The sequence below is a fragment of the Solanum stenotomum genome, chromosome 12 (genome assembly GCF_019186545.1).
Source record: "Solanum stenotomum isolate F172 chromosome 12, ASM1918654v1, whole genome shotgun sequence".
Classification (NCBI taxonomy): domain Eukaryota; kingdom Viridiplantae; phylum Streptophyta; class Magnoliopsida; order Solanales; family Solanaceae; genus Solanum; species Solanum stenotomum.
The window spans coordinates 49,957,297-50,097,096 of NC_064293.1; the positions used below are offsets into that span (position 1 = coordinate 49,957,297).

At 32.8% G+C, this 139,800-nt stretch overlaps 22 protein-coding genes and 1 non-coding gene across 32 annotated transcripts in view; 12 read left to right on the plus strand and 11 right to left on the minus strand.

Annotated features, from left to right (window-relative positions):
* LOC125849019 (triacylglycerol lipase 2-like) overlaps positions 1–3,142 on the plus strand; it is a 4,670-nt gene extending 1,528 nt beyond the window's left edge. Inside the window, exons 3-9 of the mRNA XM_049528995.1 lie at positions 1,113–1,253; positions 1,358–1,468; positions 1,665–1,808; positions 1,894–1,934; positions 2,017–2,096; positions 2,207–2,302; positions 2,750–3,142. Of these exons, the coding sequence (XP_049384952.1) occupies positions 1,113–1,253; positions 1,358–1,468; positions 1,665–1,808; positions 1,894–1,934; positions 2,017–2,096; positions 2,207–2,302; positions 2,750–3,072 (936 nt within the window). The 3' untranslated portion in view covers positions 3,073–3,142. The remainder of the gene's footprint in view (positions 1–1,112; positions 1,254–1,357; positions 1,469–1,664; positions 1,809–1,893; positions 1,935–2,016; positions 2,097–2,206; positions 2,303–2,749) is intronic.
* Positions 3,143–3,561: 419 nt separating this feature from the next.
* On the plus strand, positions 3,562–4,564 carry LOC125849022 (mavicyanin). Its single transcript, XM_049528999.1, has 2 exons — positions 3,562–3,814; positions 4,046–4,564. Exons 1-2 carry the CDS (start codon positions 3,646–3,648, stop codon positions 4,387–4,389), a joined length of 513 nt encoding a protein of 170 aa, XP_049384956.1. The 5' UTR covers positions 3,562–3,645; the 3' UTR covers positions 4,390–4,564.
* Positions 4,565–4,749: 185 nt separating this feature from the next.
* LOC125849015 (chloride channel protein CLC-a-like) lies at positions 4,750–7,930 on the minus strand. The gene is made up of 6 exons (XM_049528988.1): positions 7,642–7,930; positions 7,342–7,542; positions 7,036–7,213; positions 6,299–6,831; positions 5,035–6,154; positions 4,750–4,914 (listed from the first exon to the last, which is right to left on the minus strand). The coding sequence occupies exons 1-6, from the start codon at positions 7,824–7,826 to the stop codon at positions 4,807–4,809; spliced, it is 2,325 nt and encodes a 774-aa protein (XP_049384945.1). The 5' UTR covers positions 7,827–7,930; the 3' UTR covers positions 4,750–4,806.
* Positions 7,931–12,321: 4,391 nt separating this feature from the next.
* LOC125847515 (F-box protein CPR1-like) lies at positions 12,322–13,550 on the minus strand. Its single transcript, XM_049527117.1, has 2 exons — positions 12,614–13,550; positions 12,322–12,437 (listed from the first exon to the last, which is right to left on the minus strand). The coding sequence occupies exons 1-2, from the start codon at positions 13,548–13,550 to the stop codon at positions 12,322–12,324; spliced, it is 1,053 nt and encodes a 350-aa protein (XP_049383074.1).
* A 14,724-nt stretch (positions 13,551–28,274) lies between these two features.
* Positions 28,275–45,095, minus strand: LOC125849016 (vacuolar protein sorting-associated protein 52 A-like). The gene is made up of 21 exons (XM_049528989.1): positions 44,958–45,095; positions 41,828–42,092; positions 41,652–41,713; positions 41,481–41,538; positions 41,219–41,314; positions 40,190–40,291; positions 39,781–39,864; positions 38,519–38,599; positions 37,627–37,770; positions 36,148–36,239; positions 34,780–34,861; positions 33,855–34,037; positions 32,579–32,694; positions 32,381–32,439; positions 31,869–31,969; positions 30,838–30,888; positions 30,053–30,232; positions 29,835–29,969; positions 29,326–29,400; positions 28,869–28,926; positions 28,275–28,796 (listed from the first exon to the last, which is right to left on the minus strand). The coding sequence occupies exons 2-21, from the start codon at positions 41,852–41,854 to the stop codon at positions 28,492–28,494; spliced, it is 2,091 nt and encodes a 696-aa protein (XP_049384946.1). The 5' UTR covers positions 41,855–42,092; positions 44,958–45,095; the 3' UTR covers positions 28,275–28,491.
* On the minus strand, positions 37,452–37,558 carry LOC125849600 (U6 spliceosomal RNA). Its single transcript, XR_007444677.1, has one exon. It is a non-coding gene; the product is annotated as a U6 spliceosomal RNA (small nuclear RNA).
* Positions 45,096–46,468: 1,373 nt separating the features above from the next.
* Positions 46,469–53,310, plus strand: LOC125849017 (ATPase family AAA domain-containing protein FIGL1). Of its 5 annotated transcripts, XR_007444575.1 has the most exons (14): positions 46,469–46,794; positions 47,933–48,071; positions 48,288–48,617; positions 49,563–49,804; positions 49,981–50,227; positions 50,308–50,400; positions 50,918–51,019; positions 51,629–51,731; positions 52,005–52,088; positions 52,170–52,265; positions 52,406–52,533; positions 52,663–52,798; positions 52,872–52,955; positions 53,214–53,284. XR_007444575.1 is itself a non-coding variant. In XM_049528993.1 (13 exons), the coding sequence occupies exons 1-12, from the start codon at positions 46,475–46,477 to the stop codon at positions 52,762–52,764; spliced, it is 1,986 nt and encodes a 661-aa protein (XP_049384950.1). In that variant the 5' UTR covers positions 46,469–46,474; the 3' UTR covers positions 52,765–52,798; positions 53,214–53,310. The 5 variants fall into 5 exon arrangements, 3 of the variants coding, with proteins under 3 accessions (XP_049384950.1, XP_049384948.1, XP_049384947.1); XR_007444574.1 differs by having other exon boundaries at positions 52,663–52,955; positions 53,214–53,278; XM_049528993.1 differs by lacking the exon at positions 52,872–52,955 and having other exon boundaries at positions 53,214–53,310.
* Positions 53,311–55,515: 2,205 nt separating this feature from the next.
* LOC125849018 (cytochrome P450 94B3) lies at positions 55,516–57,377 on the minus strand. Its single transcript, XM_049528994.1, has one exon. It carries the CDS (start codon positions 57,375–57,377, stop codon positions 55,812–55,814), a length of 1,566 nt encoding a protein of 521 aa, XP_049384951.1. The 3' UTR covers positions 55,516–55,811.
* A 4,772-nt stretch (positions 57,378–62,149) lies between these two features.
* On the minus strand, positions 62,150–69,376 carry LOC125849020 (sulfite oxidase). 2 transcript variants are annotated; one of them, XR_007444576.1, is made up of 13 exons: positions 69,049–69,296; positions 68,686–68,801; positions 68,541–68,603; positions 68,408–68,444; positions 68,142–68,223; positions 65,886–66,004; positions 65,654–65,749; positions 64,332–64,442; positions 64,151–64,252; positions 63,273–63,320; positions 62,855–63,070; positions 62,354–62,533; positions 62,150–62,277 (listed from the first exon to the last, which is right to left on the minus strand). XR_007444576.1 is itself a non-coding variant. In XM_049528996.1 (12 exons), exons 1-12 carry the CDS (start codon positions 69,121–69,123, stop codon positions 62,417–62,419), a joined length of 1,182 nt encoding a protein of 393 aa, XP_049384953.1. In that variant the 5' UTR covers positions 69,124–69,376; the 3' UTR covers positions 62,150–62,416. The 2 variants fall into 2 exon arrangements, 1 of the variants encoding a protein (XP_049384953.1); XM_049528996.1 differs by having other exon boundaries at positions 62,150–62,533; positions 69,049–69,376.
* Positions 69,377–73,245: 3,869 nt separating this feature from the next.
* On the plus strand, positions 73,246–75,142 carry LOC125846313 (pentatricopeptide repeat-containing protein At5g56310-like). Its single transcript, XM_049525697.1, has one exon. The coding sequence runs from the start codon at positions 73,246–73,248 to the stop codon at positions 74,683–74,685; it is 1,440 nt and encodes a 479-aa protein (XP_049381654.1). The 3' UTR covers positions 74,686–75,142.
* Positions 75,143–75,190: 48 nt separating this feature from the next.
* LOC125846314 (B2 protein) lies at positions 75,191–79,122 on the minus strand. Of its 5 annotated transcripts, XR_007444352.1 has the most exons (7): positions 78,977–79,122; positions 77,584–78,152; positions 77,100–77,200; positions 76,472–76,555; positions 76,274–76,384; positions 76,027–76,185; positions 75,191–75,432 (listed from the first exon to the last, which is right to left on the minus strand). XR_007444352.1 is itself a non-coding variant. In XM_049525700.1 (6 exons), exons 2-6 carry the CDS (start codon positions 78,140–78,142, stop codon positions 75,549–75,551), a joined length of 897 nt encoding a protein of 298 aa, XP_049381657.1. In that variant the 5' UTR covers positions 78,143–78,152; positions 78,977–79,122; the 3' UTR covers positions 75,191–75,548. The 5 variants fall into 5 exon arrangements, 4 of the variants coding, with proteins under 4 accessions (XP_049381657.1, XP_049381655.1, XP_049381656.1 ...); XM_049525700.1 differs by lacking the exon at positions 76,027–76,185 and having other exon boundaries at positions 75,191–75,590; XM_049525698.1 differs by lacking the exon at positions 75,191–75,432 and having other exon boundaries at positions 75,786–76,185.
* Positions 79,123–82,494: 3,372 nt separating this feature from the next.
* Positions 82,495–86,350, plus strand: LOC125849195 (mitochondrial import receptor subunit TOM20-like). The gene is made up of 6 exons (XM_049529227.1): positions 82,495–82,723; positions 82,863–82,941; positions 83,873–84,042; positions 84,127–84,174; positions 85,343–85,432; positions 86,034–86,350. Exons 1-6 carry the CDS (start codon positions 82,628–82,630, stop codon positions 86,166–86,168), a joined length of 618 nt encoding a protein of 205 aa, XP_049385184.1. The 5' UTR covers positions 82,495–82,627; the 3' UTR covers positions 86,169–86,350.
* A 1,245-nt stretch (positions 86,351–87,595) lies between these two features.
* Positions 87,596–91,842, plus strand: LOC125849053 (uncharacterized). The gene is made up of 9 exons (XM_049529048.1): positions 87,596–87,890; positions 88,010–88,125; positions 88,891–88,944; positions 89,052–89,076; positions 89,250–89,372; positions 89,773–89,939; positions 90,047–90,116; positions 90,480–90,578; positions 91,564–91,842. Exons 1-9 carry the CDS (start codon positions 87,669–87,671, stop codon positions 91,618–91,620), a joined length of 933 nt encoding a protein of 310 aa, XP_049385005.1. The 5' UTR covers positions 87,596–87,668; the 3' UTR covers positions 91,621–91,842.
* A 950-nt stretch (positions 91,843–92,792) lies between these two features.
* Positions 92,793–93,932, plus strand: LOC125848587 (ribonucleoside-diphosphate reductase small chain). Its single transcript, XM_049528469.1, has one exon. The coding sequence runs from the start codon at positions 92,864–92,866 to the stop codon at positions 93,851–93,853; it is 990 nt and encodes a 329-aa protein (XP_049384426.1). The 5' UTR covers positions 92,793–92,863; the 3' UTR covers positions 93,854–93,932.
* A 535-nt stretch (positions 93,933–94,467) lies between these two features.
* Positions 94,468–98,227, minus strand: LOC125848470 (uncharacterized). Its single transcript, XM_049528332.1, has 4 exons — positions 97,947–98,227; positions 97,795–97,862; positions 96,328–96,526; positions 94,468–95,177 (listed from the first exon to the last, which is right to left on the minus strand). The coding sequence occupies exons 1-4, from the start codon at positions 98,073–98,075 to the stop codon at positions 94,809–94,811; spliced, it is 765 nt and encodes a 254-aa protein (XP_049384289.1). The 5' UTR covers positions 98,076–98,227; the 3' UTR covers positions 94,468–94,808.
* Positions 98,228–99,868: 1,641 nt separating this feature from the next.
* On the plus strand, positions 99,869–101,664 carry LOC125848469 (peroxidase 51-like). The gene is made up of 3 exons (XM_049528331.1): positions 99,869–100,294; positions 100,571–100,762; positions 100,865–101,664. The coding sequence occupies exons 1-3, from the start codon at positions 100,094–100,096 to the stop codon at positions 101,438–101,440; spliced, it is 969 nt and encodes a 322-aa protein (XP_049384288.1). The 5' UTR covers positions 99,869–100,093; the 3' UTR covers positions 101,441–101,664.
* A 264-nt stretch (positions 101,665–101,928) lies between these two features.
* Positions 101,929–105,075, minus strand: LOC125848173 (protein NUCLEAR FUSION DEFECTIVE 4-like). The gene is made up of 3 exons (XM_049527994.1): positions 104,576–105,075; positions 102,839–103,767; positions 101,929–102,729 (listed from the first exon to the last, which is right to left on the minus strand). The coding sequence occupies exons 1-3, from the start codon at positions 104,909–104,911 to the stop codon at positions 102,222–102,224; spliced, it is 1,773 nt and encodes a 590-aa protein (XP_049383951.1). The 5' UTR covers positions 104,912–105,075; the 3' UTR covers positions 101,929–102,221.
* Positions 105,076–117,169: 12,094 nt separating this feature from the next.
* LOC125846690 (nuclear transport factor 2B) lies at positions 117,170–121,621 on the plus strand. The gene is made up of 2 exons (XM_049526252.1): positions 117,170–117,601; positions 121,387–121,621. Exons 1-2 carry the CDS (start codon positions 117,305–117,307, stop codon positions 121,459–121,461), a joined length of 372 nt encoding a protein of 123 aa, XP_049382209.1. The 5' UTR covers positions 117,170–117,304; the 3' UTR covers positions 121,462–121,621.
* Positions 121,622–121,830: 209 nt separating this feature from the next.
* On the plus strand, positions 121,831–122,817 carry LOC125846693 (uncharacterized). The gene has a single exon (XM_049526256.1). The coding sequence runs from the start codon at positions 122,417–122,419 to the stop codon at positions 122,624–122,626; it is 210 nt and encodes a 69-aa protein (XP_049382213.1). The 5' UTR covers positions 121,831–122,416; the 3' UTR covers positions 122,627–122,817.
* Positions 122,818–123,256: 439 nt separating this feature from the next.
* On the minus strand, positions 123,257–123,514 carry LOC125846694 (uncharacterized). Its single transcript, XM_049526257.1, has one exon. The coding sequence runs from the start codon at positions 123,474–123,476 to the stop codon at positions 123,270–123,272; it is 207 nt and encodes a 68-aa protein (XP_049382214.1). The 5' UTR covers positions 123,477–123,514; the 3' UTR covers positions 123,257–123,269.
* Positions 123,515–127,052: 3,538 nt separating this feature from the next.
* LOC125846692 (uncharacterized) lies at positions 127,053–129,305 on the plus strand. The gene is made up of 2 exons (XM_049526255.1): positions 127,053–127,413; positions 128,951–129,305. Exon 1 carries the CDS (start codon positions 127,136–127,138, stop codon positions 127,343–127,345), a length of 210 nt encoding a protein of 69 aa, XP_049382212.1. The 5' UTR covers positions 127,053–127,135; the 3' UTR covers positions 127,346–127,413; positions 128,951–129,305.
* On the minus strand, positions 128,364–128,916 carry LOC125846691 (uncharacterized). Its single transcript, XM_049526254.1, has one exon. The coding sequence runs from the start codon at positions 128,844–128,846 to the stop codon at positions 128,634–128,636; it is 213 nt and encodes a 70-aa protein (XP_049382211.1). The 5' UTR covers positions 128,847–128,916; the 3' UTR covers positions 128,364–128,633.
* Positions 129,306–130,149: 844 nt separating the features above from the next.
* Positions 130,150–132,102, plus strand: LOC125848377 (uncharacterized). Its single transcript, XM_049528231.1, has 2 exons — positions 130,150–130,394; positions 131,957–132,102. Exons 1-2 carry the CDS (start codon positions 130,190–130,192, stop codon positions 131,968–131,970), a joined length of 219 nt encoding a protein of 72 aa, XP_049384188.1. The 5' UTR covers positions 130,150–130,189; the 3' UTR covers positions 131,971–132,102.
* Positions 132,103–139,800: the final 7,698 nt, after the last annotated feature.

Genomic DNA, 139,800 nt, shown 5'->3' on the forward strand with positions numbered 1-139,800 from the left:
TTAGTGGAAATTCATTTATAATATTAGAAGTTGGAAAGATGAACCCTCTTGCAGTTACTCCCTCTTACTTGTCTTCCTTAGTAGAAATATCGCCTCAAATTATTACATTTATAAAAAAAAATGAAAATTAAGAAGTGGAAAAGGTTTTTTTTTTTTTTAAAAAAATAAAAAATAATTAAGAAGAGGAAAAGGAAAAAGGAGAGGAGATCTTGTTAATTTACGAATCAAGATATAGTTAATTACATTTTTTCATTTTGTCCTCAAATAATTTTTTTGAAAGTATAACAGTATCAATCACCTGTCCATTTCATATTAATTAAATTTTTAAGACATTTTTTATTTTTCAAATTAACTTAATTTTTCAGTTTTCAAGACTACTTTTGGAGTGTTCTTCTAATTTTATCCTTTATTTGGATTTTCAATATGACGACTTCAATAAATTTGACAATGATTAATAAGGGTAAAAATGAAAAACTATGTTCAATTTATGTCTTAATCTACTTTTCATAAAGGGTGTGAAACACCTCAAAAATTCAATTAACATAGAATATAGTTTCAAAAGGTTCTCCCATTATTAATCTAATCAGTATCGACAGATGAGACACATAAATAAAATATGCTTATAAATTCTAAAATAAATAATCAAAAATATCCTTCTTATATATATATTTCCATAAACAATATTTTTTTTGGCACAAATACATAAGTAATATGATCCTTAAGACAAAGGAAGATGACAGAAGACAAAAGCTCGATTTGGAGCTCTCTTCGTTCGTTCTTATCCTAAAATAAAATGAATCGCCGAAATTTACACCGACGTTATAATATAAATTTTAAATTCATGTAAAAATGTTTGTGCATTTGCATCTAAAAATATAGCCTCTTGATCATCCTGAGAATATATAAATTGCAATAGAAATATTTATGATTTATTTTTATTAATTTTATCTGATTTTAAGTAAATAAATTACGTAATTAGTATCTATACTGCGTGATAATTAGCTGGATACATAAAAAATGAACCGAAGCATCAACAATAGGAGGGATTTTAGTACATGTACAAAGTATTTGAGAATTAGCAAATACTGGAAATATAATTCAAGTTGTTGCAGGACGGAGCAACGTGGGTGATGAATTCAGCAGAACAATCACTTGCAATGATTTTAGCAGACAGTGGCTTTGATGTTTGGATTGCCAACACCAGAGGAACAAGATACAGCCTTCGTCATCTCAATCTTCATTCTTATAATCCTGTATTTCCTTCAAATCATTATTCTTAATATTTAAAATTAATTATATAATTATTACTTAATAAATAATGTCTTATGAAGATAAATTGTGGTTCACGTACGTACAGGACTACTGGAATTGGTCATGGGATGATCTTGTAGTCCATGACTTACCCACTTTCGTTAACCTTGTGTATGAACAAACTGGACACAAAGCTCACTACGTTGGCCATTCATTGGTAAGTGACCTTCCATTTCATTTTGTTTGTCTTATTTTGCTTTGACACGAAGTTTAAAAAGTTAAAAAAAACATTTGAATCTTGTGTTGTTAATTTTAAAATATGTAAAATGTATCAAAATATCATTTAATTTGGTAACCTTCATTGATATACTATATTTTATAACTAATCAATCATTATATGGAAATTAATATAGGGAACTTTGATAGCTTTGGCATCATTTTCAGAAGGAAGACAAATAGACAAGATAAAATCAGCAGCTTTGCTAAGCCCAATTGCTTATTTGAGCCATATGACTACTGCACTTGGTGTCGTTACTGCTAGATCCTTTCTTGGCGAGGTAATTAATTAAGTGCAAAGTTAGATCTATCATTTTTGAATTCTCTATAATTAAACCTGATAACACGCGATTATTATGTCAACAGATCACTACTATATTTGGTCTTGCAGAATTTAATCCAACAAGGTATGCAAATCGATCTCTTATGACTAATCCAACTGTTTTTTTTCTCTTCTCAACTATATTGATGACGCTTTTTGTTTGTCAGTGCGCCTGTGTCTATTTTTGTCAAGGCGTTGTGTGCACAGCGTGGGATTAATTGTTATGACTTCCTCACTGCACTTACCGGTACTAATCTAATTAATTACACATTTTATTCAATAATTATTGACCAAGTCATTTGTATTTGTCATCATAATTCTTCAAATCTTAATTACTTTTCATATGGATATATACAGGGAAGAACTGTTGTCTAAACGCCTCCACGGTCGATTTGTTCTTGAAGAATGAGCCTCAACCCACATCGACTAGGAACTTTGTGCATTTAGCTCAAAGTAAGTCCTCTTCAATAATGTGTACTTAGACAGAAAAAATTGGTGTAATGGTCAGTTTTGGGACTAGTTATGAATATTTTGTCACTGATTAAAATGAAGAGAAATAGTAGCTAATTACTAACGAAAAGATAAAACTTAGATAAAAATATCGAACATGAAAAAGTTTGTACATAAGGTTAGAGTTTGAAATTTTGACCAAGTGAAATTCTAACACAATGTGCTGGAGTTCTAAGTAAAGTTTTGTTACTTTACCCTCGTAATTAATGAATTTCAATCAGTCTAATATACTACTCCATAAATATCTTTTGCGATTTTACTGAGTAAAGTTCAAATGATATGGTTATACGTAAAATTAATCCCCTAGTCATAAAGCTTAATGACCTTACTAATAATCATGTTGCTACTTATCTTAACTAACTGCAATGATGAATGAAATGCATTATGCAGCTGTTAGAGATGGAATCCTTAGGAAATACGACTATGGGAGCTTTATCAACAATTTGGCACATTATGGTGAAGTTAAACCTCCACAGTATAATTTAGCAAATATTCCTCGAGACCTACCCCTGTTTCTGAGCTATGGAGGCCAAGATGCACTTTCTAGTACAAAAGATGTGGAGACATTACTGGATCACCTCAAAAACCACGATGTGGGAAAGTTACATGTTCAATATGTCAAGGATTTTGCTCATGCTGATTTCATACTAGGAACTACTGCTAAGGATATTGTCTTTAACCAGATTGTAACCTTCTTTAGCAACCAACACTAAGCTATAGCCTATATTCATGGGAGTTTTTGTATTGTACTAGGTCAGTTTGCCAAGTTATGGGAATTTTTAATATATCTTTCTTTTTTCTTTCTTAAATCATCTTCACTTTACGCTTAAGGCAAAATGTGGTATTCTCATTTGAAAAGGGTCTTGCATTGGCCTAAAATGCAAGTCTATTACTAAATCTAATTAAAGATTCTATTTCATTTATTATTGGAAATCAATAGCACCTAACTGACAAATAATTAGAAAGAGTAAAGTTGTAACTTAGATTAAAACCCAAGTCACCCAAAAATCAATGGACCAACCACAATTATCCCCTGTCACACTCATGTCCAGTAGACTTATTACAAAAGAAAGTTGAGATACATAAACAGTCTTGAGATCCAAGATTTGTAGGTACCAACTACCAAATCAATAAGATGGCAATCATATGTGTACAGCTGTTGAACTGTATATATACCAAAACTTCTCCTGGTTTCCTAAGCATTGAAGGTCAGGTTTATCTTTAAAAAACTAGCTAGTACGTATCTATTAATATTTGTTAGGCAAAATTATCAATTTGTTACCAAAATGGTGGTAGTACGCAAATCTTTGTTGATATTTGTTATTGTGACGGTAATGATCCAGAAAAATGCAATGGCGGCTCAACACGTTGTTGGTGGAAGCCAAGGATGGGATGAATCCGCTGATTTCAAATCCTGGGCTTCTGGTCAGACATTCAAAGTTGGAGATACACTAGGTTTGTTATTGATTTATTTCTCCTCTCCTTCAACCAAAACTTGGTAGAATTAAAGTTGTCTAACGGTTTTTGTGTCAGAGTTGGGTTGCATTTTGACCGAATGGGTTATACTATCTTTATCTATTTTACCCAATCCATTTAAATTTTGGCGTGTCGGTCGAATTAGTTAAAATGGATTAATTTTGTCACCTCTAGTAAAAATTCTAGTATTTCACTATTATTTTTTTGCAGTTTTTAGGTACAATCCAGGCCTTCACAGTGTTGTAGAACTTGAGGGTGATAGCTCATACAAGAGTTGTGATATAAGTAGTACAGTGAACTCGATGAGTGCGGGTAACGATGTGGTTAAACTAAACAAGCCAGGGACTAGATACTTTGCTTGTGGAACAGCAGGTCATTGTGACCAGGGCATGAAGCTTAAGATTAAAACTGTTACTGGAAGTGCACCTTCTAATCAGGCAGATTCTTCCACGCCTAGCTCTTCTTCTGCAGCTTCTCATTGTTTTTCTACCACATTTTTCACTTTCGTTGCTGCAATTTTGACTGTACAAATGGCCCTAGTGTTCCTGTTATAAGACACATTTTTGCTTTATTCATTCAATGTTTTGCACTTGATGAGGTAGAGTAGCTGGTATTTAATTATATGGAGTGGAGCACTATGTTAATTTTGTCAATTAAGTTGTTCATTTGATGAATTGTAATTCTTTTACTTCAAATTTTATGAAGAGTTTGAATAATGTCGTTCATTCATTTCTTCCCAGGAGAACAAAGGTTTAGTCTTATAAACTAAAGTTAAATCTTGAACTCGTGTTATATAAATGACTATTGATATCTCATATAAATAATTTTTGTCGACTTATTTACATGGTGAAGTTTAGACTTCCTGTCGTTTACTTCGGCTGTATCTCTTCCTAAAATATTGGAAGAAAAGAAGGGACGATTGAAAGGAAATCTATAAAAGAATGACAAGCATATTTTCTCAATTGAAAAGTTTAGTTCCCCTTTTTGATACTCTTAGACTTTGCCAGATGGGGGAAGACATTCAAAATGTTGCAGGCCCTTAGGTCTTGTCTGGTCAAGATTCCGACCACTGGAAATACCTACAAGAGAAGTACACAAGTTAGTCATACTATTTGGGTTGCAAAATAAACGTAACCAGCTCAATTACTACCAACTTGTTTGGAATTGAGGCATAGTTGTGAAGTATCTTATAAACTCACCCCTGCTGCTTGGTATTTGGGCACGATGATCATGTGTCGAAGCCCGACTTGCCTGAAAGCCACCATTGCCTTTGCTACTGACAGGCTTTCCACCACTGTATGAGGGGTTGTGTTGATCAAAGGATGCAAATCAACATACATTTCCATTTCATCCTTTGTAACTGCAATATCTTCAATTTTACCCCACCTTTCTGCTAGATCAATCCATGTGAATTTCTCCTCTACTTCCCAATCTTCTGTTCTCCTTCTCTCATTCAAGAACCACTTCTTCTTGAGCACCAAAAGAAGGTGAGTTCTTAAGACAAGTCCATGTAACTCGGGTATCACTCCATCTACAACAGGGAATCCATTGTGTGTGGTGTATTTTAGAACCTCTACGATTCGTCTCACTTTCTCAATTCCCTCAAGTGTAACTACTGGTGGCTTTACATCAGCAAGCTCACCAACTGTGATATTCCTCATCCATGCCTCAGGAGATGCTTCCAAGAAAGGTAGACCTTTTAGTTCCAAAATTATTTCATAGATACTTGGGTTGAAGCAGTCTGCCACACTTTTAGCAATTAGAAGGACAAGCATTGTTATCGGCAGAAGAAGTAGATTGTTTGTCAGCTCAAGAAATATGACACAAACAGTAACTGTCATTCTCATTGAACCAGCCATAAGGGAAGCTGCTCCAAGAACAGCAAACAACTCCTGATCAATTTTTGTATAAGGTCTCATGGCAATGCCAAGCAAGCGACCATAACCTGAACCCATGAGGATGATTGGGATATAGAGACCAGATGGCACAGCAATCCCAAAAGTAATAACTCCCAAGATGCAATACAACAAAAAGAAGATAAGAAGTGATATGACTTGAAATTCAGTGCCAGTGTTCAGAGAGAAAATGTTTCTGATAGCGTCCTCCTTTGTTGCAAGGAGAAGAGTGGCCAGATCATTGTAATAACCATTTGGGCAGTTGAACTGTTTGAAGTTTCCTGTTTCTCCAGTGCCAGGACAAGAATCTGATAGAGTTGAATCACAAGGCTTGCATTTGGCAAGAAAAGGAGGTCCATATATGCAAATGGAGGTGAAGAGGGAAACACTTAGAGCAAGAAGCAGCTTATGTAATTTTCCCTTCCTGCGCAAGATAACACAAGTATCAATGTTAGAGCAGGTTCAAAAAGGTACAATTTGTATCAAATGGTTTAACTTTTGAGAACAGAGCTAACAGATGTTAACTTGGGAATATGGAGGAATTTTTTACTCAATCGAGAGAGCTTACTCGTTAACGAGATTATAGAGCCTGAGGACCTTGTGGAGGACATGATTGTAGAGGCTCCCAAGGAGACCACCAATGACTCCAATAATTACAACAGGGATGATGTCCACAAAATGGTACCTCACAATTACGTCACTCACATCAAACATAATAATTCCCCCTCTTCCAAAAAGTCCACAGCTACCAGATTTGCAGTAATCCATGAAGATCCTTAGTATTACCACAACAACAGCAGTGCTAAAGAAAGTTCTCCAAATGAGGGCGCTTCTCCACCATGTTGCCACTTCCTCTAACGCGAATAGAACACCAGCTACTGGAGCACGGAAAGCAGCACAAACACCTGATGATGAGCCATATGTGATGAGATCTCGCTTGTCCCTATCATTGTTGAAGTAACGGAGCCAATGCCAACTAAGTTTGTAACTGTCTGATCCACCTTGACCTAATAAAGAAGCAATGCAACTGCCAATGTGAATCAGTGGCTCTTCTTTCCCAAGATCTAACCCAGCTGAAACTGCACCAATGCTTCCAATGATCTGTGAAGTTGAAAAGATTCAACATTGTTTAGTAGAATTCAGACAGTTGGAACATTTTATATGCCCGCGCCTGAGTTATCAGCATTAATAAACAAGTAGGGCTTGTTCAAGTGGTTGAACACCTCCATCATCCATGGATAAGTTGAGGTCTCAAGTCACACTAGAGGGTAAATGGGAACACTATTGATAAAAATCAGCATGCACCTTAACAAAGAGTGTAGTTGCCCCGAACATATTGGGAGTGTCTACACCATTGAGATAGGCTTTGATTTCTGGAACTCCAGGCCCGGCAGCCGTAGGTGCAAAATAAACAGTGATAAAGGCAGCTACCAATGTCAACAGAAAGTTAGCACCCGCAAAGAATGCAAATCCCATAAAGTACCTACATAATTGTTTTAATTAAGTCAGACTATCTCATTGAAGTTATTTAACATATATAATTGTAAGTCATTAGAACAGAGGAGTTGCCCGGGGTAAAAACAAAACCAAAAATAAATGTTACTTATTAACCTTTTGTCATCAATATAGTTGACAGTAGCGCGGAGTTTGTAACCAGAGATATTTTCGATTGAGAGACTGATGAGGGTGGCCACACCTCCGGTAAAAAGGCCGACCAGAAATGCGAGTGTCCATTTGATGAAGACAAACTGTAATGTTTGAACTCTTGATCTTTTTCTCCTATCATGCTTGAAGAGATCATTCTCGTTGATCCTAAATCAGAGACATATATATACATAATAACATGTAAATACAACAAATCAAATATCTCTGCTAAAACAGATAAGGTTTAGTATTTGTGATTGTTCTTACTCATAATCCAAACTTTCGATGTGGGAGACCTTAGCTCCCACTATGGCTACTGAAGTGGAGGATAGTGTTCGGTTCCTCAAGTAATTGCTCTCTGTCGACTCTCTTTCTTCTTCATTATTGTGTTGTCCCTCCAGCTCCATGTCATTTATTGTTGCTACTTCTGCAAATCCATTTGGCTCCTCCATCAAAGAAACACCACAAGTGAAGCTTCTCTAGATATATACTACTACTAGTAGTTGATAATTCAGATATTGAAGAAGAAGAAAAATGGAGACAATTGCTTGTGGTTTTTTTGCAAGTCAAAACAAGAGAGATAGAGGAAACGTGATCTACTTGTTTAAGTAGTACTTAGCTTCCAATTTACAACACATTCACTATAAGTATAAGTAATTAATAATTTAATTTAAAAAAAAATATAAAAGTAATTTAATTAAAAAAAATAGAACTTGAATTCGAAAATATAATTTATATCCTCGTATATCTTCTTTGGGTGAGAAACGAGAATGAATATGGATAATCATTGATATAGATGGGAGACTATTATTGGATTTTTTTGTAGTTTTATCAACAAATAAAAATTAAATAAATGTGACTAACGACTGATAGGAACATTTTTTTGGGGAGCAATTTTAAATTAGAAATATATCTATAAAAAAAATATTGAACCTAGTCAGCATGATTGGCTGGAAGATTTCTTGGGTATCAATAAATGAATTATCCATCAGACATGTTTCGATTACTTGGTCCGTTCTTTATAAAATATGATGATGACAATAAGGTAAATTAAAGGCATTTGTGTTTGGTAATAAATACAAGAATTATCCATATTTGATCTTCCCACACGTACACCCCATGGATGGTAAAGGGAGATAGTAGGTTTGGGTTGATGTTCACTCGTCTTTCTTTTTTTTTCCTTACCCTTCTTGCATATTTTGGTCTCAATGGTAATTTGGATTCACAATTTAAAAATGAAGGTGAAGAATGCTTACTTCCTATGTCTCAATTTATGTGATACATTTCGTTTTTCAAAAGTCAAACAATTTGTGTTTGATCGAGAGTTTGCACATGAAATCTTCAATTTTCTTGAAATGAAATTTATATATTTGTAAACTACGTAAAAGGTAATATATATAAGTCACAATAATTGACAATCCAAAATATTTAAAAAGATATATTAAAAATTTACGATTAAAGATACACTTGTTTGGATCTCAATATTTGAAATATGTTACATAAATTGAAACCGCAAAAGTATCATTTTAAGCAATTCTTTCGGCCGTATTATGTGAATCTAACGTGTGCGAAGGTACAAAAGTGTGTGTCATTTTATGGCAAGTATGTGTGACTGAAATTTCGCCAAGGACTTTAGAATTTAGAACCTGTACGTGTATTGTCAATTCATTCACATGGCATATACATCAACAATTAAAATGTGTCATTATTGGTGTTCACCCATTTATCTCTTTGAATTCGACAGGGAAAGCACAAATCAATCAGAGTGCTAGAATTCACTGGCCTGGGTTGCACCTGTACTACTCTATCTAATTCTAATACATGCTATACAACGATAATAATTACATGCTATACAACGATAATAATTACATGCTATACAACGATAATAATATACTCGATGAAATACTATTAAAGAAGGCATCACATGAGTAATTGGGGTCAATATGCAATTAGAATAATCTAGAGGACTAGTTAGCTAAAGTTAGTTAAGGGTAGTTAGAGGATACTTTCTTGTTCTTGTATATATGTAAACAAACACTCAGTTGGAATTAATTAACAGAAATATTGAAATTACATTTTCTCTCAACTCTCTACTCTCAGTTCATAGAACATTCCAGAGTCAAGGAATTGTTCCCTAATTCTGGGTATTGAACAAATGCCCTTACATACTTTTATAAGTTAAAACATGTTATCAGGATTTAGAAATTGTGTACTGTCTATGAAAGTGAAAGTGTTAATTAAAAGGATACATGTTAGATCTAAAATTATATAAAAAAGACGCAGGCTTTAAAAACCTTCAAATACTTCGTATAGGTACACATTTAGTTAAAGATATGATATAATGGTAGAAAGAGATCCATATAGGTGATAGCTCAGTTATTTTTTTTAAAATTATGGTGATAATATAGTATGAGCTTAAATAACAAAATAAGAATTCATATAGTCGATTCTAATTTATTTGAGATTAGAGCACATCCAATTGCTTTTTATAATTACTATTATTGTATATGTATATAACATTAAATCCTTTGAATAATTGATGATGATCATCTTTATTCGCATCACAAATCGCATATTTTGTGTTATACGCAATTTGATATATATAAATTATTGGTTGGGTTATGGCATGACATGGGAAATCTTTCTAACGGACTGGAGCCCCCAATGTACGAACGTGTTGAATAAATAAATTAGATTACTTCCCTTACTATATTCATTTATGTATATCAAGTTGAAAAAATAAACTCATGTAAAATGAGATGGAGGGATTTATCATTTATAGCTATACAAATATTTATCACTTATTTTAGATCATAGGTTTTAAAAGTTTTTTTTCATTCTTAAATTTTGTGTCAAATCAAATTAACTCATATAAAATAGAATGGAGGAGTAATTAATTTAAATATTATATTTTTATTAATATAATATAATATAATATAATAAATGTATTCTGATGTGATACGTAACAATTATCCAAAAGCAAGTTGTATAAAAGAAAAGGAAATATTTATGTTGTTTCATGTGGAGACTCGAGACGTCAAAGCCAAGACAAGTGGCTTTTGGATCAGATTTTCCATATCAATTCGTATATTTTTAATTTTAATGGATTTTATTTGAATTCGTATCACACGAAAGAAAAATGAAAACAATATTTGGAGTTTTATTCAACTGCATAGAAATTCTAGAAGAGGCCATGCCTAATGCAGGTAATAAAAAATAGAAAATTAATGTGAATAGTCTTACACTACAATCTACCGTTTAAACTAAAAATGTCGACATATGTTTAATTTATATATAATGTCAGCGAATCTCCAAGGACACTGGGGCATGTAACATGTCGAGCTTTATTTACTACGTCTTTTCAATTTAAAATAGAACTAGTGTGTAGATATGATTTTTAATTATTTTATTGTTCTTCAATGAAATACTCATCTCCGTCCCTCCTCCGCACCACATTATCGATTATTCAGAGATAATAAATAATGTGATTATCAAATAACTTTTATATTTCATATTTTTTTAAAATTATATTGTTACAATAACAAATCAAGTATAACCCCACAAAGTAGGGTCTGGACAGGCTAGAATATACGCAGATTTGATTATTATCTTAAAATTAGAAGGAGTTGTTTCCGATAGACCCTCAACTCAAAAAAAAAAAAAAAAAGAAGAACAAACCCTCCAAAATAAGATAAAGGAAAAATAACGTAAATGAAGACAATCGTGATAAAATACTACCGATAACAAGACAAATCATGCTAAACAATTGTATTCTTTATTATATTATTATATTATTCACTATCTAAAATGTCAAACATTATTAGTCCTACGTCTTTTTCAATTTTAAATAAAATATGATGCTGATTGCTGGGGCATGAAACATGCGAAACATTAGAAAGCCTTTTTCTACTTAATTTTAAGATTACAATTATTTCCAAAAAAAAATATCCTGTCTCCCCAAACCCAGTGTTAACTTGTATATAATTATTTGTTACAAATTATATTTGCACGACATTGTATGTGTAGACTCTACAAAATGTGAAGGGAGACTAGGTTACATGAAAGTTTAATGAAATATGATAAACAATAAACTCAAAAAAATGATGATCAAAATGCATTGCTTGGGTTTCTGAAGTATAACTATTTTTCTATACGTTTTATACACAAAGTTATCTGCAGCAAAATTAAATTAGAGAGCAAATAAAATCAGAATATAAAAAGTTCCTTCTATCAGCCAAGTGTTAATTAATCTCACTATTCAAGTTGTTCAGCTTTAGAATCTCATAAACATCAGAAAGATTTTTTTGTGCCATACCAGGTTTATATATTCGCCTGTGGAGAAACCAGACCAAAGATAAATCATCTCAATACCTTACTCCAATTCAACATCAGAATGTGCTAGTGTTTTCAGCACATAATAATTTACAGACCCCACTTGTGGAATTACAGTAATGAATATGTCGACAAATTTATTGTTTTCAACTTCGAAACACGATAGACAATGGGTCCACTTCTTTACCCTTCTCCACTTAAATACAAGAAATGGTTCACCTTTGGTAGGTGAACCAAAGCCTAGGTACCAAACAACTATCCTTGCACTTTGAAGTGAACATCTAACAACTTTTTTCATCAATTAAACCTGCTGCTTTTTACACAGGAACATTCTAAAAAAACATGATAATTAGCAATGCATCACACTAATATATGATGTGATATATATACAGCGAGGCAATCGATCAATCTAACACTTTCAAGCAAGGATAAACTATCATGCTTCCATTAGAAAATTGCGGGAAAAAAAAGAAGGTAAAATACAGTAAGGAAATCAGGATATTACATTGGTAGAAAGCCTCTCCAGGATCACAAATGGGTTACAAGTCCTGAGTAACAAATTATAAAAAAACTAACATTAAAAAAGTGTGGTTATATAATAAGTAATGAAACCAATTACACCCCGAGACCTAGTTCCGGAGAGATGAGACTTTCTGTATAAACAATACCATTATAAACAATACCAATATCCTTGTCAATTGTAATTGCATCAATGTCAATGTCATCACAATCTAGAGGCGATTGCTTAATCCAAATGATCCAAAAGATATGAGCCTATATACAAATCTTGACATTATTTTCGAATCTAATTTAAAACAGAGCAACACTTGATCATCTGAAAACATATATGTTGGTATGACTCTATAAATTTTGTTGCTTGGTATAGTGAACAATTTCATCCAAGAACCAGGGCCGTCTTTCATCATCCATAAATTAAAAGATGTTTCATCTTTATAATAAAAACTAAGCATTCCGCCCAACACTGATACACCCACATCAACTTCAATTTTATGTTTGGACCACTTAGATATAGCGAGGAAACACACAATTTCTGGCAATGATATCTCTCCATACACTTCATATGAAATATTAAATGAAACCACGTACAACTTCTTTGATGAGATACCAAGCCAATGAAATGCTCCATATACAAATGGCAAAAATTCCCCACCAGAATACATAGAACAATCTGTCATACCTGATGAGGAGGTTTCGTCAATAATTCTCCATGATCCTTTTTTCAGTGCGAAAATTTCGTTTTCGTTTTGGCCATGAAAAGGCAGGACCAGCCTAAAGACTTTATAGTCATCACTAATAGAGTCATAAGCCAATCCGTAAGTAGATCGGAGATCATCATCATCACCATCTTCAAAATCACTAATATCTTCATAATCACTACTAGAGTAATACTTGGAATCACTACTAGAGTAATATTTGGAATGGGGAAGTAGTATAGATTCTCTTGTGGAGGGATTCCATATCAATAATGTTGAAGGTTGTTCAACATAAGGTTCACTCCAGATTCCAATGAGAAACAAGCCATCACAGCTACAATAGACGAGTGCACCATCTGATGGATTAGAATTTGGAGGGCAATCAACTATGCGGGTATCCTTTACGAGTTGAACCAAGGATAAAGAAGACAAATAGAAGTAAAGACGATTATCATCTTCATGCTTAGGATGGTAGTGGAGAGAAAGCAATTTTTGGGAACTGGCTTGATTTTTGGCATGATTGAGATGTATCTTTGTAAAATAAGGTTGAGAGATTAATGTATTCCAAAATTTTGAGACGCAATTGAAACGAACAACTGACTTCACAGGTAGCCTACTCAGAATGTCCATAAGTATTTCCTCCATGAAAAATATGCGAAAAAACGAAGAGCAAATTAAGACGGAAGAAGAAAGCTTATAATTAATGGAAAGAAAAAAAACATATATCAAGTGATTTTATTTATAACTACTGTATTAGAATCTCCTAGTTGAAACAAAATTTGCTTCATAATAGGATTGGACTATTTATTTATTTTTGTTGGTTTTGTCATTGTAAAACGATTCTTTTTGCTCACGTTTAATTAACCTCAATAATTTCCGAATAACTCATTATTATTTCAATCTATATATATCCCATCTATCTATCTAATTATAGGTAGAATAATATTTTTATGATTTTGCTACAAAATTTAATACTACTTTATGACAGCTATTTCAAATCTATATCATATCATCATATATTATTATAAGTGGAAAGCTCCAACATTTAAAGATGGATTACCATTTTGCCCCTAGACTAAATAAAAATATTATAAAACATGTAAATAATAAAATATTAAATAGTTAAAGTTGAGTAATCATTTTATCATTTTAAAAAAAGTTATTTATCAATAATTTAACTACATTTAATTGATAGAAATCTTTCATCTCCCCATTAATTAACCTAATACAGATTACTTGAACTCAATTTACAATCCTACTATTTCATATCTCACATTTACTGTTTTTTCCCTTGAGCTTCCAAAAGTTGCGGGAACTTTTCATATTTCTTGTCAAATAGAATTGGAGTAATATATAGTGCATGTGCAGTGATATTCTACAACTCAAGTCACATTAATCTTTCATCTTTAAGCTTTATATAATATATAGATTAGCAGCTGTATGCCATAAAAGTTTTAATATATAAATATAAATTGTTGATTGGTGACTACTTTATTCCTCTTATGCTCATTTTAGTTCTCAACAGTATATATTTAATATATGAAGATTTCCTTGAGTTTGCTAACTTATTTATTTATCTACATTTCAGATTTTATTTGGCAATTGTGCGCTCTTCACTTCTCATCATCAGGTACATAATGGATATGCTATTTACAACTCTCTTTTTATCAATTTTATTATTTCACATACATAAAATATAGTTTGTAGGAAATGTGATATAGAAATAAGATTTTTGAGATTTGAGAAATTGTCTGTATAATTTTCAGGATATTTAGATCTTATACTTTTTAACATCTTTTACATATTTTAACTTTTTATATCAAGTCCCTTGTTCTTTAATAAGGATTGATCCTTATTATATTTTGTAATGCAATTATACTAACTAAACAATACAAGTAATACTCTTGTGTCAAATTTTCATATGAAAGAAAATGTTCTTGAATAGAGATTGATTCTTATTATATTTCAACTATACAAATAATATTCTTATGTTAAAGAAATCCTAATCTTGAATCAAAGAAACGATACATGTAGGTGCAATTATAATTAATATATTGATTCAATTATTTTGATGTCAGTAATAATTAAGTATCTTCGTCATAATATAATTACTACTTTTTTATTAGGTGTATATTATAAAATTGACAATGATATTCTAGCCATATTAAAGAAGGCATATGTTGATCAACTTTTTGTTCAACATTTACAAAATACTACTTTCATTCGACAACAACTTCTTGTTATGCATATGACTATAAGAGGAAGAATTCCCAATATCTGAAAGTCATGACATAAGTTTTAATATGCGAAGCATTTGAAAACATAACCAACTTTGCTTATGTTCACATTTAAACTATTAGGTGTTCCTATCAGAAAACATGGAAAGTGAATTAATATTTTAAATTTCAACAATTTCTATTTTATAATTCAATTTTTAAAATATAAAGAGGTTTTATAATAATATTATTATGGGACAAACGTGCAAAGCACGTTCCCAAAGACTAGTATAAATATAAAGTTGGATATAGAAAAGGTGATGTGACATCTTTCTATGACCAGCATTTGGATTTTTTTATCTTCATTTTATTGACATTTTTTTATTTTTAATTGCATTTTTATTTCATTTTTGCTACTAATTAAATGAGTACCAATAAAAACTTCACAAAACTCAATTAAACATAAGATTGCAGCCCATGTTGTGTCATTCCTTCATTAACCTTGAAGGATTTATAAATAAAAATAAATAGATAACAATAAAGATAAGATCATGGGAATAAAAAAAAAGTAAAAGAGGAATCAGAAAAGGGCTTTAGAAATGGATTAAATAGTATTAATGATTATTATCAAAACTAATTTATCATTCTACAATTAATGCATAATTGCATATAATACTCATTTATTTATAATTACACCAAATCCGTTAGTATTTTTTATACGTTATGTTATTAATTTTTTTTATCACTATAAATACTAATGAAAATCATTTTCACTTCATAACATTCTTCCTTTTTTCATGCAAAAGTTTTCTTCTCAAATCTTCATTATAGTTACTAATTTACTCCTTCATTTGAAACTTTTTTTTCCCAGGAAAAAGTTCTTTCTTAATTCCTTTTTTTTTTTTGGCTTTTGCCACCATTATTAATATATCATTCTTGTGCAAATTTTTTGTTATTAGGAAATAAAGAAGAATGGCGTATTCTGAGAAATATATGTACAATTCAAGCTCGAAAAATAGTCATTGTTACCTATATATCAAATTTATTTCTTTAATTATTTGTTGCAAGTTTGTACATAGTTATAATGTAGATTTAAATGTAATAATTTAATTTTTTATGGGGTGAATGTTCAATTACAAATTCTAGAAATAATTGTATTAATTTCTTATTGGATTTTGATAATTCTTACAAGCTTGAATTATTAGCTATGTATCGAAATTTGTTGCTCTTTTTAAAATTAAATTATTGCATGTTTGTATGTAGTTATAGTGTATAATTGAAATAAGACTTGAAGAATACTTTAACATTAGCTATATATCAAATTTTGTGACTTTTATTTTAATTAATTTGTTGCAAGTTAGTACGTAGGTATAATGCGAATTGAAATATAATAATTTTATTTTCTAGGTTAAATTTCCTATTATAATTTTAGGAATAATTATATTAATTTCATATTGAATTTTGGATGATTTTGTATATGTTTCCGAAACAAATGACATCCTTAGAAAATACGGGTATCTCTTTCATCTCAAAATAATTTATATATAATTAAAATTAGGCAATAGAAGAGTGATGTAAAACTTTTCTTTGTCGGGCAATTGTATTAATCTTTTTATCTATTTTTCTTAATTATTTTATTTTAAGGATTCATCTTCATCTCTATAGTTTTTTTTTTTTTGTATTATACTGTAACTTTGCTATCTGAGAGAGAATTATAACAAACTTAAAAAGCGCGTTGTTAAGAATTTAAAAAAAAGTTTAACATATGAAATATTGTTCGATAAATCACGAGTATTTTAATATTTTTGACTCATCTATTTACCTAATAATTTTTTTATTTCTCCTACCAAAAAGAATTTGATATTGTAGCTGTCACGATCCGAGCCTACACCCTGGACGTGGCCGGCACTCGAGAACCATTGCTAGTCCCCAAGCGAACCCTCATCCTGACTGACTACAAGCGGAATACTAACTCAAGCATACAAAGCTTAAAACATAATAAAAATTCATGAAACTCAATTACAAAACTTTAACTCAAAAATGAGAAACTCTGAATAAAATAACTTATTCAACTCGCCATAAAATAGGCAATTAAGTCTTTAAAACATTTAATAAAATAAATGATACAAACTTCTCAACTATACTAACTATCTATGAAGCCTCTAATTGATAACGATGGAAGACGGGACAAGACCCACGGGATCCTGACTGAACTGAAAAGTAAATGAAATCATTCGAAAGCAAGGAGGCTCACCATAGCTTACTCGAACTCTCGGATGTATCAGCGAAGCTCCTGTTGATGATCCTGAATACCTGTGTCTGCATCATGAGAAGATACAGGCCAAATAGCTCAGTACGTGGAATGTACGAGCATGTAAGAAGAATTCTAAAGCATAACATAAGCTTGAAACTTGATAAGAAGGAAACATACTTACCTCTTTTCAATCTTTCTCAACTCAAGGAATACTCCAAACTACTCAAACTTACTCAACTCAGAAGTACTCAAGGATAAGATACTCAACTTTGGATACTTAACTCTGGATACTCAGCTCAATATAAAGCAACAATACACATGCATTATGTGGAAACCTTTATAAAATAGTAAAACAACTCAGTTCGTTAAAGAAAATGTAATAACAAACTCAATTTTTCTCATATAAGAAAATAATATAATTTATGTGGAAATTTCTCTAACCGACAACCATCACTTAATTAAGAGCTATAGTGATGATACAACACTTTACCTCACGCTGCCAAGGACCATCCTATACCTTGCCATCAGCATATGACCTGAACTACTAAGTGGATCTACTAGTCTATTGTGAAAAATGTTCATCTAAAAAGTATGATCCTTTTCTACCCATGGTGGCTACATGGTTTTATGGAGATGTGAGTTATCTGAACTCATGCTCGCCCCCAATTCAGTGTTCAATACTACTCCCAAAATATGATACTAGCTCTTTATGTTTAAAACATACTTCTTTCTGTGATTTGAGATAATTGCTCAAAACTTAGCTCAAAGGCTATCTTGGAAATCTTAGTTTCCCCTCTTGCTTCATTTAGAAAGCGATACTCTTTTCTGAAAACTAGCCTGAAGGCTCTTTGGAAATCTCAGTTTCCATTCTTATTTAAATGTGAAAACATTTTAAATCTCTTTGGGAATACATAGTCCCCATATACTTTTTGAAGAAAAGAACTTCAACTACTCTTTACTGAACTCAAAACTTAAGTCTTAAAACAAAGTTAAAACGTTTGTAAAAGACTTCTTAAAATATGGTTCATGCCGAATTATGGACATGAACTACTCAATGCAAGGTTTTCAATAACCATAGATAGAACTCAAATACTTGGAACTCAAGAACTTCAATGATCCTACTCATTTCAAGAATGCTCAACTCAGAGTTCGTGCGGAATTATGAGCATGAACTACTTAACTCAATGACTTAAAAATACTTCTCATCTTAAGACTGTTCGACTTATAATGTTCATGCGAAATTATGAGTATAAAATATTCAACTCAAGGACTCAAAGATACTTCTCAAAAGGGATTAGGAACTCAACCTTAAAGGCTTAGAACTTAAAGATACTACTCATTTCAAAGATACTAAATTGATGGAGTTCATGCAGAAGTTATGGGCATGAACGACTTGACTCAAGGGTCAAAATATCAATAAGGAACTCAGGTATACGACTCTTCTCATTCTCTCTGAATTACTTTCTCAAAACTTAGTTCAAATCGATAGTTGATCTCAAGGATGTACAATTGAACTCAAAGGCTTTCTTGAACTCTACTTTTAACTCTCTCTTAAATGTGAATTATGAATTCAAGAGTTATGGTTCATGATATGAAGGATCTCAATAAAAAATATAGCTATTCGATAATTAGGAATAGAACTTTTAAAAGAAACATGAATTCAAGAACTCAAAATCAACTTATCTCAAGAATACTCAAATCTAGGGAAACCATCATAGATTACTCTTTTACTGATCTAAAAGTAGATGTAGGGCGTGAGGACGAACTAGTCCAACACTATGATAGCCTTACCTACCTAGAAGAACAAAGAATCTTGAAGAAGAACTTGATTAGAAGTCTTGAAACCCTAGTTTGAAGGTAAACAATCAAGAAAACCTTTCTTGAGATTCTTGAATTAGTTTCTTGAAATCTCTATGGCCAAGAATTATGATTTTCATTAGTGAAGATGAAAATTTGATTGTTTTGAGCCTTTTATTAGTCAAGAAATTCGTTTACGATTTTTTTGGAGGTAAAAAGACAAAAACGACTCTTTTTAATATTTTTCCTTCGGCTAATTCGTAACAACCTTGTATAGGTTACTAAAATAGTCATAACTTTTTACTCAGAAATTGGATTGACGCGAAATTGGTGGCGTTGGAAAGTAGATTCAAATACCTTTAATTGAATAGGTTATGGCTCATGCAACTCTTTATATTCTAAGAGATATGGTCGTTTGAATTTGACCCAAGTAGAATCTTACATCAAAACTTAATGAAACTTCAAGAACACTTATCAAGAACTATCAAGAACCTAAATCCTTAAATTTCAAGAACGAAATTACGCTGAATAAGTCATGATTGACNGCTTCCAAAAGTTGCGTGAACTTTTCATATTTCTTGTCAAATAAAATTGGAGTAATATATAGTGCATGTGCAGTGATATTGTACAACTCAAGTCACATTAATCTTTCATCTTTAAGCTTTATATAATATATTGATTAGCAGCTGTATGCCATAAAAGTTTGAATACATAAATATAAATTGTTGATTGGTATCTACTTTATTCCTCTTATGCTATTTTAGTTCTCAACAATATATATTTAATATATGAAGATTTTCTTGAGTTTGCTAACTTATTCTTATTTATTTATCTACATTTCAGATTTTATTTGATAACTGTGCGCTCTTCACTTCTCATCATCAGGTACATAATGGATATGCTATTTACAACTCTCTTTTTATCAATTTTATTATTTCATATACATAAAATATAGTTTGTAGGAAATGTGATATAGAAATAAGATTTTTGAGATTTGAGAAATTGTCTGTATAATTTTCAGGATATTTAGATCTTATACTTTTTAACATCTTTTACATATTTTAACTTTTTATATCAAATCCCTTGTGCTTTAATAAGGATTGATTCTTATTATATTTTGTAATGCAATTAAACTAACTAAACAATACAAGTAATACTCTTATGTCAAATTTTCGTATGAAAGAAAATGTTCTTGAATAGAGATTGATTCTTATTATATTTCAACTATACAAATAATATTCTTATGTTAAAGAAATCCTAATCTTGAATCAAAGAAAGGATACATATAGGTGCAATTATAATTAATATATTGATTCAATTTTTTTGATGTCAGTAATAATTAAGTATCTTCGTCATAATATAATTACTACTTTTTATACTATAAAATTGACAATGATATTCTAGCCATATTAAAGAAGGCATATGTTGATCAACTTTTTGTTCAACATTTACAAAATACTACTTTCATTCGACAACAACTTCTTGTTATGCATATGACTATAAAAGGAAGAATTCCCAATTTCTGAAAGTCATGACATAAGTTTTAATATGTGAAGCATTTGAAAACATAACCAACCTTGCTTATGTTCACATTTAAACTATTAGGTGTTCCTATCAGAAAACATGGAAAGTGAATTAATATTTCAAATTTCAACAATTTCTATTTTATAATTCAATTTTTAAAATATAAAGAGGTTTTATAATAATATTAATATGGGACAAATGTGCAAAGCACGTTCCCAAAGACTAGTATAAATATAAAGCTGGATATAGAAAAGGTGATGTGGCATCTTTCTATGACCAGCATTTGGATTTTTTTATCTTCATTTTTTTGACATTTTTTTATTTTTAATTGCATTTTTATTTCATTTTTGCTACTAATTAAATGAGTACTAATAAAAACTTCACAAAACTCAATTAAACATAAGATTGCAGCCCATGTTGTGTCATTCCTTCATTAACCTTGAAGGATTTATAAATAAAAATAAATAGATAACAATAAAGATAAGATCATGGGAATAAAAAAAAAGTAAAAGAGGAATCAGAAAAGGGCTTTAGAAATGGATTAAATAGTATTAATGATTATTATCAAAACTAATTTATCATTCTACAATTAATGCATAATTGCATATAATACTCATTTATTTATAATTACACCAAATCCGTTAGTATTTTTTATATGTTATGTTATTAAATTTTTTTATCACTATAAATACTAATGAAAATCATTTTCACTTTATAACATTCTTCCTTTTTTCATGCAAAAGTTTTCTTCTCAAATCTTCATTATAGTTACTAATTTACTCCTTCATTTGAAACTTTTTTCTCCCAGGAAAAAGTTCTTTCTTAATTCCTTTTTTTTTTTAGGCTTTTGCCACCATTATTAATATATCATTCTTGTGCAAATTTTTTGTTATTAGGAAATAAAGAAGAATGGCGTATTCTGAGAAATATATGTACAATTCAAGCTCGAAAAATAGTCATTGTTACCTATATATCAAATTTATTTCTTTAATTATTTGTTGCAAGTTTGTACATAGTTATAATGTAGATTTAAATGTAATAATTTAATTTTTTTTGGGGTGAATGTTCAATTACAAATTCTAGAAATAATTGTATTAATTTCTTATTGGATTTTGATAATTCTTACAAGCTTGAAAAATACGTTATTATTAGCTATGTATCGAAATTTGTTGCTCTTTTTAAAATTAAATTATTGCATGCTTGTATGTAGTTATAGTGTAATTGAAATAAGACTTGAAGAATACTTTAACATTAGCTATATATCAAATTTTGTGACTTTTATTTTAATTAATTTGTTGCAAGTTAGTACGTAGGTATAATGCGAATTGAAATATAATAATTTTATTTTCTAGGTTAAATTTCCTATTATAATTTTAGGAATAATTATATTAATTTCATATTGAATTTTGGATGATTTTGTATATGTTTCCGAAACAAATGACATCCTTAGAAAATACGGGTATCTCTTTCATCTCAAAATAATTTATATATAATTAAAATTAGGCAATAGAAGAGTGATGTAAAACTTTTCTTTGTCGGGCAATTGTATTAATCTTTTTATCTATTTTTCTTAATTATTTTATTTTAAGGATTCATCTTCATCTCTATAGTTTTTTTTTTTTTTTATTATACTGTAACTTTGCTATCTGAGAGAGAATTATAACAAACTTAAAAAGCGCGTTGTTAAGAATTTTAAAAAAAGTTTAACATATGAAATATTGTTCTATAAATCACTATCATTCATAAATCACAAGTATTTTAATATTTTTGACTCATCTATTTACCTAATAGTTTTTTTATTTCTCCTACCAAATAGAATTTGATATTGTAGCTGTCACGACCCGAGCCTACATCCTGGACGTGGCCGGCACTCGAGAACCATTGCTAGTCCCCAAGGGAACCCTCATCCTGATTGCCTACAAGCGGAATACTAACTCAAGCATACAAAGCTTAAAACAGAATAAAAATTCATGAAACTCAATTACAAAACTTTAACTCAAAAATGAGAAACTCTGAATAAAATAACTTATTCAACTCGCCATAAAATAGACAACTAAGTCTTTAAAACATTTAATAAAATAAATGATACAAACTTCTCAACTATACTGACTATCTATGAAGCCTCTAATTGATAACGATGGAAGTCGGGACAAGACCCACTGGATCCTGACTAAACTGAAAAGTAAATGAAATCCTCCGGAAGCAAGGAGGCTCACCATAGCTAACTCGAACTCTCGGATGTATCAGCGAAACTCATGTTGATGATCATGAATACATGTGTCTGCATCATGAGAAGATGCAGGCCATATAGCTCAGTACGTGGAATGTACAAGTATGTAAGAGGAATTCTAAAACATAACATAAGCTTGAAACTTGATAAGAAGGAAACATACTTACCTCTTTTCAATCTTTCTCAACTCAAGGAATACTCCAAACTACTCAAACTTACTCAACTCAGAAGTACTCAAGGATAAGATACTCAACTTTGGATACTTAACTCTGGATACTCAGCTCAATATAAAGCAACAATACACATGCATTATGTGGAAACCTTTATAAAATAGTAAAACAACTCAGTTCGTTAAAGAAAATGTAATAACAAACTCAATTTTTCTCATATAAGAAAATAATATAATTTATGTGGAAATTTCTCTAACCGACAACCATCACTTAATTAAGAGCTATAGTGATGATACAACACTTTACCTCACGCTGCCAAGGACCATCCTATACCTTGCCATCAGCATATGACCTGAACTACTAAGTGGATCTACTAGTCTATTGTGAAAAATGTTCATCTAAAAAGTATGATCCTTTTCTACCCATGGTGGCTACATGGTTTTATGGAGATGTGAGTTATCTGAACTAATGCTCGCCCCCAATTCAGTGATCAATACTACTCCCAAAATATGATACTAGCTCTTTATGTTTAAAACATACTTCTTTCTGTGATTTGAGATAATTGCTCAAAACTTAGCTCAAAGGCTATCTTGGAAATCTTAGTTTCCCCTCTTGCTTCATTTAGAAAGCGATACTCTTTTCTGAAAACTAGCCTGAAGGCTCTTTGGAAATCTCAGTTTCCATTCTATCTCTTTGGGAATACATAGTCCCCATATACTTTTTGAAGAAAAGAACTTCAACTACTCTTTACTGAACTCAAAACTTAAGTCTTAAAACAAAGTTAAAACGTTTGTAAAAGACTTCTTAAAATATGGTTCATGCCGAATTATGGACATGAACTACTCAATGCAAGGTTTTCAATAACCATAGATAGAACTCAAATACTTGGAACTCAAGAACTTCAATGATCCTACTCATTTCAAGAATGCTCAACTCAGAGTTCGTGCGGAATTATGAGCATGAACTACTTAACTCAATGACTTAAAAATACTTCTCATCTTAAGACTGTTCGACTTATAATGTTCATGCGAAATTATGAGTATAAAATATTCAACTCAAGGACTCAAAGATACTTCTCAAAAGGGATTAGGAACTCAACCTTAAAGGCTTAGAACTTAAAGATACTACTCATTTCAAAGATACTAAATTGATGGAGTTCATGCAGAAGTTATGGGCATGAACGACTTGACTCAAGGGTCAAAATATCAATAAGGAACTCAGGTATACGACTCTTCTCATTCTCTCTGAATTACTTTCTCAAAACTTAGTTCAAATCGATAGTTGATCTCAAGGATGTACAATTGAACTCAAAGGCTTTCTTGAACTCTACTTTTAACTCTCTCTTAAATGTGAATTATGAATTCAAGAGTTATGGTTCATGATATGAAGGATCTCAATAAAAAATATAGCTATTCGATAATTAGGAATAGAACTTTTAAAAGAAACATGAATTCAAGAACTCAAAATCAACTTATCTCAAGAATACTCAAATCTAGGGAAACCATCATAGATTACTCTTTTACTGATCTAAAAGTAGATGTAGGGCGTGAGGACGAACTAGTCCAACACTATGATAGCCTTACCTACCTAGAAGAACAAAGAATCTTGAAGAAGAACTTGATTAGAAGTCTTGAAACCCTAGTTTGAAGGTAAACAATCAAGAAAACCTTTCTTGAGATTCTTGAATTAGTTTCTTGAAATCTCTATGGCCAAGAATTATGATTTTCATTAGTGAAGATGAAAATTTGATTGTTTTGAGCCTTTTATTAGTCAAGAAATTCGTTTACGATTTTTTTGGAGGTAAAAAGACAAAAACGACTCTTTTTAATATTTTTCCTTCGGCTAATTCGTAACAACCTTGTATAGGTTACTAAAATAGTCATAACTTTTTACTCAGAAATTGGATTGACGCGAAATTGGTGGCGTTGGAAAGTAGATTCAAATACCTTTAATTGAATAGGTTATGGCTCATGCAACTCTTTATATTCTAAGAGATATGGTCGTTTGAATTTGACCCAAGTAGAATCTTACATCAAAACTTAATGAAACTTCAAGAACACTTATCAAGAACTATCAAGAACCTAAATCCTTAAATTTCAAGAACGAAATTACGCTGAATAAGTCATGATTGACATGTGGGTGAAAGAACTCAACACTATGGAAGCTTACATACCTCTTAGGGATCAAACCCATGGCGACAATCCGCAACAACTCTTAAGAATTTCGACGAACGCTTCGATCCTTTCTCTTTTCTCCTCTTCCCTCTTCGTCTTTTCTCTTCTTGAACTCTCAACTAAAACCCTAGGTGTAAACTAGGATTATAAAACTGAAACTAATCATATTAGACCCCTAAAATATTACTAAAAATGAATTAAATCTGAATGGGTAAGGAAAAGACCAAAATACCCCTCACTATTTTCGGCTAACTTTCCTTAACTGGACAACCTAACTTCAAAAGGTCATATCTCACTCATCCGAACTCGTAACTTAGCTAACTTTGCGGCATTGGAAAGATAATTCAAAGGTCTTTCCTAAGGTATCTTGTAGCACATCTAACTCATCATGTGCTAGGAGTTATGATCATTTCAAGTTGACCAAAAATCATAACTTAAGCATAACTTGCAAAATTTCAGATTTTGCTATTTCCAATTTAGTTCTTTTTCGAACTCAAGGTGCTACATCTAGTGAACTTAACACTTAAGAAATTTTAATTCCTCAGTAAAATCCTACTCACAACGAAGGATGGTTCAAGTCTTAGCTCAAAAAATTTCTAGGATGTTACAGTAGCAAGCCACACTTTATATGAAAGTTGACATGTTTAAAATTAACAATATATATATCATTTAAAGAATTTTCAAAACAATCAACATTATAATTTATAATAACTATAGTAGTAAATCAATTTTTAAATTAATAATGAATTAATTAAAATGAGTAATCGCACCGCGCGAAGCGCGGTCAAATTTACTAGTATAATAATAAATATGTATTAAGCGTGTGAATATGTATATATATGTAGTATGCGTATGACTTTCTCCACTCTTTTATTCCATGCATTTTATATTACTTGCCTTACTTGATATGACACCCCATAATTAGATGTGTATTTTACTAAACTAACATTATTAATAAGAATGCTTTGAAACTTTAAATTTGACTACTACACTCTATGCAATTACATTAATACTGAGGGCATAAATAAATAAAAATGGATTTTTTTTTATTTCATAAATTGGGCAAGTAAATTAATAAAATGAGGGTCAAATAAAAAAATTGTAGGGTATTCTCTATTGTCTATAAAAATAAACAAGTTATGATTGGTATTGGTGGAGTATTACATAAATTATAGTTTAAAATCTAAATAAATACAATCTTTAAAAAATTGACCTTAATTAAATTAATTGGTTTGTATCCTCTACTATTTTCAGTTGTATAAATGAATATTAGAGTATTGATTATTATTAATAAAATTAATTTTTCATTATGCTAATTTACTTCATTATAAAGCATCATTAGTAGGGGTAAAATTGAACCGTAATCGATAAGTTAATCGCAAAATTGACTTATTGGCTTTTGGTATTGGGTTATCGAATAAACTATTGGGGAACAGATTAAAATTTATAATTAATGACTTATTGGTGTAGGGATGGATTATTCAATTTTCTTATCAGGTAAACCTTTAACCCGTTAAGAGTTACCATACTTGCATTTTATTCTTCGTATATTAGCTTCATTTAATATTTTATCATTATAAGAGTAATTATATATTTTTCTTTTATTAGTTCTAACTCCTAAAGGCTAAAGCCGTAAAGCTATGAAAATCTATTTATTTTCTATAATTATCTATTTTTCTTTAAAGAATAGAGATCAAGTCAGCAAACTCAGCTCAGAAAAGCACTGAGGATATATACATGAAAAGTATGCAACAATTTATCGAGTCAGTAGCAAAGAAGCTTCTGCTGGACAATGGAAAAATGGGACAACCAGTTAAAAATCTGACTCAATTTATCCATTTGATCTTGTTACTGCTTAAAAATCATCATTTTTCTAAGGTGTGTTCATTGAAAAAAAATTAACATAGAAATTAGAGGTTAGTTGATACACCGCCTAATAACCGTCCGATAATTGTAAATTTATTACCAAACCAATCGATATCTTATAGATTGGCTGGCGGATTAGTAAATTTAAAAATCGATATCCGATGTCAAATCGTTAAGCGAAATTATCTGCTCGGTCTGTCTGATAAGCAACCCTAATCATTAACTTATATAGTTAAATTATTAGTATTTCTCACTTTTTTCGTACATAATTAAAAAAAATCATAAATTTTAAAAAGGTAAAAAACAAAGTTGATAATAAAACAGTATAATAGGCATTTGAAAGATTTAATTAGGATAAAATGGTGAAATATGATTACTGTTTAAAGTTGAGGGAGGGGAGGAGGGGGCGGGGGGGGGGGGGGGGGNGTTGGAAGTGAAAAGCAACTCCTTAGCTTAAATGTTAAATTATTATAATACCCCAAATTAAAAATATATGTTTATTTATTTATTTATATCTTTTATCTATTTATCTATACTAACATTAAGAGTAGGAAGATCTTTAGAAATGTTGTTAGAATTTTTTACTTTTGTTAAAGGAGTCCATTTTTGACAAAATCATATTTTCACTATTTTATTTCAATTATGAATAATGATACAAATAGTAACTATAATAAACATTAAAAAAATGGAGAAGGTTTTGATTATTTTGAAAGTTTTTTGACTTTTTAAAAAATGCAAAATAATCAAAAGCTGACCCAAACAAAGGGTAAATACATTGTCAAAAAAGGTCATTTTTTAAAGCTCTTTCTATGGTTTCGTGATTGGTTGTACTCTAACGTCCTAGGAATGAATAATAATTTTGAAATAAATTACGATGCTTAATTGGATTTTTTTTATTAGTTATATCTCAATTAGAGCAAGTAGAAATACGCCACCTTTGAGGAAAATTAATTCCTAGATTAAATACCAAGCTCTTCACCCAAAACCTTTCAAAAAAATTAAAGTTAAAAATTTAAAATAAAAATTTATCTCAACTTATCTGGTCAAGCGGAAAAACTACACATTTTCACATAAAAAAAAAAGTGACTAGTTTTGAAATTGCGGATTATTTACAAATAGTTGCCGTAAAAGTGATTACCATTGGGCTGAAAGTGAAAGCCCGAATTATAAATATATTATATGGATTATTACACACATTAATAAGTTGCAGAAAATGTCATTGAAATACATACAATCTTACAAAACGTGAATAACAATGTGATGTTCAATTGAAATGCTTTTATACGTAAAAAATACAAATTCAAGAGACTGTAATAGGGACACGAAAAGAGAAAAATGTCCTAGAAAGTCCTCGAGTATTTTCTGATCTCATACATTATTGATGAAATTGAAACAAGATCCTTGTTCAAGGTAGACCCACCATTTATCCTCTTTATACAATCTGAAAGCCTTGTATAATAGAGAAGAAGTTGAGTTAATGCAGCTCTTAGAATGTCCATACCACACAGGAAATTGCTGAACGAAGTAATCACATCATTGTGCATAAGCTCAATGGCAGCTTTCCATCTGCTTGCAAAGTCCTTTACAATCGGCTCAACTTCAGCAATAGTTATAGGTCTTTCAGTGCCAGTACTTGGATCCTCAGCTGCAATAAGATAATACTCAGGGCATTTCAGAAGGTTTGAGATAAACTGACATGCATAGCATTAACACTTACACCCTCTCGTCTTTACAAACTTGATGAGATCGTTAAAATGCTCCAATAGCAATTCTTCCTGCAATAAAATTGAATATAAGAACAAACCTTTCAACTGCAGTTTATAGTTGTTAAAAATACAGGAATATTTGTACAATCAAGAAGAGAGTTGAATATCATTCAAGAGCTCTCCTACGGATGCTAATTTAACGTTGATTACAAATCCTACTTATTACATCCGCAATAAGAAAACTCATCTAGGAAAAGGCATCCACTATTTGGGGTGCAATCAACACCAAATATTCCTCTTGAAATCAAGCACTCACAAAAATATAGATGAACTTAGTTTTATTGGTTCGTTCTAACTGAAACTCAAAGTCCAGCAATAATAGAAAAAGTGGGCTTGGTGTTTGTCAGAGAAACATAACTATAATCAATTCAACATTCTTGGAATGCAAGACTTGAATAGTGTGCTCACCACGAATATGGCTGTGTTATTCTTTAGAAGCTCCTCAAAGTGCTGCTGGATTTTCCCACCATCTGGACCAGCTTCCTGGAAGCAAATGAAAGATTATTTGGTGTTCTAAATTCTCTAGTATTAAATGTTAGTATAATTTAGACTTCTAACTTGTATAAAATCTGCTAACAATGGCGTCAAATGTTTAGATAGGAAACAGTCAATATTGTTATGCTTACAGTTAATGGTTTGATAAATTTCGGAGTAAAGTAATCAGTGCCACTATCCAAATTTGCAATGTAATAAGAACAGGAATCATGACTTCCGTATCTCTTTTCATTAGACAGAGAAGGTGACAAGGGAAATTGTCAGATAGACCCCCATTTTCCTTTATAATTCAGCTTTCTTTTGTTGGACATTTATCCAACTAGCATATGAGCATTACCCATATAAATCCACGGCAATGACTTGCACTTTTCATGATTCATTTATTGTTTATCAGAGAATAGAAAACTATAGTAATTTCTTACCTTCAGAACCGATATTATCATGTCATAGTTGTTTATAAGGAATACTGTTTGCAACTTTTGTTTAGCGAACATTTGTGATAGCTTGACCAGCAAGTCATCAACAGCCATTTTGAGTCTCTCCAGATTCAGTTCAAGCTACAAAAGTTAGCAGCAAGTATGAAAGCCAGTCTGGTGAAAGTAAACCACAAAGTAAAGAGTGGACCTTCACATTCTCCAACCTGGCCATCTTTGTATTCTACATTAAGGTGAATAAGGGAGGCAGAAAACTCAGCATAGCGCCTTATGACATAATGTGGGTGAACATCATCTTCCCAGAGAGTCCTGATATTGGCATTTCGCAGGCTGTGGAGGTGCAAGTCAAAGACCATCTTGAACCGTGGCCATAAAGCAATATTGACCTGCCAAGATTCATAAAGACAAAAGTGGAAAGCAGTCCATCATAAAGGAAAGATAACTACAAGAAAACATTTTATTTTTTATTTTATTTTGGTTCTAATGTTATCATCATGTTGAACTTTCTAAAGACCTTAAGGAGTTGTGTTACATTTATATTCACCTTTGTTGAACTTTCTATTATTATGAATCTTAATTCCTTATTTCTCATTTTGAAATGGTCACCTGAACATATTCTATTAGCAAGCTGTTTAATTTTCTCTTTTTGCTGATGTGATGTAGTCCAGCCAAACATCATGAATCCCAAGATGAAAATTTATATCCCAAATTAATAATATTATATACTTTCAGAACAGGAAACCCTGCATGTCCTAGTTATGCTTGTGCAATTGTCCTTTTTCCACATCACAGTAGCAACAAATGGGGAAATACACAAGGATATACATTATAAGGCAACACGTGAATAAGTATCTAGTGAAATTTATAGCTGCCAAGTCCTTTAAGTTCACTTGTACACAAATAGCTCACATGCATGTGCAAAAGGCGGGAACATGGATATTTGTCATTGATGCTGGTGACTTGGTGGCAAAGTGAATTAGATGATACGTACCTTGTCTAAGTATGAATCCAGGCATGGAATTCGGCGCCTGGACATTACAAGCTGGGAAATAAAAGCAGTCCTTAGATAAGAAAAGATTCCAGCAATAATTAAGGGCCATAACAATACATTTGATATCAAGTTCATAAACAAAATCTGGCATGCTATTGGACAAATCACACATGTTCATTAAACACATGATTCCTCAATGAATTTTCTAATCATCAAATACTTCTATAAGCTTTAAAAGATTATACTTCTATAATCAAATTCTTTTATCTTTGAGATTTTCCCCAGTCGTGAAGCATTTTTACCTCAGTACGCTTCAATTATTATTATGTTTTCTTTTGAGCTAAAAATTAAAACTTCATTGAAATACTTTGAATTCCAATAATCAAATTTCTTTAGCAGTATGTATGAATATGACTAACTAGTATGAAGAAGATGATATGTGCAACAGTGATATGAACTTAAAGCTCAAGTGGATAAGATTGTTTTAACTTGAACATGTTTGAAAAATCTAATGTACTAGTTGTCATTTTAGCAATTCGTAAGGGTATTTTGGATATCTTTTTGTCTATAGTTTAGAGTCTTTTAGTGTCTCCCAAATTTTGCAGCATGCAATACTTTAGACACCAAAAATAACGAAAAGCTAGAGCAAGTTTGACTTACTAAAAGCAGTCAATCAACTAGTAAAATAGACCAGTAATCCTTGCTTTTCGAAGTTGCTGCCAAACATTTACTAGAGTTATTAGAAAGATCTAGTTTCCCTACTGTATTTTCTGCAAATTTTTCGCAAAACAATGGCATGTGTCTGTTGTGTTAAGACGGATTTGAATCAACAATGTTGTAAAACCTAATCAGATTTCTTCTGTTCTTCTCCTGTACACCCCTTTTTCTCCAGTTTTTTTTGTTGTTGTTGGATAACCATGGTCAAGTGAATCTTGGAACTTTACCCATAGGCAAACTTCCTCTTATAGGATTTTAATACTAGCTGTGTTTGCTTTGAAAGGTAATACCAGAACAGAAGTTTAGGGATATACCTGGTGCTGGTGTATGATGCGAATCATGAGCATTAAGCCAATTGCATCAAAACTATTAGGAAGAATTGTACCGAAATGCTCATCAATTACTGAAAACGGGCCTGATATCACACAAATGTTAATCATTAATCTCATTGAAAATCCAAAAATTAGCATTATTCCTATCAATATTAATATTTGCATATTTCAGCATGTGTGAAGGAGCTTTAGTGCACTGGGCTGCCCTTTTTATATTTCAGCATGTACTGTAGGTATTTGAGAATTGTCATAATACAGATTGAGAGAAGGAGATCTCTACTTAATTTAACGAATTAAAAGCAACATGAGATTAGGTTGATAGTCCTAGGAACTGCATATACAATTTCTGTTAAGCAGGTTGATCTGGAGTTGTCAAGATACTTTTGAAATCTGATTTTTATTTACCAATAAATACTTTAAGAAGCACAATCATGATGTTTATCTGCAGCAAGGTACATAAGGAAATGTCTACTCAAACTCACTACTTCCCATACCAGCAAAAATATCATGAAACATGGTCTGTTCTCCAAAGAAATCATCACAGAAAAGGTACCTAATCAAATAAAAGGAAAAAGCATATTAATACATATTTAACAAGGAAAGCCACCACTCTGCCATTAGGAAAGCTGTACTGTTTCAAAGTGAATTACAAATCAGGCATGGTATTAAAAAAATAGAGTATCGTAGATTACTCAGAAGAAGCAGTATCCATGAGCAGCTTGTGCAAACTCCTGAAAAGGACCTCATATGGATATTTTTTGGAGCTGGCTTCAGCAATATGTGGAATTAATGGAGGTTCATCAATCTCCTGAACACAGTGGAAAGTATATGCCATAAATACTTTCATCTAATCATCATGAACATAGCTGCAACATTTCGTGTATCTCCTATGAATAGGGTGGGGATCAGACCAGATCAAGAGTTGATAGAAAATCGAATAAGTATATAGTTGATTCAACCACTTTTACTTGTATTTCTAGCGCTAGCTGAGCATAAGTAGTGGTCTTTGCGAAACACAAGAAAAGGCCTTGATATAATGGGATTATTTGGATTGTCACAACCTCTAGCAGATGGCTGCAAATTGATTCTAAAAGAGCCTTATTTCAAAGTAGTGCTGATCTCTCCTTTTTTAGAATGCTCCCATGGCTAATATATTGAAATCTGGTAGCTCCAGGTCTTTATAAAATTATATAGCAAGTTCTTACATAATATGTTGCATCCATTCAATCGTCTTTATACTTGGACCAATAGATTGAAAATAGGTCAGTGAAGCAGGTATTAAATGATCTACCCATACAGGTTCAACCCAGGCTAAAGGTTGCATAGAAATGTGACATGGAATGAACCAGATAAAAAAAAATTAAAAAAAAAAGAACCCAGATGCAACTCATATGGTTCTTGGAGAAACATTTGCCTTAGTCTTCATAGAACATTTCAAAGAGAACTTTCTCCTTAACAAGAAAAAGTAATAGGAGTACTTGAAAATATGACATTTTTTATAAGCAATTTTTGAAGGAAAAAAAATGGCAGTCTACAGAATAAAAAAAATGCAAGAACCAAAGCAGCACATAATACATGATTTTTAGCATTAGATAGATTCCTTCACTTGCACATCATCCTTGAATACTTATGATTTATAGAAAAGAGACTTCATGTTATCTCCATTAAGTATCTGCTATATAAAAGTGCTAAGACCATACACATCTGAAGCTAGTTCTGATGAATTAGTAAGTAGTCATAGATATTCATTCCACTCATCAAGCAATGCATCCTCCAAACGCACTAAATCAAAGTCATCTTCAAACTAAAAAGTAATTCTACCAGAGTGAAACTTACAGATATGTTTACACTTAAACAAGCACTAACATTCAATGATGCACAAAAGTCGTAATCTCTGGACTCTGCAGATTTATACAGAGACAATCTTTTTGGTCATAAGATCAAGGCTCAAAGAAAGAAGATGAAAACCTTGAGAATGTTTATCCTTTCTCCAAGAGCAAAAACTGCAGACCTGTTCTTCAATGGTTCTCTTCCTCTCGAAAAAAGACCTGTGCTTCTGGTCTCAACACCTATCAGATCATTAGATGTTGCTATATCCAACTGAAGCTTTTCTAAAGCTTGAATATAAGCGCGGAACTGTGCACTTAGAACCTGGAACACAAATTTTTGCTTTAGTATTCATGAAAGAGCACAATCCCTTTTTTTGAGATTAGTAACAGTATATATATATTGATAAATACATCAAAGCAATGAATGCCATAGGTAAAGGGTAGGATAGATCAGTTGATCTACCTTATAATTACAAAAGAATAACATGTCAACCAAAAATTCTGTGTCCTCTACATGACTTTCTTTACACCAAAAATGAAATGAAAGAGCACAATCTCTTGTTAGCCAAAGCATATTAAGGCTGTTATCACCTGTACATGTGATCACTGTGATTGATAACATTCTCTAGAGCTTACAAGATGAAAGAGAAGCTACAATACTAAATATAACAATAAGTTGAGGCAACCCAGATCTATGACAATAGCTTAAGACTGATTAGACTAAGGCATACCAAACATTAGGCAAAACACCAAATTAAGTCATGTAGTCATGTCTTTTCTCGAGAGATATAAGGTGTTTTACTGTCTTCCATACAACACGGAAAAACATTTAGAACTCATACACAAAAAATTTAAATCTTGAAGGATGGGCACCAAAGGAACAGTCAAGTTAAGCACTCATGGACCTTAAGAATATAAAATCCTCCTTCGAACTTGCACGTCAAGAGCTACCACATCAATCTCAATAAGTTACACATCTAAGAACTCAAAATCTTTACTATCGATCCATCAAACATCTAAGCTAGCAAAATTATTCAAAATGAATAAATAAAGTAAAACTTAACCTTGTTCATTGTGTCAATATATGCAGCTCGAACCTCAAGATACACCTCCTTCCCATGCTCCTTGAGAAATGAAAGAATGTACCTGCGAAATAATTGCAAAAATACCTTCAATTGCATGTTTGGATAAATCCAGGAAATTGAAAGGTGAAAAGAAATTAGAAGGAAGCATTGAAGCTGATGATCATCATAATTTTAAGTTATGGACCTCTTAAGAAGAACTCATCTTGCTTGATATCATTTAAGTGGACCACAATAGCAATAAAAGGTATTGCCCCCCAAAACACCAGGATAGCACATAAATTTGGCTTTGTTTCTACATATTTTGTTTATTTTTTCGAAGTTTTTTAAGAACTTGTTTGTTTTAAAAAGGAAAAACCTGTTTGTTTAAGTTTTTTTCCAAACAGCTATTTCAAGTTCTTCAAAAAGAATCTATGGAGAGTAACAATGAAGCACCTTTATTCTTCTTCCACACACAAAACACTCCTTAATTTTCAGTACTCAAAAAACTGCAACTCTTCAACCATGTCTGGTTTTTGAAGATACCTTTTTAACAAACAGGTAAGCAAAAGGAACGAAAGAAGCTTCTTGAAGTGCCAAAATTTCATTGGTATTTTTATGTAAAAGGTAAATCTGTTTAAAGATTCTCCAACGTCCTGACAGCTGACAACAATATAGTAGCTAAACAAAACAGTACTGCAGTTAGGGGCACTAAAAACCAGTGGCACATGTACCTTGCCCAGTGTCACTGGACAATCGCTTGGTCGAAAAAATTTACTAGATACATATAAGCAAACTAAAATATTGGGTATAAATATGAAAAATGACACTGCTTGTTATTATAGTGATTTATTGATTTCTTCACTTCTTCAAACGTTGATACCGCTCACGAAAACTCTTGTGTATGCCACAGCTAAAAACCAAACAAAAAATGTTGCTATCTATGATATGTTTAGCGGGATAATTTATAATCAATGGTTCTTCTTGGATGCTTTCATTCAGGTAAATGGGAGAGAAGGAAATACGTTGTGAACAAACAAACTAGCTAGTCATCAGTAGTCAGGAAGAAAGGAATGAGAAATACAAATAGACTCCCTCCGTTTCAAATTTTTTGTTTTACTTTCCTTTCTACTCTGTTTCGAAAAGAATGTCACTTTCCTTTTTTTGGTAACTCTTTAATTCCAGTTTTCCACATTGCATGTTTAAGACTACAAGATTCAAGGGCATTTTGGTACACTCCACATATTTTTAATGTAAGACACAAGATTCAAAAATCCTCTTTACTTTCTTAAACTTAGCACCAGGTCAAAACCAGACAAACAAATTGAAACGAAGGGAGTATGATAGAAACCAAAAGAAGATGCAACTCACTTATATTTTAGGAGGACACTCTGCTGAAGGATCTGGATATTAGTTTTGGGTTTCCTTAAAGCGTATAGCTTCTGAACCATGAAATCAAACACCTAAAAGAGGAACAAGAAAGTGGATTAGATGTGACAACTGACAAAAAATATTCTTGCTTATCTAAGACTCTTCTTATTGGTAAGCCAATTACGAGTCAAACCCCCTAAGAACAAGCACATGCATTAAGTAAAATCAATAATTAGACATCATTTATCACCCTATGAGGGCACAACTTTGTCGTGGAGTGGCGAGTGCATTAAAAAGAACAGTGTGAATTTGAGGCATCGAAATCCTAGAAGGTACTAGTTTATTTCCTTTTTCCAGTTAAGAAATGTAGAGAAAAGTGTTTGAGAGACTGAGCAAGACAAGGAGTTTCACATAGACAGAAGGTAGCAATGAAAATTACACGCAACTATGGCAGATGCAAATTCAGAATACGATGCAAAAATGTTTCAAATTTTGATAATAATAATAACCTGTAGAATTGAATTGGAGGGTAATCCATTGTACAGTGAAAGAAGGATACTCAGAAGTCAGAATATAATGGTCAAATGTTTCAAATTTTGATATATATACGAAGTTTGTAGTTAAATTGGAAGAATATTCATTGAACAGTAAAAGAAGGATCCTCAGAAAAGAAGGCACAGGAAAAATGAAAGCAAAGATATTACTCAGAGAGTCGAGAGAGATCTCCAGATAAGAATAAGTGTTATGGACGGAGCAGATTGAATGAGAGATAAGATGCAGACTGGAAAGAATCCAGGAAACACGGAGAAATTTAAGTGGAGTAAAAATGTTTATAGGGTGAGGTCCAGCAAAGACACAGTGGTTGAGCAAGAGCAGGAAGTGAAGCAAAAAGATGAGAACTAAGGATGTTATTGCTGCCTGAGATTGGCTTGGTTGCTTACCTGGATTTTTTTTAATTTAATGTTTCGGATCTATTAACTTACTGCTGCCTGAGATTGGCTTGGTTGCTTACCTGGATGTTTTTTTAATTTAATGTTTCGGATCTATTAACTTACTTTTGAAGGGCATTTAAACATTCATTTTCAAAATTATGGTGGGAAACACAAAAAACCCTTTCCATTCAATATCTCTATGGGGTAAAAACGGTAACATTTTTCTCCTTTAGTACAATCTTTTGGGTACTGAGATAATAACCTATTTTTCATGAGTGATGATACAGTTTTCACTTTTGTACAGCTTGTTTTCTTGGCTTATTGGTTGAATTGGCTGTCACTGTAACCTAGCACGCCTTTTTTTTTAACTGAAAAAAAGTCAGACATATCTCGATTTGACTGACATCCTTGCGCATGGGACATGCTAATCTTATCGGTTCTCATACAGTACCAATTTTATTCGATATCCCCAAAGAGACTTGCCTTGCACTCCGCATTACATACCTTGGAAACTCGGCATACACTAGACTACTCGGCATATACGTACCTTGGAGACTGCTTTCTGCCGAAGTTTTTCTAGCTCAGGCTGCACATCTTTCAGAGCTTTTGATGTTTTAACTGTGGGATCTGCATCTGCACACTTCAGTTTTTTACTCAAAATCTCAAGGGTCCTCATGTATTCCTCATTAACCTATAAACATTTGATTTAATGTTGCATGAAAGGTTAGAAGCCATTAGTGAACAATGCTTTCAAATATGCAATTTTTGAAGATTAAACATCTGAAAGAATGATGTAATACAGAGAAAGAAAAAGCTCTAATGTATTATATTTTCCATGGTTCAGAAGAGCTGATGGTTATTATTTTTATTTTTTGAGAAGAGCTGATGATCAACTAGAAGAAACTTTCCAAACAAAGCCCCATTATCAAATGTAGTAATGTAATACCAGCAAAGCAAAGACCAAAAAAGGAGGGAAAAACAAAAGAAGAAGTGAGAAAGTTTGTCCACGTTAACAGTCAACTACCAGAAAGAACAGTGTTTTATCGTAGACTCGTATGCCAGGAGGAAGAAATGATGGAAAAAAAGAAAGAAACGAGAAAGTCCAGTGTTTAACAGTCTACAAAGACTACAACCAAGAAGATGAGTTTTCTATTGTAATTTACTAAATTATTTAGCAGTGCCATGTAAACCTTAAAAGTTAAATCAATAATCACTTGAAAGAAATGAATTAACTAAGATACTACAGTCAATCACCCCAACATGTCACGTCATTGTCCTCAAAATCATATGAAAGACTATGGCAACCCATTCACCCCTTTATTCCTCTACTTGAACTTCACATTTGCCATTTTCCCTCATTGTTATTCTTCTTGGAATAGCTATAGGATTCAATGTAAGAATAAATATGAGGAACAAACAAACCAAGGAGCCAAAAGCACCTCTTCATCAACAATTATGTCTATCATCCTTGGAGGAACAATAATATCTTCAACAAACTTTGCCAGCTTTGACTCTGCCACCTGCAAAATAACATAACCATTTAGCAAGTACACTACTGACATCGGAAAGCATCTTCCTACCTCAAACACCGAGACTCACATATGGTTGTCATATCAAGTATACTGGACCCACAGCATAACCAATTTGCACTAACATCCATCTAATAAGTCTAAGAAGAGTTACATCATGAAAAACATAAAGAAGTGAAGTGTCTACGAGATTAAATTGGAAAATTTTACTGATAAGTGTTAAAACCTTTTATTGGAATTGCCTACAGCACTACGGTTGTGCTGAAGAAGCTTTACAAAAAGTGCAAGGAACCGATCAGACAAATGATATCATGCATATCATGTACAAAAGAAAGTCTGCACCAAAAAGCTAATAAAGGGATGGTTCTATTCTTAAGACTGAAATTAAATTGAAATTCCCAGTAAATTATTGCATAACTGTGAACAGCTAATTTGGTGAGTCTTTCAGAAGTTCATGAAATCAAATCGATATCAGATAAAAATGGTAAATGGTATTCAGCAAATTTGAAAGGACACATGCTCTGATCCAAGCACGTAACAGTAGCCACACCTACGAAGATGACAACAGCGACAGCAAAAAGAATATATGTTTTCTTCTATTCATTGTCTTTAAACTATGAATCTCCAGGTGGCCACGATCACTACCAAAATGTACTAGAAGTAATAAGAGATGACAATTCTGTTAATTGGATAAGGGTAATCTACCAAGAAATTTTCCTGTTTCTTTGATGGTGTTGAAGCCTTATGAGAAAATATCTAGACAAAACTTGTGTGTGTGAGGGGGGGATGAGATTTAGACAGACTTTTAGTGAAAGAGCCCACCATCCACGACTGATTTACTCATAAGGTCTTCTACAGAAAGTAATGTAAAAAGTAAGATAGCAGAAATGTATAAGATAAAGAAAATGGCCAATACCACACATTCGGACCAAATAATAACCTTCACATATGAAATACAGTTAGTATACTTTATTCGTTAGTATACTTTATTCATTGAGACTGATAATTTCACATATGAACATTAAAATACATTCCAACAATAGCCGTCAGTATCAACATTGCTTCAGAATTAGAAGGTAGCAAATAATCTACAGATGTAACTTACATGAAACCAAATAAAGGAAGATTAAACTATAAACAGTAAAGGAAGGTCCATCCATTAACAATAATACCTTGCGATTCTTAAGCCTCAGTCCCATATCCATAGACTTCTCTTGGAGAATTTTGATATCCGAACTTATAGAACCTATCTCTGCCTGGCAGATAAAACAGTGAATATCAAGTCTTGATGACAAAACATACAGGCAAGTTCACTTTTAAGAAGTTATGTAGTATTTCTTTAACTTCTTCCATTTTCTTCTTTGTATGGTGAGGGAAGGGGCAGAGACAGAGAAATCCTGATAGTGATTTTACCCCAAAATAAAACCACAATATTACTAACAGTGACAAGTCGACCTACTTTTACCACTTATCAATCATATCATCTCCGGAACAAACAAAGTTAGAAGCCTCAATCATAGCTGATTTTCTTAAGCAGGAAAAAATTGTCATCCAATTTAACATGATATTGATGGAGAGTACCTGAAATCCACTGAGAAGAGTCTCCATCTGTGATAGAATCATGTCGCAATCACGAATTTGATCATGAAGTGAGACGAGATTATCACTTTCCTTTATGTAATCCTATTGATTTGATAAAAGAACACATATCATTATAATGTCATTATAACCAAATTTACAAGACACTCCCCCAAGAAACTAGCACATAAGTATGAAATAATTGTATCGTATTGTCATTATACCCAAGTTCATTAGGCTTCACATGAATTTGTATTGTGACAACTAGATTTATTAAATCTATTTCTGAAAAGAAATATGATGATTGACTAAGGATAAAGAGAAAATTGTAAACTACAGTGCAAGGGTATTTAGAAGCTCGACGAAATCGGCAATGGTTCAATGCTGATCATAGACCAACATCAAAGAAAGAAACATTTGTAAATTTCTGAGGCACGTGAGAAATGAGTGAAGACAAGTGTCCTTTATGTGTCCCGAGTTGAATTATACATACAACTTGAGTATTTTTAGTGCAGGTCGAGAAAAACTTGACCAAATTCTAGCAAGGAAAATGAAGGCACTAAGTGGAGAAAACAATCACGGGAGAGTAAAGAAGAAATAAGACAATATGGCTCTCGAACCTAGACGCGTTGAAAGATAAACTGAGCATGGAATGAAATAAGAGAGCATTCGAGAGGATAGAGAATGACGATGTACATTTGAAGAACAGACTCTCTTTTCTAGTGTCTTTTATGCACGCCATGAGGAAACCCATGTACTTGTAAAGACTTTTGTTATTAGCAATCACTGGGTACTCAAAAAAATCACTGGGTACTAAGTTGAATGAAAATATCTTACATTTCTTTCAAAAATTAAAAAATAAATAAAAATCCAGAAAGTAAAATGCATGATAAACCTAAACGCTCCAAACTGGAACAGCTGAACAACTCAAATTCCCAAGTTATGTATACACACCAAACAAAGTTACCAATTTCAAAAAAATAAAAAAAAAAATACAGACAAAACAGTGTTTAATGTATTATTACAACAAACCTGGATAGAATCCAATTCAACTTGCCGCAAATTATTTTCAACGCCTTTAGTGTATTCCCGCAACGTTGTACCTTTAGAAAGTATGTTTGCAACAACCTTTGCATACAAATAAGGCAAATACAGACCCAATATCAGTGTCCCCAAACCTATCCTCTCAAAGGGGATAAAAATTGGAGTAAACTGTAACAAATATCCAGCTTTAATCGGAAATAGATTCAGCTGTTACTACAAAGAAAGAGACATAAATGTATAATCTTCTTACATCATCAGCTTGACATTCCTGTAACTCTTCCTCGAGTCCCTCAAGGGATATATCATCACTAGAAAGAAAGAAGATGAATGTCCTAAATTTCATCTTATAGAGGGTCGAGAATGAAAACTTACAAGCATTATAGCAAAATTAGCAAATCTAGTCCACGAAATGAAACTAAACCTGGTAGTTTCATCATCAACATTCAAATCGCCAACGAAGGATCCCAAATCCAAGAAGGGTTTCTGCCCATTATTAGCATTGGCCGAAATTCACAGATGTAAGGCAACACAAGGATATGAAAATGTGCACAAACTAAAGCAGGAAACTTCTGGAAAATGAGAGAAACAACTGTTTACCGATGTGTTGCCAGCCACCTCCACCATAGCAACTTGAGCAAACCAACAACTTTCTACTGATCTACACTGTACAGCTATCTAAGAGTAAGCCAGATCAAACATTTCTATATTCAGAATAGAACCACAAAAGAAAAGAAGTTTCTCTGAAACCCGCTTTGTGATGATGTTCTGGAAATGATCTAGGAGGTCTTCAGAGTTTAATGATCTTATTGTAAATATGGCTCCAGTACTGACTATGTACTGTTGTAGTAATATACAAAGTTACCTGTTTCAAGGAAAAAAAAGGGTTTCAGAGTTTAATCACTGTGTTCCGACTTCTTTATGGCCAGGAAAGGGCACAAGCTTTACTACATACAGCACAAATACATTGAATGGTACACAGGTGATTTTGTCAACAAGACCATTTTTTTTTTAAGGAACAAAAGGTGATTTTGTCAAAAACACCCTGGAATACAGTTAACCAAGTCAGGGTATTTTTTGTTGTTATTATTATTGTTATATGTAAACACGGGCTTGTACTAAAATGGGTCTGTATAATATATGACATTCAACTTATCCATAATAACTAGGCGAGTTCAGAATGAATAGTTAATATATTTTCAATTGAAAACGTATAGCGACTTGAATATGGAACTTTTCGCAGAGAGATTATTGGTTATTTGCTGCTATGTAACAAAAATATCTTAGGTGTAAAATACTTTTTATTAATCTTATGGGGTTAAATATTACTGATTTAAGTAGAAAACTAGTACACATTTTATGATCAAAGTTGCATTAGTTATGGAGAGGGAGATGTCGAGGAGTTGCTAATTCAGTGATCCAACAAGTACTGGATAAGTTACATTCAACTTATCCAAAATAACTAAGCGAGTTCAGAATGAATGGTTATACTTTAAATTACAAATGTATAGCAATTGAATATGGAACTTCGCAGCAAGAGATTATTTGGTTATTTGCTGCTATGTGACGAAAATATCTTAGGTGTTATACTTTTTATTAATCTTATGAGGTTAATACTACTGATTTGAGACAAAAACTAGTACACATTTTATGATTAAAGTTGAATTAGTCATGGAGAGGGAGATGTCGAGGAGTTACTAATTCGGTGATCCAACAAGTAATGTTTTGCAAAGTCACCAAAATCATTGAACATTCATTAGAGAAGCATATGCAAACCAACTAAAAAGTCTAACAAATTCAAGATCGCATATCTAAATTATTTTATTGATTAAATATACAGCACTAAGACCCTATCAATATTCATTTTTTTTGGCCAAGCGTTTGGGAAGTCAAACACACTTTCTTTTGGAAATCTGAAGTGTTCGTCAATAAAGGAAAAATGTTTGTGAGAACAACAGAAGCAGTTTTTCAGCTAAGGGAAAGAATTTTATTTTATTTTTTTTAATAGGTAACAACTTGTTTATAAACAAATGTTCAGCACCAAAGGGGTCAGAGGGGTAGTTACAGTTTCTCTAGGGGAAAGAAGTGAAGCTACATTAAAAGAAGAAAAAAATAATATTCTAAGTAATTGCACCAGTATCTTAGCCAACTCCTCAAGATATAACATTCTAGAAAAAACTAAAGCTCACGGTTAGTAACTGATTGAGGCCAATAACCTTGAGACTCTTTGCCCCAGTTTCACTAGGAATGGCAGATCATGGAGGAATTATACAGTGCATTAAGAAAGTACCAGTAGTGGGAAAAAATAGCATGTGCACCACTCACCGCCCAGGACAACACTTTTCCATCCGAGGTTCAACATGTCTCTGACTCCTTATACATATCGTCTCCAAACGACCAACTCCTAGTAAGAGCAACCTAATATGAGCGTGTGAACGATTGAACTGAGGAGGGGTGATTAAACAGGGCATGACACATCTTCAGCTCACCGAGGACATGACCCTAAATAGGCGAGCATGGAAGTCGAGGATTAAGGCAGAAGATTAGTAAGCAAGAGAGAGAATTCCCTCTCTTCTGGGAGAGAGCATGAATCTAGTTTAGAACACCTTATTTGATTCCTCTCTCCTTATCGTACTATCATTACTACTCTTCTGTTATCTCATTCTCCAATTTTTACTACTATTGTTGTTTCTTTTACTTTGGCTATCTTTCATTTGGTGTCGTTACTTTTCTTCAATTAGTTATTTTCATCACATCTTTTTCACTCTTGTATTTCTCGAACCTATTTCGAAAATCACTTTTTTGAGCCGAAGGTTTTTCGAAAACAATCTCTCTACCCCACAAAGGTACGGGTAAGGTCTGCGTAAACCCACCCTCCCCAAACCCCATTTGTGGGATCTCACTAAGTCTGTTGTTGTTGTTAATGATCACACAACCATTGTCAGACCTCCTATAATCTGAGTGTGGGCGTGAATGACCTTCCATGACGTAGACTTCCACCCATCCATCCCATGGTAACGCTCATTTAATCCATTGATTGAGTCATGGGGACAGAGTTGAGAGTCTCACGGACTCCTCAACCACCCCGCATTAGTTGGGATGCGTATCTGCATGGCAATTGTCAATTAGCAACCCACTTCTTCTCAACGGAGATTCCAATTGGTCTTGGACTCCAAGAGACCTCGGCCCTATAAATAGAAGACCTCAAACAAACAACAGAACAAGGGATATTACTTTAAGAACTACGCACTCTCACAAGACAATCAAACTTCACCATTGTACTTCTGTATTTACTGTCATTGTCTTTATACTTAAGCTTTCTGGAATTAGTTTGATCCTAAGATATTCAAACGAAGCCTTGTAGGGTCGTGGATAGGAGTGATTAAATCATATGAGTTACTTGTCTTTGTTGTTTGTCACTTCAATTACTTTACTTATGGTAAGGACTTCTCCCTATAATACCTATCTTGAAAATTGGACATTTCAAAGCACTGTCTTTAATCCAAACAAGAATAACCCGTTTAACATAAGAAAACAAACCCTTTAAACATTAAAAAAAAAATGGCGAAGAGAAACAGAAGTCTCGGTAGTAATAATGTCGAACAGATGCATTTGAAAGCAAACAGATCATAATCGATCCATAGCATATAACAACAACAAAACCAGAAGACGCTATTGTGGAAAGCTAGACGTAAATCATCCAAAGGGAAAAGTAGTAGAAGAAAGCTACCTGATAGCCGTGAAGAGCCAAGAAGAGATCTGAAATTTTGAGATTGGGATTTAATTCTCTGAATAGGAAAAAAGAGGTGTGGTGATTTAGGCCAAAAAGAAGAAAGAAAAAATGGAGAGAAATAATTTGGAGGGACAACATAGTGAAATCACATTTACCTCATAAACTTACCGTAATGAACATCTAATTATTTAAGAATATCCTAATATTATTTAGATTAAAATCAAATTTACTTCAAGTAAGTATGAATAATATCCCTTATTCCATTGTGGCATATCCTTCCAACAAATATTTTAGTATATAAATTGAAGTTTATTTTTTACTATTGTTTTTTTATTATTATTTTTTAATTATGACAAAATATTTGTTTATGTTTAAAAAATGATAAATATAAAATTTAAATAAAATACTAATTTTATCTGGTACTATATGAATAAATTATTTTTAGTAATTTATATGACAATTGATAGTAATGGTGATTGTGTGTTTTAATTTGTGATGGTGTTTGACCGGTGATAGTAGTTATGGATTGTATTTTATGGTATACTAGTTGACAGTAAGGGTTAACCTGGTTGGTAATGGCGATGAGGAATGATTAGTAGTGGAATTATATTAATAGCTAACGACAATGATAAATGATGATGTCAATTAGAGTTATTTAATATTTTTTTTGTTCATTTTTATTTGTCACTGTTTGACTTGATATACTCATTAAGAAAACAATCATTGATATATGTATTTTACCAAATTATCCCTATTAAATGATGTTTAGTAGTATTAGGCCTTAAAAAATGATTGGAAAATAAGTATTTAATGTTGAAAGTAAAACATGAAAAAAATAATTGTGCTTTCTTGATGTGTCAAAAATGACAAAATGAAAATATATTTTAAAATAACAGACAAGTAAAAGTGTTCGGAGAGAGTATCGACAAATGGTAATAATTAGGGGGGTTCGTGGTTCAGTTTAGATCGGTTGTTAGTTAAAATCAAAATTCAAAAAGTGCCACATAAAATGGGACGGAGGGAGTAATGAATTTTGATGGACTTACACTTAAAATTGCAATAGTTAGGCTAAAATTTAAGCGTTGGACTTGAGATAATCGTAAAGTTAAATATTTAGGTTAGTCAAAATTTAACAAAATATTTATATTTTATTTATGAATAATATATAAATAATTATAAAATTTATATATCTAATTTATCGATTCGATTTGATTATTTTTTCAATTATTTTTTAGTAAAACCAAAAATAAATCAAATAATATCAATTATCAAAATTTAAAACCAAATCAAACTATAGCTTACCTAAGATATAGTTATAGCAATTTATTATAAATAAATTAAAAGTTATGTTAAATGAAAGAGACAAAATACAACAGAGTAGGACTTCTTTTAAAATTCCAAGAAGATAAGAGGCTTGTGTATAATAATGTAGAGAAACATCAGGGACGTCTCAGCAATTAAAAATATCTTTATAAAATACACATGTACCTGGCAATAATTCACGACGAGGGAAAATGGCGGGAAAGGAGGACAGTAGCAAAAATACGGCACCGAATTCGAAATCGGAGAAAATGGAGGACGAAAAATCGGAGGTATCATGGAGGAAAGAAGTCGACACGAATCTCAAGAGGCTCCATTCTATGCTATTTGGAGCAGACGTAGCTCTCAAAAGTAAGGATTTCAGTTCTGCAACAGTACTTGGACTAGGACTTATCGGCTTCCTCGATTCCCATTCTCATTCAGACGTCGACGAGGCCTTCATTCGTCCTATTCGTCGTGAAGCTCTGTCAAATTTTGATTCTGCTCGAAGCTCCCTCATAACTGAATCCGATCGGTACACTTCGTTTCTATTTAATGGTTTATATTTTTGTAATTTCTTTAAATGCTAGTAAATAGATGTTCAGTAATTGATGTCTGAACTCTAACCATAAACTAGATGCTCTGAATTTCGTATCTCCGACAATCGTTTGGACGGACTGTAGTATGTGTATGGTATAGACTAGTTTTTTTCCTTCATTCTAAGCTACTTTGAGAATATAGACTGAATGAGCGTGGATTTGGAGGTTAATTTTTGACTTTAAATATTATTTTGCTCTATTTTGATTTCTCAAAAGGCATTTTGATGCAATTTAGTTCTCACCTCATGAGTGTGTGTCATTTCAGAGATTTCAGTAAAGATGCTTCAGCCTTATCTGTTTCTTTTGAGCTAACTTTAATCGAATTTTCTGTTAGCCTTGTAAACAGTTTTGAAATATCGGCGCGGTTTAGTAAAATTGAGGAGAAAACATGAAGAATGATGTGACCTATTTTACCTGTTAATCTATGTCTGTTAGCCTAGCAAAAACTTTTGAAATATCAACATGGTTTAGTAAAATGAGGCAAAAACATGAAGAATGATGTGATTCTATTTTTCTTTTTAATCGAATTTTCTGCTTGCCTTGGAAAAACTTTTGAAATATCAGCATGGTTTAGTAAAATTGATGTGAAAACATGAAGAATGATGTGATTCTATTTTTCCTTTTAATATTTTTTTTTGTTAAGACCTGCAATTTTTTTGTAAAATATCAGCATGGTTTAGCAAAATTGAGGAGAAAACATGAAGAATAATGTGATCCTTTTTTTTCTTTATTCTCTTTCATTTTAAAAGCTATCATTGGTCAAACGAACCAACAGTAAATTGGTTCATTCTATATAAAGAGTCAATTGAGGTATATTGTGATTTTTCTTCCGTGAAGTATTATTCCTCTGAGAAGGATACATTACTTCAATTGCATCATTCATTCTTTTCTCACAGCTCGAAGACAAACAGAATAGTACAAGTATTTCCTTCTTTTTTTTGTTTACAATTTTGAACCTGTAAGAATCATTTTGTTCATCATTTCACGAGTCACTCATATTAGTAATATAAATAATTCGATGAACCAATATGTTCTTACATGTTGAAGTTGCTGATCTTTGCTATATATCTTCAGCCATGCCTTTGAACAAGCAGGGAGAGATCCAGGCTGCATATTTGCCCAAGGAAAAAATATTGACATTGAGAAGATTAAGCAGTCTAAGTACTTTCTTTCTCTTTGTCAGCAACATGAAGACACAGCTAAAGGTGAACAGGTGTGTGGACTAATAATTTGCTTATTTCCTTTTTTCTTTTCTATCACCAGCACTGAGAATCCTATTTACATGCTTGTTGTTTTTTCTTTGGTTTTCCCTTTCTTTTGAATTCGCTATATCTATAAAAACTTAATTCAAGTTACTTTCCATTGCTTGTGAATAAAGAGTGATCGTTTTGAGAATACGTGAAGTCATTTGAAGTGTATTATCTTGCAGGGAAATCAATTAAACAGACATGCCAATGTGGGTAGCCGAACCTTGAAAACACCTGCACACACTAGTCCAAGAGATTTCTCCTTGATAAAAAATAGAAGCTTTGCAAATGATAGTAGCCCAGAGGTTCTTCCTATTGATAGGTTTCACTCAAAGCATGTGGACATTAAAGATGGAGAGGAAGAAAGAACTTGTGTCAATGGTTCCAAAACAAGACGGTTGTACAGGGAAAGCAGTGGCTCTAGAGATGAAAACATTTCATCCCCCTTGTGCACTGAAGAAGCTGATGTTGATGCTTCTCCAAATGGATTTGTCACTGCTAGAGCAAAACTGGTACCTCTTTCAATTTTCATGGAAGCTTCTTGAATGTTGAGTTACGTATGTTATCATAGCTACAAACCTACAACTTTCTGAAACAATATGTTTTAGGCTTTTATTTTGTCTAATTAAGACTGTCTGACTTGTTTGCTTAAATGCACAGAGAAGAATTCCTTGGCTGACAACCAACTTATTTTTGTTCACATTATTGATTCTTTTCCCCCTATTCTTAATCCAAAATGTTATGTGAAAGTCCAATCAACAAACATAAGGGTCTGGTTCACAGTTCTTGATTCCCTAATTAAAACCCATAAGTACTCAGGTGGACCCTTCCCCAAGGAGGGAATGATTAAATGCAATGCGATAAAAGCTTATCCTATTTAGCAGAAACTTTGTATGCTACATAAGGTCAAATTTTAGATTAAGAGGAAGAAGAGTATATTTTAATAACGACTAAGACAGTTGGTGTAACAGGAGAGAATTTTATGGACTTAGATTTCGATAGAAGAAGACAGTTGATCAACTCCTTAAACCCAAGGGAATGCTACGCCATTGCAAGTTAAAATGTTTTTCAATCAGTGCATTATTTCCAGCCTATTGCTAGTGTAAATGGCAGTGTAATGTGCATGCAGCCATGATTCCTAACATGAACGTCATCACTGTTAGCAAGTGTATTTATTGCTGTAAACATATAGCTGGCATGGGTGAATGATGTCATACCTTTTAGCATCCATACAGAAGCACTGGTTATTTAAAAAGAGACTGATTGATTTTCAAGAAAGCAATTATATAATCTGATAAATGTGTTTTTTAAATTGAGCAACAACTCTGAGCTGTAGTATCAATTTGCTTTGTTTATTAAGAACTGCCGTTCTTGAAACTTCTCAGATTTGTAAATCTTTTGTTTAGCTTATTTTGTTTTGTTTTATGTGTGTCCATTCTGATCATTTCATGCTGTAGGAAATGGACACAAGACATAAGCGAGGGTTGAGTAGATCACCAAGTGCTTCAATCTCCCCACAAAACGATAACACCTTGATGAACAAAGGCTGTGGAGTCAGGTCCTATGGTTTTCCACGCCGTGGCATACGGGGCAATTTTGTTCCTCCTATCAGAGGTAGTAGTGGCAATAATGTAGGCAATGTTACTTCACGCACTTCTGGGAAAGGAGAAGATACACTTGATGATTCAACAAGGAGATGGTTAGTTGACTTTTTGCTTGTTTTGTATCAGTAGAGATCTACTTTGAGCTAACTGTGCTATTTAATTCAAGTTATATTAGCTTAGTCCATTTTACAAAGATGATCACAAGATGATCTAAAAGGTGTTTCATAATGCGAAATGCTTGTCCTAATTCTTCATATTATATACCATTCAGTTTGGAAATGTTAGTTGGTCCTGATGGTGAGCTTCCTGAGAAATTGAGGAATATAGAGCCTCGACTTATTGAGCATATCAGCAATGAGATTATGCACCGGGATCCCAATGTGCGGTGGAATGACATTGCTGGCCTGGAACATGCTAAAAAATGTGTGACTGAGATGGTCATCTGGCCATTATTACGTCCAGACATATTCAAAGGCTGCCGATCTCCAGGTCGAGGTCTTCTTCTGTTTGGTCCACCAGTAAGTTCTTAGTCCACCAGGTCAAGACAGGTTTAGAAGAAAGCAGTTTTCTTTGAACTTATAAATCTCTCATGCTTTAGGGAACTGGCAAAACAATGATAGGGAAAGCTATTGCTGGAGAGGCAAAAGCAACCTTCTTTTACATATCTGCCAGCTCTTTGACAAGCAAGTGGGTATGTTGTATGTTTGTATATGTATATTGTTCTATGAAAACTGAAATGTACCTGATCCCTTTTCTCGAAAGAAAAGGAGGATGAAACGCCCAACCTCCTGCAAGATAGTTAACTATTATATGCATCACGATAAATAAGGAAATGGGGACGCCACTGTTTTTAAGCTACGAATTCATCTATTGTATCTCAAATCTTACAGGAACAATAATCTCTTTGTAGGCAGCATAAACATTTTACCTTGCGTACAATTTTATAGTGAGCCACTAGGTTTATGATATGAAATACCCAGTGAATAAACAATAAACTGGAGATCTCCCAAGTCATTTGGAGTCTTAACTGGTCTAGCTGTAAAATTTCATGTAATTCATACCTGGGAATTTGATAAGAAATGACAAGGAAATGTAAGGATTACTATAATCTAGTGCATGAGACTTGCGTTACAGCTATCTTGTTCTAGATATCTATTTAAAGGTGGATGGAACTGTCTTGGCAAATGATTTTGAGTTCATGATTGTAGATTGGAGAGGGGGAGAAGCTGGTGAGGGCACTTTTTGGAGTGGCCAGTTGTCGTCAGCCAGCTGTTATTTTCGTTGATGAAATAGATTCTCTGTTGTCTCAGGTATGTAACTCTCTGACACTTCAGTGTAAAGAGAAATCTTTTCCTTAGTGCATAATTTCTGCATACTGAATGGGATGCAATATTTGAAAAAGATCATATCTTGCAAATTGCTTCCTTCCTTCCTTTTCTAACAAATGGAAATGTTGGATTTAATCAGAATTGTGTCTGAGTCATGTAGTGATGAGGGGAAAAAAACATGTAGTGATGAGGAATTTATTTCTCTTGTCAACTCATCAGCTAGCAGATGTTGAAATTGGTATTATACCTACTTTTGACTCCCTACTAATCCGGGACTTTTGGCATTTTCGAAAAAATAGTTTAGAATCATTGGGGGAAAAAGAAACAAAAGGGCGACCCAAAACATAAAAAGAAATGATTTATAGTAGAGAATTCAGTGTTCTCTACTTGTGAATTTTTTGACTGACATTGTGGTTGAAAACTTCATAAGGCTGCAGTACAAGTTAGAAGGTAAACATCAATCATACATGTATACATGTATACGTGCATATTAGAGAATCTATTTTTAGTTTTTGGCTGGACTTTACTTCTCCATAAGCTGATTGCCAAGTAGGGATAGAGACCTTTCTAAAAGACTTTACATGATTGCAGCGCAAGTCAGAAGGTGAACATGAATCTAGTAGGCGCCTGAAGACACAATTTCTGATTGAGATGGAAGGCTTTGACAATGTGAGCGAACAGATTCTTCTTATAGGTGATTTCTAAATCCCTCTACACTTCAGCATGTTAAGAGAGAAGCAGATTCCCATTTAAAAACCACGTAACATTCCAATCACAAACCTATGCCAGTCAAAAGTTTCTTTGTTTTCCCAAGAGGTGTGCGTTGTGGATGAATCCATGAGGTGTAGTTTGTATACTGGGCAATCAAATGAGAAATTTAAATCTGCCAGTTTCCTTTTTACTACAGAAAAATATTTAATTTAGTTACTAGCAGAAGAAAATTTGATGGTATTATTCATGGAAACAGGTGCAACAAACAGGCCCCAAGAGCTTGATGAGGCTGCAAGGAGACGGCTTACTAAAAGACTTTATGTTCCACTTCCTTCCTCAGGTGCAAGCTAGAGCCTCATTTTTAAAAATCATGAATGGAATACTGTGACCAGTATTGTTGACCATATATCTTGGAATACAGAAGCACGAGCTTGGATTGCCAAGAGTCTATTGGAGAAGGATGGGTTGTTTAAGCTTTCAGATGACGATATTGTCTCCATTTGCAAATTTACGGAAGGTATTCGCAACTCATGTTGCTAACATTCAAAAACATTAAGACCCATCTGATGAGGCCATAGTTTTGTCCATCGTTCCTATTTTTCTTTCTTCCTTTTATTTGTGAATTTCTTATTTATCATGTTTTGCTTAAATTTTCAGGGTATTCTGGGTCTGACATGAAGAATTTAGTGAAGGATGCTTCCATGGGTCCATTGAGGGAAGCTCTAAGGCACGGTATTGAAATTACAAAGCTAAAGAAGGAGGATATGAGGCCAGTAACTCTTCAGGTAATTTGCAGGCATGCAAAAACAGCAAAAGTTAGATGCTGTTATGGAAACAAAAGAAAGAACTAACTCAGTTGCATACTAGTCCGTAATTTTCTCATCACAGCATTTTCAATATGTTGTTTTGCACAGGACTTTGAGAGTGCATTACAAGAGGTAAGGCCTTCTGTGTCTTTGAATGAACTTGGTGCATACGAGGACTGGAACAAACAGTTTGGAAGCTTAGCACTTTAAGAGCCAGAGGAATGATCACATCAGAGAAAATAATGTAAGTTGCATGACTTTTACATTCCTTGCGAGAGTGCTGGCAGATGATCCATGGATTCTCATTTCATGTTCAGCTACACGAGGGATATGTAAATTCGTCTGCTACCTAAATGACCCATCCAGATCAAGAAGAATCTTCCATATGCCAGACAATTTAGGTATTTTGCAGCATAGTTGATGTCGATTGTTCAGTTTCTGTTTTCCAATAGCTAAATCATTGTCAAAATAGTTGTTAACCTATTGGGACTTTGTTAAAGAGAAAAAAAATTAACCTTTTTTTTTTTACTTTAGGTAGAAAAATGATGAGGGAATCCTTTGGAAAGAACAAAAAAATTGTTTGCACGACCAATACATATTTCTCTTCAATCGTTGCAAATTTAAAATCACTTCCACTGGAAATTGAGTTTTTTGTGCAGCATCCTGTGTGTTTTGTCGAGGGGCTGGAGAAGGAAATACAAATCATAAATAAAAGTGATATCAGTAAAAGTTAATAGGGCATCATGCCTCGTGGAGATTTTTTTATTTTATTATTATTTATTTAAATAGAACAGAAATTTATATATTAAATTGGTTCATTATAAACATGAGGGGCATTCCCACTTGAATAATAGTGGTCGTGGTATGGCCATTTTGGCTTGAAATCGTTCTAACAAAAATAGTTCCTAATAGTTCTCTTCTCACATAAAGTCAATGTAGTTGAGAATTTTTCTCATTACTCAATTGAGTATTTTTTTCGTAGTAAGTTGCTCAATTTTCTGTCTCTCAACTATAAATATTTTACCTTATAAAATTAATCAATTGTTAATATTTCACTTAAAAAATCACCCTATCAAGTTAAGTAGTTTTTTCATTAAATTTTATTGAAATCAATTTTTGTTTTAAAGTAATTTTTTGAATAAATAATAAAATGTTCATTTAATTATTTTATAAATTTTGTTGGAACACAATTTTTGTTTTAAACTGTTTTTAAAAAAAATAATAAGATGCTTACATATAAAAAAGATTATATTTCAACAAATTTAAAAGTATTTATTTTTAAATAAACCTGCAACCTTAACTGAACATGCATTAGTGACCTCTTTGGTGGAGGTGCTTGTTCAATTGTGTTCTCCGTCCCTCTCGTTTGTCCCAGATGAGTCCTGTCAGGAGCATTCTCTTCAAGATCTACGCTATTGAAGTCAATGAAGAAAATACGTAATAAGATTATATTTTAATAAAATAATTAAAATGAGCATCGTATTATTTTTTAAGAAATTAGTTTTAAACAAAAATGTGTTTCAATAAATAATTTAAAATGAGCATCTAATTATTTTTTAATAAAAGTAATTTAAAATTAAATTGTTTTTCAACAAAATTTAATTAATAAATTATTTAAATTGGTGGGAGACTTTCTAAGTAAAATATCAATAGTTGAGTGACTTTGAGGGTGAAATAATCATAGTCTAGTAACTTTGAAGTTATAAAAGAAAGTTAATGACTTTTTGTGATAAGAATCATTAGTTGAATAATTTTCAGTGGGAAAATCCTTAGTTTCATAAAAAAAAAAAAAAAACTATCAGTGGAATGATCAAATTGGTAAAACTCAGTACATATGAATAAATATGTAGTTATGCTCCTAGCTGCCCGCCAGGAATCTGTTTCGAGATTGGTAAGGTCAGCTCCCCTGCAGGCTGCANATTATTTTTTAATAAAAGTAATTTAAAATAAAAATTGTGTTTCAACAAAATTTAATTAATAAATTATTTAAATTGGTGGGAGACTTTCTAAGTACAATATCAATAGTTGAGTGACTTTGATGGTGAAATAATCATAGTCTAGTAACTTTGAAGTTATAAAAGAAAGTTAATGACTTTTTGTGATAAGAATCATTAGTTGAATAATTTTCAGTGAGAAAATCCTTAGTTTCATAAAAAAAAAAAAAACTATCAGTGGAATGATCATATTGGTAAAACTCAGTACATATGAATAAATATGTAGTTATGCTCCTAGCTGCCCGCCAGGAATCTGTTTCGAGATTGGTAAGGTCAGCTCCCCTGCAAGCTGCAGGTCTGGATTAAACAAGTTCTATTGAGTTTAAATAAGTTGATAAAGAATTGCGTCTACTTAGCACTTCTTGAACCAACGCAACAAAAAATATATACTATTGTTTATGGCATCTGACTTGGTTGCAATTTAATAACAAATAGTTAGTTGCCTATGTAAATCTTGAAAATAGTTTTATATATAGCGTGAAGATAACGCATGTGTCTTCCAACTTGATAAGAATACAGTAATTAAAAAAGAAAAACATGCAAGCTGTAATATATAAGAGTATATTCTAAAGCATAGAAACAAATTTATTTTAACAACTTGGGTAGAATGGAAATCAGTTTGATTTTCAACTCTCACGTAGTTGGTACTTAAACCTTATAGACTAGTATATCTATACTATTTTTTATTCAATATTTTTCCTTTCCTTCCGATTGGTGCCAAAGTTAGAGATCTGTACCTTACTTCTTTTTGGTATTGTAGTCTTACCATGCGGCTATACTTATCGGTTTAATGTAAATATAACTTACTACTTTTTCTGCCCATTATTTATTTGATTACGCGGATAACATATGTTTCAAGAAGGGATTGAAGAGTAGAAATATGAACAGGAAATATGCCACAAACCACTTCTATCTTGTAAAACAAATTTCTCTTGGTACACAATGAAGGATTTCAATTTCTTTCTTCTCTAGTTAATTCCTTTCTCACAAGCTTTTTGTTTCCAGTCCAAGTGTAGAGAAAAGATTACAGGGGAAATAAATAAAAAAGAGGATGGTAGAATTGTCTTGGCTATTAAAACCTTTAAACAAAGTTGAAATAATACTCCATCCTTGAGGATGTGAACCAGTAGCTGCTGTATTGATCGATCGGTAAAACCAATAAATATTCTCAGGAATTAAAGGTAGAAAATGAAATAAATTCTTTAGAGATAATGGTGGCAGCTGTTGGAAGGAGAACTCGTTGGAGCATGTGAAGGAAGAGACTTAGGGATCATCTAAATTAATGTTTTTAGTTTTATGGACAAAAATCTTAAAACCACCAGCCATATGAGCTGTTAGGAGTGGCAAAAACACAGGAGGATCTGAACAAGCTGGTCTGATTTGGAAGCGCATCAATATTGAAGATACAACATACTTCATTTGAATAAAGGCCAATTCTTTCCCAAGGCAAACTCTTGGACCTGCTTGGAAGACTGGAAACTTGTACAAATTTGATGCCTGCTCTGCTCCTCCTTCATCTTCTTCTGAATTCTGCATCCATCTCTCTGGTTTAAACTCTAACCTGTCCTTCCCCCACAAGTTTTCCATCCTCCCCATACCATAGGGGAAGTAGGTCACTCTATTGCCAGCTTTGATACGAGTACCATCTGGCAAAATATCATCAGCAATTGCATGCTTTGAATCCCATGCAACTGGTGGATAGAGTCTCATTGTCTCACAGAGGCAAGCTTTCAAGAATTTCATCTCTCTCAATGTCTCATGCTTTGTTAGTGTTTCAGCTTCTATAAACCTTAGCTCCTTGGAAACCAATTCATTTTCTATCTCAGGATGGAGAGTAAGTAGATAAAACAACCAAGTCATTGCCGCAGATATTGTGTCTCTTCCTGCTATAATGAAGCTTATCACCATGTCCCTGACTTCCTCCTCATCAAAGTTTGCTGCCAATATCAGTTTTGAAAGAAGATCTTTACTGATCTCTTGCTGGTTTTCTCCTCTGATCTTAATCTTTCTCTCGCGGATGATATTAGCGACTGATGAATGGATTTGATCAATGGCTAGTCTCAGCTGTCTTTCAGATCCAATATTTAACCATCTTTTCACCTTCCATATGGCAGATATAGGAGCAGCCCCTCTACCAGCACATATTTGTGAAGCCCTTTCAAAGGCATGTAGCAGAGGCGAAAATGGAAGAGAATGATTGAGGCAACATGGATCAAACCCCAAGGAAACTTTGCAAACGACATCAAATCCAAGTCTTCTTAACAAGTCTTGCAAGTCAAAAGCTCTATTTTCAGCCTCCATTAAGTCTAACATAGGCAACAACTTGTTCTCCACCTCTTCTTTGAGGGCATTCACAACGTAATCTCTCAAACACCTTGCGGTGAACTCATGGCTAACCATCTTGCGCTGTTTGTACCATATATCTCCATCCACATTGAATATACCATTTCCAAGAAAATCACCAAGAATTTCATTGAACGGCTTGCCTTTAGGAAAATTGTCAAAGTTGGTTTTGAGCATGTACTCTACATTGTGTGGATTAGCTGTTACTATGGTCCTCCGAGCACCTAATCTGTCTATCACGATTGTTTTTGTTGGTGACTGAGAGAGAAGATGAGTGTACCAATCTAAGAGACGATAGCGGTTCTTGTAAAATGGAATCAGGCAACCTATGATGGGGTAAGTTGGCGGTCCTTCAAAGCCTCTGGCACCTTGCTGGAATTGTTCAACAATGACATACGATAGATATAGAATTAGTGTTAGACAAAGAAATGGAAGAATGAAGAAGGGGTATGTGGTGAAGATGGAGAGGAAGGTGACCATGACCATGTCTTCTAATATATTTTAAACAAAGAGAAGTGTGTACATATATATAAGTAATAAACTAGATCGGTCTATATATAATATGCTTATTGACACATGTATAAATAAATCAATAGCTGTGATTGATCTGTCTTTTTGGAATATTAGAAAGTCGAGTAGCTAGGTGGTTCCAAGTTTTCACTTGTATGCTTTTCTTTAAAGCATTGTAATTTTGTAGACTCGGAATATATGATTTGTCCTTTATGATAGCGGTTTTTACTACTCTAGTAAACTATGAATTCAATTGAATTGTATTCTGATCATGCATTTTAATTTCATGAAGTCAATATATAGTTGATTAGAGAGAATATATATATATATCTTTTCTTTATTACCGCATTTTCTTAATTACTTTGTAATTTCTGAGTTTAATAAAGAAGAAGGCAACGAAATAGCATCTTCTGGAACACCTATCCAAATTGATACTATCTTGTTTGTGGAGGGAAGGAATTAAAAGGAAGGGAAACTGGAATGTCGAGGGATTTTCTTTGTTTGGATGGCAATCAAAATAGAATAATTAAGTACTACTAATTTCAACATTACTCTCCTCTTATAAAACCATATTCTAATTCCGGCCCTCAAACTCAAATCCTTCACACCAAGTAATCCTAAAGTATTCCGCACACTCAACCATAATTAATAAGTAGTATTTTATCTGTTCAATTTTTACTTTATTCAAACACATTAAGATAATAATTAATATTCTTTAATATTGAGAATATAATTGAAAACTAAGGACCCGTTTGGTCATAGATTTTCCAAGTAAAATTTAGGAAAAACTTTGGCAAATAGTGTTTGTCTATTACTTGGCAAATTTGGCAAACAACCGAAATTCCCAAATACTAGAAAAAACTAGTATTTGAGCCAAATCTCATTATTTGAGATCTTTTAAAAATTCAAATTTTACACCACTTTTTTTCTCTTTTACAAAAACACCATTATAGTAGTTGTTTGCGCTGTATTACATAATTTTTACGTGAACACCAAAGTAGTGATAAAATATTCAGTGAATATGAAAGTGATGATATGGTTGTTGATGAAAATGATGAAAAATCGGCTCATGGTAATAAAGTCATGTGTTTTGTCTACTTCATGATGTATGAAATGATGCTTGTTGAACTCACTCCAAACTATCACATTGCTCCAGTGTCATGGACACTATTTGTTATTTGTTGCGACGAAGATCCAATTGATTTGTAATACAAACTTATAGTTAATTTTGATAGTTTTTAAACCTTATGGATATAAATCATATTTTTTCTAAAAAGGTGAAATATATTTTCCAAATACTATGGCCAAACACATGGTGAAATTTTCACCCAAATAATATTTGCCAAAAGTATTTGAAAATCTACTGCTAAACGCTACCCAAGTGCCAATCTTAATCTTTCATCTTAAAGGTGATATTTTTTTGAGCTGTTAATTTTGAACGGAGAATATCAACTAATTCTGAATCCGTGACAATTTGTTACGTTGCTCAATGTGGTGTTTTGAGTTGACACGTCATGAAGTACAATAGTAATTATTTTGTTGGTAGCTGACAAATCGCCAAGGGAGATACCATTACTTAAGAGATTAACTTATGCTCCACAACTTTGACATTTATTTGGTTTTGTACTTGATAGATAGAGACTAATGCTCTACAACTTTGACATTTGTCATGACTCATGAATTGATACAGGCTACTACCCACTGCATGCCTGTTATGGCATCATCACTACCCCACTTCCACACAGAGTTAAGCCAAAAGTAGTATATAACGATGAAGTATTAAACGAAGATAAGATTCACATTCACATTCATTCCAATCCAACGGTTGGGGAGATATTGACAAACAACTTTTGAGGCTATTAACTTATCCTTGAATTCAAGACATGTGAAATAGAGAAAGACAAAACGAGTGCAACAGTGATGCCGGACTTAACATCATCTTGTTGCCGTCGAGATTTTCAGTAACTACGAATCATATCTTTCCGCTTCTATTACTACTCAAAAAATATTTCTCATCACTTTCTAACATTTTCGACTTCCCACGAGCTAGTCGCCGGATATAGGTAACACTAACCAGAATCAGAGATCGGACCGTTTTATTTTTTATATATGTATAGTATAGATAGGGTCTAATTCATCGGTGACCCCCTAAAATTGACAGTAATTTTTATTTAGATACTTTAACTAGGCTTTGTTCATTTTAGACATTTTATGTTAGGCTTCGTTGTGTCATTTTGGCACTTTCAGCTGACATGGCAAAGTGAGTGTTATACACTCGCAATTGACGCGTGAGGAGCTGATTTAGTCTATTTTATTTTATTTTTTCTCTTCTTCTTTCCCATTATATAGCCACTATCTCTCCCATTACGTCTCAAAGCTTAAAGTACTTCAATGGAGGTTAAATCTTTTGTTATAATAATTTCAATTTAAATTTCGCACTACAAACTCAGATAGACCCAAAATGAAACAAGAAATCGAACAAATCATGTAAAGTTCACCCACAATAATCCTAAAATAGAAGCAAAAAAAACTCAATTTTTACTATGTAAATGTTAATCTCACTAACCTTGAGCCCTAATTAAACTACAAATATCACAAAATTAAAGAAAAAGAGACGCAATCTTAAAAATATGAACCATTGTTGTTATACATTTGCACCTTTTCGCCCTAAACCAAATTAAGAAATGGGAGGGAGGGTGCTATGAATGGAGAATATGGCAGAAAAAAATCATGAAAAAGAGGAATAAAACGGGGAAGATGGCTGTGTGGTTGTGGGTGTGACGGAAAAGATAATGAAAATGAAGGAATATGATAGAGTAGATTGTGTGGGTGTGGGTTTATGATAGAAAAAACAAGGCTCAAAAATAATAAAAATGGAGTAATACAATGGAGAGGATGAATGGGAAAGATGACTAGGGAAGTTGTGAGAGGGGGTGGGGGTTGCATTTTTCTTTAAATTTGTCAAATATTTTATTTAATTTTTTGGGATAAAAAGACCACATGTCATTTATTCATTGGTTACTTTGTCATGCATTTTAATTCTTATTTTTTCTCTTTAATATGATAGATTTTTAATGAGTTGGCATGATATAATTGGGCATCTAATCAACGTGGACGCACTTGGTTAACTCACACTTGAAGTAAACATGTGCTGGTGAAAAAAGTGTTAAAAATGACTCAATAGGATTAGATGTCTAAAATAAACAAGACCTAATTAAAATATCTAAGTGAAAATTGTTACCAACTTTAGGGGGCCGCTGATGGATTTGACCTATTATTTAATTGTGCACTCTCATAATCGATAATCAAAACTCATGTGTTAGCACGGTGTGACTTAAGTATGTATGAAACATTTACTTCCATGGCTTATACTCCCTCCATTTCATATTAATTAAATTGTTGAGGTGTTTCACATCTTTTAAGAAAAGAAAATTAAGACATAAATTACGCTTAACTTTCCATTTTTATCCTTATTAACTATTCTCAAAATTATGATTAAAATAACTAAATATTAATTAATAACTAATTTCAATACTAACTAATGAAGGGTAAAATTGAAAAAACATTCTAAAAGTAGTCTTGAAAATTGAACAATTAAATTAATTTGAACAATGAAAAATGTTTCAACAATTCAATTAATATGAAATGGAGGGAGTACTAAATTTGCTCTGATTCCAAGAGAGAGAACGCTTCTTTCAACTTTCCGATTATTCGTGCTATCGTGTATATACTTCCAACTTAACTACGAATCATAACTCTCATACAATTCATGAATAGAATTCCAGGTAAGAAGAGATCAAACCATCCGATGCATCTTAGGAAACGTACGAAAAAATATTTAGTAGTATGAGAAAATAAATTGTTAGGTTTGAATTTATCATCATCTTTATCTTTTGTTTAACAATAATGCCTTTTAATCTTTCAGTTGATAATATAGTATTATATTACTATTAGAGGAATCTTATCTTTTATTTAGTTGGATATAAGATCTTATTTGTTAGTCTGAGTTGGTCCTAGTCAGAGAGTTATAATTGTTTTATAAGAATTTGACTTGTGCTTTGTTTATTTTGCCTCGTAGACTTTTCTAATGCAAATTGATTTTGACGTTCGCCTCTCTTTCCCCAAATCCTTTCTTTGAACCTCTTTTTCGAATGTGATCATTCTCCACCTCACCTGTCTACATATACGTATGAATGCACCTCAAACTCCTCATCTCATTTCATCCCATCCCACTTCACTTTCGTTCTTTTTAGAGGGCACTACATCTACTTTCGTTCTTTTTGGAGGGCACTACATCTACTTTCGTTAAATAACACAAACACGAATCTTGAACCTCATTCTGTGTCTCTATTGCGCAACCTATTCATAACTACAATATACAAGCACATGCTCAAAATGAAGAAAAACAAGCTACCTGTGGCGAAAGAATAGACTTCCACCGTTCCACATGGTGGTTGAGGCGGCAAGAAGATACAATCATCAGCTGGCGAGGAAGACGTAATACTATAACTACGCCTCTGTCCCAAACAAGTTTTGGGGAAGAGGACATAATAAGAGACCAAATTAATTGCAAAGTAAAGCAGAAATTCTAACCAGCTGTGATTGGAACCTCTCTTGCTTTCACATCAGTAGTTCCGTCATCCCAAAACTCAACAAATAATTAGGAGCTTATCCAGATCAAACTACAAAGGAATATAGAAAAATAGATACTGGGGAAGAAACTAGCACAATTGATTGTCAAGATGCAATCACTTCCAAATTATTATTATTATTATTTCCATTAGTATTTTGAGACAACATCAAGAAAACATTTTATTTTCATTTTTAAGCTAGGAAGATACAAACAACCATGCTATTTTCATTTTAAGCTAAGAAGATACAAACAACCATGTCATCTTCATTTTAAGCTAGGAAGATACAAACAACCATGTTTTTTCATTTTAAGCTAGGAAGATACAAACAACCATGGCCTGCGATGCTGAATACCGTCATCTGCTCAACACATGAAACACAGCCTAAAGATTTGCTTGACCAACTCGGACTTGAACCCGATGCCATGAGGTGTTCAGGATTCCTCTCAGATTCCAGACAGAATCTATACTTTCAGGTTGGACATTTGCAGATATATCCACCTATTGAACATAGAATATCAACTGAGAACGGAGCAAGAAAATTGGCAGACTGACGTCTTCCAGTGTAAAATAACATGAGAAAGCAACTTCTTAATGCATATAGCAAATTATGGGGTTGCTAGATGTGCCATTGTACATTTTTACGTTATAACTACAGTCCTTAGAATACTAAAAAGAATATTAACTAAAGTCTAAAACTGATCCTGGAAACATCTCATTCTAAAGATAGATTTCATCAGAAATTGTTGAAGTTAACAATTGAACCTTTTTTCTATTAGAATTAAGAAAACACACAAATTTTACAGATAACTAGAAACTTACCGCTTTAGCAACTATTTCCGCACTCTGTGGAATATTTGCCTCAGCTTCAAAAAAGACCCATGCCCATCTGTCACTGCTTGAATCATCAGCAATATATGGAATGCCAGTTCTCTGGTATCTGGTGGCTTCCTCCCAAGTTTTACCACCATCAATAGACACATCTACCCTTTCTATGCCACGCCCACCTCCTGATACTGCGTACCCCTTGATGGTTATCTGAAAACAAATAATGGCCGCTAGAACAACCTAACGAAGTACTATGACTGTCTACGTGCAGCAGGACAAAACAAGGCTGCATAACTGAACCATGCAAACTCATTTCTTTTCACTTACACGAGTATATGTAAAAGTGTCCATCAAAAAAATAAGATAAATGTCAAGAAATGCTTGAACAAAGTTTTATCATATTAAAACTGACCTTTCCATGCTTTACAACACTCACATCCTCCAGGGAACATATTGCGCTCTGTAACCAGAAAAGGGAATAGTAACTGTCAGCAATAGACAAATTTGAAGAAGTTGTAAAGCCATGTTGGTAAACAGCCAGATATAAATGCTAAAGTCAGGCCAGATCAATCAATCATTTGATCAACAGACAGTTAGCTAGTTGGACCATCTCAGATCTGGAAAATAGACACTCTTAAAAGTAATCACAAGGCTTTCTACTTTCTAGAACCATCATGTAAAGAACTCTAGTAACACCATATCTCAGGGACATCAATCCTTATTTATTATACAAGAAAAGAGAAGTTCTGACACAGTGTTATTGCAAATCAAAAACCCAGTTTTAATATTCTATCAAACAAATTAGAACACATGCATCAACCATTTAAATCCAACTGTCATTTCCAACTAAGTGTTTCTCTCAAGTTCAACGAACTCTCTGTGTAATGTAACTAAGTATTCTTTCGACAACATGTGAGTTAAAACAGAAAAAAATATATATATTCAAAGTTGAAGTTCCACATAAGTACAAAACACCACATAACTTAGAAAATTGGGGTAACGCAATCCACAAGTAACTCACAAAGTTCATACAAGTACAATTTAGCAAGTTATTGTATCCGAATAAAATGACCAAGGTTATGCTTGCTTCAAAAAAATCGAAAAGGTTTTGCAAAAATCTGAAAAGATTTTCGAGTACAAGCTTCCGAATTTTTGAAGCAAACGCCACCCAAAACTGTAATCATGAATTCCCAGTCTACCTATTTACAGGATAGATAAGTTTATATACAAAAAAACTAAACGAACCCCAATGAAAACCACCTACTGATGGGGAGAAATTTAACCAATTACCTGAACAGGGAAGTCCATCTGCGGTCTCCTAGTAGACCAGTTGATGTTATCCCAGTTCACTGTTGGTGGAAACATCTTGTAGTCTTTTTGCATAAAGAATCCCTGTCCAGCAGATATTGTGTTAACAAGTTCAAAAGAAAATGTTTCACCATCCTGAAGTTCTTAATACATAAATAACAACCTGGCATTCTTCGGCAATGATATTGATGTAATCAAGCCACTTAACTGAACGGGCACCTATCACACCAGGGACAACCACACGCAGTGGATAGCCATGATCCCTATTAATTGGCTTCACACGTGAATCCAGTAAGGTTAGTACAGTATGTTGAACAATCTACTTATCAGGTTTTAAAAGGAAATTGCAAGGGTGAAGGGCCGAAGCAGAAGTTTCCAAGCTGACACTCAAAATGCTAGTGTTCTCATTACCAAGATATTGAGCTTAGAAACAAAATTACAAAGATAATTCTAGAATAGCATACTCAAAATACCCCCAGACCTCACTTTGCTTGTAGGATTACACTGGGAATAATGTTGTTTTTATGCTCAAAATACCACTTTTTATTAAGAAGGCTCAACATGTTATTAGAAGTATAATTCTCTGTCAAATCAGATATCACCCTCTTTGTTCCCATTGATTGCTGTCTAATGGACTACTTAACCAAATAGATGACATTAATTTTAATTGGAAATAAATTCAGAAAGTCATCCCCAGTTGAAGCAATAAACTCAGAAAATTGCAGAATTAAACAACGATGTCATTGGATATTACAATAAGGCACAGCATTCAATACACGAGATTACAATTGATTGATACACTGAAAATGACTATAAACTCAAGTCAAACAGTCAAATTTAACACAATGTTCATCCTTCAATGAACCAGATAACTCCACAAAGTTAGAATTGAAGGACAAACCATTTGAATAGTTTGTTATATTGGATTTGCAAGTGACAAAGTGTGTTACTTCATGTCACATCAAGACCCAAAAAATAAGACATAAATTCTCCAACAGTTTCAAATAGGATTCTTTGGTTTGATTTTGAACAAATTGTAGAGAAACTTATTAACTGCACTATAAAATATTTCACAAGGGAAAATACAGACCCACAACAAATTTGTCTTTTTAAGTGTACAATAGGAAAGTTATAAAGAGATCAATCTATGTGGGTTGCTTAAAGCTTTTCTTATAGCATTATTTGTTTGATAAATTTTGTTGAAAAACTGGATATTATGTTGGAATGGGCTAAAAAGACATACACCAACTTAAATAATAGATAACACTAGTTGAATCATTGAGGGATTTCACTGAGCATGTTGTTGTTGTTAAAGCAACTACATTATTAGGAAAACTGAATAAGCAAAATAGGTCAAACTGATACAAGACCAAAGTTGCACACAACATTGAATGTAAAGCATGCCATCATTTTACTAGACAATAGAAGATGAAACTGAGAAAACAAACATATTTAATAAAGAAAGAAGACAGTGATTTGTATTACCTCTCCATTCATCTCATAAGCCAGCAGAACATCAGCTTCAGGGTTTGTAGCCTGACTCAATGGAATTGATGCCTTATAAGGACCTCCATTTTCCTCCTAGAATCATAAATATGTTGCTGAGCCAGGGGGGTTTTACAGCAAAGTTTATATTTCTAGTAAAGAAAAGTAAAAGAAGAAAAGAGAAAAAAGAAACAACATTTTCATCAATGAATAAGATATCCTACATAATCACCTTACACTTGTCAATGCTCACAAATTCAACATGTTTTCCTCCAGATTGCGTGATACTTGTCAAATAAGGTATTCCAACTAATTCAAGAACATCTGCCAATTTTGCTCCACCCCAAACAGCTGAAATGCACAACAATGTAACTAGTTAAATATAAATTTATTTATTTATATTAAAATGAGGCACCAACAAGCATTTTATACTAAACAGATTTTTCTCAAAAATAATTCCTAACACAGACAACTGGAAAAAGTGATTTTTAGTGGAGGGACCGATGCATCAGTATAAAATTAACTCCTGCCTCCATCATCTCGTCCAAATGTATGTTCCAATATCTTCTTGGAATTTCTCCTCATACCCTCCCCCCCTTTCCATATTTTAAAAAAAAAAGAGAGAGACAAGGAACCCTTGACTGAATAAATATTGTTCCAAGGGAACCTTCCCTTCTACCAGAAATACACGACCCAAACCATTATTATTTTTACTACCAAAGCAAATAACCATATCAAGTGCAGATAGTGAAAGAGGTGAATCTGTGGTTAGGAAACATTAAATCCTATATATATATATATATTCTGTCAGATAGATGCAAATGGTTTAATTAATTCTTTACCATAATCACTAGATAATGAATTAGAATAAAACGTAAGTTCTTATACTCCTTTCACTCAATCATTACAAGTTCCACAACTTATTACTCCATTTGTCCCAATTCATGTGTCATATTTTGATTAGGTAGTGTATTTTTTTACCTATGTTAAATTAAGCTTGAAATGTTGATTTGAATTTTTATTAAACAAGTACCAGGGGGTATATAGTAGAAATAATAACAGAAAATTTTGATACAGAAATATCACATTTTCCGAAAATCATTCTAAAGAAGACCATAAGAAGGACACATTAGCGGAGTAGAGTGAATTGGATTACTCTAGTACAAGTTTTGGTTCCTATGTTAAATTGTTGTTAAGTTTAATGTCCCAAGTCTCATATTTTTCTTATCATCTAACTCTCTCAAAGGAATACAAAACTAGGATATTTCTTAAGCTCTGTTGACTAGGCATCCAGTATTATTTACATTTGGTGCACACAACCACTTAACTATACATACAAAAAGAAGTCTTTACTTTAGAGAACTGCAACTTATCATCCAACTAGAAATACTGAAACAGGTAATGCAAGGCACATTTAGCATCTGACTCATGATCTTCGTTCTAAATTGATACTCCCAAAGAATGACACTTTTCTATAATTAGAAACAACATAACTATAAAATTACTCTTTTACCCTTAATGAATTGATATATAGTCACACAATTGCCTAAGATTTGTTTTAGACCACAAATTTCAAAAGACTTCTTTCTTTTTTAAACTTCGTGTCAAGTCAAACGGTACCACATAAATTAGGACAGAGGGAGTATTACATAAGCCCCTTAAGTTTTATTTAATAGGAAGCTCAATGAAATCTTGTTAAGTGCTAATAAGAAACAAACCCATCAGTTGTTATGCACATGAGTAGAAGTGTAGGACCTGATTAAAGTTCTTCAACTGAACTCTTTTTAATGGATTCTTTCAAAAATTGATTTCATGGGTCCGTGACATTACAATTACATTTAGTAAAGTCATACTCACATTAGACACTAAATACTTCAAGGAGAACTTACCAAAATAAGTGAGTAACAAACAAACAAACTACGAAGTCGATTAAATTATAAAGCATCGTGAAAGCAGCAGCGAGACATGTAAATATATAGGAAGTGAAACCTCTCAGAAGTAGAAGAAAAAGGGTACAACCCATACAAATCAGTTAAAGCAATCACATTTACCAAGTTTTGTATCACAAGAAGTTAAAAAGTAAAATGGGGGAGCTACAAAGGGGGCTTGGTGGTGGTCTCCTTGTCAATCCAAGGATGGAATAAAACATAGAAAAAACTACTGTATGTGTATGGTAATGTAGCAAGTTTACCAAGCAAAGTTCCTTTAATTTTATTATGTTAATACTAACTGTTCTAGACTTAAATAGAATTGCATTAGCAGAAATTTGGCGCATAATCTAAAAATTGTCTTTGGCTACTTAGAGAAGAGTGTGTATACATGATCATATGTAGAATGGAAATGGAAACTTCCTAGCATAAACATGTTGAACTTGCGAATTCTCCATACAATCTAGTTTATTTCCCAAGTTCACTACAGTAGTATATGAGAATTAGTTATCAGACCAAGCATTTAAATGATGAAAGCACTGCAGGTTTAATCAACTTACCATTTCCTAAAGCAGCAATATCCCAACCAACTCCTTTCACCGTTCGACTCTTGCTCATAGCAGTTCTTCTGTTACCAGCACACTAGAGAAGAACTAAACAAATTAGTTTTGCAAATAACTGAACGATCAACAGTAGTACATATTCCCCTCATGAAAATTTTATAAGATATGGCCCAAAAATTTCCTTTTCAATTTATCATTTCCCAGTCCATAATTCTCTCCCAGCAACTAACACAACGTTCTGGAGTCGGAGCATGAGAATTTACCTGTAAAGTGGCAGTAACGGTATATTTTGGAAGCTTACTGTTATTTATAAACAAAAAAAAAAATACATCAATTATTTGAGTGAGTAACATGAAAATTGAAGTATTGATGTAAAGGAGTCTGCAGTATCCTCACCAAATATCCTTCATAAACAAGTCTTTGGAATTTTTAATAAGACCACTCAGAGAAACGGAATACCTGAAGAATGGCCAAGCACTCTCAGCAAGAAAGCTCTTAAAAAAATAACAGGATTTTACAAAAAAAAGCCAAAGTATAAAACCTCTCTATGTCATCCACTACTGGTATGGGTCCGTGGTTTCTCTTGTAGAAGAAATCAACAGGAGTGACATAAGATGAAATCAGAGCTGAACGAGTTGGCTCGGCATTAAAAGGTTCCTACACAAAAATTAGATAATCAGCAATTCCCGTAATGATTCGATCAGCATACAATCTTAACCAATTATCAGAAAATCGCAATAGAAACTCCACCATAAGGATGAAAATATAATACGATTCGGAATAACTACCATTGACTCTCAAAAATTGAGGGTTCAGATGATCGGAAAACTTAATTGCAGCGATCATTACAGACATGTTGCAGTGTGGCAAAGGAATAAAGAAGAAGGGAATTTTATAGATTAACCTTGGCGTTAATTTTAAGGCAAGGATGGCGAGGGGGCTCTCGCGAATAATCGGAAGGCCCTCTAATCCCAGGCATTTCTCACTTCCTCAGTTTTCTTTGCCGCCGGCTTCACTTTAGTCCTGCTACGTGTGTGAGTTGTGAGAGTGATGAGGAGATTTGTACAAATATTGGAGCGGCCTCACTACCTAACGAATTTGAGGCTAAGAAGAGAAGCTATTCATGTAATGGGAAATCTAACGGTGCGGTGTGACTTCTGACGTGTATTATTGTCGAGGTCGCCTTTGATTGCCACGGTGGATTATTGTATATTTCACTTCACCATATGTACATGTCGCCAGGCCAGCTCATTGTTTTTGGCTTTAATAAGCGAGCAGTGTCAAGTGAAATAAGGTTGAAATAGCTCATAATTATTTTAATTAAATTTTAATTTATTACTCCTCTATTCATTTTTATTTGTCACACTTTATTTGCATACACATTAAAGATCGTTTGATAGAGTGTATTAGAAAAAATAATACATATATTAGCCTTATGTATTACTAGTACCTTATTTGGTACTCTTTTTGAACCTCTGTATAACTAATGCACTTTATTGTGTATAGTCTTTTAACTATAGGAGTAGGTGTAAAATGGTCTCTTAACTATACACACGGGTTTAGTCCTTTAACTATTCAAAAACTTATCAACTTTGGTCCCTTAACTAGACACTTACCGGTTTTAGTCCCTTAATTATAAATTTGCCGATTTTAGTCTTTTAAGTATTCAAAAACTTATCAGGTTTGGTCTTTCCCCACTTTTTAATACAAATAGCCTAGGTTTATATTAATAGAAATTTTCGTAAAATAAAATCTTTAACCTATTTTTTTAATTAAATTGTTTCTCTATTCCAACCTTTTTTTCTTCAAACTACTCTTATGAAAAGAACAATAATGTCAACGATTCAAAATAAAATTAATGAGGAAAAAAGATATAAGTCTTAATTTTATTCAATGAAGGATAAAATTAAGCATATAGTTGTTGTTAATGACTTAAATCCGCACTTGAATATACTAATCAGTGCGGATTTTATTTAATTTACCCAAATTTCTTTATGTAAAATAAAATGAATAGAATAATAAAATTGATCTATTTTTTTAAAAAAAAAAATTGCAAATCTATCATTTTATAAATTTTCATTTCTAAAAAATAAAACAAATTCCGTTCCCTGAAGTTATTGGAGTACAAACTTTGAATTTAACGGGTAATGATTTTTTTTCTTTTTATAATAAAGTTTAGCATATTCAAGTCCTTAGTAGCAATAATATGCTTCATTTTATCCTCCATTGAATAAAATTATAACTTATATTTTCTTTCCTCGTGAATTTTATTTTAAATCGTTGAGGTTAAAGTTATTCGNTTTTCATTTCTAAAAAATTAAACAAATTCCGTTCCATGAAGTCATTGGAGTACAAACTTTGGATTTAATGGGTAATGATTTTTTCTTTTTATAATAAAGTTTAGCATATTCAAGTCCTTAGTAGCAATAATATGCTTCATTTTATCCTCCATTGAATAAAATTATAACTTATACAGTATTTTCTTTCCTCGTGAATTTTATTTTAAATCGTTGAAGTTAAAGTTATTCGCATAAGGTTAATTTGAAGAAAAAGTAGCAGAGAGAAAGAAACAACAAAAAAAATTGCTAAAGGATTTATTTCTAGAGGCATAGATTCCGTTAATATAAACCTAAGTTATTTGTATTAAAAAAATGAACAAAGATCAAATTTGATAAGTATTTGAATACTTAAAGAACTAAAATTGGTAAGTTTATAGTTAGGGACTAAAACCGTTAGGTGTATAGTTAAGGGACCAAAACTGATAAATTTTTGAATAATTAAAGAATTAAATCCGTTAAGTGTATAGTTAAGAGACATTTTAGACCTACTCTTAAAGTTAAGGGACTATTTATGTCATTTTCTCTGTATTAAGGTGTGCATAGCTAATACCATGGATTTCTAGGTATTAGTAATGCAATGATTTTAATGCATGCATTAATATGATAAAAGACTCAATATCCCCTCAAAACCTTTTTTACATCTTTTCTACCATAAAAAGTGAAGGGTGTCTTTGTAAATAATTTTTTTAATACAATACATACTATTTTTAATGCATCAAACCAGACCGTGCATTAAAATAATTTATGTATAATTAATGCAAACATAACTAATAGATGCATTCTTAATGCAAGTATTACTAATACACTCTATTTAACATTATTCTTATACACTCGACCAAACTATTCCTATTAAATGATATCTTGGAAAATAATTTGGAAAACAAATATTTAATGTTGAGGGTATAACATGAAAAAATTATTGTCTTTCTTGATATATCAAAAATATCAAATAAAAATAAAAATCTATTTTAGAAATAAGTTACAAATAAAAGTGAACGGATAAAGTATTAAATAACTTATTAAAATCATATTTTGGATTAGATAGATCAATGTGAATTAAGTTAGTTTTAATTTGTTTATTTCTTTTTCGTCTATTTAAAAAAAATGTCTTTCTCTCTTTTTAATGGCTCTATTAATTTATTTTTTCACGTGACATGCTTAAATTATAAAGTCAAACGATATTTAGATACATTTTACATATCTTTAATTTAAAGTTATAAGATTCATAAGTAACTTACAAGAAATAAATTATTAATTTAAGAAGAACTTCAGCATAATCAACCTTAAATAATATTCAAGGGCTTTTTTTATAAGAATTTTTGGAAAAATAAAAAAATGAAGGGAAATAATTTGAATTTTTTATTTTTTTACGAATGATTTTTTGAAAACTCAGAAAAGAGAAAATAAAATTGTGTTTAAAAAGAGAAATACATTTTCTTTTAGCTCAGAGTTGAGGGTAAAGGCAAGCTTTGGATTATCGTCGTGATTTGTCGCTCGTAATTCAGATTTGATCAGATAATTTAATATGTATGGATCAAAAGTACTTTTTTTTCCGTAATTTAATTTTTGACCTAACTAAGCCACAAAATAATATGTTTTTTAAGATTTTTATAAAACTAGTATAAACGTATTGCACATTAATGTTTTAGGGTATATTTTATTTTTAAAAAATAAGTTATGTGTTGACGCCTTTAAGTTGAGAAACGTTACTATGAGTAACGTTTTATAATACGTTACTATGAGTCACGTTCTATAATACGTTACTATGAGTCACGTTCTGCACCTAAACGTTACTCACAATAACGTTTCTTAGGAATCTAATCACGTGACTTCGAATCCTGCAAATTTAAAATTGAATCCAGCAAATATAGCTATAGTTTGTACAAGATATCTATATTTTTATGAATTTTAGTGTAATAATTTGATAAGAATTTTTTTTTATCGGTATACACAAATTATCTCCCACTAATTGAAGAAAGAACATTTTAGAGTACAAATTATTAATATACCCCCTCTATTCCAATTTATACTATACATTTCGTTTTTTTAGAGTCAAACAATTTAAGTTTGATCGAGAATTTGTTCATGTAATCTTCAATTTTTTAAAAATGAAATTTATATATTTGTAAACTACGTAAAAATACTATAAGTTACAATTATTGACAATTATTGACAATTCAAATTATTTAAAAAATATGTGAAAAATCTGTGGTCAAACATAAACTTGTTTGATTCTCGAAATCCAAAATATGTCACATAAATTGAGACAGAGGGAATATATACTTTGCAGGATTCGATTCTAAATTTGCAGGATTTGATGTCCCTTGATTGGATTCTTAAGAAACGTTACCGTGAGTAACGTTTAAGGTGTAAAACGTGACTCTCAGTATCGTATTATAAAACGTTACTATGAGTAACGTTTTTTAGCGTAAAACGTTACTCATAGTAATGTTTCTCAACTTAACATCGTCAGCTTTAAAAATAAATTATACCTAAAACGTTACTGTGAAATACGCTTATACTAGTTTTGTAAAAAAATTAAAAAATATATTACTTTGGTGAATCGCTTTAAATAATGGCTTAATTTGATAATTCTATTTTTTCATACAGTATTTTACTTTAAAATTCAGAGACCTTTTTTTTTTTTTTTTTAATGAAATGATACAGATTTCCGAAATACTATAGTATTTTTTTTTTAATAGACAAAACACTTCATATATATATATATTTCAAAGCTGGTTCTGAATTATGGTTCCGCCAAAATGGAACTGTTCAAGATAAGGGGACTCCATTACATTTACAGGTACCTCTGTAGTATAACCTATGCTCCTTCTGCTCCACCATCACGCAATCCTCCCCACCTCTCTCTCCTAGCCGACCAATGTACTTCACTACATCAACTCAAGCAAATCCATGCCCAGATGATCATCAGGGCCCGTATCCACGACAATTATGCCGCCAGCCGTTTACTGTCCTTCTCTGCTCTCTCAGAATCAGGCAGCCTTTCTTATGCAGTAAGACTTTTCGACAGTATTAACGAACCCAATTCATTCATGTGGAACACTCTCATAAGAGCTCAAGCTGGTAGCTCAAATCCCCGACAAGCCTTGCTTCTTTATGTAAAGATGCGAAGACTTTGCGTCGCTCCCGGTAAACATACATTCCCTTTTGTACTAAAAGCTTGTTCCAACGTGATGTGTATTTATGTTAGTAGACAAGTGCATTGTCATGCTATCAAATTTGGGTTAGATTTAGATTTGCATGTTGTTAATGGTTTGATCAGGGCTTATTCCGTCTCTCGTGTATTGAGGGATGCGCGGCAATTGTTTGATGAAGTTCCTGAGAGAAATTTGAGTGTTTGGACGACGATGATTTGTGGGTTTGCTCAGAATGATAGGTATGGTGATGCTATTCAGTTGTTTGAGCGTATGCTTGAGGATGGAATGGCGCCCAACGGAGCTACATTGGCTTCTGTGTTGTCAGCTTGTGCCCAGTCAGGTAGTCTGCAATTAGGAGAACAGATTCACGCGTATATGGAGGAAAACGGGATGGAATTAGGAGTGATTCTTGGAACGGCATTAGTGAACATGTATGCAAAGAACGGTGCCATAGTAGAAGCAAACAAGTGCTTTAGCAGTATGAGAGAAAGGAACATTGCAACTTGGAATGCAATGATTTGCGGGTTAGCTGCCCATGGACATGGAAAAGAAGCAATTAACTTCTTTAAGGAACTAGAACAAGAAAAAGTGAAGCCAAATGACATTACATTAGTTGGGGTTCTGTCAGCGTGCTGCCATGCTGGGTTATTTGACTATGGTGAAGGAATATTTCACTCCATGAAAGAGTTATACCGTATAGATCCCAAGATTGAGCATTACGGATGCATGGTTGACATTCTTGGACGGAATGGGAAACTACTAGAAGCTGAGCAGCTCATAAGAGGAATGATTTGGAAGGCTGATGTGGTTATCTGGGGTTCCTTATTACATGCATGTCAGAGCCATGGAAACGTAGATATTGCAGAACGAGCTGTGAAAGAAATTCTGCTTTTGAATCCAAATAGTCATGGAGTTTATGTCGTCTTATCTAATATGTATGCAGAAGCTGAAAGATGGGACGATGTGGTAAAACTAAGGAAGCGGATGAAGGAAGGAAGCTTAAAGAAAACACCCGGTTGGAGCCTTGTAAATGCAGCTCCGTGATTTTGGATCCTTCCAAAATTCACGACTACTGCATTTCGGGACCTGAATGCCACCACATTTGTAAGAATTGGAGGACGACAAATGTCTTCACTATCTATTACAGATTGGAAATATAACCCTGCAAAGTTGGTCAGTGAACCTTTTTTCAACCTTGGATTATGAAAGTACAGGGAAAAACAAATTGTGTATTGCGCCGTCTGTCAACATCAAAATATTCTGAAAGTAATGTTTAGCATGATTATTTTGTTAAATGTTATCTAGATTGTTATCTCATATGATGAAAAGCATAGCTGGGAAGTTAAAGGTACCAAAACTGCAGCTGAAGGACCATTATCAGTCCCAGCCAAGTTTGGGGACACATTACTTAATCACTGTTATGGCCAAGAGAGCCACATAGTTTCTGCAAAAAACTTCTTGTTGGATAGACTTTCACCATCAACACAAATATTTTTATGACAAATTCCTTGGTGGACACGCACTGGCATTCCCTAAATGGAAATAAATGTTAAGAATTCATACGGTACAAATCACATGAAGCAGAGTTCCTCTGCAGATACAGAAACACATTCGATCTTGACCCATTACATAATCGTCTTACTTGTTTCTAGTTTACTGTAAGATTACATAGCTAAATTTGTGAAGCCACTCTGCAAATATCTTCAGAGATAAGCATTGCACTTATTTGGCTAACACAAGCCAATCCTAAACTTACAACCTCTTGACCAGACTTGCACCCCAAAGCTTACGCTAGGAAAATCTACGGACAGCACACTGCTGACATGCACCACAAACCTATAACATTCACATAGGCTACAGTTCTTTTATGCTTACTAGTACAGGACGCCAGCACGAGCACATAGCACCTACACACCGGCTTTTTCACAGAGATCTAGTAAGTCCAAAGTCTGCAAAACCGATAAGGTTTTAGGGGTTAAAAACCTGTAGTNGAACCTTTGGAAATTTCCGGTAAAACCGGTTCCGGTAAGATCCGGTTCCGGTAACGATGACCGGTTCCGGTAAAACCGGTCCTGTTGATCCGGTCCTGTCCGTTTGCTAGCCTTAGTGGACACGCACTGGCATTCCCTAAATGGAAATAAATGTTAAGAATTCATACGGTACAAATCACATGAAGCAGAGTTCCTCTGCAGATACAGAAACACATTCGATCTTGACCCATTACATAATCGTCTTACTTGTTTCTAGTTTACTGTAAGATTACATAGCTAAATTTGTGAAGCCACTCTGCAAATATCTTCAGAGATAAGCATTGCACTTATTTGGCTAACACAAGCCAATCCTAAACTTACAACCTCTTGACCAGACTTGCACCCCAAAGCTTACGCTAGGAAAATCTACGGACAGCACACTGCTGACATGCACCACAAACCTATAACATTCACATAGGCTACAGTTCTTTTATGCTTACTAGTACAGGACGCCAGCACGAGCACATAGCACCTACACACCGGCTTTTTCACAGAGATCTAGTAAGTCCAAAGTCTGCAAAACCGATAAGGTTTTAGGGGTTAAAAACCTGTAGTCTGCCCATAACAGGTGCATGAAACTTATATGTGAATGATCATCTTACCTCAGGAACGGAGAGCTCCAGACGGAACTTGGGACCATCATAATGATGTAAAACTGGTCTGAAAGCATCTTCCTCCAAAGGATTACAGACTTTCCGGACACGGATCCTCACCTAAGCATTAAGTACGTGAAACTAAGAAAATCTACACAGATCCTTCAAAAGCCTCAATAGAAAATGAGCTGTAATTCATAACCTTACCTGAGCAGGGAACCTTGACTCTCCTTTACACTTTTTATCCTCCCAGGCAGTTGGATCAATGTTGGAACCTCCAAAACTCGATGCCTGCCCAGATAGTTCAAAGAAAAAGTCATGGTCCATGCCAGATACTTAATTGGATTGAATCCAATTTTTCTTTAATATCTATGTTCATTGCATAAATTAAAACAGAGTCGGAGAAGTAACGAGACTGAAGCTATTTAAAAAAAGAAGCTTGTGGTGCCATATTTAACAACATATAGCTCTTTTTTGGCAAGAAATAAGAGCTCAGCAAGTTAATGCTCAGGCCAAAAGCCACAAAATCATAAGGTTCCTGATAAAGTACATAGCACACCAAGGCACCAGGCTTAACACAAGGTAAGAAAAATTTCTAACCACAGAATTAAGAAAATCTGAAAGGAGAAGAAGCAGCCAATCTTTTGTACGAATATAAACTTATGCTTCACACTGAAAGCAATCATATACAATGATGTGAATCTGTACGGAATGCAACATCCAACATGATATTTGTTGTTGATTTACACTTGAGCTATAGAAATATAAAACAGTTGATTTATCATCATTTTGAACTCACACAATCACAATATAGAAAAAAGTTTCTGCAACTAACCTCAAAGATACCATGCAACTGGTGAGTAGTGTAATTATATAGGAACAAGGGTAACCCTGGTGTTATTGCCCTCACAGAATCTCTGTATCTAGGGGGAAGGCCTGCAAGTAAATGATTGGAGTTGAGCAAAGGGGATAACAATTGGAAAGAATTACTTCCTAGTCATCATCTATATATCAATGATCTTAACTTTTGTCGATACTTGGCTATGGTGTGATTGGAGTTGAGGATTGGTGATAGCAATTCTGAAGAAGAGTACTCAGAGCTAGTAACAAAGTCAGAATTCATTTTCTTTAATTGTTGGCTAGTTGCTCTTTGAGCTTCTATAATAAAATAGCATAAAACCACTGGTCGTTAACTAAGCAGCTTCAACATGCAGTTTATCCAACTAGTAACAAAACATAAAATCCGTGGCTATTGAATATCAAATGCAATATTACACTTGAATAGACAATGCTTAACATGATAGGGAAAAGTTAATTACCGAAGAGCAGGCGCTTTAGGTCTTCCTGCATTGTGTCATTGTTACAAACAAATATATATCCGCCAAGAACCTCATTCTTCGGCAGTGTCTCAGCAGCAGGCAGAGTCTTAAACCTTTTGTCAACAGAGTTATTTCCATTTGTGCTCTCAACGTTGTTATTGCTATTCTTGCTTGGTTCCTTGGTATAGTTGCTAGCATTGAACTTGCTTAAAGATGAATTTCCCAAGCTGTTAAAATTGGGATTAAGATAAACTGGATTTGCATTGTAAATGCTATCCATAATGCGATTCTTGCTCATATTTTCCGTCATCTTGCTTTCCAAATTTAACATATTGAAGTTGAGGCTTTCCCACTTGTTATCTTCCTGAAACATATGATTACCCCTGGGTCTAATTTCAGCAGAGCTCTTTGAAAGGTCAAGGTTATTCCTACGTTCACCCTTGTACTTCATCTGTTCGGACAATTTTAGAGCAGCTGTTGACCATTTATGATCCTCTGAGGTTTTTGATTGTCCTCGAAGCTCGTCGCCAAATTGCCAATAGCTCTGCATATTCTCCATGTTGCAGTATCTAAATGCAATTATTTTAAAGAAGCACAAACAAATCATAAGAACTTGTCAATCATGAAAAGTGAGTCAACCATAGCAATTCAATCTATAGGGGCATATGATTAAAAAAACAACAAAACATTGAACTTTCTAACTCAACAAGTAGCATTATTTATACTTGATATAGATCTTTATTTCTTTTTACCCCTTACTAGGAGCTCCCACCTCTTTTGCTCTCTTGGTAACTCGAACCCACAAACTTAGGTTGGAGGTTGAGGGTGCTTACCATCTGAATAACCCCTTTTTCCGATATAGATCAGTTACTACTCTCAACAATCAACATCAAGGTAATTGCAACATAAATCATAAATCACCTAACTCCATAGAAAAAGTATACCTAGAGAATATGGTTTGTTGGCAATTGGCATAAACAAAAACTTGAAAAAACGTACAAGTATACTGTGTTAATAATATGTGCACTCAAAAGTCAATAGTTTAAGCCTTAATTATATAAATAGCAATTAGCGTCAATTTTAATCTAATAAAGCTGGACATGAATAACTCATCTTGCTAAATTCACTAAAGGAAAATAGATCAAAGAAGCAAAATGGATATAATCATGCAAAATAACTTCAAAAGAGATTTACAATATCAAACAATCTTGATCCGATGAATCCGAGATTACGCCAAAATGCAGTAATATATAAGGCCGAAATTAAAGCTTACTACAAAAAGTGAAAAAGCAGATCACAGAAACCCTATATTTTGGGATTTACCAAATCTATAGATGTAGAACTGTAGAAAGAGTGAGAGTGAATAAAGTTAAAATAAATACACAAGACATACCCTTTATCACTTCGGCTGCGAAGACCCGGAAGATGCGACGGAGAAGAAGGTGGTACAGATTTTTGGATATTTATGAATCAAATTTCAGCTGAAATGCCCTTACCTCTTCAGTTAATCACATAAATGCCATGATATTTTTTTGAAAAATAATACTCCCTCCGTCCCTTTTTAGTTGTTCACTTTAGAAATGACACACAGATTAAGGCAACAATGATTAGCACAGTGAAGTTACAATTTTACTCTTATGACAACTTTCACTTCAAAATTACAACCACTTATTTGAATTAAAGTGAAATAAATTGGAGGGAAACAGCATACACTTTTACAATTTTCAAGAAGTGTAAATAAGGGTATAATAGGAAAAAATTTGTTGTCCTATTTTGATTTGTCAAAATGGATAACTAAATAGGGACAATCAAAAAAGAAAATATGAACAAGTAAATAGGGACGGAGGGAGTATGGAGCTCAGGGTGACCGGGATATCCATTTCAAATTCCTGATGACCAGTCGGCTCGGTGAATTTAATCACGCGTGACATGCGGTGAAAGTTAGTGCTGTCGGTCGAGTAATGGGCCACTCGAGTGGGACTAGAAAATGAATTTGTTCTTTTTATTTTGAATCTTGTGATTATTTTCACGGAAAATTGTTTAAGTAGCAAATTATTAGTTCAAAATAAATATTATAACCACAGTTTTATTTAATTATAATTCTTAGTAAATATTTTGTCATTCGCCTCTCTTCCCTGAATCTCGATTGCCACTCTTCATCACTTCTCTCACTTTATATAAACACAAATGTATAAATTATGTTTGTGTTTGTATAAAGCGACAAAAAACTATACATACAAATACATATCTCTTCGTCATATACACTTATAATTATATAAATACAAAATTTTTCCTGCCCAGTTCTCTTTTGTCTTTTTCTCTTTCTTGCTTTATATAAACACAAGTTATACAAAATACAATGTATAATTTGTGTTTATATAAAGCGAGAGAGATTTGATATACAAATACACTTGTTTTAACTCGATTCAATTGTATATGAATTCAAATTTTATGCAAATATACAAACACAAATAACATATACATACACAGACACAATTTTCATAGACACAAACACCCGTTTATACAAATCGTTGTGATTATACAAATTAGATTCCTGCGATTTTATATAATCAAATGTTGTCTGCGATTTTATATAAATCCGATACTCAATAACAAACTATGTTTTTCTTATGGAGCGCAAATAGTAAAATGTAGCTATAGAGCACTAATATGATTTTTATGTTTGCTAAACCTAAAATTTATTCTTATTTTATTAAGTATTTTATAAGTATCTTATTGAATATTTAGTAATCATTTCGACATCTGATTTCGTATTAAGATATAAAATTATGAGATAAAATTAGTGCTTGAACATATGATTTCATCTTATGAAGATGAAATCTCAAATTCTTCAAAAATCATGATTTGAGATTTTTCAAATACAAAATTGACTCACAACGTCACATTTATATTTACTAACTATTTTTTTCATATGTAAATAAAATTTATAATTCGTATCATTATTTTTTAAACCATTTACATCTCATAAAATAATTATTCTCACTAATGTAGAATTCATCATTACTTCAAATTAATTTTTGTTCCAAAATCATTATTTCTTATTAAATATATTTACCAACAAATGACTCAAAGTAATAATGTTGGTTCATCTTCTCAGTCATACGAGCGAAAAATGCAAGTTCGATGTGATAAGATTGTACGTACTATGTGGGAGTATTATATTAAATACTAGTACACTACAACTTATGTTTTTGTATTGAATTAAAGCTTGATCTATAAATATTGTATTTTTTACTGATATCTTTGTAATAGTATGTTATGCGATTTTATAAACTTGTGCTTATTTGGTAAGATTGTATAAAGAATTGAGACAATTTTAATAGTTTTACAACTTCATAAGTTTTTATGTTTGTGAAAAAACATATATACAACATAACAAGTTCAAATTACATGTCCAAACAGAACTCCAACTTCATCTCATGATTTCGTATATCATGATTTCAAATTATGGTTTCATATCGTATGACCTAACGGGCACTTAGTATTCGTATTAAAACATAACTTAATTAAATTTGCTTCATATTTTAGAATTTAAATTTGATATTATTATTGTTAATTTTTTTTATAATTCTTTTTTTATTATTGTTAATTGAAAATAAAAGAATACTAATAACTTGATCACAATTTTTGTAGACATGTTTTAATTTATTTATACTTTATATGAATATCAAGATATTATTACAATGTTTGCTTTTGAATTTGTAACAAGAATGAGTGAATTTCTTTTTGTCATGACTTCTTCGTTCTAATTTTAATCTAGTTTTTGAAAAGATAATGGTTTAAATAGAAAATATATAAATAATGATTCTGATAACTTTAGTTGGACATCTTTCTATAATGAGTTTTGTAATATTTGGATCACGTCCATTATTTATCGAATTTGAAACCTAATTCTAATAAATTCAAGTTAACACACAGTTTATAGATGTGATATGTTTCATGAATTGGAAACTGTTTGCATTTTGAATTACACTACAATCACATTGATATCTTGGATTTTATTATGATCATTGGTATAAATATTAATTGTGAATTAGTATTTAAACCCTTTTGAATAATTCGACTTGTCTCATTGGTATTATATCATATCGATCTATTGTAGCATCATTTCGATTGGCATAAAATTGTAAATAGGTTGTGGATGGCATCTTTGATACACTTATTTATCTCTAAATTGTTTTTAAGATATTAGTTAAATATGTATTTGAAATTCAGTAGAACGTCGATAATGATGAAATATTAGATTCATAATGTTTAATTACTCACTATCAAGAATAGTTGAAGAACAATAGCTTATAAATAGTATTGTAAAGTAATAAGCAAAAGAAGTAGAGCTTAAATTTGTAGCCTATAATTTAGCAACGCCTTGCTTGATTATGATTAGCACATTGTAAGTTATTATGTAGGTGGATGTAATTATTAGAGCAAGTCCCAACTTATTTGGAATTAGGGGTGAGACTTATCTTGACCGACCACGAGTAATTTATTTTTATATTATTCAAAAGTAAGATGACTTTTCATTGTTGTGCCGCATTCAATAAGAATAAATGTTAACTTGTCCAATCAAAATCACATATTAAATTATAACATGATTTTGTATCTTGATATGTATCGTCTCCTAATGCAACCATTTGTTAGATCCTTATTTTAACTCATACAACATGATACAACTTAAAATTTTGAATCTTCTTGCTCTATAAAAGATCTTCAAGGTTAAAAGTTAAAATTTGCTTAACTTTGAAATTTTGGTCATGATATAAGTGAGGTCAAAAGTTCAAGGCTCCGAGGCCATTCTTGTAATTGTGGCCATTTGTGAATTTTGTCCAGCCTATTTAATCAGGTTGAGGCCCATCTTCGCATGGTTTCTAATAGGCCCAATCCGGAGGGTATCCTCACTTCATCGGCAAGTCCGCTGGTGTTTTACAAGATAAGCGGACGAGGTCTCAAGTTTGAAGTTTAGAACCCTAACACAGTAAGTTATCGCACGAAGCGGAAAGGATCGTCAGTTTCAGTATCGTTCGTCATGGATATGCAAAGTGATTTCGACCGACTCCTCTTCTTCGAGCACGCTCGCAAGACTGCCGAAACCACATATGCTACAGATCCTCTTGATGCTGAGGCACGTACCTTTTCTTCCTTGTGCCCCTATCACTCGCAGACAACATATGCATATTCTCATGCTCTAACTTGTTATTTAATTGATGTTATATACTTATTGACTAATTAACCGTGACTTTGTTTCTTACTAATTCGTGCAGAATTTGACAAGATGGGGAGGTGCATTGCTGGAATTATCACAATTCCAGTCTGTCAGCGAATCAAAGAAGATGATATCTGGTATTTCTTTCTAGTATTTTTTTCTAGTACTATTTTCCGTACTAGTACTACTATTGTAATTCCTGCTGAAAAGTTTTCCTAGAATTGGCTATTGGACAATGTCCGCTCATGCTATCAGAGTTATTGGATTGTTAATTTAATTAATTCTGGTCAAGGAATCAGTCCAAATTAGGGCAATGAATGTGAAGTGACCTAATGAGTTTTTAGAACCACCTTTCTTTCCACTAGTGTAACTATTGGGCAACTCTACCCTCCAAGGTAGGTGTAGTTAGATGGGAAGGTGGGAAGGGATCACTTAACTTTTTTTGCCTTTGCCAATCTGGTCTCCCATGATCTTCATTCTAACTGCATCAACTGTCAACTGATAGGTGACACCACAAGTGTAACCTCTTGAACATCTTGAATGCCCTTTTAAATCGGATATGACCTATTAATTTCAACACTCTCCCCAACAAGTAACCAAATTTGGGTTCTCCTATGAATTTCCATATGGATTTGTGAGTGTGAGAAATTACTTGGCATTGAGCCCATATGTAAGAATTTAACGTAAAGCCTAAAAAAAGGAGTAGAGGGATGAGACACATTAAACACTTTCGATGCCCTTATATAGCAGTGGGACATTTATGTAACTAACCAAAGACATGCTTCATAGCATAGTAGGAATGTTGTCTTTCATGGTTAAGTAATCAAACAATTTTGTTATTTCGCTCTAAGACCATATATTATTTTTGAACTGGCATGCATTATAGATGTTAAAGTTCCGTACTAAGAGCTTAAAGACCATACTATTATGGCATACTCATTTTGCAGAAGGAAATGTTTGAAGGGTGGGTTGAAATCTTGGGCCTTTTTCTTGTAATAAGTTGATGGAACTGAAGATAGTAATAGTATTATCTGTTCTTGTTTTCTAATTGGGCAATATACTCTCTAGATGCTATCTCAAAGTTAGAGGAGGCTTTGGAGGTTAATCCACAGAAGCATGACGCCATTTGGTGTTTGGGGAATGCATATACATCCCATGGATTTCTAAATCCTGATGAAGATGAAGCTAAGGTTTACTTTGACAAAGCAGCCCAGTGCTTCCAGCAGGCTGTTGATGCGGTATATTTTTTGTCTATGCAAATTTTGATATTTTAGTGCATTTTTTGAGGCTTATTTTCATAGCTTTGTTCCTGTTAACTGTAGGATCCAGAAAACGAGCTTTATCAGAAATCATTTGAAGTTTCTACTAAGGTAAAGTTAGTGCAGTTTTTTAGTTAGCCTTTAGTATGTTTAATGTGCTGAATTCTTGTCACACGATTAACTGTTCCCTGGAAGAAGTGCCTACGCAAGTAGTTTCCATGTGTACTTCGAGGAGCTTTCCTCTTTTATTGATTGTTTGGCACAGTGTGCCTTCAATTTTCCTATTCATTTCCTTCACAATAAATAATTTCATCCATCAAAGGAAGTTCTATGTGTAATTGATTCCCCGCATGATTGCTCAAATATAGTGGTTTGAGACAGCCTTTTCTCTTCCAATCAGCTAACAACACATAATTCATTCTGCTCAGAGTAACATGTTGTATTCTTGACGAAGCATATCCTAATTTTAGATGTTAGCTAGGCCGTAGTCTCAAATAATATGTTTGTAGAAGTAGAAGAAAACATCAAACTAATTGGTGCACGTAGAAGGGAAATCTACGAAGTCAGTCTTTCAATGTAACATTATTCAAAAAGTCCTTGGCCTAGTTTGGGATTAGCCCATTTCATCCCATCCACTAACACATTATTTGATCAATTCATTGAACTCTGGTACGTTGTGCAGTTTCATCATTACTGATTAGGCATGCTAAATTGCCTGCCCTAAGTATCTTATAAAGAAAAATGTTCACCTTAAGTATGATTTAGCAACTATGCAATGGCTTCACATTCAGTAGATACTTTGAATTTCACTTGCATATATTTACCAACACCTTGTGCATGTTTAGTTCTTCAAATTGTCTATTGATAATTATGATCTTTACAATGCTACCTTTCTCAAAATAATAAGAAGAAAGAACTATGATCTGTATACTTTTTAAACAACGAGTTTGGGTATCAGAATGTTTGGTCTTTTCTTCTCTATTAAACATTCTGTAAGATTCTTTGGATAGTTCATAGGTTCATATTTCTTAGGTGGCGAAGAATTGAAAGAAGTTTGACCTTAGATTTCATTGCATCTTTTTTTTTGTGGAATGAATGGCGTGCTGGATGTTTATTGATATAGCTTATATGTTTGTAAATGTCCTTCTAGGTGATTCATACTGCCCTTGGGAATTACCCTTGTTTATCATTTTATGAGAACCAATTGCCCTGATTAATTATTTTATCGTGTATGAATGTCATTTCTGTTTGTTATTTATGTTCTTGTACATTATTTTAGGCTTCAGAGTTGCATGCCCAGATTCACAAACAAGGTCCCCTTCAACAAGCTATGGGACCAGGACCTTCTACTGCAGCAACAAGTACAAAGGTATTGTAATTTTAGTTTCCCCTCACCCTGATGTATATTTCTATTAATTCAAGCTACTTTATTTTGTTCTAAATAAGTCCTACTCTTTTTCATTTTCTATGCGGTGCGGGTTGTTTTTCAAAGTGCATTGCACAATTCCTTCTATGGCCTACAAAATTAAAAACTTTTTGCACCCAAGGGTGTGAATTAATAGTCAATGAAGTGGGTTGAGAACCATGAGGTCTCAGGGACAAACACTAGAGTAGATTTCTTCCCATCTGTTCCAGCCTTGGTGGACAAGCATTGATGGATAGAATCACCACTGTTGTTGGTGGGAGGTGACATGTATTCCATGGAATTAGTCAGGGGACTGCAACTTGGCAAGGACACCACAATTAATTTTTTTAAAAAATTAAATACGTTGTGTGGAAATTGCCTTCATCATAGTTTGGTGGTTATGTTTCTGTTTTTTTAAAAATTGTTCTTCACATTTTTTTCCATTCTTGTTCTGTTCCTTTGAAGTAATGAAATTCCAAAAGGAAGTTGTCTGGTTTCATTGACCTGAGTTTCACAGTCGGAGGACTTGCTTAACCTTTCATTCGTTGTCTGCTCGTACATTCAGGGTTCGAAGAAGAAGAAGAGCAGTGATCTGAAATATGACATTTTTGGATGGGTAATACTTGCTGTTGGACTTGTTGCATGGGTTGGTTTTGCGAAATCTAATGTGCCGCCACCTGCACATTCTCCTCCAAGATAAGGGCCACAATACAGTCTTACAGGCCAAAATACATGTAGTTTCTTCCCGCATAAACATGGCTTTTGGCGATTCAAGCTTTGCCATATAGCTAGGATTTACTGGTGTAACAGATTTTGTCTAAACAGTCTTTTGTCCTTTGATTCATACTAGTTATAAAATGATTTCATGAAGCTGTTTTAGAATATTGTGCCTGCGCTCCTGGTCAACTTCTGTCATTTTTGCCCCTCCCCCTTTACCGGTCTTGTCAATTGCTGGTTGTGACACATCTATGTTCTGCTTGGCTTTTCAAATTCAGAAATAATTTCGCAGTTAACTTGTGGATGCCTTGATTAGGTGGGATATGTCTACTGTACTATCTTCCATTTATCAGATTCAGGATTAAGCCAGATTTATTTGGTTTTAACTATTGAACATGTTCGGTATTGAAAACATGAAATTCGATTAAGTTCGGCCTAAGTTAATCAGCCCCAAAAAGCGATTCCATATGGGAAAATTATGAAAGAATTACAAACATTTAGCGTATACTAGGTACTATAGTAATAATTTAAGAAAATTGTAATTTGCGGCTATAATTTCTCTAACTTTTGCTATTCGCTTGATTTGTATAATTTGTATAAATTCAGAAATTAATATAATTTGATTTCTGATTGTATAAATTCATAATTTTGTATATGTTTACCTTAACTATTTGTATTTGATTTATGATTTTTTTTTTAAAAATAAATTACCTTGTTTGTATATTGACAAGAGAAGTAAATAAACAGAGTTTTGAATTTTTTTTAAATGTATTAATGCACAATTTATATACTTACCCTATTTGTATATTCGCAAGCGAAATATACAAACAGACAGAAACATATAAACCATAGCCTCCGTAACAAATGAAATTATAGCTATGGAGAGCAATTATCGAAACCATAGCTATAGAGCCTTATTATATATATTATGTTTGCTATGCTTTCTTATTTTCATTCTAAAAATAAGACATTCACTCCTTTCTAATTAAGGTTCCCACGTTCGGCATCATTTAATTGCTTTGTTTGCTGAAAGGGTTGATATTTATTTTTGTCCTTGAAATGAGTTGGTATATGAGTTTTTTTTTTTAAATATAAAATATAATTTATAAAATATTATGATGTAAAAATATAAACTTATCACCCTAACGTGTTCAAATGATCCGTTCGGCAATTGACATTGTTTCCTTCATCTCATCTTGAGTGGATATTTCTTCCCTCCTTATTTTCACCTAAAAGAATATTCTTTTTCTCTCCGGTATTGAACTAAATCATGTAGCATATGTGTGGTTGATTTTTCTGATAGTTTATTCATGTGAACGGGATTGTGACTATTCTAAAACGAGATCAAACGTCCACAATTGTTTGTTTTACATATTTCAATTTCGATTTAGGGAAAACGGCGTCGTGACGTGAATTTATTAAGTTGCCCAGCAACTAACCGACCCACTTTCTCCAGTCTTCTGTCTCATTCTTTCTCAATAGGATGATTGTAGGTGTGGAAGAGATGTCATTGAAAACTAAAGCACTGGGACACTGTGGAGTTGCCGGAGCAGTGCCTCTCTCATTCCGTCGCTCTCTCTCTTCATTCCCCACTCGCCTGTCGTTCCACACTGCCGTTCCTCCCCAAACCCGCCGATTCCAATCCTTGGCGGTGGTTAAGAGAAGTCCTAAACGCCTCAAATACTCGGCTCCTCGCTTAACTAAGGTTTGAATCTCTCAATTTTAAGATGCCCAGTTCCTTGCTTATATAATTAGCAAGTATTCCGACTACGCATGACTTATTACTGTTTTGTTTCTTATGTACTAATACTCGAAACGTGGTAGGAAGATGGATTGCTCTATGTTCAAGTTGATCAATTTGGCTCGGATTCCTGGAAGTTGGATCCAGTTGTTGAACTTCTTAAAGGAGGAGCTGTTGGAGTCATTCCCACAGACACTCTGTATGTTTTATTTCTCTTCCTTTCTATCAATTATACTTATTAGTTTGTGTTTATACCTGAACGGCTTCTCTTGATGGATTAATTATACTTATTATTGCATATTAAATTTTTTGGTTCAACTTCTGGCCAGCTTATTGTAAAAATGAAAATGCTAATATAACCTTACACATATCTCCAAGTTTATTTTCTGTTTTACTTACTATTCAATCATTTCTGTATACTAGATACTAGGACTTGCATATCAATTATCTTGTATTTAGGACTTCCTCCCTTTTTTTGTTCATACTTCCATTAGTCAAACTAGGTCATCATATTTTACCTTTTCATTCCTTACTTCAACAATAAAGCCTGAATTTTAGGCTTTTAAATATTATAGACTTTAAGCATCAAACCTACTTCACTTAATGGATTTAGGCTTCGCTGATAGTGTTGAAACATCGTCATCCAATAATGCAATGTTGTTTTGAGATTAGATAGGGTGAGGTTGACTTTAGTCCGCTAGGGAATATAATGTGATCATCATTTTTTCTATCAAATGGATAGTAAAATGGACATACTGCTGGAAGCCATTCCCAAACAGTGACATTTGGATGATAATCATCACATTCCAATCACTGCAAGTATAGCATCTTAATTCTTTGCAATATCAAGTTGTGTTATATAAAAATGAATTGGAGGAGTATCAATTTGGTTAAGAAGTGTACTTTAAGCCTCAATCAGAATCTTTTATACACTGAATTCTGATATTTGACATCTTTCAAACAGGTACGCAATAGTTTGTGATCTGAACAGTCATTCAGCCATTGAACGTCTTCGTAGGTAAGTTACAGTAAATCTCTCTGTTAGCGTAAATTAATGCTTTACATTTCTTTCTCGGGTCCCATGATGACAATGTCCATTTCTTTTTCATTTGTTCTTTTGGCCAGAATAAAAGAGATAGAACCTTCAAAGGCAAGTTGCATTTATGTTGCTGAACTGAACCATTGCATCAGATAAAGCAACCCAGTGGATGCTGGATCTGATTCAATTTATTTTTTGTTTCCTTCCCTGCCTATGTACCTCCATATTTGTCACCTGCACTGTCCTTTATGCTGTCTTCTTTACGATCTTCTATGATTTTACAGCCCCTTAGTATCATTTGTCGATCTTTCCGCGACATAGATACATATACAACTGGATTTCCCCGTGGTAATGCCCAAGGTCTTACAGACATTTTTCGAGCAGTCAAGCACTGTCTACCCGGTCCTGTAAGTATGCGTAACGTGTTTTATAGACGATTATTGTGCTATAAATTGTTAATAAATTTACCAATTCATGCGCTGTAAATTTTTAATAAATCTGGTATACGTATGTCGGGAGTGTCGGGAGTCTAGTGATATCCTAGAGTCGAATTTCTTCATCAGGTTTTACTATGTGGTATGAGAATTTCTTTCGCTACTTAAATTCCTTGTTGGTCGTCGACTTACTTCATGCTTATTTTTTCCTTTATTCTTTCCGGGCAGGGTGGGTGGGGTGGGGGTGCGTGAGGTGACCTTAAGATCGTTTGACTCTTTAAATCTTTGACATTTTGGGTACCCAAGTCTGAGTAGTCCTGTAGATCTCTTGATACTGACAATGTACCTAAACTACTAATCACCTGTGTGGCAGTACACTTTCATCTTAACTGCTAGCAAACAGCTACCAAAACAATGCACGAGATACGGGACTGCAACTTCCAAATATGCTTCAAGGAAAAATGTTGGTGTTCGTATACCTGATGATCCTGTCTGTCAAGCAATCTTAGAAAAGTTGGATGGACCTCTAATATCCACAAGGTATTCTGACATCCCAGCACAGGGAAAATGAGTAAACTGATTTTTGCACAGTTGCACTTCTGTTTTGGGCTTACATACCTAATGATAGTTTTCCTGATTTGGTTCAGTGTCAAGTCACCTAAGGAGAATGAGTGGATACTGGATCCTGTCATTATAGCTGATGTATATGGTCTAGAGGTACTATTCCACCAAAGATTTCGCTGCTTTAGGCTGCTTTTGGTACTTGCAATTTGCAAGCAACCCCATCCCCTTCTTTTTTGCATTTAGAGATCAACAAGTTTTTGTATTTCCCTTTGTGTGTTATGTGTCTCTTACATATGGATCTGTTATTGCTGCAACTCGTAAGCTGGCTATGCTTAATTCTTTAAATTTAGCTGCATTTCTTGTACATGTTTTTCTTTTGTCTTCGATCTGTATGTGTATATTTGGTGTCGTATATGTTTTGCTTGGTCAGTGCCCTGTCCTATTGTGGTCACTCTTTGGTTGAGATGTTATATGGTGGATTGAGTTTCTCTCTCTTTTCTGCTTTGGTTATGTTAGGGACTTGATTTTGTTGTTGATGCGGGTGTTCGTGTGGCTGATCCATCAACTGTAGTTGATATGACTGAAAGTGCTCCTAGAATTATACGGCAGGGAAAGGTAAACTCAGTAGTGTGGTTTCGGGACCTAATCTTAGCATTCTGTTTGCCTACATGATTGCATATGTTTTAAATTAGTGAAAGCAGGCTGACAATTTGCTATGAATTCCAATTAGGTAAGTATGGTGACTCATAGCTGATTCAGAGTGCATACACATAATATCCAATGAATTATGTGTCAAATTAGAGTCTAATACACGTAGCCTGATAGCTCTTTATAATGACAAAAACCTTGCCGCCTTATAGCTTCATAAGCACCTTCGTCAGTGACAACTGCACTCGGGCTGGTTTTCTGTATTGTATAAGAGTCTGGCAATACATAAAAACTGTAATTTAGACAAAGCTGCCAATGAGATGACAATAGAAGAATGCTGCTCACCTTGTGCTGTATATGATTTTGTTTCCCAGATGCAGTGACTTGCTTAAGCAACCACATCAAAATTTACAAAGTAAATTAAATACTAAACTGGTACGTGTGGTGAAAAAATAATTAATCTGGATTGTAGAAGAGCATCTCAATACCATAGATACATCATGTTGAAAGGAGAAAACGGCTTAAGTGCGTTCCAGCAAGCATTAGTACCGAGTTGCCGTGTCAGAAGGATGCAAGGTTCATGAAATGGTTAAAAAGCAGTTAGGAAACATATCATATAGACGCAATTGCGACAAGCTTAAGTGGAGATGCCAGATACCAGTTTATGCATTGTAGGAGAAATAACATGACTGGAAATTTATAGCATAGTGCTCTTTAAAAAGTGATTTGCTTCAAAATAATGATCGGAAAATAGTTCATGACCGGCTGTTTTCTGTCCCTCATCCATTTTTGTATTCATAATAAAACTATGGTTGATTTGTTCACTGGTAAGGTGAATAAGTTAATAACCATGGATCAACTTTTTCTCTCTTCTCTCCTGTCAATTCTCTGAATTAGAATGTTTGCGTTTATATGATGATCCTCTTTGTTTTGCTTGTTTACATTTGTTCAGGGTCCTAAGCAGCCTTGGATGATAGCAGAAGATGATGATTCTGCTGTAGATGAATAGAATCCATTGTTGCCGCTGTTTAAGTAAGAAGTACGGCTTAAAGTGTACACTTCCTCAAGCCAGAGCTCTTGTACAGCACACAGATAAGATGGTGAATCCCTTGTCGATCTTGAACAGTCTTTTAGTCTTCATTAGTGTAGATTGCTGTAAATACATAATGTGGTAAATCAAGAATCACATGTAATGTTTTGCTTGTCTAAACTCTAAAGCATGTAATGATCATTCTCTCTCATTCCCTGCCCTCTGGTGATTTCTATTGCTTTTCTCCTGCAAGCTCCTTCGTGAAAACTGTGGAAGCCTGGTCCTGCCAGAGCGCCATGCCTCTATTTTCTTTCTCGTCGGGTAGTGAAGGGAGAAGTCTCTGCTCTAAGTTCTATGGTCTATGTCGAGGGGTGGGGAGGGGTTCTATTTGGTTTCAATTGCTGTAACTGTTTCTGATCAATTAAAAGGTTGAAATAACTAATGTTTGATGTTTTTTCAACAATTAAGTTGGTTGTGATTAAAGGAATTAATTTAATATTTTCTAAAGTAATTCTTACGGTAACAGTAATATTTTATCTTCTTTTTCCTACTTTGGGTACTACTCCTATATATTTCTAGTGGAGAAGGAAGCTTGATTGGTTTATATGTTGTATAATAGAATGATCTATTATCCGTTTGAGTAACGAAACGCATTGCTGATGAATGATGGCCAATAGTTACTATCGAGCATAAATATTAGTATGATTAAAGATTAAACTGTATAACAATTGAGATACAAATAGACTGGAACCGGAACATGAAATGACTTTCTTTTTCAGAAGTATTGAAGATTTTCTTATCCATCAAACCCCATATAGAGAATTATTTCTGATTTTGGAAAAGAAGTTGGTAAAAGTTTCTCTAATACCGAACGTTTGGACAAATGAATTGCACCAAAATTTACCGCACAAAATGCAAATCGTACGATGCACGCTTTAGAGAAAAGGTAAAACTGAATATTGAAATATTTTAATAATGGCGGCAAAATTTGAAACTCGAAATTTTGTGGTCCATTAGTTTAGTCCCCCAGCCAGTTGGATTATGTTCATTCTCCCGCAAGCTTCTCCTAAAAAAATTCAAATACCGCGCTCACTGTTTTTAATTGAAACCTAACACCTTTTGCCACTGCCGTCTTTAAATATCTTCACATTCCCCACCATTTTTCTCAAGCAGCCATCTCTACTAAACCCTAGAATTTCTTATCCAATTTTTAGAAACAAAAATGCCTCTTATCCCAGAAGAGCCTTTGCTCGCCTCTAACCCAGATCGATTCTGTATGTTCCCAATTCAGTATCCACAGATTTGGGAAATGTACAAGAAAGCCATGGCATCTTTCTGGACGGTAGAAGAAGTCGATCTATCTTCTGATAATCGTCACTGGGAAAACCTAACATCCGGTGAAAGACATTTCATCACTCATGTGCTTGCCTTCTTTGCCGCCTCAGACGGCATCGTTTTAGAGAACCTCGCTGGAAGGTTCATGAAAGATGTCCAGGTTGCTGAGGCGCGTGCTTTCTATGGGTTCCAAATCGCCATTGAGAATATCCATTCCGAGATGTACAGTTTGCTGTTGGAGTCGTACATAAAGGATTCTGACGAAAAGAGCAAATTGTTCCGTGCAATCGAGACCATCCCTTGTGTTGAAAAGAAGGCGAAATGGGCCCTTCGTTGGATCGATGGTTCCGAAACCTTCGCGGAGCGCTTGGTGGCTTTTGCTTGTGTTGAAGGGATTTTCTTCAGCGGAAGCTTCTGTTCGATATTTTGGTTGAAAAAACGGGGGTTAATGCCTGGATTAACCTTCTCAAATGAGTTAATTTCAAGAGACGAAGGTTTGCACTGTGATTTTGCGTGTTTGCTTTACAGTTTGCTAAGGACGAAGCTAACTGAGGAGCGAGTCAGGGGAATTATTGCAGATGCTGTGGAGATAGAAAGGGAGTTCGTGTGTGATGCTCTTCCTTGTGCTCTGGTGGGGATGAATGGAGATTTGATGAGTAAATACATAGAATTTGTCGCTGATAGATTGTTGGATGCTTTGGGTTATGACAAGATGTACAATGCCCAGAATCCATTTGATTGGATGGAGCTGATTAGCTTACAAGGGAAGACTAATTTCTTTGAGAAGAGAGTTGGGGAGTATCAGAAGGCCTCTGTTATGTCCAGTTTGAATGGTAATGGTGATACCCATGAATTCAAGCTGGATGAGGACTTCTAAATTTAGTATTCTAGCTTCTTTTTCTTATTTTTTTAAAAATATCTTGGTATAATTAGATTTATGTTCTTCAGTTATATAAGTTTGTGTCTCATTAACATCAGTATAAGTATTGTAATAATTGGTTATTATGTTGTTTGTTCATTGTCCCAGTATGAAACGTGCTTTTACAGCACTGCACCAATTATTACAGTTTCCCTTTTTAATTCTTTGGATGTTCAATTCTTCTGAATTGATATGATGAAACCAACCTATTCCCTATTGTTGGAAATTCTGCAACTTTAACTGAATCTCTGAACATACTAGGTTTCAGATTTAGTGATATTCTAGGAACAAATCCACCAATCAATCATTCAATCAGGTTCATTTTGTTCCAGCACAACAAGTAACAGATCTACCTAGAAAATTGGGTTTGCTAAATTCCGAGGTGAATGATTGGGCTAGAGTAACAGAAACTTTCTCAGATATTGAATCTTTTCAGAAAGTTGGATAATTTAGCCCCATCATGATCATTGGGCTCTTTGACTGCGCAACACGAATTCCTCAAATTCAAATGCTAATGCACCCATGGGAAGGAGTGCATAAATTTTCATAAGAAACTTAAATGATATATAACAAACCAAATAATTGGATTAATATTTGCTAATTGCTATAGTATGAAAACCACAATCTTTTCTATGATTTGATTAACTAGTAAAATTTGACATGTTTGGGCATGATAGGAGAAAAACTTAGTTCTCTTGATTGCAGCCACCAGAGGTGTGACAACCTTTGACAAGACATCCAATAAATTTTGAGCATGCAATAAAGAGCAGTGGTTAGCATGTTGGAACCATCATCACATTGTGTTGTAGCCAATGTCAGTTGCAGGCAAATGCTCGAAAATCAGCTTCAAATCATATCTTTCATAACATGAGCCTGACATTTGCAGGTGCTTCAAGATTCCATTGGCATGCCGCTAGTTTTTTGTTCCACCAGTTGAGGTGACTGGTCCTGTCTGCCGATTAACAGCACGAGGCACAAATGACAATCCACGAGCCCTACTACGGCCAAAGCTGATTGCTGAAGGAGAGTCCGAAGTGGTTAATTTTGATACTGCTGAAACAAGATTGTCTATTGTTTCTTCCTCAACTTGCATTGCACTTGACGTCTCCTGAGTCTTTTTTGATGTTTGTTTATGATGCGGTTTCTGCCTCTGTTTCTTTGATGGACGAGCTTTTCTGAAGAACTCATAAGATGCTGGAAATTTATGCTTGTCAACTAGATGTTGCTGCCTGCTTTTGTAGCATTTCAACTTGACATCACAGCCTTCCACCAGGCACTCATACTACAGGACAACGAGAATTTCAGTAAATAGCTACATCCAGACATTTAAAAAAGATCGAAACAGACAGTGTTCCTCATAACTCTCTTTGAACAGACTAAACACATACAAGTGCATGCAGACTTCATATATACATGACCAACCACAATCAAAGAGCCAATTCTGCAACAAAGATTCATGCAGCTTATAATTTATTTATTTTTACAATTTTACAGATGCCTTATAGGTATTTTAGAACACCTATCCTGTTGGTTTTCTTCTGTTTATCAGCCTTGAACCCTTGACCTAGTGGTCAGGAGTAAACTCCTCAACCACTAAGATCGAGAAGGCGATAACATGCAGCTTATAAACTTGGAAAGACATGCAAACTTCTATCTCCTTGGGAAGGGATTGGGCAAGATGATGCAAATACAGGATGGGTTATGTATAAGCCCCACATTAACCCAGACGATGCACATAAACTGTTCACGTATGTGCCTGCACAATCCCTTCAGCTATTACCTTAACAAACAGGAACTGCATGCTACATTTAGAATATACATGAGAAGGAAGAAAGTTGAATCAACAAAATGGCATGATTCACCAACTGATGATCTGTTTGTTGAATCATCCAATTCATGCTCGCTCTTAAAAATAGACCATTCACAATATAAATAGAGAATCAACAAGAACTGTCATTTGCCAGAGAACTCTTCTTTCGATAATAAATCAATCCTTACCCAAAAGAGATTTCTTAAATAAACAATGGCTGGAGAATTCAGACTACAACTTTACTTTGAAATAGAGAGAAGAAAAAAATTATACAAATAATCTCTTTTGTCGGTACAGTCTTAATTCTCCAGCCACTGTTTGTTTTAGAAATCTCTTTTGAGTGCAAGGATTGATTTATTATCGAAAGAAGTGTTTTCTGGAAAATGGCAGTTCTTGATGATTCTCTATTTATAGTATGGATAGTCTATTTTTTTAGAGCGAGCGTGAATTAGATGATTCAACAAACAATTCATCAGTTGTTGAATTGAGTCATTTTGCTGATTCAACTTTCATCCTTCTCAGGTATATTCTAATATCACTCTTTCAGTGTTTAAAGAGTGCAAGGGGTTTTGCCTCATTTTCTATGGGACATCCTAAAGAAAACTATGAGATAAAATGTTACCATGGGAAAGCCACGAGCAGCTTTTGCCTGAAAAAAGGAATCATGAGCCTCTGACACATGTATGCTGAGCAGGCGTGATGTTGGGTAAACTCGAGAGCAGACAGAGCAAGATGCAGTATGTCGTGTAACATAGTGGTCTTCAAAGTCATCCAGATTTTTCATCTGTGCACCACAACCAATGATTGGACAGAAGAGATTGCTGTCAAGCATTTAATCAATATTATCAGAAATTAGTGTTGTATTAATAGATTTCCCAAAAAATTGTTATAGTAAACAAACCCAGAAATCACCTAAAGATTGACAGAAAAGTAACAAGTTAAGAATATTACATTCATTAAAAAAATAACAAGTTAAACAATACATAATTAGGATCTTGATATTTTACAGTAATAAAGAAGAAAAAAGAACCTCAGCACCAGTAAATGCAGGTGCAAATGAGCACTATAGCATATTGTGGCTAGGCAAAGAAGATCTGAGAAAGTGATATAGTGATTGTATCACATAGTGAACACAAAACTAGGTCATTATTCAATCTATGCAAAACTTCCTGCAAATTAATATCCTGACTAGAACCAGAAAGTGGAAACCGATATATTGTAAAGTTAGCCTCTAGTTTCTTCTTAATTATCTCAGCTCCTGTAAATATCTAGACATAAAGATACAAAATCCATCCCTTAACTTCTGCGGTCTCGATTTTGGGGTGACCACAGAACTGACAAAAAAGAGGCAGCCGTTACCCGTTGCTTTCCTAAGCTTATCTTTATTAGAAAATTCATAAATATATACTAACATTACAGCACTCTTTTGGTGAAATTTTCTCCCCTTTCAGCTCTGTCACCATCTCCCTTTTGCTTGTGCACCTAACCTTCCTTGTGCGGATACACCTCTCAACTTTTCTGTATACCAAGAAGTGTTCAATACCCTTCACTTGAGTATGTAACAGTGTTTGATAAAAAGCCAACAACATTCAACTAGGAAGAAATGCCCCGTATTAAACTCGTGACTGCAGCGACCTTCGCAGGTTACTGCATTAAAAGGCATGTAAAGACAACTGACATCATAAAGATATTAGTATCTAAGGACCAACATCTCACGATTCTCACCTATTCTTAATCTATAGTCAAGGCTCTGATCCTTCACTCGACTTTGCAACACAAACAATTGCCAAGTATGTTTAATAAGAATTTTGCAACCACGTCCTAATGTATATCCTAACTAGTCCAACTTCTCTTTTGTACTTGAGGCTACAAGCAAACACATTAAAAGCACAGATTTGTTTCACTCTTAGAGAAAATACGTATGTGCATATTTCCTCAATCTCAACAAAAAGGGAAGAGCACTCTGATTATGAACATGATCCTGAATTCTGTTAAAAAATCCTTCAACATTATAGTTTAATGTCACTGTCTTTTGATGTTTCTCAGTATATAAACCTGATAAACTATGGAGGAGCTTCAATAGGTATACCTGATTTCCTCATCTGTGATAGTATTTTGAACTAACTGGTTCTCTTCTTCAGTCAAATCCAATGCAACCTGGAAATGAAGAAAAAGAGAGTGAACAGATAGATCGTAAGTTCAAATTATGGAGAGGATAGAGAGGAGGGAGAAGGAACGAACCTGCTTAGCGAGAAGCTCTCTTTGAATGTTACCGTAAGCGAAGAAGGGATCATCAGGACCAAAACGTCGACGAGTTGGGCTCCAGAACGGAAACCCTAATTGGGTTTGCGTTTCAAACTCCATCGCCATTAATTTTGAATTTCATTCCCTACCTATGCTATTGCTGTTTTGCGTTTCCCCAACTTGAACGTTTTTTCCTTTCTCGAAAGTCCTAAAATATTTTATACAAAAAATAATAATAATGTAAAGTTAATTTTGCAAATGTAGGTGATCTTTTATTACTCTCTTGTTTAAAAAAGAATGACTTTTTTTTTTTAATATTTTAATTTCAGCTTTCCACGTGGTATGTTTATGACCACAAGATTAAAGGGCAATTTTGTTACATTTGACATAACTTTAATTTAGGACCACAAGATTTAAAAGTTTTCTTTATTTTTTTAAAACTCTGTTTCAAGTCAAACTAGATCATTCTTAGTGAAACAGAGAGAGTACATTATTTTGCCCCCTTCTCTCCATATTCTCTGTTTGGATATTAATGCACATATAGGAATCTGCCTAAACCCCTCAATAAAAGTGAAATTACAATAAGAATAAAATGTTTTTTTTATGTTATGCACGCTAATTTGATGGCCTAATATACGTAATAAGAAAAAACTCTGTTATATCAAGAAATAGAGTCGTTGGATTAGGGGAAATATAAATGGCAAGTGGAATTACCAGAAGATGCACCTAAGCAACATTTTTCACTCTAACAAGCCAGCTCACAATTCATTGAGACTCGAAAAATAATCACATAGCCCGCCTAACAACTTTTTTACACTATTATCACAGTTTAATTTCGTTTTATTTTTCAAGTTTGAGTTAAATTTTGCGTGATAATATACCGTCAATGCGTATACGCATGACGAAGCAACAAAGTACACAACGAAGGTGCATCCCAGCTGGGTTCTCAAGATTTTGTCAATAGATACATACAACCCCATATATTATTGTAGTTGCTATTGCAATGGGAGGATAAACTAATAGCTCCCACATTTGTCTCTCCCGGGCCCCCAGCTGCACTGCACAATTTTTTATTTGAAAAACAAAAGTCATTTACTTGAAACAGTGTCCATCAATGGCTTGAGGTTGGATGAATTATTTGATTTATTGTGTTGGAGATGCCAAGTCAATTTAATTACGTATGCATTTAGTGATTTAGAGGAGAAGAAAAATATACTACATATATAGCTTGTTATTTTATCTCGCAATTGCCTTTTTCCAAATATGGATCATTTTGATTATTGTTATTTGATTAGTTAATGTGTCATTGTCTAAGTCTCAATAACTTGCTAGGTGGGAGTAGATCAAATTGGATTGCAACTAGAAGAATGCACCATCACCAAACAACAGCGTTGAATATTGCTAATAAGAGTATATAATATATTTTAAACACAGTATTAACACGCAATCACGTAAACAATTAGCACAATTATTCAACTAAAATACTCCAACTTTAAGAAGTAGAATTTGATTTAATATATAGTTGAAATTTACTTTTCCCTCAGCCGTCAGATCTGACCTGGACGCATTCTTCTGTGTGTTTGATCGATCATCCATAATTGCTTTACATTTTCCATCAGGACACAAGTTTAATATAAATGAGAAGAAAATTAGAATTAATATCTTATACTTAAGAGACTAAGGCAACGTACATGAAGTATGAAGATGGAAATAGTCACGTGGAAGTAGTTAATTGGGTAAGCTGCAATATAATAGCTGGCGCACCGTCCACCCAACACGCTCATCAAATAAACAACAAATTAGTCACTATTCAATGTTCACGTCAAACTATATTAATTTACTACATACTTATATACTCGTTTAAAAAAAAAGAGAGAGACGTCGTGTTTGATGGGTTCAGTAAAAACACTGTACTGTATGTGGGAAAGTTTTTCCACTCATCCAGCTAGGACACACTTGGAACAAGTATAACGACCTGTAACAAATCAGTGATACAAGAATCAGCCTTCATTTACCTTCCTGATTACTTTTCTTCTACTAGTATATATATGTTTGTTCTGCTACTACAATTCATTGGATGGTAAAGGGAGAAAAGTAAAAGAGAGAAAAAAGAAGGATCAATTTTTTCATCAAGAAAGTGAAAAATGGAGAGATCGAATGTGTTGATCTTGGCAATCATAGTGATTCTTGGCGGAGCTGAAGGGCAACTAGTAGAGAACTTCTATGGTTTTACTTGTCCTAATGTGGAATTCATAGTTCAGCAAGCTGTGTCTATAAAGTTCAGCCAGACTTTTGTCACTATTCCAGCGACTTTGCGTCTCTTTTTCCATGATTGCTTTGTTGAGGTAATCTTCTGCAACAATTTCTCTCTAGAATTAATTAAGCTGTTACTCATGTCGCAGTGTCCCATGTTAGTTCTTTGAATTATGGTTTAAGTTTTAGAACAAGTAAAAATAATTATTAGTATTTCTTAACATACAAGAGATCAAGAGACTTATTCTATACTTTGAATAGCTGCTACCACCAATATTCTGGTCCTGTTTTGGTGGGCAGCAAAATATTTGACATTCTTCTTCTTCCCAAAATTGTTCATTTCTCATCTCTTTTGCACATTTCCTCAGGGATGTGACGCGTCTGTTATGATAGCTTCACCAAATGGAGACGCGGAAAAGGATTTCAAGGATAACCTTTCCCTTGCAGGAGATGGCTTTGACACTGTGGTAAAGGCAAAACAAGCCGTAGAGGCTCAGTGTCCTGGAGTAGTGTCATGTGCAGATATCTTAGCTATTGCCACTAGAGACGTTGTAGTGCTGGTAATCGAGGACACAGAAACCATCCACTGACATACCCCTTTCTTTTTGCTTTGGCATTTTTCTTTCTCTTCATTTACCATACACTCGACTTGTTCATTTCAGGCAGGGGGGCCTTCATACAATGTAGAATTGGGACGTCGTGATGGGCTCATCTCCCAGGCATCTCGGGTTGCTGGAAAATTGCCAGAACCTGACTTCAATCTCATTCAACTGAACACTATGTTTGCCAGCCACAATCTCAGCCAGTTTGACATGATAGCTCTTTCAGGGGCTCACACACTTGGCTTCTCTCATTGTGACCGTTTTGCAGACCGTCTCTACTCATTTACCCCATCCAACCCTGTTGACCCTTCTTTGGATCCAGAATATGCTAAAGAACTTAAGGATATGTGCCCTCAAAATGTAGATCCATCCATCGCTATAAACATGGACCCTGCGACTCCACGAACCTTTGACAATGAGTATTACAAGAATCTGGTTAAAGGAAAGGGTTTGTTCACCTCAGATCAGGTGCTCTTCACTGATGATTCTTCTCAAGGCACTGTTAGTGATTTTGCTGATAATGCTTTCGACTTCAATGGAGCTTTTGTCACTGCAATGAGAAAACTCGGAAGGGTTGGTGTCAAAACTGGTGACCAAGGTGAAATAAGACTGGACTGCACCAGGTTCAACTCATGAGGTCCATGTTCTACCTTCAACGAAAGGAAAAAAAGATGCTATTTTGTAAATCCATGTTATAAAGTCCGAAGAGTGGAAATAGTTTATTGTTGTTTTTTGGCAATATTTGATGTAATTGGATTAAATAAATCACGTGTATAAGGTCTAGAGATTGGATTTCTTTCGAATTTTGCAATCATTCTTGTATTGGACACTTAAATGAATCCAACCTCTGTGTTACTGAATTCAGTTTTGACTTCAACATGGTTGCACCTGGTGCAATAATTTACATCATCAACAAGCATGAACTTTAGTCAATTTTATGCATGTTAATCTACTTGGGTTTTCTGGTAATTGTATTTAGGTAGATGCCATCCTATAGCATTAGATATCATAATTTATGAATTTCTTCCAAATATAGCGAGTTGTCAATGTCACTGGACTAGAACCTCTGCATTGTGCAGCGTAAAGCCATTCACGATCAAAAGAAAAATAATGAACAATCAATAAATGAAATGGTTGACAACCAAAATGTAACAATTTCAAGTTTGAATGACAATGGAAATATACACCAATCAAAAATTGCAATACAAACATTTATCTCACATAAATAGGAAAACCTTCTAAGAGCAAACAAAAGGCAGCTTTGCCATCTCCATTGTCTTGCTCACATTCTGGAGGAAGTGTTCTGGTTATGGCTAACAAGGTCACCTCAACGAAATGCTCTTAGATCCATAAGCTGGTTGAGAGTATCTGTGCAAATTACTCAAACTTCTATCCAAGCTTTCACTTGCCGAATGAATTATGTACGAGATTTTCCGTAAAGACTAGTGTATACAGTCTTTGTTCGGTAAACCAGAATCATGCTTAGAATAGAAGCAACGATGCAGAGTCCACAAAGTATTAAGGAAGTATAGAAGAAGCATATGGCACCTTCACACTTTAAAGGTTCATCCACAGCTAGAAAACTTGATAAAAAAGATGCCCCATTCCATTGGCCGGGATGACGCTGTTGAGCTTGCTTTTCAGCTTCACTATCATATATACTACTAGCAATAACACCTGAGAATACTAGTGAACCAGCTGGGTTCGCAATAGTGAGGAAATTGTACAAAGCCCCAAAATTCTTTAAGCCAAACAATTCGGAAGCAGCAGCTGGCACGATAGCCCAATGAGCCCCATAACCGAGCCCTACCAGAAGAGTACCAATGTACATAGCCCCTGGCCATCCCATGGCAAAGAAGAAATGCCCGAAAGCCATTACAACTTGGGCAACAGCCATGGCTGCATGTCTTGGGTAGGCATGATCTCTGTAGGTCAATAGGACAAGCTTGCATGAGAAAAATATTCATTGAAACGAAGGACATTATGATGTTCAGTTAATATTGTCAAAATATGTAAGAAGTGAATGTTATGTACCTCACAATTATTTCAGAAAAGTATCCACCCCCAACACGACCGAGGAAGTTCCATATGCTGATCATGGAAACAAATACATGTGTGTTATCATATCCTAAAGATTGGCTCATCTGGCCCAAGTTATCAATCACGGTTAAACCAGATCCAGAACCAAAAAGTAGTGAGAAGAATATAATCCAAAAGTCTGCCTTTATCAAAGCCTGCATTAGGGTAAAGTCCTCCCCTCTATGAGGGGTCCGTCTTCTTTTGACCCTCACTGCTCCTTCTGCAGCTGCTTGGGCAAGTTTTGCTTGCAGTTGGGCAATTCTTTTTTGCCTTTCTAATGCTGGAAGCAAGTCTACATCCTTAGGCTTCTCATCTTCAACCTCACTAAATATAATTTCCTGATCATGTCCAGATACTCCAGGATCTTGTTTTTGTGACTCAGATAAAAGAGCCTCTTCTGATGGTACTCTAGTTTCTTGCGAGAAAGTCAATGAGATGGGAATCACCACAGGAATAAGCAATAGAACGAACAAAATCCCTGTGAAGATTGTAGTGACTGTGTGGCTAACATCAATGAGGTCTTGAACAAGCATGACGCCCATCAGGTAAGAAGCCAAAATGAGGCAAATGCTATAAATTAATGAAAAACTGAATCCATCAGATGGTCTGACTTGTCTGTGGCCGCCAACAGGCCTAATTATAAACATGAGGGCGATAGCCACCATTGCCGGTCCCACAGCAATCATAAATATAAGTGAAGCATGATCAGGGGAATGGATCAGTGCATATATTTGAGTCATAATTGCACCACCCAACCCAGCAAATCCCTTAAGTATTCCCACCACAGGGCCACGGCTTTTAGGGAAATTTTGCACACCTGAGACAAGTGCCGCTGTATTAAAGTAGGTTTCTCCATTTGTTCCTATAAATATAAGAAGGCACATCTGCAGAGAAATAGCTGAAATGAGTCAATTCTTTGACAAATTAGAAGTACACGCCAAATCATCATAGCTGGCAGTAAACAAGCGATTTTGATCCGTCAAAACATAATAGTAATAAATAACGTCTTCAGGAGAATGACCAGACATACTGCAAGAAGGGCATTCAATTCCACAATAGTTAACAAGCATTTTTCTTCCCCGTGGGCACTAGGAAAATGGTAAAAATCGGGTTTAATGTTGACAAACTCTAATACGAAATGATAGATGATGGGAGGAAAAGAAGGCAAGTTGATAATTATTAGGTTCACAAGTAAAACCCCTTGCTCTTCAGCCTTAATCCGGAATGGTTTAATTATATTAGAAGTTCTTCAAACTAGAAATATCGGATCCATGAAGGGTATGTAGATAGAGCAACAGGTTCTTCGCGTCTACCTGAGTTCAAATTGAATACATAATTATGAATGGATTACTGTAAATAGTCCATTGATCACATTGCAAAATTCAGAAGCACCACAACCAAATTTGACTAAAACTATTGATAGTACTCTAAAAGCAAATTAGTAGTTCAGATATCAATTAGACTTATAAACCCCTGAATCCCAATGTAGACGATAAATCAATAACCTCATTGGCCCTAAACCTTGTGAGCATGTAAGAACTCAGTACCACTAATTGATCCAATAATAAATCAGAGCATTTAGATTATTTTTTTTAAAAGGCAGTAATAGATTTCAATGAAAAGGTATACACAAAGAAAGTTGAAAGATTTGAAATCAGCAAGAAAGAAATTGGGTAAGAGTTAGGTACTCACAACCCATAAAGGAAGAGTAGGAGATCGGCCGGTGACGACGAGCCAAACCCAGCCATAACCGATAAAGTTCTGAACAGCACCCACAAGAAGAGCAGCCCATAAAGGCAAGATTTCGGATAAAGTCCCAGCCAGAAATCCAACACTATCGCCCAAGTCCTTAGCGACACCCAATCTGGCAATTTGCTTCTGATTATAATTCAAAGAGCTCTTAATGATGGGAGAAATACTGCCGAATAAATACCCAATGCCAGCAAAACTCTGAATCCACATTGCAGCTACGAATACAAGCCATCTGTTATTGAAGAACAAACTAAATCTCTCTTTCAAACGAACCATTGTTAGATCAAAATTGCCTTGAGAATTCAGATTCTAAATCTTTCTTGGGGGAAGTCAAAGAACCTGTCTGTCTATCTTGATTAGAAAAAATTACTCCATATATATTTTGATTCAATGATGTTTTGTTTTAGGTAGTGTATGATATAAATAAATAAATATAAATAAACAAACGGACCAACTTGATCAAGAGAAAAGGGTCGCCCATAAAATAAAAGCCAAATATAGCACGGAAGACAATATTGAAACGTCACTCATTTTTTATCATTTTGGTGACCTTTCAAAAATAATTACGTACATAAACAGTTTCCAGTGTTGGAGAAACAAACAAAACACACAGGGCACAATTGCATTGGCAAGACTAGTGGTGACGGCGGGCGGTATTTTTTTTTTGGCGGGTGGTGGATTTTGTTGGCTTGTTAAGAATGTCTGTTTCACCAACAGATATACTTTGCAAAACTTTGGGCAACTGTTTCACGAATTACTTACCTATAATATTAATAAACTTTTCTCCTTTTAACCTCGCCTTCTCGTCACCTAATTTCATTTTGGTTTAAACATAGAAAGTGGGTTACTATTAATATAATTGGTTTACGTCATTTTTTTTTTCTTTAAAGAGTTGCAGATATAAAATGGGGCAATTTATCTGATACGAGCCTAGGCATAAGCCTCAAGGTGTTGGGAGCAAGTACAATTGATACGAACTTAGGTATATGCCTTCAAGTGTTGGAGTAAGCATGGAAGATCTTAAATTTTAGAAATTATACTAATTAATATAATAAATAACACAAAAACTTTAAGAAAATATAAAATAAGTGTTAATATACATAGAATTGCTTCATCTTAAAGCATCAGTCAAAATTAAGTAATTAACTAAAAAAACAATCAAAATTATTCATCTAAAAAAACTATTAATTTTTATTATATTAAAAGTTATTAAATTTTTAGTCTGTAGCGTAAATACCACCCAACTTAACTGAATATCATAGAATGTGACTAAACAAAAATTAACTGACATTGCATATATAACTTATATGTGGAGTCTACTTCCAAGGCAAATAGAAAGTTATATTTGCTTGCCGTTAAGGGACATGTTTATTAGAGAGTCATAATTCTGCTTCCTTCACAAAATTGATGTTTGATTTTTAAAAAATGGTATTTCTCAATTTGTAATAATCAACTTTTGTTGTTTACCAAAAAACAAGATTCAAGTGGATCCAATGCATTTTTTTCATTATAGATTACCAAAAAAATGTTAAAAAGCGTACTAAGGAATGATTAATTGGAAGAAGGCCATTTTGACCACTTGCAGCCGACAGGCTCTAGAGGAACAAACTTATTTATTCGAATTCGATGCCAATAATAGCATGTGAGATTGATGATTAGCCACAGGCCACAGCTATCCACTTGGATCCAACCTGTCCCACGCACACTTTGGACTCCTTAATTATACTTTATTTTAGCTAAAAGCCGAATGGTCTAGTGAATTAAACAGATAATTTCTCAAATGAGATTTTCTTATGTTCAAAATCTTTTGCGCATGTCTTGTTGATCGAGTTTTGTTTACTACAATTTATCTCTTTTTTGTGATTTACGGATAATTACACTAAAGTGAAATTTATCTCTCTTATGTAGTTTGTAGGTTAAAAACAGAATGCACATCCCAAAAGTAACGATAATTGTAGCTCAGTTTCCTTTGACCAAAATAAACGAAAGAATAAAGGCTCATTTTCTGAATAATTATAATTTAAAAATCAACCGTGAAAATGCATTTCGAATATGTCATTTTAGATAATGTCAAGCTGATAAAATACGTGTCGTACAATAAAATGAGTATTGTTTGTTTTCCTGAAATCGTGCAATAAAAGTGTTTCTAGATGTGTCAAGCCTTGTTCGTTTTTTCTATAATTACGTTCTTTACTTTTAAGCGATTAGCATCAAAGTTAAATTAATAATTCCAGGAGAAAATGATGCATTGATTTGATGGCAAAGTCTCATCACTCCGTCAAACTATTATTCTTGAAAAATCAACGTATACACAAATTCAGAAATGTCATTGTTTGAAACATTAAACACATGGAACTTATAAAAACAAATTCTTTACGGCTTCACTTACTTTCAATTTTACAACTTATGAATACTTGCACTCATGATCCATGAATGTTAGTGGTCAGCCACGATTTGGGAGCTTACAGTTTTAATTCTGCATATCACTTAAAAATAATGTTTACAAAATCAAATCATTTAAAAAGTAATTAAACAGTACATAAGGTTATAATATACTCTTTTCCCACATTTTCCTACCTGTCATTCTTCAATGTTATGTTTATATTATGTTTTTATCTGCCTTCAGATGTTACACAAAAAAAAGAAAAAATAAATAAAATACGGCCACCTTACCAACGAGATTCACAAGATTATTTCTTTAGCTTATTAAATTGGTTATCAAATTTTTAATACTTATGTGCGGCTTTGTGCGTGTATATATATATATATATATAATTAAAAAAATTGGGTCCTTAGCTGGATAGGATAAGACTGCCATATTCTATATTTTGGGTCCTTGTCAGTTTGATTGGAATTTGTTTTTAATTCGAGAAAAAAAGTTGATTTGATTTAAATTGGAAATACGTTGAATAGTAATGAATAATTGTATGTGGACATTTATTGAAATAATGAAAGCGTTGGATATATCTCAGCAGATACTTCATCGAGTTCATTAGAATTACTAAGCTCGATAGTTTCTTCTAGATATTTTAAATGTTTTTTACATGTTATAATTAAAATATATTGTAAAATTTTAAATGATATCTTGAATCTTTGTTTTTTTATTTTTTTAAATAACATATCCTGAGATTTCTGTACCCAAGCAATTTTTCAACCTCAGAATAAAAAAGACAATATAAAAATTTTACTCGTAAATCATTTTTTTCACGGACTTCAAGATCTAATTAATTTTTTATTTGGATTATGGGAAGAAAGATTGGTACGTGGTTGATATTGCAAAATAGATAAAAACAAAAAGAACAACGCTTCTTTATTAGGATTTTTATCCTTCAAATTCATATTGAATTTAAGTAAATGCAAAAGGAATACAATTTTATTCGGTGAACCAATAAACTTTTTTAGCTCCGATGAAAATCGATAAAATTTATAGGTGTGAAATTAACGCCAATAATATTGGTGTTTGGTTTTATGGATTACTAAAAAGATGGTGAAATTGAAGTAGTTGATAGAGTTGAAGATGAAGATGGAGGAAAAAAGGATGCTTCAATTGAGAAGAAACTTATTGGGGAGGATAATAAAATGAAGAGAAAAAAATTAAAAGTTTTATGGGCCAATAGAAAAATTCATATAGTTTAATAAAAGTTAATATATTAAGGAAATAATATTTAAAATATAATTATATATTGATCTATAAAAAAATGACATGTGTATGATTTTATAATTTTTTTTTTCTTTTTTAACTCCTTCACACGCTGTTAAGTGAGTGAACTCACTCTCTTTGCCACGTCATCACTTAGGGTTGCATTTAATTCACTTCAAAAATATTAAGGAGGTATTTAAACACCCATAGAGTTTAAGTGCTGAAGTAAGTTATCCGACCAAGTTTAGGGTTTTTTTTATATGTTTTCTCATTTATATGAGATATTATATGATTAATTTTACTATCTAATAGACTTTTGAGAGCATATGCATTTTACTTTTTTATATATTTTGAATTGATTAAATCTAATTAAAATATTTTATCATGTGTTTAGGTGCTCAATTGGAACAAACAACTGACATGTTTAAGAGGTTAGGTATTTATTAAGCTTAAAGGTAGGTGTCAAATTGACAAGTTGCATACTTGCATTGAGTTTGAAAATGTTAAAATGTGCGGATCATTGACCCGTCAAAATATTATTTGAATTGAATTAAGCTGGACATAGAAATAAACTAAAAATCATATTATAATCGAACCCAATAAAAATCATATTATAATCCAACCCAATCAATTATTGTCAAAATTTAAATTCAAACTTTGATTGTACATAGTATAACATTTCTTCTCCTTATATTATCACTACTAGATAATGTGGCCCGTGCAATAATATAAATGATATGTTTTGGGGCTAATAATCGAGTTTTTGAAGCGATTATTTGCGTGGATAAAGGAATAAGTTTTTTTTATCACAAACCTGTATTTTCTTTGACGCTATTTAAGTCATAATAAGACTACCCACATACAACATTTTTGAAATATTTTATGTTGTTAATTATCATGATTTATAGTATTTTTACTATAGATTCACTTCAAGAATCAATGGAATTTTTTGTATTTTTTTCAAAACATATTTTATATTGTCAATTATCATGATTTATAGTATTTTTACGCAATTTTTAAATATAAAAAAAATAAAAAATAAGACAAATAAATTAAAATGGACCCAATATATGTTATTTTTGTTGTCTCAATTTATGTGACACAAATGAAATTTGAAGAGTCATCCAAATTTTCATATTTTCTTTTTAAAATGTTTTAAGTTATTAATTATTGTGATTTATGATATTTTTATGTAACTTTCAAATAACGTACATTACTGGTCACTTTGTCCTAATTTATGTGATATGGATAAAATTACAAAATTAACCCTTTTAAAATGTCTTTCAGATATTTTAAGTTGTTAATTATTATTATTTATAATTCTTTTTTGGTAATTTTAAAATGATATGTGTTATGTTGTCTGTCCCAATATATGTGAGCCTGATAGAATTCTGAGAGTCAACGTATTGTATTATATAGCTTTTAAATATTTTAAATTGGTAATTATTGTAATTTTTAATGCTTTTTAAGTCATTTGTAAATGATATATGTTGCTTCCTTGATTGGGACTTTTCCATTTGTGACACATATATATAGATATTTGGTGCCCGTTCCAGCACGGGCCCAATAAATATTAATTTTTTTTGTTTTAATTTATGTGATATAAATGGAATTTGAAGATCAGTCGATTTTTTATATGTTTTCTTAAAAATATATTTGAAGTTATTAAATTGTTGTGATTTATAGTATTTTTGCGTTAGTTTTGAATAATATATGCTACTCATGTTTCAATTCACGTGAATAATCATAAATATTTTCAGTTGTTAATTTATTGGGAATTCTAGAAATTTTGACGTTATTTTCAAATAGTACATGTTACTTATTCTATTCCAATTAGTCAACCAAATTTCTTATATGATTTAAAAATATTTTTAATTGCTAATTATTGTGATTTATAGCATCTTTTATGTAACTTTTAATAATATATAATTTGTTCAAATTCATATGACAATGATAAGATTTCAAGAGTCAACACAATAAAAATTTAATTTTTTTTAAAAAGTTGTACCTCTAATATATTTTGTAGCTAAAATATACTCTCTCCGTCTACTTGTATTTGTCATGTTGCGCTTTTTGAAAGTCCATTTGACTAATTTTGAAAGTTAATCAGATTGTATTAATTCGATATTTAAAAAAAAAAATTAAATATGCAAAATCTATACAAAAAGTACTATAAATTGTAATTTTTTGCCTATGAATATGATGAAAAAACACATTGTAAAATATTAGTTGAAATTCTTATAGTTTGACTCTAAAAAGGAAATCATAACAATTAAAAGTGCATAGAGAGAGTAATAAATAGGTAATTAAATTTCAAGAAATTTAAAATAAAAGGTTAGAAAAAAGAATTAGATAGACAACATATATTAAAAATTGAAAACATATAAGTAATAAATGGGCCCAAATAAGGTCAAACTTTTTGGCTAATAAAGTAGTAGGTAATTAATGGTGTTAAATTGTCCAATAATATAAATTTTAAAGGTACAACCATAAAAGAATAATGTACAACACTATGAGGCACATATCATCCAACACTTGTCATGTGCTAAGTAGTAGATAATTCCACTTATTATATATAGTAATATAAAAACATATCAAATTAAAAAGAAAATGTTTTTCTTAAAATATTATTCATGGATCATTTGGGTTGCATATTAGTCCAGTTTAATAATGGATTAATATGAATCTAGATAATAAAATAAGCACATTATTTATCCAACCAAACATAAATGAGTTGGGCAGGTATATTTTTAGAAAAATTACCTAAATACACACATCTTATTTTATCATAATTTTTAAAATTTCTTATCACTTAATTTTTTTTATAAAAATCCCATCTTGGATACACAACACTCCGTTTGTTGATACATATTTTCCCCCCTCTCGAATACATTCCTCCCCCCTATGTATCTAGATTCCTATCCCACTATGATATATTCCTCCCACTCAGATACATCCTCCTCATTGTATTCGGATGTTTGTTGATGTATCCGAAAATCCAGTAATGTATTCGAAATTCATATATTTTAAGAATTTTTTGTGATTTGAAAAAAAAATGGATTTCTTACATAAATAATATATTTTATTTGATTAGTTACGCTTTTAAGTGTTACTTTATTCTTATTATCATATATGACATAATTTTAGATTTAATAACCATTTGATATAAATCTGTATTAAAGTTGTATATTAGGTGAAGTTCTAAAAAGTTGTACCAAAACTGTATTAAATATAAACAATTGGTGGTCCTATAGTGGTGATTTACCAAAAAATAAAAGGTGAAGCTCTGGAAAATATGTATTAAAGCTGTATTAAAATTGTATAAATATAAACGACAGTTATAATACAATTTGAATTGGGATAAGGGTCTGAAAAATACCCCAACTTTGGTCGGATTTGCTGTTGCGACTGTTGCGATACTAAACTTTCATGAGGACCTATTACCTCCCTAGACTATTTAGTATCGTATTTTTTACCCCCTGAACTATTTAATAATGTATTTTAAAGGTATATACGTGCCCATGTGGACACATTACTATTTATAATTTTGCATTATTTTTTATGTCCACGTGGGCAGATATATATGTTTAAAATACGATATTAAATAATATAGGGAGGTAATAGGTCCTCATGAAAGTTTAGTATCGCAACAACAAATTCGATCAAAGTTGGAGTATTTTTCAGACTCTTATCCCATTTGAATTTGATATTATACATTACTATAAATTTGATAGTTATTATTGCAAAACAAATATAATACATTTCTATAAATGCAAACTAATTTAATAGTATCACAATGTTTGAAAATCAAATATAATATACTTATAGTATATTTGTATTAAAATGTTTTAGTTATATATTCACCACATGCATTGAAACATGCCTATAATATGTATAATATATTGAATTCAAAATGTATTATAACTATTGTTTGTTTTTTCATTTATTAACGGTACTAAAATATGTTATTGTAATAAAAATGTTTTAGTTATATATTCACCACATGCATTGAAACATGCATATAATACGTATTATATATTGAATTCAAAATGTATTATAATTATTTTTATCTTATTTCTCTTATTAACAATGTTAAAATGTATTAGTATTGTATTAAAAATATATTAATTATATATTCAGTTTGTGCATTGAAAAATGCCTATAATGTGTATAATGTATTGAATTCAAAATGTATTACATGTATAATTTATATTTATTTATTTTATTAATAACGTCAAAAAGAAACTTCATATTTTAATATCTTTAAATAAAATAAATTTTAGTCTTCACCAAACATCCTTAAATATTAAGATATAAGTTTCACATTTTTACTTTTTTTTTTATAATAATACTAATTCAATCAAGTCTTAAATTAAAATAAGAGATAAGTGTTAAAAACACACCTATTCCAAAAAATATTCCACATTGACAAAAATTAAATAATAAACTATTAATATTAATTAAAAATTAAAGTTTAAAGTATTACTATCCCAAAAAAATATATTTAAAAAAAATTAATTTTTTTTTTACCCACTCCACTACCTCCTCCCCCATACCCCTCACCCTCCCCCCGGGACAATCCCCATCCTTTTATTTTTTAAATTTCTTTATAAAATATTATAAAAAAAATTCATACTTCACCCTTCCTCCCAAACCACCCACTCATTTCCCAAACAAAATTGATATTATTTTATTTTTAAAAAATAAAAATTCTATCCCACCCTATTTAACTCTCCGCTCTTAATTTTGGTTTTTTTTTAATATATATTTTTATCATTTTGTGTTAAATATGTACATATATTTTTTGAAAAATTTTCTACCTATGTACGAAATATAACATAAATAAAAATTTTATTTTAAAAAAAGTCTTGCGGCGGCAAGTAAGAAATACTTTCCTAAAAAGATATGTATATATATCTAACACAAAACTAGAGAGAACAAATTGAAAGTGGAGGGTTAGATGGAGTGCGGTAGAATTATTATTTTTATAAAATAAAATAATATCTAAATTTATTATTTGAAGGAGAGGGTGGGATGAAGTAAGAGAAAATTAAATACTTTTATAGAAGAAATTTAAATTTAAAAAAAAAACTAAAAAATGGGAGAGGGGGTTACGGTGAGAGGAAGTGATAGTGTGGAATAAGAAAAATATTTTACATTTTGTTTTATAAAAAATAATTATTTTTTGATCTTTAATTTTACTAATACTAATAATTTATTTAATTTTTATTAATGTGGAATGCTTTGTCCATGTGAAGTATTATGTGATAATTTTTTTGAAATAAAAGAGATAGTGTAGTACACACACCATGAAGAGAGTGTAATAAAAAAAATGGCGTGTTTTTCAAACTAATAAGTTATAGTTTAGATATAAAATTCTCACTCTTAATTTTTTAGATGTGTTTTTGACACCTATCTGTTAAAATAATAATTATTTTTTTAAAAAAGGGGTGGAAGTGAAAGTGAAAGAGAAAGAGAGGGAGCCAAAGAAAAAGAAAATAGAAGGAGGGGGAGAGAAACCCAAGTGGAAAAAGAAAAAGAGAAGAAGACAAAGACTATTAAATATGGGGAAAATGGTTTGATATACCCTTTAACTTTGTCATTTAGAGTTGATATACCCCTCATTATAAAAATGGCTCATATATACCCTTACTGTTATACAAATGGCTCACATATATCATTTTCTCTAACGGAAGTGAAAAAAATTAATTTTAGTTTAATTTTTTAATAATTTTTTAAACAAAGTATAATCCAATATGGGAATACTTAATCCTACTCAAACATATATTTTTTTGACTTTTTTTGTTTCAATGACTAATTTAGATTTATTATTTTGATGGTCAAATTTATTTATGTTTCACTAATTCTTGTAAAATTTATTATAGATGACCCAATTTTTTTTTCCAAATACAAAAACTAAATTACAATATAACCGAAAAAAATAGTTTTAAATTATAATATAACCACAAAAAAATTGTTTTAAATTTTTTTCTTACATTAAGGAATAAAAGAAAAAATAAAATAAGAATAAGAAACTCAAATAATGATAATCAAAGAAGTCAAAAAATAATTTATGTATGGAAAAGATTAAAATATACCTTGAACTTTGCTAGAAGGATCATATATACTCCAAAATGATTTTAAAAAAAATTAAAGGTTAAATATATAAATTTAAAACTAATTTTTTCACTCCCGTTAAATGAAGGGTATATGTGAGCTCATTTTGTAACTGTAGGGGTATATGTGAGTCGTTTGTATAACGGTAAGGGTATATATGAGCCACTTTCATAACGAGAGACATATCAGTTCCAAATGACAAAGTTGAGGGGTATATCAGACCCTTTTCCCTTAAATATATAATTAGCTATTTCTGGTAGGAAAAATAAGGTTAATTTGTGTAAAAGTAAAATATATGCTACAACTCATAAATAAAAATATATAACACACTATTTATGTTAATAAGCCTTGAAAAAAATGTAGAATAATAATGTAATTAGTTCTTGGGACCTTAGTTCTTTAAATGTGATTTATGTAAATTATCCTTTAAGGGTGTGTTTGGTATGGAGGTTTTCCAATTATACCATGTTTGGAAAATGTTTTTCAAATCAACTCATTAACCTTAAATTTAAGGAAAATAACTTCCCTTCCAAAATTAAGGAAAACATTTTCCAAAACTCTTCTTCATCATTTAGTTTTTTTTCCTTACCCTACCTGACCCTCCCCATTCAAAAAAAAAAAAAAAAATTTAAAATTTAAATTCTCTTATTTTTTAAATTTCAAATATATTTTTATCCCTACCACCAAACTAATTTTAAGATTTTTTTTACCTCACCCAACCCCTACCACGCCTACTCCCTACCCCCCAAAAAAATTGCTTTGAAAAACATTTCAAATTTTCTTTTTTTAATTTTTACGCCACTCCCCTGCCACCACTGTCAATTTTTTTGTTTTAAAAAAATATTTTGGGGAGATATTTCAATTTTTTTTTTCATTTTTTAGGCCCACCTACCTAGTCCCTAGGCAATTCCCGTCAATTTTTTATAAAAAAAATTATTTTTGAAAAATATTTCAAATTTTTTTAAAAATCGTTTTTTATCCCACCCACCCCCTCCCCCCTCCCCCCGTTTTTTTTTTAAAATTACTTTTGAATTTTTTTCCTGGGTCAAATCTCAGGGTCGGATTTTGAAAAGGTCATCGGGGTTTATCCTAGTCTGGGTGTCGGGGTCGGGTTCTAGATCAATTATCGAGCTTGATTTTTGAATCAGAAATTCTTTTCCTAAAGAGTATTTTTTAGTCTCAAGCAAAAAATAAAAGATATTTTCTGAAAACTATTTTTCATTCATCAACCAAATATTAAAAAATATTTTCCAGAAAATATTTTCTACTCACCAACCAAACATGAAAAAATAAGTTACAAATCTACTTATTTTCCAAGAAAATAATTTCTAGAAAAATATTCTAAAAAAATATATTCCATGAAAAACATTTTCCTCCATACCAAACACACCCTAAGAGAAGAAGATAGAAGGTCTGTAAAGCAAGTGCAACCTTAATTTAGGCTTGGCCCCGTGACCAAAAGCGGCAATACTTTCCTTTAAAATTGGAAACTCATCAATAACAAGGGAAAATACATACAAAGGCCTGGATAATAAGTACATACAGTGAAAATTGATAATTCGAATTAAATAAAAAATCAATTATAAATTAGTTATTATTGAAAAAGAACTCAATAATAATTTGTTTTATTTACTTTGACTTAGAAAAAGTTCAATCGGAACCAAATCAACTTAACATTACATGTATACAAGTTTTTAAAAATATTTATTGCAATGTAATTTATAAATATTTTAAAAATTTCCTCAAATTATTTATTTTTAGCGAATAATTTCAAGCTTGGATTTAAATTTTTTTAATAGTCTTAAAAGTTTTACAACTCATATATGTTAGCTCGAATCAAAATCCAGTCAATATTAATGCTAACCTAGTATGACTTATTTAACAATATTTAGTTTATGGGATTTCAATAATTTAATTATTGAATATTTGTTATGACTTATCCCACATTATTTTCTGTTTTTTATTTTTATTTTAAAAACATCTTATATAATGTATTTTTTATTGTAGAAATATTTGAAACGTAAATTGTGTATTTTATTCTATAAAGATATTATCAGAAAAAATGAGAAATTAAGAGCCCCAAGGAAAATTGAGATTGAAAAGATTTTGTATTGATTTGATTTGTAGATTTAGAGGTCCGATATGGTTGATTTGATTTGATAAATAATAAAAATAGGAATAAACCCAAACTTTGCACACCTTTATTGATTTTTTTTACAAATAAAATATTTCAATGTTATGATCTAAATTTTAATCTCATTAAGAAAAAAATTGCAAAAAAAAATAAAAATTGTAGCCAATATTACATAGCAAAAACTTGATGATTTATCAAGACTTTAAATTGATGATTATCTACGAAAAATTTGAACTTTTTAAAGATTATCTACTCAAAAATCTTAGAATTTATATTAAAATGCTTATGAATACTAAATTTTACATGAATGTTGAATGCAAGTATTTCTCAAAAGAATAGAAAATTCATTTTATTTGAGGTACTAAATCAAAGTGGAAGGTTGATAACTATGAATCCATGTTTAATTATATGAATGAGTCGTATGAATATATGTAAAATTGATGAATAATATAATTCGTATTGGATCAATCATATATTTTATATTACTATATGACAGCTTAGTTAATCAACTAATTGCATTTTAATAATTTTGATTTAATAAGTGAAATGAAGATATTTTTTAATTATATAGAGTATTTAATTACTGTAATAGATACGGAGCGTTTTTTTCCGGAAAAAAGAAAAAAGTTAAAAAGTTAAAAAGAGAATCCCAATTCCCATCCGACGATTAGTTGTATAGCGTATTTTTGCAGCTAACTCACCAATAATAGCAGAGCAGCAGTGTTAAAAGAAGAAGATAAAGAGGCAAAGAGGGCGCCATCGTAGATCAAACGGAGCCATGGATCCAGACTCAGTTGCCAAAGCATTCGTAGATCACTACTACTCCACCTTCGATTCCAATCGGGCCGGCCTTGCTAACCTCTACCAAGAGGCTTCTATGTTAAGTTTCGAAGGCGTCCAGATTCAAGGTGCTCAGAGTATCGTTGCTAAGCTCACCAGTCTCCCCTTCCAGCAGTGCAAGCATCATATCAACACTGTCGATTGTCAGCCCTCTGGTCCTGCCGGCGGTATGCTTGTCTTTGTTAGCGGGAATCTTCAACTCCCCGGAGAACAGCACGCCCTCAAGTTCAGTCAGGTATTTCCCCTATACTTGGTTAATTGTTGTAATTGGCGATCTACTTCTGTTAACTATAATTTTCTAAATCGGTTATAGAAGGAAAATGGATGGAATCTAGATTTCCTTTTCCGAACACATTGGTGCTGTGATATTGGTGTACAACAATCCTAAAAGAGGAATTGGACGATGTCTCCCTCTAAACTTGTCGAACTGCGAATAATCTAACACCAATTGACTTTCCATTTCGAGGATCTCGTGAGATTCTGATAATTTAGAGATAGGTATGTGATTTACAGATTTTAGGTTTACTGCTGCGGGACTAGTTATGCTAATGTGCTAATAGCGAGATACTCTAGGCTCTATGTAGTATGTCCTTGATTGTAACTTGTAAGTATGTCTCCCGAGTTATAGCTTTGATGGCTGTGGAAGGATAGAGGAAGGTGATCTCTACGTGTTTGGATGCTATTTAGTTTGTAGTATGACATCAAAGTTGCTTACTAGATTTTAGACTTCAATTGAACAATATATATGAGTGGTATCTTAACTACCTTAATTGATATGCCTGAGAGCCTGCTACAGCCCAAACGTGTGCGGTAATCTTAGGTACTGAGGGTGGAGTAGAAGGGATTTAACAGTGTGTCATAGTTGAGATTTGCACCTTAGACCTCCAACTTATTATTTCTATGGCTCAACCCATTAATCATCCTTTTGGGAACAGGACATCTGCACACATATGCTATTAAGTGCATTCTGCTCTGCCAAAACTCAATTGTTGCTCATATGCCTAGTTGCTAATTTCTTCCTAGACATTCTCTTCGTTATCGCTTTCTTCATCCGTGTAAAGATGTGCATCTTTGAATTTTTTTTATCAAGCTGCAATGCTCTACAATGATTTGGCTGTCTTGGCAGGGATGAATTTTCGCAAAAAGAACAGTTGAACAATGCAACTTCAAATGCTGTTAATGCTAAGGTTCTCTTGTTAGAGAGAATATAACTTAACCGAAAATACTAACAAATTACAAACTGTGTACACCTGTTCAAATAAATTTAGCTCTCCACATTGCAAATGCAACTTACTAGCATATTTGGTCCCCTGAGTATCACCATAAGTATAAGTTGATCCTTTATGAATCAATGCTAAAGCTTGGACCTTTAAATAACATCAAGTCCAACACTGGATGGAAATCCCATAACTAGTCATGTTGCCAGACCACTCCATTACAAGGGAAAGGAATATTATTCCTTTTCCAGAACCCATTCCCAAATGAAGAGAGCTCTAATGGATCATACTGTTACCCAGACTTTCTGCTTGATGAACTCTTTCATCTGCCACGCTGCCCGTTTGGATTGGCCTTAAAAAAGTAGCTTTTAAGTCAAAATAAAAAAGTCAAACTGAAATGACTTTTAAGTCAAAAAATAAAAAGTAGGGGGAGACCTACTTTTGGTTTTTGACTTATTTTAAGTCATTTTAAACTTATTTTAAGTCATTTTTTACCTTGCCAAACACATCCTAACTTCTTTTAAGTCATTTTTGACTTATTTTAAGTTATTTTTTATATTTGCCAAGCACTTCTAGAAGTAAAAAATTGTCTTAAAAGTAGGTTTGACCAACTTTTAAGCCAATCCAAACACCTAAATTCTGTTCCAATGCCTTGCTTTGTAAAACTGAGAAAACCAATTTTGATCTGCCTCGAGGATTACTACACCACCAACATAGGCCAGTTTGTTGCTGTAGGAATGGCTGAATCACTCGGAAACATGAAATTTATCATTGTGAATTTCCTTTTCCGTGCAGTGTTCTCAGTTTGTAATGCCAGAGATAAGTTTTCCTGCTGCTAATATATTCATGTTTTGATCTAAGGAAATTTAGACTTGCAATTGTCAATTGCAACTATAGAAAGAACCAAAATTTCTTATCCAAAGCAAGGATTTTATGTTTGGGTTACTTAGCATAGCTTCTGTTTAGAGTTCTGAAAGGAATTCAAAGTGGCATATATCTCCTTCCAATTTGTAGTCATTTGACTGGCAATGAGTTGGCAATCCCAACTTTAACATCACATTCTTGATGTGATAAGTGTTCAAGTTTATTGTATTCAAAGGAGCAAGGGCATTAGCAGTGATACATGAAAAACCAGCACAGGGGTACCAAATAATTCCTTAGATTTTTTCCCTGATGGCTTCCTTCTTTACTGTTTGTCTTCAATAAAAGTTGTAGTGACCCTTACCATGAAAAGAAACTTCTTTTTACAACACATAACTCTAATAGAAATTTGTTCCGTTATGCCAGAGACAAAATGCTTAGCCACAAATCTTCCATGTGATAGTCTGATACTTGCTAAAAGAAGTAGTGATAGTCTGATAGTTGGCATAACATTTCTTCTTGCTAATATGTTTAGAGTGAGCATTGTTTTACTGCAAAGTATCCTGCAGATGGGCTTTAGTAGAATTGAGTTACTTCTGGCATTGGTATAGAGTATAGACTATTGGTTAGTTATTTGAAGTGTAATGGCTGTTATGATGACTGTCGGTGAAATTTATTGGATAATGTGTAAGTAATATCACATGTATATGGTCACCCATGTCCCAGGGAAAAAAGGCAGTGAGTAGGATTTCAGAACTTTTGGAATAAGTGAACAATAAACTTCCAAAGGCAATTGTTATACTCGAAGTGCTTTGTGTGTAGCTGACTAAAGGAAGAAGAAAACAATAATCTTCTAATCCCATTTTCTTACTCAAAATGTGTTTTTTTGGTCATGCATTTTGTGGGAGGGTGTTTTTCGTTTGGTAGACTTCAAAAAGGATTTTGGTTTTATCAAATGTGTTTCTTTATTATCTGTATCCTTATGGATTGTTTAGAAAAGTTTAATAGCATAAGTTTTAGAATGTCTTCATTTTGATTTCTCTGTATAATAGTGCTGCCCATGTCTTGTACTCCCTCCGTCCCCTTTTACTTATCCACTAATACTAAAAATAATTTACCATTATATACCTGTTTTAACCTTATTACTAAGAATTATTCATTTCCCAATGCATTTCTCGAAACATTAAATTTATTATATTCAAAGGGTGATATAGTAAACTCATCATTCTATTAATTAATAATCTGTAAGAGAGAGTATTGTCTAGCTTTGACTTAATTATTTTTTGATAAAGTTGTATTTGATTGAATCATGTATTCTTTAGCAGATTGCTGCCTTACTTTGTTTTCTGAAGCCTTGCCTGATTATTTTCCTCCCTTGTTGTCGTATAACAGAGGCCTATTATTATAAGAAACAACATCCATTTTTGAATGGTGGGTAGTCTTTGGCCTCATCCTTAAAACACAGTATGCAGACAGATTATGTGATGTTGTCCTATACAAATTCAAAGATAAGATTGCATGATACTCATACAAATTCAAAGATAAGATTGTATGATACTCTGTTTTCATTTTCTTTTCATTTCTCCTGCTTTTTATTTGCCTTGCATTGTTTCCCTATTATCCAGACACAACATTGAAAAACTTCTGTTTTTGACGATTCAGAAAAAATAAAGAAGTGACAAGTTTTTGTGAGTTGCTTTTAGTTTGGGCAATTGAGCCCTCAGTTTCTTTTTTCTGAAATTTGTGTTGCTGATAATAGCTTTGCTGCATTGTCTGTGGATATGCGGAGAAACTGCAGATACTAAAGCCTTCTATTGAATTTGACCTTTATAGTAAATTCTATGCTATGTTAGATGCTTTATAACAGTGTTTGATAAGTAGCCTGTTTCAGAACTTGTTCACACTCAAATTTCTAGGTTCTTACTCTTTGTTTGGATTGCAGATGTTTCATTTGATGCCAACACCCCAAGGGAGTTTCTATGTATTGAATGACATATTCCGGTTGAACTATGCATGAAGAAGGGTACTGGGTTGAATTGTCTTTTGTTCGTGTTTTCTTTGATTGAACAAATTTACTGAATATATTCTAAGAGTTTGAAAGGCATTGTTTCAAAAGACTGGTTTGCTGGTTGTGGCTTGATTAGTGATCAATGGATTTAACTTTATTAAAAAGCAAATGATATCTTCCTTGTTGCGAGATATTATATGCTTTAAATGTTGCTGCTTCTAAGTCTCACTTTATCTCTGTCTGAACTCTATGATGTATGTTCTCATCATTTTCTCTTTGTTTGAATTGCCACCTTTAATAGTTTAACCTGATGACAAGTTTTGGGTAATTGAGAGAAAGTTTGTACTGGGAGAGGTTTCTTACCAACAATTTTGGGGTAAAGAGTGGAGATGTTTTTTTTTATAAAAAATTATACCAGTAGGAAGATTGAAATGGATATGTTTAGTTTTGAAAAGTTATGGCACAAACAATTCGTGTTGATTCTCGTGGCAAAGTTTCTTCCAACTCAATTACATATTTCTATTTGCTAGTATTTTGTTTCAGGAAAGGTGTAACCTTTCGATTCTTCATCATTTGGGGGCCAATTTCTTGTAAAAACAGAAAAAAGATAGAATAACATTGTGTAAAAGCAAAGAATTTATTTTAATGCATGTTTGTGGGGAGAATCAGAATGTTGATCTCGAAAGCAACCTACTTCGTGGTTCTGAACATCAAAATCAAAAGCAGCAGCCCCACTAATAGACACAAGGTTGTGGTCTAAGCAAAGGATAAATTGTGAAATCGGAATACCTTCACTTAGTAACCTTGTGTATAAATTCCACCAGGGTATCCACCCAAAGCAAACTAGAAAAACTTTGAGTTTCTTGGGAATTCAATAGCCCCATTACTATACTTTTTCTAAGTGTTGTACCAACGATCAAATCCAAAAGGGGATTAGGATAATATAGCGTTTAGTGAGAGGAAAATGTCTGATTGGGGTCCAGTGTTTGTGGCGGTGGTGCTGTTCGTCCTGTTAACGCCGGGTCTGCTGGTTCAGGTGCCGGGTCGCAGCCGATTTGTTGAGTTTAGCAACTTTCAGACGAGTGGAGTGTCGATATTGGTTCACTCACTTGTCTATTTCGCCCTCATTTGCATCTTCTTATTAGCCATTGGGGTTCATATGTACACGGGTTAAACCCTTTACTGGAATCATAGTGTGATCATCATGCTCCACCATTGTTTTGCTACTATTTGTGTTGCGTCAGAATTGGTTGTCTTTTATTTTTATTTTTTTGCTTTTGCTTCTTTCTCTCTTTTTTACCATTCAAATTTGACGTGATGTATTATGTGTTGGGAAAGCTCTAGTTATCAATAAATGATCTTTTTGAAGAGGTAGTCTTTCTTGTGCTCCTGATTTCAACAAGCGGAACACACCATGAGATGTTGATTGTTGCGTGGGGCCATAGTGGCAATTCATGCTTGTTGAATTGCATAATTTTAAAAAATCAGGAATCATTATTCACTTAGCAAAAACGGCTATGCTCAAATTCAATTATTTACGGATGTTTGGATTTTCACCCAAAATAAAGTGATTTAGCCATATGCAATTTATTAGGGGACTGTCCCGTGGGAAAATTCTAGCTTGTTGAACTATTAAATTCAATAATAATATTAAAAAGTCACCAATAATTGAGTCAATTCATCCACTGAATTAAAAAAAGAAGAAAAAAAATCTTAGCTGTCGAAAGGAAACAAAAATGAAATCATCAATCAAACCGGTGAGTGATATAAATTAAAGTAATGAACTGCAGTGCACTGGGAATACAAAAGTAGATGAATTAAGCATAGAGATGTATATTGAGAATGACAAGGAAAAGCATAAGAAACAAACCAAAGAAGAGAGTGTGAAGCAACATAGAAACGATACTGGTCTTCATATTCATGAAATCGACAGGCCTATGTTTTCCTGGCATTTGAAATATAAGTCCTGGACATAGAAATCCAAATAGCGCTGTTGCTATGATCGGAGCTGCCCAATCCTTCATCCTGTTTTGATTTGTGAGATAATCCAACCCTTCACATTAAATACAAGGAAGAAAAGTAGCTTTAATAAGTAGAAAATCATTCCCCCGACAACTTTTACTGTATTTTCTTATTACTACTACTAGTGGTGTGTTAGTTGGGGTTGGATAACCCCAATCATGCATCAATAATTCACTTAATACTGTCATATTTTACTCACTTCTTTTTAACCTTTGTTTGCCTTTGCACTTTCGGCTGTTAACAGCTCACATATATAATGTTTCTTCTACTTTCTTTTTTGTGTATTTTTTCCATTTTTGTAACTCTTTAATTTCAACTGTCATATGAATATTTAAGAACCATAAAATTAAAAGAACATATTGATATATTTTAAATATCTTTAATTTAAGGCCATAAAATTCAAAGTCTTCTTTACTTTTAATTTCGTATCAAATCAAAATCGAACAAAACAGAGAGTGTAGTAAATGAAATTTGATTAGACAGCACATATAGGTAGTTGTAAAAAGTAGAGAAATTAAAGGGGTGATGTATTCACATTATCCGACCACCTCATGGGAAATTAAATCTTCCCATACCGTGTTGTGGCATCATGTCTCTTGACTCTTACTAGGAACAAGTAAAAGTGTCAAAGAGAATGAAAAATAATAGGTACAAGTGTCTATTAGTCTCTTAACAAAGGCTAATAAACATCTTAACTAAAATTAAGGGATCATTAAATAGGATTTTGGGGGCATCTATGCAACTAGAAAAAAGGCAGAGTTATCAACTTACCAAAATTTTAGGACACAATAGTAAATTTGGCATTCTATTGTTTCATAGTAGTACTTTTAAACAAGAAGGGAAATAGAAAAATCCACATTTGTGTAAAACTTTAATCAACTCGATGGAAATTTTTTCTTAACAAATTTAAAATATTTAAATCAATTTGGTGGAGGTTATTCACTATTCAAAAATATTTTATCATCCAACCCCTCCTGTTATTTCTCTATAACCATTATCAAATACTAGAAACAAATTAAAAATAATATTTAAATCAACTTGGTTCCTATTCAAAAGTATTCTGTCATCCAATGCTCTCATGTTATTTCTACACCTTTAATAGTTACTTTAATAAAACTTTATATCCCACTTTTTAAGATTTTTCTTGGTCCTCTGATTTAAATTCAGCAGAATATGTTCTTCTGCCACAATGTGCCTGAGCAAAAAGCCTTTTTTTTCCCTACATAAAGTTGAAGGGGTATGTAATATCACCAACTTATAATATAAAATGGGGTAAAATTGAATTTACTGTTTTTCAATATTTTGCTCTCCTTTTTTTACTTCCTCCCAAGTATTATTTAGCAGCTAAGAAAGAAAGAAAGAAAGTGAAAAAGAAATTTGTGTCTTCCCTTTTGGGGACTCTTGAGTAAATAATAACCTACCGTTTATTAGGATTAAATAATACTCCCTCCATTCCATATTAACTTAAGCTTTGAGCCCTTTTCCATTTTTCAAATTAACTTAAGTTTTCAATCTTCAAGACTATTTTTAAAATATTCTTCCAATTTTACCCTTTAAGTTAGTATTGGAATTAGTTATTATAATTAATGTTCAGTTATTTTTGACAATGATTAATAAGGGTAAAAATGGAAAATTATGTTCAATTTATGTCCTAACCTACATTTCTTAAAAGGTGTGAAACACCTCAAAGCTTAAGTTAATATGAAATGAAGGAAGTAAGTGATAGGAAAATACATATTAATTTATAATAATTAACTGATAAGACTTTATTAAGTAAATAATTCATATTCTTCCACCATTTTAATTAATATGAATTGATTTATCTAGACACAAAATATATGATAGAAAAAGAAACTATTAAAGTTTCTAGCTTTAATAGTATCATAAACACTCATTCAATAAAAATATAGTATAACATTTATTATTTGAATTTGAAACCTCAATGAATTTTGAATTTCTAAATCACTATTCATATCTACATATCCAATGCGTCTTTCTCCTTCGAATAATTTATTTTTCAATTGAGTCTTGACCTGGGAAAAATTGTCCCCTCCTTATTTCTATTTCGTTGCTTTACTTTAAAAAAAAAAAAAAAATTCTCTCTCAAGAAATTGCCGAAAGTAAATTACTCCCTGTTTAGCATTTCTAGGCCATAATATTTTAGTCTTCTTATTTTATTTTAAAAATAAATTATGAATAGAATTTTAAGAGGAATTAATTTTTATTTACATAATAATTAAGAATCAATAATTATATTTTTAAAATTTAAAAATAATATAGTAGTTAAATTTTTAAAATTATGAATGAGTAATTTTTGAATGCCAAAATTAAGAATACCACTTGTTTTTTGGGAGGAGGAATTATTTTCTTTTTAATTAGAGATAAATGTCAAAAACACACCTAAACTATGCCATTTTTTTGAGTTTCATACCTAAACTATTGAGAGTGTGAATTTCATACCTAAACTATCATTTTTTAGTTTGAGAAACACACCCCAGTGGTGTGTGTAATGCACTCTCTCTTTTATTTTGAAAAAACCTTGACACATGACATTTCACATGGATAAAATATTTCACCTTGATAAAACTTAAATAATAAATTATTAATATTAATTAAAAATTAAATATTAAAGTATTACTATCCATAAAAAAAATTTATTTTTAATTTTTTTTTACCCACTCCACCACCTCCTCTACGTACCCCAAAAAAAATTGATATTTTTTTATTTTATAAAAAATAAAAATTCTACCCCATTCTAACCCTCCGGTCCTTATTATTATTTTATTTTTTTTACATTTTTCTCATTTTGTGTTAGATATGTACGTACATATATTTTTAGATTTTTTTTACTAGTGTACGAATATAACATAAATAAATTAAAACTTAAAAAAAGTCTTGTGGTGACAAGTAAAAAATATTTTCGATATGTACATATTTAACACTAAATGAGAAAAAAATTGGAAGCGGAGGGTTATGTGGGGAGAGTAGAATTATTTTTTTTTAAAAAATAAAATAATATCTAAATTAGTATTTGAAAAGGGGGGAGGGAGAGGAGATGAAGTAAAAAAAAAAGTACTTTTATAAAAGAAATTTAAACAAAAAAAAATTGCCGGGGGTGAGAAAAATATTTTACATTTTATTTTATAAAAGAAATATTATTTTTTTGGATAATAATTTTTAAATTTTAACTAATACTAATAATTTATTTAATTTTTGTCAAAGTTAAATATTTTGTCCATATGGAGTGTGGTGTGATAATTTTTTAAAATAAAAGAGAGAGTGCATACACACACTATGATGAGAGTGGTATAACAGATATAGGTGTGTTTCTCAAACTAAAAAATGATAGTTTAGGTATGAAACTCACACTCTCAATAGTTTAGGTATGAAACTCAAAAAAATAGTATAGTTTAAGTGTGTTTTTGACACTTATCTCTTTTAATTACATAATAATAAATGGTTGTGCTCACAAATAGATCCAAAAATTCCTAGTGAGTAGTGTCCTTGTCATACATAAGTATAGTATACTAATGTTAAGTAGCGACTAAACTAGACGTTTCCTCCATCTTCCTTTCTTGGCAGCGTTCTCCATAAGTTACAGCTACACCTATTTTGTTTCTAACCCCTTTCTTCCGCTACAGAAATAAATAGCTCTCTGTTAATGGCGGACTGGGGGCCAGTGCTCATCGGAGTAGTACTCTTCATACTGCTGCAACCTGGGCTTCTATTTCAGATACCGGGTAATAACCGTACTCTCGAATTTGGGAGCATGAAGACTAATGGAAAGGCGATTGCTGTTCATACTCTTATTTTCTTTACACTCTATGCTATTCTCATTCTCGCTGTTCATGTTCACATCTATACTGGATGATCCTGTAGTAACACTACTCCAGATCTTCTCCCCCATTTATGCTACTACCATTTTCACTAATCCAACTTGTAATCCCTATTTTCTCACTGAACTTAAGACCTGTTTCTTTGTAATTTTGTTTTCAAGCGGAAATATCAGAATTCCTCGCGTTTATTATAGTTATTATGCCCTATTTAATTTGCCTGCTGTTTCTCTTGCTTATTCAAATGGGTTTGTGTGTCTGAATTTGGGATCTCTTTTTACTATATTCCGGCCTCTCGAAATCTTAAGAAAACAGAGGCGGTGTGATTGAGACAGTAAGCTGCAGTAGAGTAGGAGTAAATCGTATAGAATTGATGGGCTTGTTTAATTAGTTAGCTACTAAGCTGTAGTAGAGTTGGAGTATAATGATTCTATAACATATTGATTCGTATATAGTTGACGCTTAGTTTAATTACATAACAACGGAAAATGACTAGTGATCTCATTTCTGCGTTCAACTCCCTTCACCATCAACCGGTAGGTTAAGGTTCAAGTCACGCGGAAGGGTAATGGTAACTCTATTGATCCTCTTGGTGGGGGTGGGAAAAAACAATTAGCTATAGACAGCTTCAGTGTAAACTCATTTGCAGCCTCTATCCAGAGTAGTATTTGGATTTCTTGGTAGCAATTTAAAACGGATTCTATATTGAAATATGCATGACTCAGTTTTCGTGCTCGATTTCTTGGACCAGAGAATTATACCCGTATGAATGATTGATGGACTAGGGACTATTTCCGTATTTGTTCAAGTTCCAATTTACTCCTCCTAACTTAAGTTTTTTATCCCCCAGCTCGTATTTTGGTGCTTAAATTTAATCGTTGAGATCTGCAGCCCATTGCTTTCGCCTTGAGAACAGAATGATTCTGTCTTTTCGTCTATTAGATGCACTACAATCTTAAGTAAAGCAGATATGCAGGATGTTGCATTTTGTCTAAAATATATATATCACGTTCACTGTAATAAAATAGGAAAAGGAAAAAAAAGAGGAAAGATTCTGAATTATGAACCATCATGTACTGAGAATATGATGAAGTGGTCCAAAAACTTGTTCCTTTCATTTGATACACATTTTGATATAGAAGGGACACCACTTTGTCAGAGTGTTTCAGAAGGTCAAACTAGTTCAACAGAAAAGAAACATAGAGAAAAAGTTGATAAAACAAGAATTCCCTCTTCTGCAAAAGCTTTCCAAGAAGAGATGAAAAATTGGCTGGAGCAGCAGAGGCCACGAAGAAAACTCAAATGCTGCCTTTATTGCTAGTAGTATCAACCGGATCGTATGTGAACACCAATTGCAACTATCAAGATTGTATATATACAGAAGAATAAGATGGCATGAACTAGGATGGAAATCCCACTTGTGTACATGTTCCCGAACTCAATCACCCGAGTCCTTGCTGGTAGCTGGAATAGCAATCCTGGTGACAGTAAGATGAACATCGCCACTGCAACCACCACTGGCCCCCAATCTGCCACCATATTTATTTCAAGTATCAGGTCTTTCTCGCTCTCTCTCAAAGAAGTACTCAAATGTCTGAGCTTTAAGTTTCTCTCTGTTGAATTTAGATGTGGTGTAGCAGCAGATATAATGGAAATGTAAGTGATTTTGCTTAGTGAAGAAGGAGAAGGGGATATACTAAACTTGAGGGTTAAAAGCAAGCATTTGTGTTTTAAAGGGGAAGAAAGGTATGAATTGTGTTAGTGGGATTTTTTGCTTTATGGAAGTAGACAGAAAACACCAACTTTGTGTTTAAGTTTCCGATTATTGAAGAACGCGCAAGCCTTTCTTTTGCCTTTGCTTTTCAAATTTTATCTCATAAAATTCATCAAGGTGGGGAGACTTTAAAAAAGAAAGGTGGTGCTGGTGCACGTGGAAAGCAGAGAAAATGCCAAAACTTTGTGCGTTTACATTAATGCAAAATGCTTTAATTTAGCTTATTTATATTTAAAGGATGATATCTGATTACATTACAGTTAATACCTCAGCTGCTAATCAGTCAAACTTAGGAATGTTTAATTTGTATCTGTCCATGACAGATGAAAAGAACTAGGAGGAGGTGCCCACTGTGGATTTGCCTTTGTTTAAACCGCGTTGAGCAAAGAGGCCACATCGTCTCATGAGTCATGGTCTTACAAACTGGGGGCTTGCCCTTCTAAAGAAAATGCATCTTCACAAGTGTTTCAACTTTTATGCGCATTGTAATTTCTCACATGTCAAGTTAACTTACCGGTAATAACAAATAGTAGTCTAAGTTGTTTAAAATTACATAAGACAAACGTGATTAGATAACTTGAAAAATAGAGTCCTCTAGATTTTGACTCGTGCTGCCGTTTGTTTTGCTACGCAATTGGAAGGAATGTAATAGGAGAAGTAGGTGTTATCAGATATTGGGTCGATGAAGTGAATGGGCTCTTATATATAGTTTGTTTCTGCTATTCCATGTGCAGATAGGCCCGTCCATCTAAAACTGAAAACAGAGTAGTAATTCATATTATATAGGTCTTAGAATGGCGAAAGCCCACAAAGGAGACTGCCGTGCCGTCCAGGAGAAGAGTTGAGAAGGTTGTCAATTGTTTGTTGCGTGGCGGGCAATCGTGTCATTGCTGTTCGCTATCAGCTGATAATACAAATACTTTATTTGTCTGACGGTGCCATGATTATGATACCTCTTTGTCTAGTTTCGCTTGTCCAAAATTTGCTCAAATATATAAAGCCAAGCCAAGCCACGCCAGGGATCTACAAGTTTCATGTCTATTAACTTTTCCAAAATTATTCATTCATTCATTCTTCTTTTTCCCACTTATCTCCACGAGTAATAGAGATGGCTGATTGGGGACCAGTTGTAATAGCGGTTGTTCTGTTTGTGCTATTGAGCCCTGGGCTTCTGTTTCAACTCCCAGGAAATAACCGGGCAGTAGAATTTGCAAACTTTCAGACAAGTGGACTCTCTATTTTAATACATACCATTCTCTTCTTTGGCCTCATTACCATCTTCCTTATTGCCATTGGTGTCCATATTTACACCGGCTAGCTATTTGCTACTCACTTTGTTACCTTCAGCGTTTGTGATCCACTACTTTCAATTCTTGCTTTGCTGCGGATTAGGCTTGTTCTGGATCTTACTGCAACCCCATTTTAAGTGCTCTGTTTTTCTCTGATCGACAGCTTCTAGTTCAAATTCTGTATTCATTTATATGGTTGGTGGTGTACCAGAATAGTACTCTTTAATATTACTAAATCAGTTTGTGTTTGATTTTGTCGACTATTACAATTCATATGTTGTGCAAGTTGACTGTTTTTCAACAAAACATATATACTCGCTGATGTTATTATCAAGAAAATATATCAGTGAATTAACAAGGAAACAAGATAGTAGAGACGGACGGATCCAGGATTCAAGTTAAAGTTCTTACCGTTCATCTCATTATATATTATATCTTAAAAGTTTTGATTTCATATCTATAAATTTATGTACCATACCGGGAATACTAGTTGCAGATGATGCCGGTGACCATCCGGATCTGAAAACAGTAGGAATATCACATAAAAAGGCTACATTATATCATATATCCGGTTAATAAGGTCTAATTTCGATGACAAGAAAATATGTATGGTAGGTAGAATTTTTCTCGAATATCCTTTGGACCATAATTGACCCATATATAATGCACCAAGATTATCTATTTCCTGCTTACAAGTCAAATGAAAATCCCATCACCAGATAATTGGATAAGTAACAAGAAAATTAGTCTATTCCTTATGACGAAATAAAACAACCGACTTTTTCGTGAAAGAGACATGCATTCATTACTAAAGAGTAGTTTGGAAAGTAATTACCTGTAGTCTTTTCTTCTTCTTTTTTTTTTTTAAAAAAAGAAAAATATAGAAAAAATAGCTACCTGTAGTCCATATAGACATAGTGAATTTATATTTTTCATCAGAGACCAAGGGATTGAAGTGTGAATTTCTTGCAACACCCCTAGGCAGTTTATTAATGGAGTAATACCTAAAGCACTAATTTGCACATTAAAACTCTTTGATTTTACCAATGAAACAAGAAATAGAAAGTGTCATATATTGATTCTAAGGAGCTTGTGGAGTAGTGTGATCCTTCATGAAACTATATATGCAAACAGAACAGATGGTTCATAACAAAAGTTAGACACACAACTTTTGAAGTTGTAGCAGCAAGTTGTATGCACGGAGAGTATCGAACATTACCACCCATTCAAACTGCAAGTTGAACAACCAATTGCCATTTCTCTCTTGAAATACTATCGATCTAACTAGTAGCTAAGTCCTTAAAATGTCCTTAATTTGAAAGGTGCAGAAAGATTATAAAGACCATACTTGTGAGGCATGTGATCGATGATTTTATTTGCTACAACAAATTAAATCAACTTCTGTTATACTTGTATCAAATGATTGATTTGTATGATGAAGTCTTCATTAGTTAGTACATTAAAAACAACAATAAGTTAGCATTTAAAGATATTTATAGCTCTTGCCTGAATATATAGGGATCATGTTGTTATAATCATTAATCAATGCTGTAATTAACTTATACAATTCCTTTCTGAATTAACAGGTAAGTTCAAGTGATCTGAAACGCTGCTGAACGCATGATATGTAGTGGGCAGCCTTCATATCAACACTTTCGTCTCCATAAGATTTGTCAACCATCTTGGCATAATCAAAATTAGTGCCATCAGTACTATTAATACTGTTACTCTTCGGTGGAATGTAATATGAAACTTTTGGTTTCTGTGGAAGAGCAGCTTGTTCCTGGTTCACTATAAAGCTGGATGATAACGCGGTATTGATGTTATTTGGATTAAAAGGAACAAGTTTTTCCTTTGGCTGATGATGGTGAAGTTGAAGATGATAAACAGTTTGAGGAGGACTGTGGTCGTCGTCCTTGAAGCTGCTGTAATAATTATTAGTTGGTGAAGATGTTACATGAGTAGGTGCTGCTGATCGGTACAAAGACTTCACCAGTTTCCCTTTCATGAACCCTGTTCTGCGCTTGCAGTTCGACTCCATTAATTTTATTTCTCGTCTTTTGGGGCTAGAGGCTTTTACAAGCTAAGATATAGTATACTCTAGCAAGTGTGTAGCTAGCTAGATGTTAGATTGACCTGTGAGAGGAGGTATATATAGGTAGTTTAACTATATCTGCACGATACAAACATAATAGTAATTATTATAAACTAATTGAGCATGTGTAATTTCAAAGTAAATATGAAGATAGACTTGAAGCATCAATGAGTACTTATGTAGTAGTATTATATATATTCTTTCTTTTAGCTATATCCATCTCAAATCCTTTTTATTTTGTTTGGAATATTTCTTAATAGTAGCTAATTGACTGATACTATATTGTTGTGACTCATATATGAACTTTAATTATCTGGTGCTAACATAAATGAAAAATGATTTCCTAGTTCAAATTTAAGTTATACAGGCAGGCCTACAAGGTATAATATAACACGATTCTTTTTAAGTGGATATACAAACTTTTGAATGTGTTGTCAATATGAGCAGATACCCTGAATAGGACTCGATATTAAGCGCCAGTATAACATCTAGAAAATGGCATAATACCCTATAATGAATATGGACTTTGTACCACAAAAAGAAAAGACAAGACAATATATGTGTATAGTTGTGAGACTTGGATGTCCAATATATTGAGCAAGGACTTGCTTCTCCTGCTAAAACTGACTTACTTTTCATGGATCGCAAAGACAAATAATACTATCTCCATTCACTTTTAATTGTTATGGTTTTCTTTTTTAGAGTTAAACGATAAACACTTTGACTAACATATTACGATATATTTTTTCATCATATTGATATGCAAAAATTGCAATTTATGGTACTTTTTGTAATAGTTTTTGAATATCTACTTTTTTTTGTATAAAATATCGAATTAATGTAATCTAATTTAACTTTGAAAATTAGTCAAATTGACTTTCGAAAAACGCAACATGACAATTAAAAATGGACGGAGGCAGTATCAAACAATAAATAGGAGCAGATCTAATGTATAGGAATCGACTTCATCTGAACTCATATGTTTTCGATATGGAGCATAAATTGATGTATAAAAAATTGTTAAAATTACAATAAATATTAGATATAAATATTCCACAATCTTAAAAATATAATGGGTTTTAATTTAGTACAAAAAAAAACCTTTAACATAAAAAATTTAAATCGTGGAGCCTCCTCTAACAAAAAAAGACCATGTCTTACCCTAGTCATTATATTTGGGTAGAGTTTAATTAAGTTCTATACATGGACAATGGAAGGCAATTAAGTCATGTATTACGTAATCACAAATGAGTAAATATCTTGATAAATATTCCTTCTAGATGTGTTTCTCAAAGTGATAGTTTATTTATGTTTCTCACCCTCCGAATAATTTTGGTGTAAAACTTAAAAAAGTTGATAGTTTAATTATGTTTTTGATCCTTCGGTTTTTTTAAAAAACTGAAAGCTTCTATTTTCTAAAATTTGAATTTAGAAGTTTAGATCTTGAAATTCTAATCGTGACCACATAAAATACAAATTAAAAATCTTTAGCGTATATAATTTAAAGGGAATTGGTGAGATATATCCGATTATCAGTAGTTATTGGTAGAGATTCCGCAAGAATAAGTTTATCTTACGATACATTAATTAATTAGCTAGGTAGCATAGGGTAGAGGGTAGAGTGTGATTATCTTTCGAAACAGCAACTTTACTAGTAGTACACTGGATATATAGGATAGTACTGCATGCATCTAAAATGCTTTTGCTTGATTATGATGTCTCTCTTTTATATATATATTTTGACATCATCTTATTTTTCTTGCGTAAACGAGCTTAGGCATAAAATTATATGTTGAACGCTGACACAAATGATTCCTGCTTCCATTTCCATTTCTTGCGATAAGAATAAAGCGACGGGCTTTTCGTGAAAGAGACATTAACAAGAGAGATGAGGCTCTAATATAATTCGCACATTAATTCTAATTTGATTTTCCCAATGAATTAAACAAGAAGTTAAAAGGTGTCATTTCTCTCTTGAAATATAATACATTATTACATCATCTTTATATAAAGCGTACATATATATATAACGATGATTACAATAATATTATTAATTATACATGCATGCATGCATGAGATGTGTTTTATTTACTAGTACAACAAAATCAACTAGTTATAATAAGCTTGTATCATCATCAAATACTATATATCTTAATTATTCCTTTTTATCTTTGAATTACACTATTTATTAAAAAGTGACCTAAAACGCTCCTGAACACAAGAAATGTAGTTGGCAGCCTTTATATCAACGCTTTCGTCTGTGTCAACATAATAATAATTACTATTAGTGCTGTTAGAATCGCGGCCAGTACTAATGTAATAAGAAACTTTTGGCTTGGGCGGAGGTGCAGCTTTCACTATAATTATGCTATTTGGATTATAAGGAGCAAGTTTTTCTTTTGGCTGAGGATGATGATGATGATGAAGATGATAAATAGGAGTATCCACCTCCCTGCTGTAATTAGTTGTTGAATTACTCGGCTTTAGTACTGCTCCGCCACGGTATAACGACTTCACTAGTTTCCCTTTCATCAACCCTGTTCTGCGCTTGCGGATCGACTCCATTTTCTTTCTTCTAATTAAAACAAACTAATTTAAAAGTGCCAATCTAATTAAGTCGTGGCTGTGTGGTGAGCTGAGACCTCAAGAGGGGCATATATATATATATAGAGAGAGAGAGAGTTATAACATTTACGTACCCACAAAATTCTTATCACATCAAATCACCAAAAATGTAACTTTTTTTTTTTTACTCCACATACTGTAATTTGCTTTACAAGCAGATATGAAGATAAAGTTGAAGCACTAATCAGGTACGCAGTATTATTCTTTTTGCTATATATATAATATATATCCGTCTCCGCTTGATATCTCAAATCTTTTTTTACTTTTTTTTAGCTGGAATGTTAATTTAGGACTAACAATAAGAGGGAAACTCATATGTTAATTAGCTGTTGTAATAATTATCTACTAACACACACAAAAAAATTTTTGCACGATTCCTTATTCCAAAGTACTCCATTTGTTTCATTTTATGTTCCACTTTTCGAATTTTCAGATTTAAATAAGTTTATCTTTGATCGTAAGTTTTTTATTGATTTTTTTAATATTTTAAATTAATAATTATTATGACTTATAGTACTTTCTACATAGTTTACAAATATATAAATTTCATTTCAAAAAATTTGAAGATTACATATGTAAATTTCCAATCAAAGTTAAATTGTTTGACTGAGATTAATTAACTTATGCAGGATACCCGCACACGAATTCCTTTTTAAGTGATGAATAAGACTTTTGAATGTGCTGTCAATATAGGAGTGGATTCCCCGAATAAGACCCGTTTCAATATTTTTGTTATACTTTTTTTTTTTTTTCATGTGGCATCATTCGGGTGGCATGATATTGTTTTTTTTTAAAAAAAAGATTTTTTATAATTTGTATTTTGTGATCTAAAATAATTTTTAAATATTCATGTTATTATAAATCATTTTTATTAAAGGTAAAAAAGATTTTTCAAGTTTAATTGTTTCTAATAAGGCGACGTTCTTTTTAAGAAGGACTTTACCACATAAGCGGGATGGAGGGAGTAATTTTTTATACCAACATTAATTCTACATGACATATTTAAAATTAAAGACCATAACATTCAAAAAAAACATTTTGGTATGTTACACCTTAAGAACTAATTAGAGATATTAATTGAAAAGGAAAGAGTGACAATACTACGATCTAAAATAAATATGAAGACACACATATATATAGATATAGACTTGATAGAAAAGAAAAGACAATTAGTTGAGAGAGTTGGATGTAATCCAATTAATATTATTCATTAATCATATAGATAATATCGAACCAGAAACAGGTCATCTTATGCTAAGATACTATATTTGGTTAAATATTTATCTACGGTGATTGATAGGAGATTCCGATAAAATAAATAAAAATATCTTACGATTTAGTGGCAAATCAAGAGTAAATTCAGATATTTCTTAATTCTCAATTTCATCTGTGATCTTTCCAAATATATATCTTCTTAATTACTACTACATCGATCGAATATAACCTTAAAACGCTTTATAGTATGATGTGGTTTTGGCATCAGGATGTTTTCGTGAGCGAGCTTAATTAGGCAATTTTTATTGTTTTAGTTGGGAAGAATATATGTATGCTCAGGACAGTGTCTCTGTCAACAATTCCCACCCTTCACTCACTGTTAGGGAATTTAATTCTGAGATATTGAGGTACAGGTATGCGCGCGTACCTGTACAAATATTTAATACTAGCACATCTAATTAATTTATTTACAATAATTTCAAAATCACGATATGACGGTTTTGAGGCTTAAAGAATTTAGAAAATTATCTAAATGATACAACATTCACGTACACGAAAGGATATGAATTTTTGTATTAGCAATATATATTAGTATGCCGAAAAATATATAAAGCATAACGTTTCTATCATTTATTTGTACTTGTTAAGAATAAGATATTCTAGAAACCTAGAGCATCAAGTCATCAAATTAAATGTCATCGAAGGAATAATTAAGGACAACGTATATATGCATGACGCATGTTTCTATTTATCAATCAATAATCAAATACTAGCTAGGGTTAGGTTGCCAATTCAGAATTATTATTCCTTTAGATAACAACTAGAGAATCATATTTATATGGAGTAATTCATAAAAGGGTATGTTATTTTTCAGGTGGTGCATGTGGGTGGCCACTTCTATAGGCTTAAGGATACTTATAGACTATAGTAAATAGTGGGCATGCTTTGCTTTATACTCTTTCTTCTCCCCTCCCCCAATGGTTTGCTTTACTCGATCGGACAGGTACAACAATGATAAAAAATAAAAATAAAAACCACAAATACATGGACAGTCCCCTTAATTTGTCCTCAAATTTTAGCACTCTATCTCAATTTTGTTTTATTTGAATCCTTCGATTTCAATTTAATATACCATTTGAATATAAAATTATTTTTGTGACTTTTTAAAAAAAATTTATTTATGTTTCTCTGGTTATTATCGATATTCTTTCTTAAGAAATTGAAGATAATGATAATTGATAATAATGATTTTGGATGGGATAGGATAGATATTCCATGTCCTACCCCTATATACTGATTACCGATTAGTCACACATCACTCTTCTCTTTTTTTTTTTTGTGATTCTCTTTGTAAATATAAGATAGATGTTCTCTTTGTCTTCAACCGTACGTTCGTTGTGGATTGTAAGGTGCAGGCACCAGCTAGCTTATGAATGTTAAAGTCCCTTTTTCTATTTTGTTTGCAAGCAGCAAGTGGCAATGCCTATTCAACTTATTTTGCTAAATGCTAGTTGTATAGTGCTACCACATTCTTTTCTTTATTTTTGCTTCAACAATTTCCTCATATCATGTAATCTCTCACACATTATTAAACTTTTCCAAAATCGGAACTCCGATCCACACGAGCTTTTTTGGGTGGTCTAAAATTAATTTGTACCACTATATATAAACCATCTTATTATAATAAGTAGCTAATTAAAGTTAAATTATTTTAAAATATACAAATGTAACTTTATATTTAAGATACAATACAAAAAAAGTGTTACATAAATTAGTATATACTGAAAATAGCTAACTTTGTAGCTTAAAAAAACAGTAAAATCATCAATCCCGCTGGATATTATATATATATATATATATATATATATCAGAGGATAAGATAATTATTACAGATTGTTGTCCCTTGCACAACCTAACAGGAATACCTCTAGACTTTCTATCAAAGAGGAGATGCATGTGTTAACCCAGTCTAATATAATAGGAGTAATTAAAACTGAACCCTTCCCATCAAGAAGATGAAGTTATATATATATCTTCTCTGGTATATATATAAAGAATTTTCACACCTACGATAGCTGGTCAATTTCTATTTTATCAAATTATGTTAATTAAAAGATTTACTTGTAACTATCTAACATGTAGTATATGCATCGAGTAAATATACCGATGCTTCCGTTTAGTTGCAACTACTTTCTACATTACTTAACAATAAAGATTTAATTTATCGATCATCATCAAACTCTATATACTCATGCACCCCCATAATTAGAAAAAGGTTAAAAGGATATTGTGGAGTGAACAAATTCTTGTCTTATCGTCAGTATTTCCCATAGCAATTATATTCATGTACACTCTACACATAAAGTTAACGAATAGGAGGAGAATTCTCTCATAAGCCATTTACAAATCACACACACTGCATGCATTGGAAAAAATCCTGATTTAAAACATGTTCGAATTAGGAGTTGACATGTGGTAGAAGTGACAGGTCAGGCATAATTTTTTTTAAGGGTAGTCGACGAGGGTTTGAAGAGTTGAGTACTCGAGGTCATCTAGATTATGTAGTGATGCAACGACGAGAGCCTGTCTAGCTAGCTTCGGAGGTGTGGTGCCAGACGCAAGGACAAACTGAATTCCTATAATGAAGTAAAATGAACTATAAATTTAAACACATGATATGCATGTATTGGCTTGGTATAAACACTCTATGCGGATAAGTTTTATCCGTATTTAATTATAAGTACATACTTTGTGGATTCATTCCCTTGATAAGTAGCTAGAATTGGACATTTTTTTTCTTGTTGAGAGACGTACGTCTAAATTTCCTTCTTATAATTAGGGGTGACAATTTGAGCCATATTAATAAAATGAGTCCATTTTACTCATATTTAATGACTTGAATCACTCATATTTTAATGGGCAAATTACAAAAATCACATACTTTTAAGGCAAAATTACAATTTATCCCTTAAAAGTTTATAATTACAAAAATCTCTCAAACGGATACAATAATATAAGCGCTGATACATTAATCTGATGCGCGAGATACACTAATCTGATGCGCGAAAATGAAGGATTTTGGAGATTTGTAAAACATATGGGGATAATGGTGATAAGTATACTAAAAGGTGGGATTTCTGTAATTTTTCCTATTTTAATTGGTTAAATATGGGCTTAAGCTATTTTAAGAGTCTCTACAAATATGGTCAAAATAAGTTAAATACATGTATCCATATTGACTCATAATAGATCACTTAATTTTCACTTCCACTCAAAATTCTTAATTATGCTAAAAAATAAAAAAATTAATAGTATTTTAAAAAATTCAATTAATTTTCAAACTTGATTGAAAAAACAGATTTTTTTGGTTTTTGGAAAACAAAAAAAAAATTAGGGGTAGGTTGGTGGAAGTGGGGAGCTGTGGGGGTGGGAGGTGTCTGGGGGAGGAGGTAATTTTATTTTATTTTTTGAAAAAACAATTTTTTTTTTTGTTTT

Excerpts from the sequence above, each read along its gene's own strand:
- LOC125846313 (XM_049525697.1), top strand. The coding sequence starts at position 73,246 with ATGGAACTGTTCAAGATAAGGGGACTCCATTACATTTACAGGTACCTC.
- LOC125849195 (XM_049529227.1), top strand. The coding sequence starts at position 82,628 with ATGGATATGCAAAGTGATTTCGACCGACTCCTCTTCTTCGAGCACGCT. Across the intron at positions 82,724-82,862 it reads CAGATCCTCTTGATGCTGAG|AATTTGACAAGATGGGGAGG; the intron begins GCACGTACCTTT and ends TAATTCGTGCAG. Across the intron at positions 84,043-84,126 it reads TCCAGCAGGCTGTTGATGCG|GATCCAGAAAACGAGCTTTA; the intron begins GTATATTTTTTG and ends TGTTAACTGTAG.
- LOC125848470 (XM_049528332.1), bottom strand. The coding sequence starts at position 98,075 with ATGGCGATGGAGTTTGAAACGCAAACCCAATTAGGGTTTCCGTTCTGG. Across the intron at positions 97,863-97,946 it reads GAGAGCTTCTCGCTAAGCAG|GTTGCATTGGATTTGACTGA; the intron begins GTTCGTTCCTTC and ends CTTCATTTCCAG. Across the intron at positions 96,527-97,794 it reads ATCACAGATGAGGAAATCAG|CAATCTCTTCTGTCCAATCA; the intron begins GTATACCTATTG and ends AATGCTTGACAG.
- LOC125848377 (XM_049528231.1), top strand. The coding sequence starts at position 130,190 with ATGGCTGATTGGGGACCAGTTGTAATAGCGGTTGTTCTGTTTGTGCTA.
- LOC125849020 (XM_049528996.1), bottom strand. The coding sequence starts at position 69,123 with ATGCCTGGGATTAGAGGGCCTTCCGATTATTCGCGAGAGCCCCCTCGC. Across the intron at positions 66,005-68,141 it reads TATTGCTGCTTTAGGAAATG|CTGTTTGGGGTGGAGCAAAA; the intron begins GTAAGTTGATTA and ends TGTGCATTTCAG. Across the intron at positions 65,750-65,885 it reads TGAGCATTGACAAGTGTAAG|GAGGAAAATGGAGGTCCTTA; the intron begins GTGATTATGTAG and ends TTATGATTCTAG.
- LOC125849017 (XM_049528993.1), top strand. The coding sequence starts at position 46,475 with ATGGCGGGAAAGGAGGACAGTAGCAAAAATACGGCACCGAATTCGAAA. Across the intron at positions 48,618-49,562 it reads TCACTGCTAGAGCAAAACTG|GAAATGGACACAAGACATAA; the intron begins GTACCTCTTTCA and ends TTCATGCTGTAG. Across the intron at positions 51,732-52,004 it reads CGAACAGATTCTTCTTATAG|GTGCAACAAACAGGCCCCAA; the intron begins GTGATTTCTAAA and ends TCATGGAAACAG.
- LOC125849018 (XM_049528994.1), bottom strand. The coding sequence starts at position 57,377 with ATGGTCATGGTCACCTTCCTCTCCATCTTCACCACATACCCCTTCTTC.
- LOC125846691 (XM_049526254.1), bottom strand. The coding sequence starts at position 128,846 with ATGGTGGCAGATTGGGGGCCAGTGGTGGTTGCAGTGGCGATGTTCATC.
- LOC125846693 (XM_049526256.1), top strand. The coding sequence starts at position 122,417 with ATGTCTGATTGGGGTCCAGTGTTTGTGGCGGTGGTGCTGTTCGTCCTG.
- LOC125848587 (XM_049528469.1), top strand. The coding sequence starts at position 92,864 with ATGCCTCTTATCCCAGAAGAGCCTTTGCTCGCCTCTAACCCAGATCGA.
- LOC125846694 (XM_049526257.1), bottom strand. The coding sequence starts at position 123,476 with ATGAAGGATTGGGCAGCTCCGATCATAGCAACAGCGCTATTTGGATTT.
- LOC125848469 (XM_049528331.1), top strand. The coding sequence starts at position 100,094 with ATGGAGAGATCGAATGTGTTGATCTTGGCAATCATAGTGATTCTTGGC. Across the intron at positions 100,295-100,570 it reads TCCATGATTGCTTTGTTGAG|GGATGTGACGCGTCTGTTAT; the intron begins GTAATCTTCTGC and ends ACATTTCCTCAG. Across the intron at positions 100,763-100,864 it reads CTAGAGACGTTGTAGTGCTG|GCAGGGGGGCCTTCATACAA; the intron begins GTAATCGAGGAC and ends TGTTCATTTCAG.
- LOC125847515 (XM_049527117.1), bottom strand. The coding sequence starts at position 13,550 with ATGGACATTCTGAGTAGGCTACCTGTGAAGTCAGTTGTTCGTTTCAAT. Across the intron at positions 12,438-12,613 it reads GATGATGAAAGACGGCCCTG|ATTGTGATGACATTGACATT; the intron begins GTTCTTGGATGA and ends AATCGCCTCTAG.
- LOC125849053 (XM_049529048.1), top strand. The coding sequence starts at position 87,669 with ATGATTGTAGGTGTGGAAGAGATGTCATTGAAAACTAAAGCACTGGGA. Across the intron at positions 88,126-88,890 it reads GTCATTCCCACAGACACTCT|GTACGCAATAGTTTGTGATC; the intron begins GTATGTTTTATT and ends TCTTTCAAACAG. Across the intron at positions 90,117-90,479 it reads CTGATGTATATGGTCTAGAG|GGACTTGATTTTGTTGTTGA; the intron begins GTACTATTCCAC and ends TGGTTATGTTAG.
- LOC125846692 (XM_049526255.1), top strand. The coding sequence starts at position 127,136 with ATGGCGGACTGGGGGCCAGTGCTCATCGGAGTAGTACTCTTCATACTG.
- LOC125849015 (XM_049528988.1), bottom strand. The coding sequence starts at position 7,826 with ATGGAGGAGCCAAATGGATTTGCAGAAGTAGCAACAATAAATGACATG. Across the intron at positions 7,543-7,641 it reads ATCGAAAGTTTGGATTATGA|GATCAACGAGAATGATCTCT; the intron begins GTAAGAACAATC and ends TCTCTGATTTAG. Across the intron at positions 7,214-7,341 it reads AACTATATTGATGACAAAAG|GTACTTTATGGGATTTGCAT; the intron begins GTTAATAAGTAA and ends ACAATTATGTAG.
- LOC125849022 (XM_049528999.1), top strand. The coding sequence starts at position 3,646 with ATGGTGGTAGTACGCAAATCTTTGTTGATATTTGTTATTGTGACGGTA. Across the intron at positions 3,815-4,045 it reads CAAAGTTGGAGATACACTAG|TTTTTAGGTACAATCCAGGC; the intron begins GTTTGTTATTGA and ends ATTTTTTTGCAG.
- LOC125849016 (XM_049528989.1), bottom strand. The coding sequence starts at position 41,854 with ATGGTGGAGGTGGCTGGCAACACATCG. Across the intron at positions 40,292-41,218 it reads TTGAATTGGATTCTATCCAG|GATTACATAAAGGAAAGTGA; the intron begins GTTTGTTGTAAT and ends TCAAATCAATAG. Across the intron at positions 29,970-30,052 it reads TAGAATACAAAGATGGCCAG|CTTGAACTGAATCTGGAGAG; the intron begins GTTGGAGAATGT and ends TAACTTTTGTAG.
- LOC125848173 (XM_049527994.1), bottom strand. The coding sequence starts at position 104,911 with ATGGTTCGTTTGAAAGAGAGATTTAGTTTGTTCTTCAATAACAGATGG. Across the intron at positions 103,768-104,575 it reads CTACTCTTCCTTTATGGGTT|ATGTGCCTTCTTATATTTAT; the intron begins GTGAGTACCTAA and ends ATTTCTCTGCAG. Across the intron at positions 102,730-102,838 it reads TTTTCTGAAATAATTGTGAG|AGATCATGCCTACCCAAGAC; the intron begins GTACATAACATT and ends ATTGACCTACAG.
- LOC125846690 (XM_049526252.1), top strand. The coding sequence starts at position 117,305 with ATGGATCCAGACTCAGTTGCCAAAGCATTCGTAGATCACTACTACTCC. Across the intron at positions 117,602-121,386 it reads ACGCCCTCAAGTTCAGTCAG|ATGTTTCATTTGATGCCAAC; the intron begins GTATTTCCCCTA and ends TTTGGATTGCAG.
- LOC125846314 (XM_049525700.1), bottom strand. The coding sequence starts at position 78,142 with ATGGAGAATATGCAGAGCTATTGGCAATTTGGCGACGAGCTTCGAGGA. Across the intron at positions 77,201-77,583 it reads CCTAAAGCGCCTGCTCTTCG|GCCTTCCCCCTAGATACAGA; the intron begins GTAATTAACTTT and ends ATTTACTTGCAG. Across the intron at positions 76,385-76,471 it reads AGTCAAGGTTCCCTGCTCAG|GTGAGGATCCGTGTCCGGAA; the intron begins GTAAGGTTATGA and ends CTTAATGCTTAG.